At 46.4% G+C, this 130544-nt stretch overlaps 5 protein-coding genes across 5 annotated transcripts; 3 read left to right on the forward strand and 2 right to left on the reverse strand.

Moving 5' to 3' along the window:
* Nucleotides 1-18278: 18278 nt before the first annotated feature.
* On the forward strand, nucleotides 18279-31311 carry LOC149348793 (uncharacterized). Its single transcript, XM_089541851.1, has 8 exons — nucleotides 18279-18393; nucleotides 19965-20245; nucleotides 23692-23804; nucleotides 27083-27194; nucleotides 28177-28329; nucleotides 28995-29126; nucleotides 30165-30320; nucleotides 31279-31311. The coding sequence occupies exons 2-8, from the start codon at nucleotides 19991-19993 to the stop codon at nucleotides 31309-31311; spliced, it is 954 nt and encodes a 317-aa protein (XP_089397977.1). The 5' UTR covers nucleotides 18279-18393; nucleotides 19965-19990.
* Nucleotides 31312-32501: 1190 nt separating this feature from the next.
* Nucleotides 32502-81276, reverse strand: DNAlig1 (DNA ligase 1). Its single transcript, XM_089588333.1, has 18 exons — nucleotides 81129-81276; nucleotides 80838-80927; nucleotides 78949-79205; nucleotides 77625-77777; nucleotides 76630-76698; nucleotides 74868-75081; nucleotides 72116-72295; nucleotides 70955-71192; nucleotides 65307-65408; nucleotides 60655-60884; nucleotides 56684-56885; nucleotides 50827-51033; nucleotides 48035-48251; nucleotides 47122-47204; nucleotides 41919-42071; nucleotides 36857-37054; nucleotides 33619-33711; nucleotides 32502-32636 (listed from the first exon to the last, which is right to left on the reverse strand). The coding sequence occupies exons 1-18, from the start codon at nucleotides 81146-81148 to the stop codon at nucleotides 32550-32552; spliced, it is 2793 nt and encodes a 930-aa protein (XP_089444459.1). The 5' UTR covers nucleotides 81149-81276; the 3' UTR covers nucleotides 32502-32549.
* Nucleotides 81277-82208: 932 nt separating this feature from the next.
* Nucleotides 82209-89372, forward strand: LOC149348795 (uncharacterized). The gene is made up of 2 exons (XM_089588334.1): nucleotides 82209-83516; nucleotides 88691-89372. The coding sequence occupies exons 1-2, from the start codon at nucleotides 82440-82442 to the stop codon at nucleotides 89183-89185; spliced, it is 1572 nt and encodes a 523-aa protein (XP_089444460.1). The 5' UTR covers nucleotides 82209-82439; the 3' UTR covers nucleotides 89186-89372.
* Nucleotides 89373-89919: 547 nt separating this feature from the next.
* Nucleotides 89920-102165, forward strand: LOC149348796 (alpha-2-macroglobulin receptor-associated protein). The gene is made up of 8 exons (XM_089588347.1): nucleotides 89920-90304; nucleotides 90793-90928; nucleotides 92450-92602; nucleotides 94365-94463; nucleotides 96739-96968; nucleotides 99594-99740; nucleotides 100442-100502; nucleotides 101684-102165. Exons 1-7 carry the CDS (start codon nucleotides 90128-90130, stop codon nucleotides 100499-100501), a joined length of 1002 nt encoding a protein of 333 aa, XP_089444473.1. The 5' UTR covers nucleotides 89920-90127; the 3' UTR covers nucleotide 100502; nucleotides 101684-102165.
* A 1354-nt stretch (nucleotides 102166-103519) lies between these two features.
* On the reverse strand, nucleotides 103520-113869 carry LOC149348797 (uncharacterized). The gene is made up of 3 exons (XM_089588335.1): nucleotides 113669-113869; nucleotides 109377-109568; nucleotides 103520-104130 (listed from the first exon to the last, which is right to left on the reverse strand). Exons 1-3 carry the CDS (start codon nucleotides 113787-113789, stop codon nucleotides 104033-104035), a joined length of 411 nt encoding a protein of 136 aa, XP_089444461.1. The 5' UTR covers nucleotides 113790-113869; the 3' UTR covers nucleotides 103520-104032.
* Between the last annotated feature and the right edge of the window lie 16675 nt (nucleotides 113870-130544).

Here is a 130544-nt window from a genome sequence, read left to right on the forward strand (position 1 = left end):
TCAGCGGTGGTAAGCTCTGGTGCCCGAAAGGAATCGGCCACGAAGCGTTGGTGCCGTCCACTGCTGCGCAGGCGTGTCCGTGGGTGGGCACAGGAAACAATATCCACATAGATGGCTGTGGTGTGCTTCAATTAGACAAGAACGCTTCGTTTAGCAGCATGCATATTCCTTCGACTGTGCGCAGCGTAGGTGGCACAGACGGTAGTAAAGCATAAGTATCCTGCAAGAAAATAAAGAGCAAGCGTGAAGAGTGTGATGACGATGATGAGGGAATTTCCGCCACAACTATAGCTACTCACGCGGCAAACAATGGGCTTGAATGCTCCCCCACAAAGTCAGCACTCCTCATAATCCGCCCGCGGCACGTCCCTACCTCCCCCATCACGATCTACCTGCATGACACTTTCATACCGCGAACACCTACCCTCCGCATTCTTGGCCTGCATTTACAGGACACGGGGAAAAACAACCTTACCCTGGAAGCACTAAAACAGTCCACTTACTCCGTCATCCATCTTCTTAGAAGGGTTTCACATTCACGAGCCGGTCTAGACAAAGCATACAATCTCAAGGTGCTGCATGCCTTTGTGCTTAGCCGCATTCTTTACGCCACTCCTTACCTGAACTTCTCCTGTGCGGATAAAGACAAGATCAATGCTCTAATCCGCATGGCTGCCAAAGCAGCGCTAAACCTACCAAAGAGCACTAGCACGGACAGGCTCTTCAAATTAGGAATGCACAACACTATACAAGAACTTATAGATGCACATCGCTACACACAGTACCTTCGTCTGGCTGGCACGGAAACCGGATGATATATATTGGATTCTCTGGAAATTCGCATACCGGCACACACGACAGACTTCATCTCTCTTCCTCGCGCCATACACACCGCGCTTATCCTGAAACCCTTCCTAAGAATGTCCACCCTGAATACCATCAATCCCGCCGAGTCGCGCGAGCCAAAGCTCTCCATAAAGAATAATTATGGCACTTCAGAGGATGTGCGCTGGGTGGACGCCGCGTGTGGTCCAGACCGTTCAGTAGCTGTGGCTTACCATTCAGCAGCCCCCCCCCCCCCCCCCCCCCCCCCCCCCCCCCCATTTACCCATTTCATAGACCCCCCTTGTAGCCCGGAAGAAGTAGAGGAAGCAGTTATAGCAATAGCCATTGCCCAAACCAATGCAGCTTATATACTTAGCGATTCCAAAACAGCCATTCTTAACTTCGCCCGCAGACGCGTTATTATTGAGAATGTGCACCCTAAATCCCGATAGGCGTATTGAGCTCGTGTGGGTGCCGGCTTACTCTGGCAATCCCGGAAATGAGGCCGCCGATAACATAGCCCGAGGACTTATTTGCCGGGCAAATGGCGACCCCAGCCGGGATTTCTCGAGGGAGCGGGCACACACGTTCTCAGAACTAACTCAACAAGCACGCCTTGCCCGTCGACTCTATCCCCTTCCCCACCCCCGCCTATCCCACTCCCAACAAATCCTCTGGAGGCGACTCCAGACCCGAACTCTTCCTACCCCTCAGCGTCTATCCTACTTCCGCCATGTTTCCCCAGAGTGCACTCTCTGCGGAGAACCGCACGCCACCCTGCACCACATCCTCTTCGGCTGCCCTGCCGATCCTCCCCCGCAGGGACAGCCCGCCATCGGTACATGGGAGGAATGGGAGGCCCTCCTTGCGTCGCAGTACCCGGACGCGCAACTTCGCTGTGTGAACCGGGGTGCCAGTGCCATGGCCCTACGTGGCCTGGACACATGCGCGTAATGGGAGGGCTGTGCGGTGGCCTTGAGACCTTGCACGGTCCAAACTCGCTTGCTTAATAAAGTTTTCCATCCGTCCGTCCGTCCGTCCGTCCGTCCGTCCGTCCATCCATCCATCCATCCATCCACCCACCCACCCACCCCCACCCACCCATCCATCCATCCATCCATCCATCCATCCATCCATCCATCCATCCATCCATCCATCCATCCATCCATCCATCCATCCATCCATCCATCCATCCATCCATCCATCCATCCATCCATCCATCCATCCACCCACCCACCCACCCATCCATCCATCCATCCATCCATCCATCCATCCATCCATCCATCCATCCATCCATCCATCCATCCATCCATCCATCCATCCATCCATCCATCCATCCATCCATCCATCCATCCACCATCCATCCAATAAAAAATAAAGGGGCGAACGCTCAAGAAAAAAAATCTAAAAAAACGAATTTGAAGAAAAAAAGGCACAAATGATGGCCGAGCAAAGGTTATTTTTAGAGCAGACAGGGCCCAAAAGGATTAAGCATTAAGAAGGAGGAAAAGAAACATGGTTGGGTCCAGCGTATCCAAAAGCTTCAGACATGCTCGCAGGTGGCCAGGAGGAGGTAAGGTGCTGGGATCTGTGGGAAGAAAGTAAAAACGAGGAAAGAAAATGAGATGAATGGGCTTCAGAAAGCAGAAGGGGTGTATAAAAATGGGGAAAGAGTAAAGTGAACCAAGATAAATGAGAAAAAGGTAGGGACAGAAGAAAAGATAAAGAATGAGTGACATTAAAAATAACTAAATAACTAAAGGGAAAAAAACAGAAAATATAACCACTAGACCTTGCAGCCGCTGTTGCCGATTCGGTCATCTCCAGATCAGGGTCTCAGCTGAACAGCATTTCCCCACCGCCGCCCAATCAAGGATGAAAACTTTTTTCCTCTTATGTTAACCACTTGAAGAAAACGAAGATCACCTTTACTGAGGCGCCTTCTTTCAGTTCTTCAATTTATTGGCGAAGCCAATTTACCCTGGCTTTACCATTTACTTACAGTTCCCTGGTTCCTATCTCTTTTATCTGTTGCGTCCCCCGTAAAAGAACATTCTTCCCATTCGTTCCCAAAGCTTCAGAAGGCCGTATAGCGCCATGAATAGCCTCGTGCGCATGCAAGCGCTAGATCGCGTGAAGTAGAAGAAGAAAAGGCCACGCTCACTTCGGACGCCACCGAGCAAGGTAAGAATTTCGCCTTCGGTTCTCTGCCTGACAAGAATGAAACAGAGCTCACCTCTCCTATAGATAACCCCAGTGGCCTAGGGATCGACGTGGAGCAGTTAGGCCGCTTGAGCTAGGCGCTGCAGCTGTCTTCTGTAACCACAGGGACAATGGACGAGCGATTTATGAGCCTTTCTTAGCGCATACGCATTTGTAGTCCAAGGCTGGAAGAAAATCTGTCTCGCCTACAATCATGCTAAAGAAATAGCAGCCCCTAACAAGGTCGCAAGAGTGGAGATGGTTTGGCGTTTCGAAACGCTCACGGGGGCCTCACTTCAGACGTCGCTTTAGATCGTCGCGAGCTTGTACATCTCGGTAATTTAAATCGTAGTGCGAAAAACGACACCACAAGAAAGATAACACAACCAAGCACCACTGCTCAATAGCTGTCGCCACTGCAATCAGTGCCTCGGCGTGTATCACCTTTCTTGTAGTGTGCTTGCGTTCGCGCTAAGTGTTACAAGATAGGAGCCTTGATTCCTAAGCCTTGAGTGTCTTGCTATTATTGCAGGGTTCATTTGTACGCTTCCTTGCGTTACTAAAGGAATTGCTATTCGCCACTAACATACTTCACGCCGCCGCGGCGGCTCAATGGTTATGGCGCTCGGCAGCTGACCCGAAAGACGCGGGCTCGAACCCTGCCGCGGCGATCGGATTTCGATGGAGGCAAAATTATAGAGATCCGTGTACTGTGCGATGTCAGTGCACGTTAAAGAACCCCAGGTGGTCGAAATTTCCGGAGCCCTTCGCTACGGCGTCCCTCTTAGTTTGAGTCGCTTTGGGACCTTAGACCCCAACACACCAAATAAACCAAACTAGCATACTTCCTCCTCCAACCTGCATATCACAACAGAGGTCGGGTACAAACACTGGAGAGCGGCGGGTTAGAAGCTAAAGCTTTTTCTCGAATATTTCTTGCCAGTTTGTGCAGGTCCCATGCCAACGTATTTAAAATGTCTTTTTCAGGTCAGCTGCGAGAACTGGTGCAAGTTCAGCTATAAGATGGAGCCACAGGCTGGAAGCCCTAAGCCGGCCGGTGAGGAAAGAGAACGCTGTGACTTTCTTTGTTATAGCTACTTCTGTAGCCATTTTCCCAAGTCCGTTGACTCACCGAACGCACGTAGGATGAAAAAGCATCGTTTGCATGACAACCTGACATGACTGTCAGCGAAGGTTGGTCAAAACGCTCCGGGTTGTAAGGTCTGATTTTGCGCAGCATAGAGCGGCTAAGGTCCTCGGAGGTGAAAATTGAACTCATTTTTTATGGTCCACATATTTTGAGCTTCGTGGGTGTTGTAAATACGCTTCTGCAAGACTCTAAATCAGATAGATTATTTGCCTTGAGGACTTTTAACCAACGTGCACATAAATATGCACTCATATAAATATCCGGCACATACATATCAATTTTATGTTAAATCAACGCCTGCAGACGAAGGAATTAAAGAATTGAATTTTCTTTCCTAGCTTTTCTTCACAAAACAAAAAATGCTGGAGTGTAGCAATTTTCGAAGGAAGTTAAGCCTAATGTGCTCACCTTCACACCAGTCTCTTCTGTCGTAACAACGATAGGTCTGGGAATAGTAGGCGGGAAAACACTGAATGGCATGAAGACCCTTGGCTAGTCACGTGACGGGCCTTCAAACAATGTTTCTCCATATTTGGTCTTACCCGCTGCTTGACGTTTAAATAAGCAAAACAAAATGTGGGCACATGTGCCGTTTCAGTGCGCAGGCTACTGCCCGGACCGCCCAGCCCGGTGTCGCTCGAGGGCATTCGCTGGTCCAGCATGTCCTGCTCCGAGTCGCCACCCGAATACGACTCGCACAGCCCGTCGCATTCGTCGTCGCCGCTGCCCGCCTCCGACTTCTTCCATGGCGATGCCAAAGACGTGTGAGTATACTGCCCCAGTGGGGACGGGCAAAGTTTGCTTGCACAGCTGATGCTTCGCCGGAGCGCAAAAATGGTCGCTACGGCTTCAACGTTTTCTATTCCGAATTCGTTTGCAAAGGCAGTAAAGAAACCAGAAGGATAATCCTGGTCGCAATTGTCTTTACTTTTCTTTTCATATAACTGTCCGGTCAACTTTCTACGCTGTCAACATTCCCTTCTGACACGCTTAACAAAGCCAGCCCCTACTTATCGGGGAAGTTTCAGTCTACCGAACCTATAAAAGGACCGTACTAACAATTGATAACAGGGATGTATACGTTCCCAGGACACGCGTTTAATTCGCATCGCGGAGGCCGTGTTTCGATTGCGACAAAACGTAAAAACGCCCGTGTGCTACGTGATGTCAGCGCACGTAAGAGCCCCAGCTGTGAAAATTAATCCGGAGCCCTCCACTACGGCGCCTCTTTCTCGCTTCTTTACTTCTTTCGCTTCCTCCTTAATTCTTCCTCTCGCATCGCGGTTCAGGTGTTCACCGAGAAGCGAGACAGGCACTACGCCTTTCTTTTTTCCCGGTGGTCAATAATAACTATTAAAATATAATCCTTTTGGCTCTACCAAGTAGTTCCGGAGCCCAGCGTTTCAACGTACTGGCAATTATGTTTTTCAAGCACAAAATGCGTTTAGTTTCCATTCGAGGAGATTGGTTTAGGTTTATGGTGGGTTTAACGTCACAAAGCGAATTAGGCTGCGGGGGACGCCGTAGTGAAGGGCTCCGGAAATTCTGACCATCCGGGCTCCTTTAACGTGCACTGACATTGCACAGCACACGGGCCTCTAGAATTTCGCCTCCATCGAATTCGACCGGAGCGGCCGGGATCGAACCCGCGTCTTTCGGGTCAGCAGCCGAGCGCCATACCCACTGAGCCATCACGGCGGCTCAAAGTGAATTTAAACGAGTTTCATATTCTTAACGGGAGGGGCCATTCTGGCGCTGCAATCGCTAAACCAGAAGGGAACGCCGGGAAGTAGCTGGAGTTGGTTTTGCTCGTCATCGTGGCTTCTTCGCTGTTTCTTTTCTCCTTGATCGCATTCTTGGTACGCACCTTATGTGTCCATCGAGCTGTCCAGGGGGTGCAAGGTGTGAACATAATAAAACCCAAGCAGCAGGGGTAATCGGCCCAGTATTGCAAATGGACGGTGTCACTAAGGTCCTTGGTAGGGCCGGCCTATGCCAATACGTTTCCAATATTGGGCTAATTACCTGGGCTTCTAAGGAAATTAACGACCGCAAAAGTAATGCGTTTCACGTATGAGCCAGCGTCTGCTCTCTTACTTTTGCTCGCAGCCAGCTTCCTTCGGCGGAGTGCAGCATGGGCCGTCCCCTGGTATACCTGGGCAGCTTCCTGGGCCTGCTGTGCGCCGTCGGAGGCGTCGCCACGGCAACCTTCGTGCTCTCCGGAGGAGGACACGGTCAGCAGTGCACTTTAATGCCTCTCTGTGTTGCTGTCGCCTTCATTCCCTATCCAGCTATTCATTCTTCACGTAGCAGAATCACGTCCCGTGGCTTATGGACTATTGCAAAAACTTGCAGAAGGCTCAAGTGGCCATTCGCTTAGCGCTAATCATCCATTCGCTCCCAACAGTCCGGGGCTCACTGCGTCGGTGCCCACCGCTGAGGTATCTGCAGTACCTCAGGTCCTTAGTATGTTGATGGTAGTAGCAATGTTTTCTTAAATAATAAACATCAAGATGACCGCCTGCCGCGAAAAGCGACACTTGTTTATCGGACACCTGATCTGTGGCCAGATTGGAAATGACAGAACAGAGGACAATAGAGTGGGGTAGCGAAAAAATTGTTTACGCTTTGTATGTTGAAAACGTTAGGGCCAAAGTACATAGCACAATCTGCGTGTATTCGGCTAGAACTTGGCTATAGACTAGTAGCATTGCCGACAGAAGAGAACCTATTCCAACGTTATACAGCGTGCGACCATGAATTGAAAGAGTGCAGCTGATGTCGCCTTTTGCTCTCTAAGCTTAAATTGTTAAAATCCAAATGACAGGAATGAGCCAGCCAGCAAAAACATTTCCTTCGGTTTACCGCTTTTATTACTTTTGCTTTCTCTTCTCACTCTCTGTTCCTGACTGGCCAGTCGGCGCCGACGTCGACGCGATGGCAAGTCTCGACAGCGCAGGTAAGCAGAGCAAGGATTTGCTTCTCCTCAAGAACGCGAACGCTGTAACACCTAAATAAATGGCAATAACATAAAAAAAAAGATACAACGCAGTTCTCAGCAAAAAGCGGCCGCAGAGCTCGCAAAAAAAAAAAGAGAACATCACTCTCGTCACGTGTTCTAGAGCAAAAACTTGCCACATATATTTGGTGTATTATATCTGGGGTTTATTGGATATCAAAGTGAGGTAACTTAGTGCGGGAGCCAGATGAAACATGTCGGCTCCGGGAGAGAGCTGGCAGGGGAATCCCCTAGAAGGCACAATGGAGAGCGAGTGAAGCGATGTGTTCCTCGACCCTGATGCGGTCACGTGCGTTCCAGCATATGCCCGGATATCTTGCAGCCGCGCGCTTGCAAATACTGGTCGCACAACACAGGTACCCACAACTCTTGAGAAGCCCCGGCGCTGGCTGCACTCTGGTTGTAAGGCTGTGAAAGCATGATCGTGCGAAAACAGGACGGGGGCTACTGTAATGCGCGTCATCTAAGGTTAAAGCACCGCACACAGTAATTAGATGAGCTCAGTTTTCGCTTCCTGTAGCCTAAAGAGTAACGAAATGCCTTTATGAACTAGGCGAAGCAAGCGGGGAGAAATTCAATGAGTTTTCATATTTCTGAACTATTCTCCGCTCACGAGGCTGCTTTGGTGGCGCAGCTAAGCACTCACAGATGATCGCGTTTTCTTTATTGCGCCTAATAAGACATTTCGGCTTGCGCAGATTCTGACATGAATATCGAGTCCGTCGCCGCAGCGAATGCCCCGGTTAACCCAGCGTCGATGCCTCCACCGAGACTAGGTTGGTACGCAGCACGTACACGCGTGCATCGCTTTAAAATTCAGCAACCTACATATTTATCTTTTTCATAATCAGTTTTTCTTTCCACCACAGCCAACAATACCTCGTGCTTACGGAGGGCAAACGCCCTGTAGCATATGCTTCATTGCACTAATACTGTTTATGCGGCGGAGCAAGCTTTACGTGCTCGAATGGGATCGCGAAATAGTTCTTTAGATCGGTAATCAGTTATGCAAAAAAATACAGCAGATAAGCATATCTGTGGCATACAAAAAAAGAATTTATTGCTCCTATGCTTGTGACGCGCTTCTTGTAGCGACGTGCCATCCATCGGAGCCCTGACAGCCACCGTCTAGCCTGCTTCGCACTGAAGACGCCGTGGACGCTGCTTTTGAACTATTCATTGCCTTCATAAGATGTCTAATCTTGTTACCAGTACACTATAAATAGAATAATCGCTCGTTAAAGTTAAAGTAGAGTTGGTTTCCCCAACGTCTTCGGCAGCGAAGAACGCCGCACTAGAGCTACCGCTAGGCTTCAGTTACTTACATTGGCTTCGCCGCATGACAGTTATATGGATTAAAAAAGAGTACAAGAGACCGAAAGCCATCCTCAAGCAAACGTCAGATTCAGCATGTCACGCGGTTTCACAGCGCTATAACTTTCAGCAGGTGCCCAAGGCCACGCAGCCGACCCGTTTCCGCGCGCGGAAAGTTATCGAAGAGGTTCGTTAGGAGAAATGACACTTGTAGGGGTACGGTACGCAGTTCGGTATGGTATATCGTACGGTCGGCTAAACTGTAGCTCAATATACAGCAACACATTCCTGTACTTTTACACAGATTTTCAAGGGAGTAATCTGTGTTCGATTCGATATAGCCAATAATTCGAAGTATCTGGGTTTGATATATCCGGGATCATTTATTGCATTGCGCGATGCTAGTATTGCAAGCACACGTATCTGGGTTCTCATGCTATCGTTATTAATTTTATTTGTTTTGATTACGAAGCACTCTGATGCACGCATCTATCACTGTTGTATGGGCTAGAGTTTTATGTGGGCGAAAATATTCGACGCAAGCAATGCCGATACTTTTCCCACAGAACTTAAACTACGAATGAGTCCCCTAGAACACTTCTTTGTTTGTTGTACTAAGTATCACAAAATGTGTGTTTGTTGTCCCTCATCAACAAGGCTGTTAAAAATAGCAATGATCAGGCTGTGCTTAATGAAAGTCTTAATGCTGTTTCCAGTTGGTGTGATCGCTGGGATATGAAGCTGAACCCTGATAAAACTGTTTTTATGCGTATCACAAACAAAAAGTCTCCTCTTGCTCACCAGTACACTATCAAGCAGATCCCCATAACTCAAACTGACTGTTTTAAATATTTGGGCGTAACGATCACAGAACATTTAAGCTGGTCCGCTCATGTTGACAATATCTGCTCCTCGGCGCGCCGCAAACTCGGCCAGTTAAGACACAGGCTCAAATACTGCCCCTCCCATGTAAAGCTTCTGGCCTACAACACACTGCTCAAATCTAGATTGCAGTACGCATGCGAGGTTTGGGACCCTTTCACTAAAAAAGACATTAGCAAACTTGAACAGATTCAAAGATCAGCAGTTCGCTTCATATATAACCGGTACCGTCGACATGACTCCCCATCTGAATTAATGAGAATCAACATCAAACCTTTAGAGTACTGGAGAAAGCTAGCAAGAATTAAATTCCTCTTTAAACTCTACCATTCTCAGTTCCGTCTTGACCCTTCATTGTATATGAAACCTTCAACAACTAGAGTAACAACGCATTGTCATCCGCATAAATTATCTCCTTTGTTTGCCCGCACCAATAACTTTAAATATTCTTTCTTTCCTCGAACTATAGAAGATTGGAACAACCTACCCCATCATGTGTTTGTATCCGAAAATGTGCTTTCCGCCATTGAACAAGTACTTGACCGTTAAATATTGTCTGTTGTTTGTTGCGACTGGTTTTATTTTCATGCTCCGTATTTACTACATCCCTTCTACTGAATTCTGCTGTTGGCGCCGTCTTCTGCTGGTCGTCGGAGTTCTCTGTATGTTTATCCCACTCCTGATTGGGCCTTAACAGCCTGGAGTATTGAACAAATAAATAAATAAATAAATAAATAAAATACCCTTTTGCAACTTGAACTTCTATTCAAGGACAATGTTTTTTGTTGCATCAGGCGATACAGGATGACTGGTTCCATACTCATCGACAATAAGGGCTACTTAATCTAAAACGCAGGCAGGGCCGCTCCCAAGAGGGAAAAGTGGCCGCCGCAACGCAAGAGCAGCGTCTCAACCACAGGTGAATTTGCATTGTGCTTCTATAAGGACATAATGCAAGATACTGTGGACTGGATTTATTTGAAACAATATCCTCTTCTATACATGATTCTCCTTCAAAAGTCTTTTTTTTTTTGTGCTCGTGATAACTGCACGCACGACTGAACAGCAAAGTCTTTGAAGGGAAAGGTCCATTACAAAAGTTCTGCCACATTCAGTAGTTTTTCTACGTGTAATTTTCTTATCTATTTGTTTGTTTATATGTTTATTATCTGTTTGGTTCTTTACTGCACAGCTCATTATGTGGCCATTGTCTGTATATGCTGGGCAATTTGAACTGTATGCAAAAACGGTATGGCATTTTTTTTGTCGGTCCTTTTGCAGCTCCGCAGGACGATTACGATGAAGACGGCATGAATTTGGCTTACAGTGAGTCCATTTTTCCTGATACACAGCAGGAGTCGCAGATAGTATATTTCCAAAAAAGCATGAAGAGTACGATAGCCCTGCTGCACTTAGACTTCATTTTACCTCCCTTCCGCTGGCTTAAAAGCAAAAGAGCGTGCTTAGTCACACAGGTGGCTTCTCTTCTGGTGCTTGCTTCTTTTATGCGTTTGGTCAGCTTGTCACTACGAACGCGTAGGCCTGCTTCGTAAAGGCGCATACTACTCAGAACTCAGACTGATAGCATGCCATACCAGGGAATGAACTTTTCAGTTTGTTTTTTTTCGAACATTCGATGGACTTTTTTCAGTGTTTATTCCATAATTCGATTACTGGTTGCTTTTTTTTTTTTTTTTGCCGAGTGTTATTTCCGACGGATGAATTATCTGGTTTTGTTTTGTTTCTTTTTTATGATATAATATGGTATTCCGGAACAGTCAAGAATCACTTAAGTTTATTTTCTCTTTGTCAACCCGAGCATTCGATTCACCAGTAAATAAAGTACTAACGGTCGTCAGTTACTGGCAACGCACTTATAGCTGTTTCTTGCAAAAGGAAATGCTATCATCAAGAAAGAAACGAAAATGATAGATTCTTTGAACATAAACTCAAAAGTGGAAGTTGATTTCTGAAATGTGGTTTGCCAAGTCATCGCTTGGCTGTTGAGTATGGGGGTGGAGCATCACGTTTTTAATCAAAAAAACACATGCATAGCGGAGCGATACCTCAGAACCCACAGCTGACATACTTATTCTAAGCGTCTCAACATGCAGTTCGTTTCCGTACTCCTCACTTCGTTAATTACCTCTTTTAATCGAGTGTAACCTCTAAATGAAACCAGCCACAGGTGCGGTGTGCGTCAAGTATACTGACCTTTCTCGGTTAAAAGCGAATTCCCAAAATTGAATTCGGCGTACTTTTATTCTTGTTTTTTTTTTTTTTTAACATAGAAGATAGACCTCTCTCCATAACACATTAGTTGGCTAGTCTTTCACCGCAATCCTGCAGGTGAACTCCTCTGCGTTACAAAAAGCCGATAACTTGTAGATATCTCCCGCACAACTACTCTCAGAAAGCGCTCACATGAAACCGAATACGTGGTATGGTCACATCCTTAAATTATTCGGGTGGAAGTAGTTTGCCCAACAGGCTAACTTTTTTTTCTGAAATAAAACGTCGTATTGAACAGATCATATATCCTCCTGAAACATGAGGTATATATTCTATCAATCTTTTTTAAACATTACGTTAGTTTTTGCTGTAAAACACATGATTGAAATATATGTTGGTGTTTTGAACTTCAGGCTGTGTTCTAGGCAATGTCCAGTATGGAGAAAGTTATGATATTTCCGAAGCACTGGGGAAAATAGGAGTCTTGCTCGTTCAAATGAATGTATGTTTATATTTGTTAGTTACACTGTCACGAGTGCCATTAAGTACTGAAAAGTTTTTTTAACGCCTGTTCAAATGCACGTGAGTTTTCTTACTTTTTTTCACCCCCTGGAGTATAAAAGTGCTCAAAATGACTCCTACCGTTTTGATAGCTGCTAAGCTGCTAAAGAGTACAGAAGCGATACAACTTTGACCCAACTCGCTAGATGGCAACACTGGTTCGAAAAATTGACTGTAAAGCAAGTTTGTAGCGCACTTAACTTTACTTCACGGTTGCCGCTGCCGTGATACCGTCGTTCTAGATACTGAACAAAATTTTTATTACAAAGTCTCAGCTGGATATCTTAAGGTTCGATTTTCAGTGTTAAGCCATGCAGGGACAACCTCTAGTGACCATCTCACAGCTCTTTTGAACGTTTAAGACTTCACAGTGAACTTCTATGTTTCAAGCTTAAAATGATTGGTTGCCTTTATTGTGCAGACGAAGAGGAAGACCTCCCCAGCGCTTACGAGATGCGAAGATACGGTACGTACGGTCATCATTTTTTCATTCGCGTTTGACTGCTTCTACTCCACATCAGTCTCCACATTGGTTCGTCCTTTATTGCAAACCAGGCGCTATAACCAGAGGCTGGCCTTCATTTCCTGCGGCAGCAGGCAATAACAACCAACGTAATATCTCATATTTAGAGCTTCAGAAAGTTGACCGGCGTCCTTATGTGATCATTGAACGGACACTTGGGACAATTACATCCAATTATTGTCCTCAGTAAAAACCTATTATCTCGCTCTTTCTGGCTCTGCTGACATTTTTTCCGACATCAGAAGAGGCAAATATCAGCAAGAAAACTGGATTTAAAAATCACCGCGCCATTTCATTCAAACTCGATTGTGACGTCCTTGCCCTGTAGGACAGGTTGACACCATTTCTATAGCCTAGCCTCCGGGATCCGATACTAAAAATTAGTGTCGATGCAAGCATTTTAATTCGAAATCGGCCGGTGATGGCGACACTCGCATTTGGCTTTTGGGCTTCTTTAGCCTACGAAAGAGTCGTTTTCGGTGTCGGTCTCTTTCTGTTTAAGAATATGGTACCTTATCCATAGAGGCCGAATTATATTTGTCTCCATTGCCTCTTACAACAACTGATGTGCTTCATACGTGCTTGCATTGCCGCGAAGGTGTGATTTCACAAGATGACGTGACCTACTTAGCAGGTGAACGATAAAAAATGCATAACAATGTCCCCACAGCGCTAACACACAAATTTAGGACTTGGCCTAACTACGCAAATCAACCACCATTTAATTTTTACTTCATCTCCCTCTAGCTGACGAGCTGATGCGGCATTCCAACGGTAAGTTTAAAAATCGCGATCCGCTCATTTATACAAAGCGTGGGGCTTTAATTTTTGCATGTCCGTCTTGTTTACAAAGTGTGACAGCAGAGTGAGTTTTATAAAAGCTCTGCCGCTTTCTTCGTAACTCCGCCTCGTACATAAACATAGGCAAAATGCAAAATTTGAGCCTTATACAGGCAAAAAAATTGACAGGCATGTTATTAGTACCAACAAACAAGATACAGCATCGCAAGAAGTAACAATATAACCATGCTTCTCGAAAGCCCTCCGCAACTTTGCTGCATATCCTTAAACTTCAAGACATTTAAGCCTGCCATCGTATGAGCAAGTGAGCGTCGAGCTAGGCCTAGTATCACGTGCTGGAAGTGATGTACGGAAAATTACGTAAAAGGTTATAAAATTAATTGTATATTCCTTGCAAACTTTTCCCACTCAATAAGAAAACGAACCTTGCCGCGTGAGTACAGAGTTTAAAGCAGCCCATCTGTTACAGTATGATTGCGCTGACAGAATTTATGTCCACATAAAATTCAGAAAAGGCGTCACTACTCTTCCTGGCTTAAAGTAGGGGTCTGCGAACAGGGATTGTTCTAAAACCGAGACGAATACGAATCAAACTGTGATAGAATCGAATGGAATACGATACGAATATTGTAACGAGTATTCGCAACTTCTCAGAATGTTCGTACAAAACAGGCAATCGTGCGAAACGGGGAAACGCTTGAGGAGGCGTTTCGTTACGGCGCTGTAACATATGGAATTATATCTCTAGCTTTTAAACCTTTAATGACTTGTACTGCTGGGGAGCAACAACTATAGTTTTATTTTTGCTCTTTCATACTGCGCCAGCCTTGATCTTTCTCTAGCCATCTGTTGAATAAGAAAAGGCCCTTTGAACTTCTTGACAAAATATAAAAACAGGCGGCTGCAGCCACTTCCCTTTGTTAAAAAAAATGCACTGAATTAAGTTGTCGACCAGTCATCGCACGTTGGCGAGAAAGGTGAGCGACGAGTAAGTGTTACCATGACAGCAGTATATTGTGCAGCCATTAATATCTGATTTAGATCACTACGGAAGTGAACAAAGTAGCTCAATACTGCACATACGTAACCTAGAAGTACTGCTTCGGAGCTGCTTGAGATTAACGAGAACAAATAAAAGCTCCTCACTGTGGAGTTGCAAATAGCGCGTTTTTTTTTCTGACACCATATTTATATTTATGAAGTGTAAACTATTGCCTAAAGTTTGGCAGGCCTGATTCGAATTTCTTGCTAATTATTCGAAACCATGGGCACATAGCTAACAATGCGACAACTGGGGCTACTTGGTATTCCATAGCTGCAGTACAAATGCTCTGAGTATTGCAATCACAACACTTCGTCCAGTGTTCAGCCCTTCGTGCAGTCTTGTCTCGTGTTGTGATTGTAATACTCAGTGCATTTGTACTACAGTTATGAGGACATATTCGACACGGTACAAATAATTTTAATCTGAACTGTTTGATTCGTTCGACGAATCGAATAAGATGATATTCAATTAGCTATTCGAAATATTCTAATATTCACGCATTCCTTGCTTAAAGACAGTCTAACTCCGTCCACTGCCATCGAAGCATCTCGAACCATTGCGGAGGCCACCAATCACATAAGCAGACGTGATGCCACGCCCACCGGCGCCCCAGCGCCATTGGTCAGCGCCGCAGCCAATCGCAGCCTAGTAAGCATGATTCGGGTGCCGAATGCGATATCACAGCGCGAACAATATAGTACCTCTGTTACTCCAGTTTCTTCGTGCTTCGTGCTGCGCAGAAAAAGTCCAGGTTTCCTTTATTTGCCTTGGGCATTTGCTTTCTCCTTATCTTTTTTCTCTCAGATTTCGCCAAGTTTCGATCAACACCATCGCCGCCTCCGTCAACAGTGACCAGCACAGAGGCGATGAAGGCATCCACGTTGGGTCGCTTCCCCCCCATCTGGCGAGACCGGCCGGCAACGACGACCAGCCTCGGCCCCACGCCCCTACAAGAAGAGACCACGGAAAGCAGCTCGCTCTCCGCCAGGTGGCGTTCCTACGATGGCGCCCTCTACGAAATGCGACAGGACACCACTGCTCCTCGTGGTCGAATGAGCGGCGGCAATTCTTTTGGCCCCGCTGTCGACATGTCTAGCCTTCAGGGTGAGATCATGGGTGTCCTTTTCCCCTGTGATTGTGTTATCCACCACGAGCTGTTCAGTGAAGTTCACCGACTCAAGCTGTCCGCATACTTGTTCGGTAACTGTACTGACTTTTTTTTCAACTGTTATTGCCTGACGAGATGAAATTTAGTTCAGTCCTTGCCTACTCTTCAATGAATGGGTAACGAATGTTGAAGTTTTTTTTTTATTTTTGGAAGGTTAACTGTGGACTAGCAGGAACGCCACAGTGGAAGGTACCGGTCTAGTTTCCACTTCAAACCACGCGGAAATCGCAGTACGCGGGCATTCTCACATTTTTCTAAGAAGGCATACAAACAAAAACGCTACTGAACAGATCGCATTTAGTATACTTTAGGCACAATTAGCCATGAAGCAGAGGAAGATAGCCAAAAGCTCCATCAGTATAGTTCATTGTTGTGCAGGTAGTGGGCCTGTACCAGCCCTTAACGTATTACCTCTGAACATAAAAAAGATACGAAAAATTATTACCTTGTTCTATTCCCTATAGCCCGCAATTTTTTATTTTTATTTGTTACCTTGCAACAGTCCATCAGCCATTCCCTCGGAGAAGAAAAAAAGTTGCCCAGGCTTAGCTTGGTTAAGCCAAGAATGCGTTGCATATTGCGCGGTCTTTTTGCGCGAGGTATTGCTTGGCGGCACTCGATTTTCTCAGCAGCTTTTCCTCTGTGACGTATGGATGGATGGATGGATGGATGGATGCATAGGAGCGCGCCCCCTTTGAAACGGGGCGGTGGCAACCGCCACCATGCTCAACCGTTCTTTTTTTGTTTGTTTTTTTTATTTTTTTATTTTTTCCCCTTTTTCTTTTCTTTTTTTCTTTCTTTTTTTTCTTGTTTATGTGTTTGCAATTCTCACCAAGAATCGCCATCATCTTTACCTACGGTTTTTCCTCCGGCTGTCGTGACGTCACGTCACGTGGTTTGGTGGCTGCCCGGCCGCGCCCAAGGGTTGAACTGAGGGATTGCAATATGCTACGCATAAAAGTGCAGTCCCTGAAATTTCGGTGCTACGTGGATACCGCGGTCCGTAGCGAATCCGCTTCCTTGTAAAACGTCCTTTATCTTCGCTCAGAAGGTCCCAGAGCAAGTAAGGCGTCGTTACGCCCTTAACATTTCTCTCCAGCGACGGAAGGGCCCCTCCCCAACTCCGAAGCAGTGAGCATGCCTCGATCTACCGGCTTCGAGCGCACGTGGTCCAAGGCGAAGTCACGTGGCAGCGGGATCAAGGTGATCGAGTCGGGTGGAATCAGCAGCGACACCACCACCAGCAGCAATGGCGGCCGCCGCAGAGGTCTGCTGGCCCTGCCCTTGCCCACCAAGGTGTACGGTCCAGGTGAGACACTATACTGTATAGCAGGACCGCACTTCGGTTGCAGATTCAGGGTTTACATCGATCCACGCCTTAGTCGAACACAACGCGTAAGACGTAACAAACGCGTAAGACGTAAGAGAATTAGAAAAAATACAGAGGCGCGCAGTACGTTTTATATTTAATAAGTACAACAGAACTGATTCCCCATCCTCGTTAATGGCAGCAAATAATATTAAACCTCTCCACGTCAGGCGCAAGATAGCCCGTCTATCTTTCCTTCACCAACTAATCCACGGAAAACTAGGCATCTCTCCAGCCCCCTATGTGCAGTTTTCTGAAACGCGTAGAACTCATCATAATCACACTTTAGCACCATACTTCGCGCATAATAACGCTTTTAAATTTTCTTTTTTCCCGAGAACTATTGACGAATGGAACGCCCTGCCTCTACAAGTGATATCGGCTGTTGATTTTGACAACGCACTTTGTGAGCTATTTTAGATTGTATATGTGCTACATTGTTGTGTGAATGTGTTTTTCTGCCCTCCCTGCCTGGACCCAAATGAGGGTCTGCAGTATTGTGAAAATAAATAAAATAAAATAAATAACTCAAGAGCGAAGCAGCTTTTCCCCGTCAAAGGACCCACTTCCAGTCAACGGCGTCGGCCGGTCCTCGTGAGCATGCTAGCGTGACAATGTATGAAGCGGCAGATGAAAGGGAATAGTCTCCTCCATGCATTGTGACGCTGGCAGGTTCATGAGAACTGGCCGACGCCATTGGCTGGAAGTGGGACCTTTGACGGGGAAAAGCCGCTTCGTTCTTGAGTTGTGTCCGTCTATACGATGCTATATCCTGAGGCAACTGAAGGCAATGCTAACATTACGCATTATGACAGACTGAGGGGAGACAGAAAAGGGAAAGGGCAAAGACAGGTGAGGTGCTTAGAAAGACAAATTTACAGCACCAGCCATCGCATGGCAGTGGCGCATCGCTTAACCGATGCACCACTGCGCCAGGAGTAGCATGAGGACTCCCAGGGATCTATGAATGCAAAGTAGAGAGTGACCGATTCCGCACATATGGGCATTAACCCATCAACGCTATCGGGTCATAGCCTCAAGGCGGAGCTTAAGTGTCTCCTCCAGTTTTTTCACTGTGAACAATAACTGTATGTCCTGCAGTGTTCCACTACAGCGTGAGTGCGTTGTCCGTGTAGTCAGGCGCACATCGTCCCCTCCCTTCAGGGCCCCGCTCCCTGCTGTGCCTGGTGGCAGGCGGCGGTGTGCGTCGCGGTTCTCCCCTGAGAGAGTGCTCCCACCTGGTGCTTGGGGACCAGGTGCTCGACCTGCAGCAGAGGGTCATCAGGCCGGCCGGCGGGAGGGGTAAGGCGCACTTCCTTTGTCTCGCTATTCCTTACTCAGCTATAAAACGCGTTCGGCCATAACCACAGCGAAATTGCTCACCACACTGAATTCTTATTAATGTCGAAAGGAGTTGAATACACCCATAAACTGAATACACCCATAAACAAACGCGGGTTGATGGCATCCCAGTCGAAATCAAGAGGAATAAATGGGCTTGGGCAGGGCATGTAATGCGTAGGCAAGATAACCGCTGGTCCTTAGGGGTAACGGAGTGGATTCCAAGAGAAGGCAAGCGTAGCAGGGGGCGGCGGAAAGTTAGGTGGGCGGATGAGATTAAGAAGTTTGTGAAGGTACGGTGGCCGCAACTGGCAAAGGACAGGGTTAATTGGAGAGACATGAGAGAGGCCTTTGCCCCGCAGTGGGCGTAGTCAGGCTGATTATGGTATCTGCACCCAACCATTAGTAGACCCAACTCTAGGCAACGCCTTCCTTTAATCGATGAGCAAACGCACCAACGACGTCTTGGAAAACTTGCCAGTATTTGAGTATACACCGTTATGTCGGCGACTATCTCGTGCTCGTTAATCTGAGCCGCGGACGTAAGATAAAGGAAGTTGCCACGAGCATCCTTAACGTTGCCACAAATCCTTCTAGTGGCCTGTAGTTGACTTTAGAGTTTGCCAAGCAAGGGTAAATTCAGTTCTTGCACTTGAAGCTGCTATTTTTTGTACCGCCTGTCTTCACAGTTTCTTCCTGAAGAAATGTCGACTCTTGCTGTAGAAACGCACTCATTTCTTCTTCGAAAAATTTAGCTTAGCATAGTCTATACACCGGCAAGGGCATACGTGTAGCGTCAGTGGGTTGCACATTTACGTGGCAACTTCCCAGAAGGCTATGCGACATCTCCCATTGTCTCTTTGAATGCCCATTAGCCACACAGACCCCACATTCGCCTATACCCACCTAGCGGAGTGCTTGGCTTGACTAGGACCAGCTGCAAGACCAACAAGCCCTCATGTACAATGCCCGCTGCCAACTTACAGCTAACAAGCAAACTCATGATGATGATGAAATAAGTTATTTGCACCTGTCAAATAATCAGAGGGCGATGAAGACTTGAGTCTTGACCTCCGTCATCTTCCTCCACTTTCAGCAGGCTGGGATCCCTCGGGATTCAGCGGTGTCCAGGGCCGCGACTTTCTTTTTGGTCTTCTTTCTGGCTGACCATTAAAGCCTCCCATGACTCTATATTCTTGACTGGTTCGGTCTTCTTCTTCTTTCTAGCTGACCATTCAAGCCTCCGAGGACTCTAATTCTTGTCTGGTTCGTTGTAGCTAGGGCATGTCCACACCACGTGGATCATGACTGCAATTTCGTTGCAGTGTTTACACCTCGGGTCATGGATCGCCGGATGCCATCTTCTTAGTGCTAGTGGGTTCGGAAAAACCCTCGCTTGTGACTTTCTCCATATGACCTCTTCTTAAGCAAGCTGAGCAATAAAATGCGATATGGTAATGAGCTTCGGGCCAACCTTTCCGCCTTTCCTTTTGTCATGTTTCTCCCTTTCCCATTACACCTTCGTCCCGCAGCGTCTGGCAACCGCGACCCTCTTCCCATGACGTCGGCCGCGGTGGCCGAGCAGGTCCGTGCCCTTCGCACGGAGGCCGCCCCGGGCATCCGGGTGCTGGTCGGCCTGCGCTCGCTGGACGTGGAGAACGCCTACCTGCGCCTGTGGTCGAGCCGCTCGGGGCTCGCCTCCTCGGCCAACCTGGCCTACGAGTGGCTGCGCCGCACCGGACTGGACGGCATCGCCCTCACCAACTTGGTCGTGGGACGACACACCGTCGACGTGTACCTCCAGTTCCTCAAGGTGAGCCACACGGTGACGGAAGGAGAATGGCCCAGACGTGGCTGGCAGTTTGTGCCATTGGTTCACCGGGGCTTAAACTAAGCTAAACGCGGTTATAAACCATAACGGTGGCAGCGATAAGATATTGCATTATACTTGACCGAAACTTTACTTCGGCTAATTTTGTGCTCGATATAGTGTGCATGTTATTAACAATATTTATATTTAATATTAGGGCTGTGAAGCGTCTAGAATTTTAGTTAGAAGCGTTCAAAAACCTCTGTAGCAGACGACGCAGACCCCTAGCGGTGTGCTGGACAACTAACAAACCTGACCGGAAATGACGCACATTTGAGACACCGGCATCGCCGGCTCGCCAGTTTCAGGCGTTCTGAAGTGAGTGCGCGCCCCTTGTAAGCTCTTCTTCTGGCGCGTTTCTGGCTGTTTTCACCGCGAAGCTCGATGGTATCCGAGAAAAATAAACTGCTGGCATCATGTAGACGAAGTGCATGGCCGCGGAAGGGAATACGAGGAATGCGGAAAGCACCATGTATACCTCTCGGCCACTGCCCTTCACCCCCGATCTCGAAAGCTGGTGTCAGCTGTCTGGAGCTCAGGTTTTAACGTGAATTCCCTTCTCTTCTTCAAAAAAGATAATGGTGGGTGACTGACGCTTCTGCCTCGCGCTAACCCCTTTTGTGGGTTGGGCTTTGTCAATAGACCTGTCCCGGTCTACATCTGCATCAGAGCACCTACGTCTTTCAGGCCCGATCGCCAAAGCATGCCACGAACCGAAGGCTTCGAGGCGTCTCTAATCGGGAGAATAAAGGGGAGGGGGGAACCGCTTGTCACAAGCAAGCTAAGCCGGTCCAGAAGTTAAAGTGGACGGCTTTGCTCATCGAGCAACGCCCTTTTGACGGCACGTTATTTACACCAGGCAGAAGTCGAGGAGAGGTCTGCTTCGTCTGAAAAGGAATCAACATATGCACACCCGTTTATTGCAGGTACAGCTCTGCCCAATGCGCAATAATGCCGTCGTGCGCCGAGTGTATCTGCTGCCTCGAAGATTTGCAGGCCGGGCTGAGAATCCTGGAAGGCCACACAAGCGTTACTGATAACGTCGACTTTCTTACTGCCTCACGCCATTCACACTTGAGGTCGATTACAGGAAGCTACAGCGTTACCATTCGAGACGCGTCTCCAAGACCCCAGAGAACTGCACGCATGTTATTTGAATGATAATCTTTTCAAAGAATTTTGATTTTATTCAGTAGGGTAAGGGTGCGGGCTAGTTAGTGATCCATAACATATAAATACCATAACATATAAATATCAAATTTATATGTTTGGTTAGAGACACCTACGGTAATTTGCGCGGTGGGCGTATACGGTCGACTGGGGTTCGGCAACCACGTCGTTCTGCCCAGCTGTGTGGTTTGAAAAGATTAGAAAAACCTTTCCGTCCCTGCAGTACACGGGCTTTAAGTGGTTCTAGGTAAATACTGTAATGAACGCAACGCATAAGTTTTTGTTCATTTGAATCGACATGTATTTCGCAAAGCACAGTGGCTTGCCCGACCGAGGCGCGCAAAGATGAACCAGCCCACCATCGGCACCGCACTGATATGCCACGGTCCTCGAAGAGACAAATATATATTTATTTTGCAACACAAATTTTGCTTCCGGCATATTCTTTCGCTTAACGCAGCACTTAATTCTCTTCAGCTCTCTTTTTACACATCAATCTGTTTTTATTGATTTAACTGGCGTTCACAGCACCTGTTCCAAATTTCTGTGCACAGGCAGGAATACCTTTCGACGGGGGAGAAAAATGAGAACGAAAAGGAGAAGGCAGGTCATTTTTTTTTATCAAGACAACAACCATATTGCACGCACAGCAGAGCGCACATGTGCTGTTGGCACGCGCGTGCCCGGTCAAAAAATCCGACTTTATAATACAAGCACTTCTACTTGGCCTCCATTTGAATATGCTTCCTTCCTCCGCTATATCCGAACTTTGCACAAGCTGTAATCGAATACTGCCAGGCAAACAGCGCTCACAAGCATTGCGGCGCGATCATCTTCACTGAGGTTGAGCCAGGACTTTTCTAGTCTACTACAGCAAATAAAACACGTTTAAAACTTTTTCTAGGGCGTTTCATCCGTTTCAAGATGTGTGTTTTCACATATAACCAGTATTTATCGCACAAAGTGCTGCACGCGCTACCGGTACCAGCGCTTTGCTCGAGCCGCAACGAGCAGACGCTCCGAACCCGACCGGAGTACAGTCTCAAACATGCGTCACTTCCGGCGGGCGGCAATGGCGCCCGTTTTTCCAGTTTCGGTATTGAAAACTCCGATTTTTTCGTGCCTTTTTCACCGTAACTGCTTGAAACTGGAGCGTAATGTTTTGTGGGTAGCATAATACGGGGGTGTACTATGAAAAAACAACCTTTTTACGGTTTGAAAAATTTCGGTCAAGTAGGCCTTTAAGCTAAATGGATCAGCCATGCTCTTATCGGTTCAACGAATAATTTCAAGTCGGCACAGAAAATTAATCAAACAAAATGAAGCGAACTCCTCCTTGCGTACACCACTAAGCATGCACAGAGCCGTTTGCTCTTGTTCCTACTTCTGTTTCACAGGGAAAGAAATTATAATCGTCATATGCAAGGTAAGATTGTAACACTCGTTTATAGCGAATTTTTGTCGGCTGCCGGTCACTGTAAAATGCCGTCAGATCCTACGCCATGTAATTATAGTCCGTAATTTAGCTAACCTGACTAAAATTACGAGGAAGTGTTGGGCACAATACCGGCACTTGACGTGAAGTCAGACGACCGATGTCCTTATACATGACGAACAGAGTGCATATACCAATGGACAGGGAGGTTCACCGTTTCTGGCAGAGTGTCAGGCCTGGCAGAGTGTCAGGTGGCAAGATCAAGTCGGGATATTCACAAATATGCGTCGATCACGCATGGCCCTGGACGGAGGTAACTAGAAATCGCCACGAAGGGCTTCTGTCCTGTGCATATTATGATAAGTTGTAAGTAGCCCCCTATGGCATGCTGCACATTGGGGCCCGACGAACGGAAAAATTCAGTACACTTCTGTTATTTAATTTTACGCCATATCGTCCGCACGTAAAAGGAGACGCAGCTAGGTTTCTTAAAACTGACACAAAATGGCACTGAGGTAGCGAAGCAAGCCTTTGAAGCATCATTTGAAAAACGTATTCACATGCGTGCAAGGTTGATTGCATATGAACTTTAGCACTATCCTCAGAAAACAATCAAAGAGAGAGCAAGGCTATTTCGATGCTGAAAAACCCCTAGAAACGTCACGTAACGAGCACAATAGTCGCTCTAGACTCGCACGACCTGCCTGAGAGACGGTCGCAGTCGTATCTAACAGATCCGCTAATAAGTTGCCTTTTCTTATCTGTCTCTATTCTCAACGCATAGCAACTACGAGCGCTCTTCCGTGAGGACTTCCTGATCGTGTTCGGCTTCTTCCACCGCGAGAGCCACGAGCACGACGACGCCTACACCGAGGCCGCCTTGCGCACCATCGCCAGGTACTGAACACGCAGAGAATGATCGAAGATGGTTCACATGTACATGAGTATGAAAGTGAATGAATATGTTCCAGCTCATTCGTGCTCTTCGTGATGTACTGAGGCCACAAAATGTAGTTAAATTCGAATGCGCCAATCCAGCGAGAGCTCCTCGCGTGCGTTATTTATGCCAATTTCAACTGGATTCTTATTCCACTGTTCTAACGCGATAGCGTTAAGGAGGTCGTGTCGCATAAAATCCGGCGTCGTCGTCGTCATCGTTGACCGTGAGCGAAAAATCCACAGAGAAGCAACCTAGGAGGTACGCACCCAGGTCACGTGACCTAGCGGCGTCATCATAACCCAACAAACACAAAACCTCCTCAAAATCTCCCAAAAATGACCCCTCGGGACATCTGGAATCTCCCCAGGAGGTGCTCATTTTTCCCGAACACATCTAAAAAACGTCCCCACAACTAGCAATGTCCAAAAAGTTGTGCGTCCCATGGAAAGCCCCAAAAGGTTAATGCTCGATTTCTCGGCTCTGGTTCAATAAAATTATTCCTCCTTTTTCATGCAGCCTGCAGGCATCCAAGCGCACATATGTGCCAAATTTCAGGTGCATACTTACGTTACAGGTGGTGTAATCCACCTTTCCACTCGTCTGAATGCGTGCTGGCTCGGCCGTTCTGCACTTATCCGTTTACGTGAAATGTCCTAGCATTTTGCACACAAAGGAAATATGAACTCAAAAAGTCACCCGATTTGGCTCATATAAGAGCAAATAGCAGCGCCATACAGAAGTAATTTCAGTTTACTAGGTGTGCTCTTAGCACGAATTGCATCCTGTCGTCCATGCCGGCGACCGCACCATGCACCACCACAATCAAAATGCATTCATGTTTCAGTCAAAGAAAAACAATACAGACCGAATTGAAAGTCCGTGCCGAAAAACTTACGTTCAACGGCGCAAATCTGAATGAATACAAACTATGCACCATTTAATACACAGTGTACGTACATAACACTACGGCGCCATGCATATGATGGCCACTTTTTTCTCCAGCCCTGAGAAATCTGCAATATGAAGCAAGTAAAACAGAATACAGGCTGAAAGTTGATGTACCTTAAACGAGCATTCTAAGGGCTTCAAAAGCAGATATGCACATGCAAAAGCAAACGTATGTAAAGAGCAACTTGGGTGACAAAAGAAAAGACGAGATGGGCGTACGCTGCAGACACGCAGTTTCAGGTCACGGATTTTCTTCAAGTTGAAACCCCCCTCACGCTTAGAGACTCGGAGCAAGCTTCAGCGACGTGTTATCAAAACAGAAAAAAAAATATTAGTTCTACTAGGCGAAAATAAAAAAAAAATGCGAAAAGGGCCTGCAGTATGCTTAAATAAATAAATTAAATAATTAATTAAAATAAACCAACATACCTTGACGACGTTGCCTACGGAAACCCAGGGATGAAATACAAGGCTGCAACAGCTGAAACCATAAATTAAACGCAGGCTTCTGTCCTGCGCCTTCGCACAGCACAGCGAGCGCTCAAACTACGCGTTACACCCTCATAACGATCCTGGGAGTTTTATTTTCTTGTGACTAAGTGTGGAGATAAGACTGCTTGGAGCCAGGCGGGAAGGTGAACGTGCTCAGGTAGTACGTTGCGGTGGCGCGCTGCATCCATGGTGCGGCAGACCGCGCATGCGGCACAGTCCAGCGTGGGAGTCGAGATCAAGGCACGATTAATCCAGTGGGAGAGAGTCAATATAACCACGCGAACACTGCACAAACTATACCGCTGCGGCAGGATGGCTGCGCGGTGGCGAAGTTGGTAGAGCAGGCTAATCCATGCATGGGCACTCGCAGAAAGAGAGTGGCGGGTCTCGGAAGGTCCTTCCCGCCTCAGACCGTAGTAGACGGCCACGCTGCCACCACCAACGTGCTGCAGTCGTCGGAGGCGCTGAGGAATGCAGGGTGCGTGCGAGGAGTCACCTATTGCCACGAACTCCGCTGCCACGAACGCCGCCTCGAACAGCGGCATCAGTAGGGCCGTGGAGCTGCGCAAAGGACTTGCGATGCGCAGCCGCGGCATCAGTTCCAAAAGGAATGGTGTGGGCACGCCGAGGTGCGCGGGAAAATTTCCGTGAATCCGTAGCTACGAAGTCCACGACAGCCCAGTTGACGCAGTGACGACAGCAAGAACTGCCGCGCGCTGGGGCTTGTGCTCGAACGTCTGGGGCAGCGCGAATAAGCGTGCGCAAAATGGCGTCCGTCCAGCGAGGAAGCCGGGCGAGCGACGGGAGGCCATTACCGCACTTCTGCTAGACAGCGGCGCAGCGAGGAGTGCCGATAGTCGGAGACGCCTGGAGGGACCACCACACAATTTTGAAGTTGGGCGCAAGCTGGGAAAACGCTAGAAGACGGGAAAGATGTTGACCGCCGCTGCCGGCGGCGCGATGAAAATGCAGACCGCCGCCGCCTGCCTGCAGCATGAAGCCGACGGCCCACGTGCGAGAAACGCATGCACCGAGAGAGATGCGGGGTTAACCGCTTCCTTCGGCTGTTCGAATGAAACTGCCGTTTCATCTCAAAACGACGAGTGCAAGAGCAAAACCTTCTCTCCCCGCAGCTTGTGCGCGAAGGAGAGAGAAAAGAGAGCGCGAGCAGTCGATTTTTATTTCTTGTTGAAAATCATTGGTCCCAAAACGTTATGCCCAGTTACATTTCTGGGACGAAAATGCATTAACTCGCTTTTGTTGCTGCTTAACACTCCAGAAAAAACGTTTCTAGACCTTTAGTGGGAGCACTGCCTTTTTGCTTGTGTTTCTATGTCGTGCCTCTATGGTCTGGAAACGTTTGATAAACGTTGTACTGGGACTGGGACATTCCATCCTTTTTTGGAGTTCCTGAGGAGGTTTTGTGTTTGTTGGGACCTGTCCACCGGATTGGAAGCATTAATGATTGGTCGCTAAAGGTTGCTTGAGAAGAGCAACATGGATCGCACAAGTCCCACCGGTGGCAGCGCCTGCCATCCCAGAACAGCGGCGCGTCGCTTAACCACTGCACCACAGCGCCAGTATGTTGAACCAACAAGCCAGCCACTACGTATCACGCACCAGGAGTTGTATGAGGTCTCCCTGGGATCTGTACGAATAAGAAGAGCATTACCAATCCCGCATTTGCGGAACCCATTAGTAGCGCATCATACTCTTGCGGCGGAGCTTGTGTGTCCCCTTCATTTTTTTTTTTTTCATTTTTGTAACCTGCATTCAATGATGGATATGCGTGCAGGCTGTGCAGCTTCACCATCTTCGAGGCGCACGACGTGAGACCTCGGCCGTGCCGCTCGTTCGTGCTCAACGCCCTGGGCGCCTACAGGAACGCCATCTCGAACGACACCATCGTGAGTGGGCACACATCCTCACCGCCTCCCAGGGTCGCACTTCCTTGCGATCAGCGGAAGAAAAGTGCAGTGTTTTCACCTGTAACCGCATAGTTGCAGCCCTACTGGGCGACAGACTTCACCGTGGTAATACGCTCCTCCTGTGCATCTACCAAAGAAATATTTTAAGACAGTACAATACGATTCCAGCTTGAATTTAAGTCATTTCGTTTCTTATCCTTTTCTTGAACGACTCATGTGGCACCACCCGCCATGGTGGCTCAGTGTTTAGCGCCCTCGGCTACCGAACCGGAATAACCGGGGTTCGAATTCAACCACACCCAGGTGGTCGAAATTACGCCGGAACCCTCCACAACGGCTACTCTTTCTCTTTCCACTTCCAACTCACCTCACTCCCGGCGCGGTTGAGGTGTCCACCGAAAATCAGAGTTACTACTCCTTTAATTTCCTGAAAAACTGGGAGACTTCACTGCGATCAGCGGACATATGGCCAGGGAGAAGATTGCCGTCAGCCGGGCCGCATACGTCGTGAACCAACACCACAGAACGCTTAGACAGTTAGACATCAACAATAGCGGTAGCGGGATGTGACATCATTTGAGCCAATCGCATACAGCGATCATATAGAGCAACAGGTGTTTGGTACGGTATGTGGGGTTTAAGTAACGAGACAGTTTAGACTTGTTGGTAAGACATGACATGAAAATATATAGCGCACAACAAGACGAGGACGGCGAAGAAACACAGGAGATGCACGAGGCCTAGCTGCAGCTGACTAGCAACCATTTATTATCCCGAAGCTGCATATGTTCAGAGAGACCCTGTAGTGGTGGACTCCGGAATAATTTCCACCACCTTGGGTTTCTTAACGTGCGCTACCACCGCATAGCTGGAAATAAGAGACGCATCGTCGTTGCTCAAAAGGTGGCCGCACGGTGTTTTGCCGTCAGAGAGCGGACAGTCACGTGACCGCGGATTGCAGGCTTCTTCGGTCGCCAAAATCCGGCGCCTCGAACTACCGACGGGCCAGACGTGCGTGTCCCTAAGCCTGGCTGTGATGCGGTTCCTCCTGTACGACCGGCCAAGGCGACTCGGCCAGATATGCCACAACTACTTCCCCGAGTCATACCCGATGGTGCGTTGCAGCTTCTCCCAGCTAGGCATGCACTTGGGATAAACTGAAGCTCGTATGTATGAGAGTTTACTGTTTTGAGGACAAAGAGGTTTCTTTCAGTTCTAAATAAAACGCTATAATCCAGAAAAGGCAAAAAAAAAATACTGGTGTCGACACCACCAGCCGTTTTCGCGAGTAAATATCAGTCATGTGAAGACAGCTTTTTCTACCCGGACCTCTGAGGCTAGGCTAAATCCCACTGACTTCCAAACGGGCATCACGGAGCTCATTTTTGGCTTGAACGTCGCGAGTTAGAATCGAGCTTGTGGCGGTAAAAAGCGTCCTATATTTAACTGCAATTCTCTCAGCAATGAATGCGTCTTTTTCTGCCGAAGAAACATAGCTAGAAACAGCCGTAGAATCAATTTCTATTTTACTGAGAAAGAAAGCTTGATGATTTTCTCACGGAGACCCTTGATGCGGCAGTTCCAAACTCATTCAGTTAATATTCTACTTCCCGTTGCAAACCATGGGTTCAAGGTTCGTTTATTGCATGTTTAGGGGGGTGCAAGATTTAAAAAAAAAAACAGTGGAATAAGCCGGATCAGCTTGCAGTTAGCTCTCGTTTTTAAATGAGCACCACTTGACGTCAGAGTGGCCGTAACACGGCACCCTGTGCCCCGCAGCACTGCCGCGAGTGGACTCAGGTGAGGTACGAGCGCGGCGCCGAGGCCAACACGGCGCTCGTGCACCGACGGCCGGTCGCCGTCGCCGAGATCATGGACAGCTTCGACAACGAGACCACACTCGCCAACAAGGTGTGTAACGCCCAGACATTTGCAAGAGGGTGGCCGTCTATTACTATATCACTAGACATTTAGCACAGGGCGCGCCACCAGCGCTTAACGCACGCTCTCAGTGCGCATGCGCACATCTCCCAGATGGCACAAGGTGGCGCCAGCCGCCCGGAAGAAGGCCATGGAGGAAGGAAAGAACTCACGGGAGGCGGTTACGTCACGTTATGCCCCCTTCTAGCCACCATAGTAACATTTTTTTGAAGCCGGCTCCCCCCTGCTTCCCCCCTACTTGGCCGCCGTCTCAGTGCGCGTGCGCAGTAAGCATTGCAGCAGACGACGCCGCTGCGCCCAGCGTTAATGGCTGCGCCGTCCGCCAAAGACTCCCAGTAGTCCTTGCGAAAGCGCGTGACTACCGGCGCACTTTCTGGCGTGCAACTCAGATATCGAGGGCCTCTCCCGAGTTTTCCTTCCACATGCTGGAGGCATATGACACGTCGGAACTGCGCATGCGCAGTTGCGGCGAGTGGTACGCGGTACAGTACGCGCTATGCAGTCTCCAAAAACTTTCGAAGACAATCTTTCTCTCCTTCCTTTCTTCTCTCAGTCCCTCCTTTACCCCTTTCCTTACAGCGCGGTTCAGGAGTCCACCGAGATATGGAAGGTTGTATGAAAAGTATGCAGCACCTCCTTCTGGGTATATAACGTATGCAAACCCCTTGCAGCCAGTAAGAGACTGGCGCACACTAAACAAGTCCTGTGTGCGGTAGGAATGATGGCGGCTCCCTGGATCTAAATCTCTGTGCCGTTGATTTATTTCTCGAAGGGATTAATATCTCGATGGAATATGAAAACGGGCTGAATAGGAAGACGATCGTAAAACAGCATTGATCGAGGTGCATGTCATTTTTCGATGTTGTGGTGCGTGGTATGCATCTGCATGTCTTTCTCTCTCTCTCTCCCCCCCCCCCCCCATCAACATTCATACTTTCCGCCGCGTCTTGGTTCGGGTGTTACAGAAGTGAATTAAGATATCGTGCCTTTCCTCTCCTCCTCTTCTAGGTGTCGGCGCTGGTGCAACGCTCAGCGGTATCTTGCGTAGCCGTGTACAACGTTGAGATGGACGACAGCACCGGCGTCTGCGAAACCGAGACACCTTACTCGAGGCTCAGCGCCGTGGCGACCGCGCTACGCGGCGCCACGCTTAAGAAATCGACCGTAACGACAGCAGCGCCCACCAGGCGTCCAAAACCCACGACTACTAGCGCCATCGCCAACGACGACAGCAGCGCCGCGCCGGCGCAAAATTCTCAAACGAGTCTCGAAAGCAGTCAGAAGACGGCGCCACTGGCAGCACCGAGTGCGACAGCGGCGCATAGCAGACGCGCTTAAAATCTCGTCTGCTCCAGTTTAAATAGTTGGTGGTAGTTAACTGCCGATTTCACTCATTCTTCCTCTCTATCCACCATCGACTGAAACTGCAGGACCTCTTCCATTCACCTGTATTTCACGTTATAACGCATAACTGCGATGTTCCGAGTTCAGTGTTAATTTGCGACCATTCCCTTCCTGTCTTCAGGGCATTTCATTTAACATAAATGTGGCCTGAAACTAGGAATTCAGAAGTTATTGGATATTTGTATAGTACTTACACATATTTAACGAAATACTGGCCTGATCAAATAAGATATTTAAATGGTGCTGTTTCTATAGGAGCATTTTTGCATTTTCACAGTCAGATCATTAGTCTATTTCTTATTCTATGTTCTTTAACGCGATAGCCTGGTTCGGGCGAAAAAATAAAATATTTTAGCATGACGAAATTTTTTGGCTTGAATAAAACACCTTATGCTTTCATGCACAATAATTTGAAATAAATTTGTTTTACTTTCACTCAAATATAAAACACGAAAAGTACCAAACTAGGGAGCCCAAAAACTTAAGCAGCATAAGAAAAATTCTAAAGGTGAGAAAAGTTTCTGTGGAGTATTCAGCCAACAGGTTCATAACAAGGTGATCCCAGTAAAAATAAGAATGGGAGTATATTGCACAGTACCATTCAGTGGAATTTATTTAAAGGAGTTATCGGAACACTGTTTTAAGTGATAACACAATTTTGCAAGTTGAACACCCACGCCCTACTTCTGCATTGCCCCCTGCCTGCTCTTCACTCCAGAGCACACTGGAGCCAGCTGGAAATGAAGAGTAAATGGCACTCTTTGGCACCTGATGGAATGTGCCATAAAAATACATCAACACTGCATCAACCGCGTTCGCATTGAGATCTTACTGTACCATTAACCACTGACGAGGTATCCGTTCCCCTAAAGAAATGCGAAACCAACTTGTGCAATTGCATAACAGCTTCAGAGTTGCTGCCCTGTTAAAATAAAAAAATTCCAGAGTAAATTTCAACGGTTCTTCTTTCCTCGCACCAGAAGTGCCCCGCCAGAGACGGTTGGTTTAACTCGAAGACTGAAGCGTTCCTTCGCACCAGGGGTGCCCCGTCAGAGACGGTCTCGTGATGAGTTGAGATGCAGGGGTAAGGCGAATACTTGAAGTTTATGTACAGGTATATTTACATTGCATATACAAGTTCAGCCACTAGAGACATTAAGCAGCAAAAAGACAAACAACAAAAAGGTGGAACTGGCTAACACTAGGGGAGGCCCCTACTCGGCGTAGCCGAAGATGCATAGCATCTAACCTTAGCGCAGAACCTCTCTTCTGGCTCCAGGGCCCGGTTTTAAAGCCCTAAAGGCCCGGCCCACATTTGGTAGCTTCCAATCATGTTGCCCTCTTGACATGATTGGCTCTTCAAGGGCATGGCCAGCCCTCGGGCTTCTACAAGGTAAACCACCCTCTCTACCACAAAATAAAAATAAAAACAAACACAAATACACATTCGGGTATACACATGAGGGTGGCACTAATGAACACTAAGTTCGGTTAAACTACACACATTGCCGTAGCCAAGTTAGTAGAACACCGCACGCGAATTTCAGAAGTCGTGGGTTCAGATCCCATCGGCGGCATGTGGTTTTTTCTTGTTGTCTAATCATCTTCAAAAATAATTAACCTTTTAATCTTCCAATGATGAATATCACAAATTAAAAAAACAAAAAAAATCCCTTATGCTCCTTGGCTTCGGTGACTGTCGGCTTCAGTCATTGTCATAACGAGGCCCACTTTTCCGTTCCCTTGTCTGGTCAACTGCAATGTATATTAAGCTTGTCTCGGTAACCATGGCGAAAAATATCCAGAGCAAGGCTGTATGAAGACTTCACTGGAATGCAAAAGTCTGGCATGCATATAAAATGAGTGCAGCCACAGCTGGCATCCAAAATGAGTATCCAAAGTGAGAGAAGCAATAATCACAATGCTCAGAAATATACAAAAACACATAAAACATGCAGTTTATTTACATAAAAAATATAACCGAAATGCTCAGTAAAAATCTTCGTCATTCGCAGTTTCCTGGATAGCAGCCTTTTTGTTCTTGATGTGGTCTTGCTTGTTGTACAAGTCTGCGACCTAAACACAAAAGGAAATTTCGAGTTAATTTATATGACATAAATTAAATCTGTTTCTAACATACATTAGGAAGACACTATAAAAAACGGAGCTAATTCAAGAACATAGCGAATACAGGCAACAAGCAACACAATAAAATTCAAGGGGCACTCTGACTTGTCTAAAGTGCATAAGGGCGAAAGCGTTTTCCTTACCACTTTGACTGCCACTGGATGATGTCACATCCAATTAATGACTAATTACTGATTAATGACTGGTCACTAAGTAATGACTAGTCACTAATTAATGCTTAATTACTACTTAATGACTCAGCTTCACCTGTAGGAGTGGAACACGACAGCGTGTGCACGTCACCAATGGATGATGTCACACCTAATTAATGACAAATAAGTGATTAATGACTGATTACTAAGTAATGACTAGTCACTAATTAATGATTAATTACTACTTAATGACTCTTAGTTTCGCCTGTAGGAGTGGAATGCGAGAGCGTGTTGAATGGTGTTGAATGGATTTGCGTGTTTATCGGTATCATTAACTAATCATCATTTGCAAATTAACATTAACTAATTATAATTAACTACTGTTCATACATCTCCTACTATACTACTATTACTACTTACTTAGAGGCCCGTATACTGTGCGATGTCAGTGCACGTTAAAGAACCCCAGGTGGTCGAAATTTCCGGAGCCCACCACTACGGCGTCTCTCACAGCCTGAGTCGCTTTGGGACGTTAAACCCCATAAACCAAACCTATTACTACTTACTACTACTACTGACTACTATCTACTATTACTGACTTTTCAAGTAACCATTAACCATTCTTACTATCATACTGATGACTGACAAATGCCGCGGACGCACGGACAGACATGCTGGCAAGTCATGAGCCATAAAAGGCTTCCGCCTTCATAAACACATAGCCAACTCAGAAAATTCAAGCGCACAGTTAACTCGGAATACAAAAAACTGAATCTGACCTGCTGGGCTGAGGTGGCGTCCTCTGGGTTCTTGTCATCCCGTATCCGAATGAATCGGGGAAACCGGAGGGAAATGCCTTTCTCTGGGTCCACCTACATGTAGGTGAGAGAAACAGAACAGAATGCGTCATGTTAAAGGGTCATAACTTGCGAGTATGCTTTTGCAGGCTAGTTGGTGCCTAAGCATTGTGGGTTTTTTGCGCAAAAGACACGACACAAAGAAACGAGGTAGACAGGACAAGCGCTGTCCTGTCCTGTCCTGTCCTGCGCTTGTCCTGTCTACCTCGTTTCTTTGTGTCGTGTCTTTTGCGCAAAAAACCCACAATGTTAAAGGGTCAGTCTGCTGAATTTTATCGACCATATTTTCTTTGCGGCAACCGATAGCTCTTTACTCAAATTACCGTTTAGCCAGCTGTGGTGCCAAGGAGTGCGGTAGAACATTTTAAAATAGCATTTATTGATGTGGGAACACATCTGTATGAGATGGTAGTCTCATCTGGCAACCATCTGGATTTCCACCGCGCGGCGAGAAACATGGCGGCGCCCGTCGAATCCGGACCTCTCGCTTCGGACTGAATTCTTGTTTTTGCTGCTTTTTTCAGTGTGTTCACTGGCCATAAATGGGGCGCCGGTCTTTCGCTTCGTCTCATCTCGCCTATAAGAAAACATATAAGAGATATATTTGCTTTATTTTAATAATTAGAGTGACGATTCTGTCGCTCCTAGGCTTAAGTGGAGAGTCGGTTTGTTTACAGCAATAGTTCCCGTCCTGACAACTAGATGGCGCCACTATAGGCTGAGTTTATTTTTGCGTCTCTGCTAGCATACGCTGAACTAAAAGAGGGAATGTGCCTGCGTTTTGCGTACGTGTAACTGTAAATATTCATCTGATTTACAGAAAAAGCGAGCGGTACGCCTTCTACAGTTTACTAGAACAAAACGTGCGTTTTTCTGACATTGGGGCATACAAATGGTACGTAGTATATTCACTTATGCTTCTACAAAAAAAGACTACCACCTTCTTGAACAAAATGAATGTTTGGGGTCGCCACCATGCATTTTTACGCGCCTTTTAACGCCGAAATAAAATATAAATTCCTGCCTAAACCGGGAGCAGTTTCCTCGTTATCGATGTTATAGGGTTCCAACTACCAGAATATGCCATTATTTATACACTCATCTCGGTGAGTAGACTGACCCTTTAATAACGCACTCCAGTGAAACCTCAAGTAGAACGGGTAAATTGTGGCAATCAGTTTGTTGCTATCATTCAATATTTTTTCAGCATTCACCGGTAGTTTTCAATTTGGAGTGCACACGCCCCCTTCAGGAGTTCAAGGATACCGAGAAACAATGGAGCCCCTGTAAACAGGTGACAAGACACGATAAAAACTGAGCCATGTCTTTTATGAGACCCAGGTGCTTTCAGTAACAGCAGTTAAATCTTCACTTTTGCAATGTAGCTCCACTGTGTGCAGACGAGCTAACTCAGATGAAACACTGAACTACAGTCAAGCCCACTTATAACAATACTGGTTATAACAATATATTGGATATAACAATGGTCAGTCATGGCACCATCAGCTTTGCCACGTGTTCTATAGTAAAATAAACTGCTTATAGCAATGCTGTCAAGGCACATTATTGGTTATAACAATTAAATCTGGTACTTGAGTGTCAACCATTACAGAAAAAGAAAGAAGGAAATGCTAAAACCACACCAGCAAAACCATGCTTACAACACAAAAGCGCGCACGTGGGGGGCCGACCAATGGACTAAGCTGGCGCAGCAACGCCACGAAAGCAAAAGAGGCAGGCGTCATCGCCCCAGGAGAGCTGCTGCATTGGCTACGCACGCCATGCGTACCCCCAATCAGTCGGTGCAGCGCGCGCGCATGCAGCCAGCGCGGTTTTTCTCTTGTCAGCTGTCACCGCACCCTTGGTTCTGCATGCTTCTTGAATTTCCCATAAGAATCACTTCCGGGAAGACTGCTTGATTCGTGTGACGTGAAGGTGCGCGAAGCTCCCGGTGGCGCAGTGATGGTGGTGCTTTGGTCATTGGTGAACGGTGAACATTGTTCCATTTCCCTGAAGTTCGAATTAACGAGCTTTTACAGGCATTAGAACAATCAAACCTCTCCGGGTATTTACTGTCAATAAATGCGGGGAAGTTTGTCATCTTTTCTTTTTTTCGGCACAACCCTGTTATAAAAATTATTGGATATAACAATGGCATTTCCATGGCACTTGAATATTGTTATAAGTGGGCTTGACTGTATTCCTTATGTTGGCCCTTTCCGTTTAAGTGTTAAAAACAGGCTTGATTCAAGGCTCTGACTGCAGCCTGTCCTTTCTTTTCATGCAGTTTTCAATCAGTCATCATTTATGCACTTGATCAGGGTGGATGTTTGGGCGAGTTGGTTGCTCATGATGAAAAAACTGTAGCGCTCGAGACAAGGACACAACACAGCGCATCTGTTGTCGTCTTCGTTGTGTCTATTCTCCCATTGTGGCACACAGTCTACAATTGTGCATGCAACTTATAAAATTTTTTTGGAAGCACCTAGCAGCTGTTTTCACGAAGTCAGTGACGCTGGCGGCACTTTGAATTCCTGCTGTCCGGCAGCAAAAGATGCATTTATTACCAAGAAGACCATCTGCGGTGCGGAAAAGCATACATGGTGAGGGGAGGGGGAGGCGCAAGCTTCGGCTGGCGTCTTCCCGTCGGTTACCTCTAGGTATTTGCAAGCATCGTTGCCCATACAAGCTGACTGTTCTTGCTTCGCGTGGTGCACACATTTATTCGTGGTGTGACTAAGTGGCCACGTCGCACAGTCTGGAATTGTAACGCGAGGTGACGAAAGCATGACAACATGACTCAGATACATAATATTGCTTACAAGCAGAACATGGGGAGCAGCGAATTCGCGATTTTTAATGCCACTTTTTAATGCCAATATTTCGGACTGTTCAATTATGTGCATCATTATCTGAGTCCTGCAGAGTCCAAAAATTCGGCTGGCGACTCTACTTCAAGACATCGAATATCAAACATTTGGGCCGAATTGAACAACGAATACTTCACTATTGGGCCGAATACTTTTTCTAGTTTATAATAGCTCAGTTTTCAGTGAACCGTTATTGTCATAACAACAATGCAACCAATCAAAACAGGCCAGCATGAATTTGTCCCTGATGCCCCACTAAAGACGAAGGGCTGCCTTCCAACACGACTCACCAGTCCTTGGGCTGCCTTGTGGACGGGTGAGATTGAGAGGTCAGCGCTCTTGACCTCCCACACCTGGCAGGGCTCGAACCAGGCGTCCGGTGCCAGGGTGGAGTCAAACCGGTAGTATGACTTGGGTGCTGGTATGACGTGCTCCTTGAAGAAGGCCGAGTGCTGGTCCAGCTGCTCCTCGCTGAAGCCCGTGCCAATCTGGAGAAGCACACGCAGCCAATTAAGAACTGATTATCACTAAACAAACTGTATTAATGAGTTGGATGCCAAAATAAACTAGTAGCATGAACAGTGGTGCAGGGGAATTTGAACTCAATTCAAATTTTCAATTCATCTGAACTGATGCTTAAGGTCCATCAAAATCATGTACAGTCACACCCACTTATAACAATACCGGTTATAACAATATATCGGATATAACAATGGTCAGTCGCGGCACCGTCAGCTTTTAGAAGTGTTCTATGGTATTTTCGGCACAACCCTGTTATAACAATTCTTGGTTATAACAATGGTATTTCCATGGCACTTCAGTATTGTTATAAGTGGATTTGACTGTAATTCAAAATGTGCATAATTAGAACAAATGTTCAATCCTCTCTGAGTCAGGCTTATTGAGAGCTGACTAATAAATTCAGCCTCTCTATATTATCGTATTCACTTGTGTATGGGCCTCCCCCGAGTAAGGGCCAAAACTTCAACTTCAAAGCAAGCAAATTAAGATAAAAATTTCAGCCAAAATAATGTGATAACTGCTCGAAGCAGTCCGTGCGAACCACGAACACATCATTTTGCGCGTCGGACTCCGCCTGGAACTACGGACACACGGTAATTAGTACTGCTAACTACTGCTTGCCAAGCTTGGGCGCTGGAGGAATACGTGCCACAGCAGTGCGCCATTTTCCTGGTGCTGCTAGGCCTCGTGTGCCCCGCACCGAAGCTGCAGCGAGGTGGTGCTTGGAATCTATTACAAGTTTATCATTTCATTTCTCTATTCCAGTTTTTCACGCAATACAAAAAAACTGAGGGCGGCGAGAAAAAAGCAGTGTTCCACCACTGCTTGACAAGCCTCGCCGCCCCTGGATGTTGGCAGCAGCACATGATGCACGAAAAAAAAAAAAAAGTACATAGACATTGACTGACGTATGAGCATTAAGGGGTAAAAAATTGAAACAACACTCGGTACAAAATAACTCGGCATGACGGCAACATATACACGAACATGTCACATATTGATAATACCAGTTGCTACTGTACAAATAGAGACTACATTCTTATACTATTACAAACAGCATTTCGAACGTGGTGCTTTCCAGAAAAAAAAAAAAATATATAGCTTTAGTTAGCAGTGCTGTTAGATATACAGGTTGCGAATAGAAGACAGTGACATGGTACTAAGTTCATTCGACAAAGGTGTGTTTAGAAACCGAGGCAAGATAGACCCGAGCATCATGAAACCATAGTTGGTTCTGACTTGTGGGATTGCATACGAGCCACAGCTTCTAATGTGATAAGAAGAGTGGCGAGGTGTAAGTGTGACAAGATTAGAAAAGTAGGTGTCATCTTTGGATATTGTTCGCTTATAAAAGCATGGAAACCTGTAATCAAACAAGTGTCTCACAGACACAATCTTGTTCTCGCGGAAAATTGGCGTGATTGGTGAATCATAAGGTAAATTGGCAACGGCACGAGCATTCTTTTTTGGAGAATAGAAAGTTTGTTAATATTCGTCACAGTCGTATTTCCCCACACAAGAAAACAGTAACTTAAAGACAAATAAAGAAACGCGTAATACAGATTCATCCTGACCTGCAAGGGTAAAACATTTTTAAGGCGATAGACAATTCCAATAGATCGAGAAAGGGTAAGAGAGATAGCTTCTACATGGGCATCCCATGTCATTGTCGATGTAAACAGAATGCCAAGAGATTTGAATCTATCCACGTATCTGATAGCATCGTGACCTAAATAAATTGGGGGCGGATTTAGCACGTGCTTTCCCTTGGGGTAGAAAAGTAACGCATCGGAGGTCTAACCCTTCTAGCCATTTGCCGCACACAATACCGTCACAAAGTGCGTGGAAAAGCAGGCCAGGCGATGGACACCCGACACCAATGGCCGCAGATCACACTCATGGAGTGCCACTCTGAACCGTTGGCCAAGCACCATTACTCATTACTGGCAGCCAGGCACCAGTAAAGTGACACAGTAACCTTTCTTACGGGGTCAATTCGCACTGGTAAACGGGCGCGCGTCATATTATCCACACTTTCAATGCACTGTACAGTAGACTCCCGTTAAGACGAACTCGCTTAAGATGAACCCTTGGTTAAGATGAACAGTGGTGGTCATTTGTTTGGTTTCCCATAGAGTCAATGCAAAAAAAATCTGCTTAAGATGTACACTGCACACGTGCTAATTGGTTAAGATGAACTTTCACGACCAGCCGTGCCCAAGCCATGCAGCTTTACTCGACCATTCGAGCAGTATTTCAGCGGAAGGAAAGAAAAAAAAGATAAAAAATTGAAAGCTTTTTTGCACCGCCGACGATCCATGCGACGCGGGGAGGCACAGAGACCTAACCACGTCTCCGTTGAAAGGGCGATTCTGTGAAAGCAGAACTGTCGCTGCTCCTCCCCTGTGAGGGCACTGAAGGATATCTTGGAAGGTTAAGTGATATGCCTACGCTTGTAGCAAGCAGACGATTTTCTCAACAGACACAAAAGAAAATAACAGACTGGGCAACACTCAACAGTGCCTGATGCACTGCACTAGTAGTGCAATAAATGCTTATGTTGCAATTACTTTTTTCCTAAAAGACTATTTCATGGCTTTGTTCACATATACGAAGTATTTGGACACACACTGCATGCTCGAACATCATTTTAAAAAGCACTCCTAATTAGATGAACTTCTGATAAGATGAACAGTCTTCATGGTCCCTTGGAGTTCGTCTTAAAGGGAGTCTACTGTATTTGAAGGATTCGCCGAAGTCTGTGCTAATTCATCACAAAAATGCATTTTGCCACGTTCAAAGGGAGGTGCGAAATCGGGGCTCCGCTGTAGTTGGAAAGAATTTACGGAAAAATGCCCGTCCTGTGTATGAGTTGCAACCCATCAAAGCAGCGGAAAAAAAGTGCGGCCTTTACAAAAGTATACACAGCAGTAAGCCCAATTTGCACAATGACGTCTTTAGTCTGGCGGCGGTGTTTTGGTGCCAATGTCTAGTGCGAGACACATTATTCTAGCACAGCATTCATTATAAGCAGTCTGGTGAATACGTTGCGTATGCTGCCCAAGCTTCAGTTAGACTTCATATCATGCCAGTTTGCAGTATCGCCTCCAGCTGAAACAAGAGGGGAGGTGACTGTTTCCATCTTGAGGCATGCCAGTTTATTCACTTTATTTATTTTATTTACACATACTGCAGTCATAGAGACCAAGCAGGGGGGGCAACATTCAAAAAGCAAAAATAATATCAAACACTATGCAAATCCAGCGTTCCGGCAACAAACAAAAAATAAAACCAAACAGAGGGCAATGATATTGTTAAGTTTACACATACAATAGGATACTCTTTTCAAAAGCAGCGGCATCCTGAGCCGAAAAGACATTTACTGGCAGTGAGTTCCATGTTGTGATTGTTCGGGGAAAAAAATGAGTTTTTGAACATATTTGTGCGTGCAAAGTACGGGGTAAGGTTATGGTTGTGACTATTGCGTGTCTGTCGTGTAGAACGGGGGGATATATAGGGAGCAGCATTAATATTAAATTGACTAGAGTAAAATGAGTACAGAAATTTAAGCCTTGCAAGTGCTCTCCTTCTTTCTAGAGTGGATATGTTCTTCGTAGACATCAGAACGGATGGCGAGATAGAGCCATGGTAAGCGTTAAAAATGAAACGGACGGCTTTTCTTTGGATCATTTCAAGTTTCTTTATATCCTTTTTTAAGAGCGGATCCCATACGACAGAAGCATACTCAAGTTTCGGACGAATTAGTGTGTTGAAGGCAAGTTGTTTAAGTTCAGAGGGAGCGTGTTTTAATTTGTGTCTTAGAAGGCCAAGGTTTCTTGAAGCAGACGAGCAAATGTTATCAATGTGGCTGGACCATGAAAGACGATTTGTAATGGTGACTCCAAGATATTTGTATTCGCTCACCTGTAGCAGTGGAAGATTGTTTATTGCGTAATTAAAACTGTATGGCACTTTCTTGTTAGTAACCTGAAGAAGAACTTAAACCAGGGGAACTTCTGCTTGGGAAACATCGAAAGAAGCCACAAGAGCAGCAAGCAACACATAGGGGGTGCACTAGTATACACTGCTTCTCACATTACAAATTATGACGCGGAGCAAAATGGTGGTTTGAGCTAGTTGGTACATCTTCAAAATTTCACCAGCGCTGCGACTAGGAACAAGAACAGAGAAGGAAGACAAGGACAAGCGCTACTAACAACTGAAAGTTTATTCGAAAAAACACAGATTATATGCACACAACTGACAACCCAAAGCGCCTGCGCTTCCCGCAAAAAGCACGCAAAAGAAAGTTAAGCATCTAGATACAAGATTTCACACTCATGTAAGTGTACAGATGGTGTGCTAACGCACGTGTCGCTGTTCTTGTGAATGTGATAGGCTTCACACAACTCCCTAGTCAGCTGATCTGGATGTCTGAATTTAATCTTTGCCCTGTTAAGCAGTGGAAGGCATGCTTTTTCATTAGACACACCGGGTTTGTTCAGATGACAATCTCTGTAATGAAGGGACAGATTATGGGTGTAATCCTTGTAAGATTATGGGTGTCCTTGTCTTCCTTCTCTGTTCTTGTTCCTAGTCGCAGCGCTGGTGAAATTTTAAATTATGATGCATAATTTTCAGAAATAAGAGAAAATAGACAAAACTGCCAAGCTTAAGGATTATGGGTGTAATAAGTTAACCAACACTTAACAACCCAGCTACGCTCTTGTCTCCATCCAAAGCTGCGTTCAAGACACCCATCCAGCTGGCTTTGAAAGCGGTACACCGTCTTGAGCACAGAGCAAAGTCCACGACTACAATGCACCGTACCTTGCAAAGTGTCTGGAACTCCTCATTTTCCGGGTCGTAGCAGCCAAGAAGGAAGCACCCAAAGGTGCCGGTGCGCTTCCCTTTGCCATGGTATCCACCGAGAACCACAGCATCTACACTGTCGCCGACACCGTCCAGGTAGTCCTTTTTCAACTGGACACACGACACCATAAAATAAATGCATGGTGAAGGAAGGGTGCACATGATCAGTTAGATTCCATACAAGCTAAAAGAAAAAAGCAATCTGAGCAGAGCCCTAACATTCTGACACTGGTTCATTTCAAATTCTGGGCAATACCCCGAATTCACCGGCAATATATTGCACTTTTCCGTGTCCTAACTGCAGATGGTATCATAAGATGCCAGCCTGCACCTGCCTGCCCAATTGGTGCTTTCGGTGTAGTGCCCAAAAACCCAATAACTCAAAAGGTTGTGACCAGAGTCTCGCTACTTACCGCATTTGCACGATTCTAACGCGCACCATTTTTTCCGAAAATAAGCGTTAAAAAATACGTGCACATTACAATCGGACGGACTCAAAACGCAAAAAACCTCCATCTCAAAAACCGAAACGAAGCAGCTCAATGAATGACAGCCAGCAGCCGCATTGCCATCGGTATCAGCAAGTCGTTTTGAGCCGGATCTATCCATGGGCGGATCCAGCGTTTCGATCACCATTTTTCGCAAACTTTCTGTTTCGGTGGTGTACCCGGAAGCTGCGTTGGATACGTGCATTCACCCACAGCACAGTGACAAGATGGAAGGGAACGACGCTTTCATTACAAGGCGTCGTTTAAGCGGAAACTAGTCCTGTTAGCAGAAAAAGAGGGGAACTCCCGTGCATTAGGTGTCCCGGAGACATGCGTTCGCGATTGGCAGAGACAAAGGGACCGCATTTTTAAGTGCAAGGCATCACGGAAGGGCTTCAGTGGTCCACAGCGTGGCCGCTTTCCCGAGCTCGAAGATTCGCTTGTGGATTACACCAAGGACCTACGAGTCAACCAACTGCCCGTGCCCTCGGATGTGATCAAGGCGAGGGAGCACAGCATACCGAGGGACCGCTTCAAAGCCAGCAGGAGCTGGATACAGAAATTTTTGAAGCAGAACGGGTTCTCGCTGAGGTGAAGAACCAGCATCTGTCAGAAACTACCGCACGCCTACGAAGAGAAGTTGGTAGCGTTCCAGCGGTTCAACAAACAGATCGGAAACGCCGATCAGACGCCCATTTTCTTTGACATGCCGTCAAATTACCGTATTTACTCGCATAATAGGCGCACCCCTAGTTTGGTCGCGAAAAATCAGATTTTTTTATTTCCGCCCATAATAGGCGCACCCCGAACTTTGCACTGTGATCAATACTGTATTTACACGATTTCAAGCTGACGCCTCGCCGCCCCCCGCCCCCCAATCTTTATTTTAACCGTTTTTGCTGAACTGACTACTAGTCCTCACTAGTGCTGCTGCCATCGCAGCTGCTGCGGACCCACAGCACGTATAACGACATCACGTAGAACAGCCGCACATAGTTTTCAGGGATGCTCACTTTAAACGTCTGTTCGGAAAGCTTCATCTCCAGCCGGAAACGTTCCCGACTTAGCCTGATTTTCTGGATAAAGAGTGCGCCTATTATGCGAGTAAATACGGTATACGGTTGGGTCAACAGCTGCCAAGCAGGTGCGTATACTGACGTCTGGCAACGAGAAAAAGCAAGGTGACGGCGATGCTGTGCTGCACGGCAGACGGACACAAATTCAGTCCGTATTTGATATTCAAAAGAAAAACTGTGCCAGTAGACGTTACGTTTCCAGACAATGTCGTCGTCCGCGTGCAACCGAAAGGGTGGCTGACACCGACCTTATGGTCGATAGGATCGATTCGGTTTGGCGGAAGAGGCCTGGAGCCAGCCTTGGTTTGTGCACAATGCTGGTGCTTGACTCGTTAAAGGTGCACTGAAGAGGAATCTGAACTCGTCTTTTTGCCGCGGGAACTCAATCTACACGTTCCGAGCATTCTTAGAAACTGCGACTTATTGCCCGGTGTGGCCGATTTCCCTAATTAAATCGAATTAACGTCCGGCTCCCGCCTTTATTTTTTTAATTCTGCCTCGTACGGTGGGCGGAGTCGACCAACGCAGGGAGTGCCTTTCAGCCAGTCCCGTGGCAGCTTGCCGCTCTGCCATCGGCGGAGTAATACGTAGTAGTCCGTAGAAGCAAATAGTCCGCGCGTATTTTTATTTCTGAGGGCTTATTATGCGGTTATATTATCTGCAAATGACACTATTTATTCATGGAAACCTAAAAAACAAAATGAAGCGAAAGCAAAGCCTCCACGGAGCTGGCTGAAAGGCACTCCCCGCATCGGTCGACTCCGCCCACCGTACGAGGCAGAATTAAAAAAAAAAGGCGGGAGCCGGACGTTAATTCATCTTAATTGGGGAAATCGGCCACACAGGGCAATAAGTCACTGTTTCTAAGAATGCCAGGAACGTGTGGATCGAGTTCCCGCGGCAAAAAGACATGTTCAGAATCCTCTTCAGTGCACCTTTAAATATTACTGCACGTTACAATCGGGGGCGCATTAGAATCGTGCAAATACGCTACATTCATGTGAGTAACACAAGCTACTCCATGAACTTTGCAGTGAACGACTTGGTCTTTATAGATTACTAATTTATTACACTTGGTAAGTGGTACAAGTTCGCACCCCAACTCATTTCCAAGGACAGTGTTTTTAACCTCTTTCATTTATTTATTTATTTATTTATTCAATAAACCACTAAAGGCCCTCAATCGAGGGTATTACATAGGGGGGAGCAATGACACACAACGCAAAATAAGAATGAGCAAGCACCAAGGTGCAAAACATAAATACAAAAAGCACATGTAGAAAACAAAACAAGAAACAGACAAAAACCTGTAGTATACATTGTAATTTACACGAAAAAAGAACAGATAGCGTTTTAGAGGCAATAACAATCGCAGGAACAAAACAAAATAATAAAACAGCTCAATGCAGCAAGTGGTACAATCAATTAGTAAAGCTAAACAGACATTTGGGTTAGAAGGTCGTGAAACGTGTTAAGATCCCTTTCAGAAGCGATGTGTGATGGTAGATTATTCCAGTCGACTATCTGTTTGTTGATAAGCCTATTTAAGTGCATTTGCAATGATTTTTTCCCTCCCGTTTTTTTGCTTCAGCATTTGTGATGATCAGATAGCATGCATTTTTCACTACAATCCCAAACCCATATCCTTAAAACACAGCTTCAATGCCAGACTTTCAAAGTACATTTACAAACGTATAAAGCAGCACAAACAGCTGCTTCTGCAACACAATACAGCTCAATCCAGAAAAGAAATCAAGTATCAAAGTGCTAATTTTGCTAAAAATACTATTTTCCCTGCTTCTACCTTCTTATGTCCTTAAAGCTACTTTTCAGCAAAGCTGGCTTCTCTGTCGCACAAAGAGCTTGCGAAAACAAAACTTGTTCCATCTTAAAGGGACACTGAGGAGAGCTCTATTAAGGGGGGGACACTGGTCTTGAAAAGAAAATTTTATTAATTTAGTCGTAGTTATGAAATATTCAGGGCACATGTATTTTTGTGCGCTGATTCTAGATATGTCATTTAATTTCATGTAAAACAATTCCTTGAGCACTTATGCACTCTTTATGCAAGTATTTTGCGGAGCGTTCTGAAGAAAATTTGTGGCAGGAAACTTGCTGAAATGTATGCCATTGGGTTCTCTTGACGCCAAGGAATACAATAAGGGTAAAATTATCATCCTGGCTATCATAGAACTTGAGTTATAGGGTACTGAAGCTGCCACTTCAGAAACAGGAATACACACTTTCCTTCTCATTTCTGAAGCGACAACTTCAAAACTCTATAACTTAAGTTCTATGATAGGCAGGAAGACAATTTCACCCTTATTGCATTCCTTGGTGTCAAGAGAACCCAATGGCATACATTTCAGCGAGTCTCCCGCAGCAAATTTTCTTTAGAACTCTCCGCAAAATACTTGCATAAAAAGTGCATAAGTGCTCAAGGAATTGTTTTACATGAAATTAAATGACATATTTAGAATCAGCACACAAAAATACATATTCCCTGAAGATTTCATAACTGTGACTTCATTAATAAACATTTTTTTTTCAAGACCAGTGTCCCCCCTTAATATTTTTTTCATAGCAAAATCCAATAGTTCGGCATTTCATGGCTTTGTTGCCACTTGGCCGGCAGCGAAAGATGCATTTATTTCTAAGAAATTTGGATTCGAAGTTGAAAAAGTTGTTCCCGCCGCTCTGATTCAAACTTGGGATTCTCCTATGACGACACAGGACTAAGTGACGTGAAACATGACGTGCGCATGACGTAACGCAGACTCCGTGATTTCTGGCGGCCAGCAGTGCGGCCCAGCAGCAGCCAAAAAGAAAGCTACCGCCGGCCGCACGTTGAAGGCATCTATCGGCTATTGCGGCCGTCGCTTCGTTTACGTTTGCACCGGTGTTTTGCCAGCGTTACAATGGATCCCGTTCTCGAAGTCGTCAACGAAGTTCTCGCAAATGGACACCTTTAGCATACCGTGTACCTTGTTACCGCTAGCGGAATACCGGGAGCCCGCCTACCGCCGGAAAACAGGCGCTGATTGGTCCCGATGCTTCAGGAGCGCGCGTAGCTGCCGGGCACGTGGCGCCATCTGGCGAGGTCAAGGACATTTGCGCATGCATTGGCTGCGTCTCAGGGATTTGTGGCTTCTCGGGTCCTAGAGTTGCTAGAACTATTGGTTCTAGCAACACTGTTTTGTCTTATGACGTCATGAAGCTTGTACTTGCGAGTTTGGCCTGTGGTGGCGATACCTGTATTTTGGTTCTTGCTCTTTTCTACGTTACAAGAGCTTTGTTGTCAGTATGAGTGGCGTTTTTGTAATCAGGAGCTGGTATTCTGTCGATGCAAGTCAACTTCAATTTCTCCTCAGTGTCCCTTTAAATTCACCCGATCAGAACAATTTTTCGTCCAAATTGATTTCCACAGTAGAGCAATACAAATTAACTGCCTAATAGTTTCTAAACCATGCTAGACCTTCTGCGGAAGTCCCACAGACTTTCACTTGTTGCTGGACAATATCGCTTTGAAATCAGTGACATCACCCCAAGAAAGCAACGCAAGGACCGGGACCGCTACCAAGCCCACGAGTCACGCACCTTCAGCCAGTTGTGGGACCGCTTGGCGATTTCGTACGTAGCACTGGCATCCAAGGACTTGACCATCAGACCTTCGCAGCTGCCTGGAAAATCACAAAAACATGCCGTTAATGTCATGTGGTACAAATGCACATTTATTTGTGCAAAGCTAAGAGCAGAGCAGCACTAGGGCAACAAGCTGCAGCAGTAGCAGCAAAAAATAATGAACTGGAAAACAAACAGAACAGGGCTCCTGATAAGCCACATGATGAGAGGTAATGCACAAAATACTTACCCACGTAAGAGATGCACTCATGTTGGTGCTAGATTTAGCATCAGATATAAGGGGCAACAGAGTAGTTCCGTAGACTAAAGCTTGAAAATGGAGCTACACAATATCGCTTTCCGGCAAGGGCTGAAACATGTCAAAATTGAAAGAAGAAAGTGCGGCCCTTAAAAGTTTTAGACTTCAACAAGCTTAAAGACATCGAATGAGTGGAGTTGCAGGTTAGGCATCCGGTGTTTTGGGGCTATGATTAGAAATGGTGACACAATAGCCGATTAAAACCGAAGCAGCGTTCAGGCTTCTCTGCAGAGCACAACGCCGGATTGGGGGGTCCTGATGAGTCATCTATGGTGCTGGCACATATAGAGCATTGTTTAGCGGCATCTGACAACGCACGGCTAGTTGTGGGCAAAGGCAACGAAAATTTGAAAGCTCTCTGTCTGCGACATCATTGCTTCTCCGCATTGCTCCCATATTATGAGGAGAAGCTTGAGATTTATATGTCGATTACACCACCTTTTCAAGTCGTGCTGCCATTCATATTCAAGCAACTTGATTAGCACTCCTGGGGACAGAGGCTACACATGGTCACGTCCCACAAACGAGCCACTATTATGACAACTGTGCTGTAAAAATCACTCTGCTCACCTTTGATGGACTCCTGGAGGAAGTCCTGGATGTCCTCGACCGTGGACAGATCGGCCGACCGTGCCAGCTGCGTTTCCCCGGAGACCTCGACGAGCGTCTTGCGGAGCAGCTCCCTCCGCTTCCGCAGGGGCTCCCTCACGAGGGACTCCCCGTTGTGGTAGAGGAGGTCGAAGGCAAACACACAGACCTGGACCTTCACGTCTTCCTCCGTCGTCTCCTGCATGTGTTGAGTGATCGATCAATGGCGTTACTTACTTCTTCGAGACACCCCCTCACAGAAATCAAGCAGGACATTATGTGAAGGGGGAATCTCTCGTCAGCCCGAGATTATCCACTCAAAGGAACACGTGTGTCTGCAAAATTATCAACAAAACAACTAAGTCCTGCACGATTATCAACAAAACAACTAAGTCCTGCACGATTATCAACAAAACAACTAAGTCCTGCACGATTATCAACAAAACAACTAAGTCCTGCACAATTATCAACAAAACAACTAAGTCCTGCACGATTATCAACAAAACAACTAAGTCCTGCACGATTATCAACAAAACAACTAAGTCCTGATATTGAGTGCTGTGGTAATGCCCAGATAATGCACAAGTTCAACCGAACAGTAGCTGGTCGACTATAGCTACCACTATACAAAAGTGCTTTCTTTTTTTCACAAGCAAGAAATTACAATTCACAACACTCAACAAAACTGCTGCCCTAAAGCCTTAAAAGGGCACTGAGGACGACTTCACTGAATTTTCGTTCCAAGTAAAAACCGACTCTGTGGCTATTTTGGGGTATTTTAATGTCTGTCCAGCAGCGACTGGTACATCTGTTACCGATAGAAGAGGATTTTAAAATTTCCTCCACCACTCGGTTTGAACTTTTGTCTACACCGAAAAGCACCCCATGACCACCGTTTTCAAATGAACAGCGTTGTAGGTGAGCCTCTGGGATCTGTGGCCAGAAAAACTGCGTCACCACACCTGTTTTCAGTGAGAGCAGAGTCTTTGGCAATAGACACAGTACCGTATTTACTCGCATAATAGGCGCACTTTTTTTCCAGAAAATCCAGCTCAAAGTTCGGGATGCGCCTATTACACGGGGTAAAATTTCCGGAAATTTTTCGACTCGCAAAATTGAACACACCGCGTAAACGCACTCGTGTACGGGCCGCACCCCGTTTTCGCGAAGAAAATGTTAAAAAAAAAAAAAGGTCCGTGTAAGGGCCGCACCGAAACTTTCGGAATGCACGCGCCGAGGCCTCCGCGATCGGCTCCGGCTGCGCGCAACGGGCGCTTGATCGCAGAGGCCACACACGCGCACAGGAGCTTCCAGACGCCGCCCAAGGCCTAGCTCATCATCATCATCGTTTTCCTCCGCCGCGAACTTTCGCTATCTATATCGCCATCAGCATCTCCAGCTCGTGTTTTTTTTTTGTTGTTGCTGTCAAGTGCCGGGATTTGCGGTAGCGCGATAGTTATCGTGGTTTATGGCTTTGCCTCGGAGCGTTGCTGTTTTTAGCTCGACGGGCAAGCACCTTAACAGCTATATGGCTGGGAGTTTGCTCTCGAACGCGCCAAGCGTGCGGCAGGTCGGAAAATACGACGTGGCCGAGAAGTGCGGCAGTTGCGACTGCGGCGTCCCTAAATTTTCGTACGCGACTCCAAGCGCCGAGGTTTTCGCGGGCCTAAGTCGGGAACGTTTCCGGCTGGAGATGAAGCTTTCCAAACAGACGTTTAAAGTGAGCATCCCTGAAAACTGTGTGCGGCTGTTCTACGCGATGTCGTTGTACGTGCTGTGGGTCCGCAGCAGCTGCGACGGCAGCAGCACTAGTAGGAACTAGTAGTCAGTTCAGCAAAAACTTTGTTAAAATAAAGATTGGGAAGCGGGGGGTGGCAAGGCGTCGGCTTGCAATCGTGTAAATACAGTATTGATCACAGTGCCAAGTTCGGGGTGCGCCTATTATGCACGGAAATAAAAAAATCTGATTTTTCGTGCCCTAACTAGGGGTGCGCCTATTATGCGAGTGTGCCTATTACGCGAGTAAATACGGTACTCCATTGGTAGAGGCCAGCATCAGTTTGTCCTCAACGGCCCTTAATGGTCTTGAAAAAAAAATATTTATTAATGAAGTCACAGTTATGAAATTTTCAGGGCACATGTATTTTTGTGCGCTGATTCTAGATATGTCTTAATTTCATGTAAAACAATTCCTTGAGCACTTATGCACTATTTATGCAAGTATTTTGCGGAGAGTTTTGAAGAAAATTTGCTGCGGGAAACTCGCTGAAATGTATGCCATTGGGTTCTCTTGACACCAAGGAATGCAATAAGGGTGAAATTGTCTTCCTGCCTATCATAGAACTCAGGTTATAGAGTTTTGAAGTTGTCGCTTGAGAAATGAGAAGGAAAATGCGTATTCCTGTGTGTGAAGTGGCAGCTTCAGTACCCTATAACTCAAGTTCTGTGAGAGCCAGGATGGTAACTTTACCCTTATTGTATTCCTTGGTGTCAAGAGAACCCAATGGCATACACTTCAGTGAGTTTCCTGCAGCAAATTTTCTTCAAAACTCTCCGCAAAATACTTGCATAAAAAGTGCATAAGTGCTCAAGGAATTGTTTTACATGAAATTAAATGACATACCTAGAATCAGCGCACAAAAATACATGTGCCCTGAAAATTTCATAGCTATGACTAAATTAATAAAATTTTCTTTTCAAGACCAGTGTCCCCCCTTAAGGACACAGGAGGACCCCAGGAAAGCCAGGAAGGAGCCACTGCGGGAGAGGCGCACCTTGCGCTTGCGGGTGCTCAGTGTCTGGAAGGGCATGATGGTCTGGGTGGGGCGGTCCCAGGCGACCGCCTCGCTGTCCAGGATGCAGGTCTTGGTGCCCTCCGCGATGGCCGCCCGGATGCGAGACACCACCTCGGGGTACTTGCCCGTGTTGTCCTCCTGGTTGCGGCTGTAGATGCGCACGCTGCCGTCTTCCAGCAGGTGGATCTGGAGGAGGAGACAGCGTGGAACTATAGTGTTTGCATACAGTAGGCTGCCAAATGTGCTGAACAACAATAAATTGTCATGAATTTTATTTATTAGTTACCTGCATCGCCCCGCAGGGCATTACAGCAGGGGGTACAGACTTCATTATAGGTATAAAACAATTACAGTGAACTCTCACTTGAGTGAACTTCAAGGGACCAAAGAATTAGTTCACTAAACTGAAAGTTCACTAAACGAATATTCACTAGACCAACACAAGACATGGCATACAGAGTCAAAAGTTTGAAGTGCAATTCATGGAGCATAAGACATGGCATCCATAGTGTCAAAAGTGTGAAATGGAATTCATACTTATCAACATATACAAGGTGCATAGCAGTTATAATGCTGCCTTTCTCACTTTGAAAAAAATCAGTAATCTTCTTGTGCACTTGTACTTTTAAAGCACAGGAAGTAACAAAACTGTCCAAAGAGCCAATGTTTTTGTACACTTCTTTTGGCACAGCTTGCTGTTGAGACACAAAATCTCTGAACTTTCCAATGCACCCTATAACCTCAGCTAGAGTTATAGGGCTTGAAACTGGCTCTGCAGTTGCCTCCTCTTCATCGCACTCTTCTTCTTCAGGACAAACAATGGAAACAATCTCCAGATCCGTCTGTCCAGCACAGGTAATCAGTGCACTGTCACACTGTGCGTAGTCTTCAAACGAAGTATTGTTATCGACCTCAAGCTGATGACAGATCTCTGTCCACATCGCGGAGTCTATCATCTCGTCATGCTGTTCCTCAGGCTCACATTCACTGCCCGGGGGGAAAGGCCAGATTTCTGCCAGCAGTTTCTAATGGCAGCCGGAGGTACTGACCACCAAGAGCCTGTCACCATCACGGCCGCCTGCTTGATGTTGATGGGGGTATTGCTGCCAATCCTGAGATTGATCAAAATTCGCTAAACCAGCCGCCGTCGGTGCTCCACCTTCAAGTTTTGAATGATTCCCAGGTCGAGCAGGTGAAGCACAGCCGTGCAGTAGGGCGGGAGGTATTCGACACGAACATTGCTCAAATCAACATCAATAAGGTGGGCTGAACAATTGTCCACTATCAGAAGAATTTTTCTCTTTGCCTTCCTCATTTCTTCGTTCAGGCTCACGAGTTATTCGCTGAACATATTCCTGGTCGTCCATGCCTTTTGGTTGCTTTTATAGGTACATGCTGTAAACGCCAGCAAATGTTATTTTGTTCAAGGCCGCCAAGATTACGTGCCCGCTTGTGCCGCTCATCTCTGAGACCATGCCTCGCTGCCGTTTTTCTTCCGCACCGCCGCTTTGCCCCATGGGCGCTGTACCGCCAGCGACGTTACACTGCCGCAGGAGTGGCGGTTCGATAAAGGCGGGCATCGGTTGCGCCTGCAGTGCAGGGCGCAAAACTTCGTCGAACTGATCGGAAAAATAATCCTGGGTCCTCTGAGCGAGTTCGTTAAACTGAAATATTCACTATTCCGAAATTCGTTTAAGTGAAACATTTGTACATAGAATCTATAAGAAAACTGCCGGGGATTTTTAAAAAGTTCGCTATTCTGAAATGTTCGATAAACCGGCGTTCATACAACTGAGAGTTTACTGTATTGCAGTGCATGGAAAAATGCTTCATTAGATGTAATACATACAATGCTCGATGGCAAACTGTTCCAGTCCCGAACAGTTCTAACAAAAAAAGAATAACGCAAGACGTCACCCTTGCAAGAAAATTCCCTGACCTTCAAGCAGTGGTCCAGTCGCTTTGATATATAATGAGGTGCCTGGATATATTGTTTGCGGTTTATGCCAGTTTTTGAATAATAAATCTCGTGGAAAAATTTCAATCTGATGTACCTTCTACGGTCCTTCAACTCTTGCCAGTTAAGTTTTCGTTTGCTTTCCGTCATACTATCTTGCCGATTAAAATTACCAAGAACAAATCTAACTGCCCTATTCTGAATTTTCTCTAATTTTCCTACACACTCACATGTGTGTGGGTCCCAGCAAACACATCCATATTCAAGTATGGAGCGTACATGACTGAAATACAGCTGTGTTTTTAAGTTACTAGGTAAATGGCTAAAATTCCGCCGTAGAAAACCCAAACGTGATGCTGCCTTATTCGCAATATAATGTGCTTATTCCATCGTAAGTCCGATGTAAAAAAGACGCCTAGATATTTAAATGACTTGCTTATGTTTAGAGTAAAATCACTAATTCTATACCTATACGGATGATTAGCACGTTTTCTTGTGAAGGTGACGTGAACAGTTTTGTTTATATTTAAGGACATGTCCCAACGTACACTTGTGGTTCATGATCAAAGAAAAGAAACACCATGTGCGGTGTTGCACATCATCTTCCTCTTGTTCTTGCCCTTCTCCCGCTGTTTTTTCATGAGTGACCAAGTAGCCCGAGCTCTTACTCTCACAAGCAACGTTTCTAGTTCTTCGGGACCTTTAATGAACCGTTTTTCTGCTCAAATTTTGCTTCCAGCATGACACTGTGTGCCATTCTTCTCTAATCCTTGTGTCTTCTTGCACTGCTTTTTACATTGACAGTAAACTAGACAAACAAAGAAATCTAATCAGCTGATGACTTCCAATGCACCACACATAAAAGGCAAAGTATGCACAGTGTAGGCTAGTGTTATTCTGTCACACTCACTCCCTTGTTCCTTTTGTGGTAGGGTTCATGAACCATGGAAACAACACACTATTCCAGGTTGAAGTTCACCTCAAGAGGTACCGTAAAAACCCACGTATAATACGAACCCGAATATAATACGAGGCTAAGTTTTAGAGACGCGAAATGGGGAAAAAAAGTTTCACCCGCGTATAATACGAGTAACACAAGCTCATAGAAGACATTTATTCAAATCGCATCCCGCACTTCACTTCAATTACTTTCTTCTTCAGTAGCGCTTTCTTCGGACATTTCTTTGTCCGACAAATCATCCCAAATGTACTCATCTTCCGTGCCATCGAGGGCGTTCGAGATGCCGCACTTCTTAAGCCCGCTTCAGCCGCCCGGTTGGCGTCACTGCAGGCTCACCTGAGCGCATCCACTCTGCGTAGCACCGCCTGACTGCGTCCTTGAACGGTTTGTTTACACAACCATCAAGCGGCCGCGAAAGCTTCGTCGCGTTCTGCTGCACGCGAAAAGGGCTTCTTTCTGTTGTGGCCATCCATGAATGCTTCCTTCGACGACACCAAACTGCCTCCTGGCCGCACCGTTGCCGATGTTCTCCGCAGCTAAAATCGCTTGAAAGTAGCAGAGTACTGTTTTCGAGACCGTGACATTGTGCTCCCTAGAACAATATCCACTTCACGAAGCGTGCCTTACATGCGAGCACGTGCGTTGTCAACAGGCGCACGGCACACCGCGACCCCCCGGCGCACCCAACGGATCAACAAAGAAACGACGTCGTGACGTCGTTTGTCGAGAGTAATGAAGCCAAGCCGTAGCCACGCCGCAAAAACGAAACCAAAACTTCGAGAAACTTTGAAAATTTTTGTTCGGATCCACAAATAGTACGAGGCGGAAATTTAGGACGCTAATTATGGGAAAAAAACCTCGTATTATAGGCGGGTTTTTACGGTAAATTATGCACCCCAATAGGAACATAAAGAGTACACAATGTCTTCTGAGGCCAAAAACGCACCTTCAAGGCAAATTTTGCAGCCTGAGACAACACTGGAAGGCCAAGAAGCCCCAGTGTCTGCTGAGTGCCGCTCAGTGGCTGTTATGTTAGGTTGCTGAGCCCCAAGATCTGCAGCCCAAATTCAAGAGCATCTTTCTGATGGGAGCAAAAGGCAAAAATGCTCGTGCGTCGAGACTTACTCGCATTTTTAGGAGCTCTGGATGGGTCAAATTCGCCCACAGGCGTCTCCTACCCTGCACCACACTTCACTAAGCCCCCCGCTTAGCTTTGATATGTAGAAATAGCAAACGCACTACTTTTTGTTAAACAACTCTTCCTCACCTTGACTGTCCTCAAGTACTAACTCTGGCCTCAACAAAGTTGATGAAGCGACAGAAAACAGAGCATCAGATGCTTTTCTCACCAGAATGCTTAAATGAAATAAACTATTCATCAAAACAACTAAATAAACTGTTCATCAAAACAACTAAGCTAAGTAAAACAAAGCAGGTAAAATAATCCATGCTTTGCGTCCTCTTCCTTGTCTTGTGCACCGTGCAGAGTTCAAGATAGCAAATTTTCTCCTGTCCTTCCAACGAATATTGCATGAAACCTTCCCGAGTGTCCAGATTCAATCATCTGCGACATTCTCACCTAGTGACAACAATGCTGAAAACATGAAAAGCCTGCCTCTCAGCCCAGATAGCCCAGATATCCCTGATAGCAAGATCCAGTAACTGAAAATCACTCGAAAGAACATGATAATCACCTGTAGATTCAATGGAAGGGCACAAAATCACATTTAAGCCGGTTTTTTTCCGTTAACGCCAAACTTCCTGCCACTAATGACGCGCTCACACTTACAAATTCTTACACACCACTGAAAAACTACAAAAGCCAATCCATTTTGCTGACACTCCCATTTCCCTACTAATTTTCGTTTGTACTTAATCTGTAACAATATTTAACTTCTCAAAGCTTTCACTATTATTCATTTCACAACCTTCAGTTCCCAACTGTTTAATTCGTTGCAACTTTCGCAACTGTTTATATTAAAAAATTTTCTAAATTCATTACTGAACACTGTAGCGCTGGCAGACGAGGGACGAAGGAAGGATGAGACACAGAATGTCAAACCAACTTGGCCAGCAACACCTTCTGCTCAAATTCATTACATTAATTCCCAACTGTTCAGTTGATAATTCCCAACTGGCAACAACAGCTTTACTCGCTTGGAACGCGGCGAGGTCAGTCATGCCTGTGTGCTGTTTAAGAGGGGATGAGGGTCTTAAAACTGACCTTTTTATTTATGGCTAGAATCTTATGAAATTTTACACACAGATGTGTTTTTCTCTTCTTACTCCAAAAATGTAGTCATAATTAAGCTGCTGGTCCTAGATAAAAGTTATCTTAAATTCTATAGAGTAATTAGGTAATTTCTTATGCAGCTTTAATGAACTTTCTCAATACATTTTGTTGCTTTTAATTACATGAATTGACGGCCAGCAAATTTCCATACCCGATGACGTTCTTACTTCAATTGTTTAGGCCACGTATACATAGCAATTTAAAATTAGCTTAACGAGCTGCAGTGTCGAATACAGCAACCTTTTACACTGGACACAGTATATCAGGATGACATGTCTTCAGAGAAAATCGAAGAATGTCACCGGGTATGGCAACTCTCTGGCTACTAATTCATGTAAATAAACACAACAAAATGCAATGAGAAAGTTCATTAAATCTGCGTAAGAAATTACCTAATTACATTCTATACTTTGTAAGATTTAAGACCACCAGCTCAATTACGATTACACATTTGCAATCAGAAGAGAAAAACGCATCTGCGTGCAAAAGTTCATGACATTCTAGCCATAAATAAAAAAGTTAGTTTCAAAACCCTCGTCCCCCCCCTTAAAATTTCTAGCCTTGATGTCAAACTCTTGACTAGCACTCAAAAAGCTAGAACGTGGCCGTTGTTCAGGTCACTCACCTGTGCCCGTTCACCGTCGTACTTGAACTCGCAGGTGAAGGCCGACCCCTCGAAGCGGTTGAGCACCTCCGAGATGGCCTTGGTCGGGTGGGCCAACATCGGCTTGAGGGGGATGCCGGGGGTGAGGCGGCAGTGCTCGGGCAGGGAGTCCACGCCTTCCTCCATTAGGGCCTTTATCAGCCGCCCATAGTCGGGGCACTCACTGCACAACCCCACAGCACGGCCACTCTTTCTGATGACTTCGTCTTTCACAGAACGAAAGCGTCGAGCATCTGAATTTATGCTCATCAAGTTCTGGCTTGTAGCCACGCAGAGTTAAAGCCGTTAGAAGCCCATGGCTTCAGGTTTTAAAAATTTTTAGACTGTGCCAAACAAACAGGTTAAACGACACTCTAATGATGTTGCATACCTAAAAGGCCTAAGAAGTTAGCAGGTCTTAAATTGAAAGTTTTTTTAGAGATATTGTAATGAAATTCTGTGCATATATGTATTTCTTTCTCCTGTTTTCAATAAAACAATTTCGGTACAACTACATTAGTTCCCACATTATGAAAAATAATGGAAGCCTAACTAGGCAATTTCTTATGGGTCATAACATAAGAGTAGTGCAAAACCAGGACGACGGACACAAGGGGAGAGAACACACACCAACAACACAGGCGCTAACTTCCGACTGACGAAGAAAACCAAACCCAACCAAGTGAACGGAACCTGAGCAAAAGTAGCTTGTGTCCGTCGTCCTGGTTTTGCGCTACTCTTATGTTATGGATCAATACCGACTTGCCCAAATTTCCACCCTGGTGAATTCTTATGGGTCATTACGACACTTTTGCTGAGTATTTCATCATTCCGATTGAGCTGGGTTCGCAGCCAAAGACTTGTCATGTGGCGCTATGCTATTTATGTGTATTGTTATTAAGGTATATCTTCATATAAAAGTGCTCAATTTTGTCAAAGCGCCACAGTTACGAAATATACTTAGGTGACAATATTCACAAAATTTTGAATGTTCGACTCAGTCATAAAAAAACAGCACAGCTCCATTGTTTAGTTCTTTCTGAATTCAATGGTACAAGATTAATTGAAACTGCACCATAAAAACAAAAAAAAAACATTCGTGCAGGACCCGCTCCTCCCCTTAACTGGCACGCTCCTAGACTGCATGGCTTTTCAAGACCGAAATGCTTAAAGGGACACTGAGGAGGATTCTGAACTTGTCTTTTTGCCACGGGAACTCAATCTACACGTTCCGAGCATTCTTAGAAACTGCAACTAATTGCCCTGTATGGCCGATTTCCCTAATGAAATCGAATTAACGTCCGGCTCCCGCCCTTTTTTTTAAATTCTGCCTCGTACGATGGGCGGAGTCGACCAACGCGTGAAGTTCCTTTCAGCCAGCTCCGTGGAGGCTTTGCTTTCGCTTTATTTTGTTTTTTAGGTTTCCGTGAATAAATAGTTTCATTCGCAGATAATATAGCCGCAAAATAAGCCCGCAGAAATAAAAATACGCGCAGACTATTTGCTACTACGGACTACTACGTATTACTCCGCCGATGGCAGAGCGGCAAGCCGCCACGGGACTGGGTGGGACTGGCTTTGGTCGACTCCGCCCACCGTACAAGGCAGAGTTAAAAAAAAAGGGCGGGAGCCGGACGTTAATTCGATTTAATTAGGGAAATCGGCCACACAGGGCAATAAGTCGCAGTTTCTAAGAATGCTAGGAACGTGTAGATTGAGTTCGCGCGGCAAAAAGATAAGTTCAGATTCCTCTTCAGTGCACCTTTAATGTGGAGCAGATAGATTACTAATCAATGAGCCAAGTAGCATCTTGTTTCCGTCGCCAGCTTATCAATAACCTAAAGATCCACAGTTGTCTGATGGGGAGAAGGTGGGGGTCGTGGGGGTGAAGTCAGTCGGAGGTGCTTGCCTCCGTTTGCTTATTCCCATTGGTCTCCTCTCTCGGTCTTCATGACTGTCGTCATGACAAGGAAACACTCTATTCTCGCCTCTCATGGCACGAGGCGCGCATTGCGACGCAATTGCTGCATGACTTGCAGTCACATGGTACAAACTGGCAACGGTGACATGAGGCAGTGTGGACATGAAAGCCCAACTCTGGCTCAGACACAGTCTAATCTTGCCGCCTGCAAACCGAATGCAGGAAATGGCGAAGTTCACAATTTTTCAAGCCGGTTTTTCGGAGCAAAGTGATTTTTTTTAAGTTTATGAACTTTGTGAACTAGGTCACACCGAGTCTGAAAATCTGCCAGCGAATTTATTACTGCATATTTTTATAAGCAATGGGTGGAGTACACGGAACATGTAATGTCACCAAGACTGTTGAAATAGAGATTATCCGCAGCCACAACTCTGGGATGAAACGACCAGCTTTCCATGCAGTTCTGAGCACTGAAGTCAGCGGCTCTGCAAGTTTTGAAGATATTGATTAAGACGAGGTTTGGTTTTTCATTTTTTCCCTTGGACATTTCAGAACAACCAACCAAACAGCTTCCTGCCCTCCATACCTCGATGGTGTCAAGCAGTGATCGACGTAAAAGCCTTGCGTAAGAAGTACTCAAGGCGTTAAGGTTATTGCAAAAATGGTTGCTTCAAATTTATGCCTTATTCTATAATAAAAGCTCATATTATCTCCGATACCTTTACGCACTGCAGATAACAGTTCTCCAATAGTGCCGCGGCGGTGGCTCAGTGGTTATGGCACTCGGCTGCTGACACGAAAGACGCGGGTTCGATCTCGGCCGCGGCAGTCGAATTTCGATGGAGATGAAATTCTAGAGGCCCGTGTACTGTGCGATGTCAGTGCACGTTGAAGAACCCCAGGTGGTCGAAATTTCCGGAGCCCTTCACTACAACATCCCTCATAGCTTGAGTCGCTTTGGGACATTAAACCCCACACACCAAACCAACCAGTTCTCCAATAAATTTGCTGTGGAACAAATTGTGGCGCAATACGACGAAAAATATTGGCTGCCATTGCATAAAAAAGTCTCCATCCTCCCATCAAACTCACATGCAAATTTTAGTGAGGTTAAAGAAACTATAGTTTAGAAGAACTTCTATTTGGGCTAGATGGTTCATTGTACTTGTGAAAGGAAAAACAGTAGCGCCGAAAAAACACACACACAGCTGAAGAACGACGCAGGACAAGCAGTCTTGCCCTACGTCGTTCTTCAGCTGTGTGTGTGTTTTTTCGGCGCTACTGTTTTTCCTTTCTCAAGTTAAGGCGGGACATGGGTCTTAGATAATTTTTTTTATTTACTGACCAAATGCAATGAAACTGTACAGACTTATTGAGTTTTTTCTGCTGATTTCAAATAAGAAATTTGTTTATTTCTAGGCCAATTAGTTCCTGAGATATTAATATATATCATGCCAATGTCTGCTCAAACAATAGAAAAAAAATGGGCCACCAGAAATTTAATTTTAATACGTGGGTAGATACTACAATGTGTGAGGAATGCAACGCTAGAAGCAGTTTTCAGATTTTTGTCCGTGTGGACAAATGGGCTTAACAGTTAGTTTTCAAGTGAGTTAACCAGACATACAGTGCCAGAAAACACGACACACTTGAAAACTAACTATTAAGCCCATTTGTCCACATGGACAAAAAACTGAAAACTGCTTCCAGCGTTGCATTCCTCACACATTGTAGTATCTACCCCATATTAAAATTAAATTTCTGGTGGCCCATTTTTTTTCTATTGTTTGAGCAGACAATGGCATGATATATATTAATATCTCAGGAACTAATTGGCCTAGAAATAAACAAATTGCACATTTGAAATCAGCAGAAAAAACTGAATAAGTATGTGCAGTGTCATTGCATTTGGTCTGTAAATAAAAAAAAATGCTCTAAGACCCATGTCAGAAACTAAATTTGAAAAAAAAAACTGAAATATCACATCTTTTTGTTGACTACCGTCAGTGGGTGCCCGTCCCAGCCGGCTCACCAGTAGGCTGTTTTGACGAGGAGGGCAGCCTCTTCGAGCCGCTTCTTGGACGCCTTGGGGTCCCCGTGGGGCGGGGACAGGGCAGCCGCATGAGCCAGCGCCGTAAGCAGCGACGCCTCCGCCAAACCAATGCGCAGCTTCCCACCGAGCGAGCGAATCAGGAAGCGCGCCTCGCACTGACGGCACGCGATCAGCAGGACCTTGATTATGTCCACTTTCTTCTGCTGCGACTGTGAGGAGAGAAAGATCGAGAAGCGCCTCTGGTTAGGTTCAGCAAAAGCTTGAACTACGCGAGAACTATGCACTAATGTACCACGCTAGAAGTACTTTGATTTGGGCTACCGTATTTACCCAATTCCAACGCGCACCTTTTTTCGGGGAAAATACGTCTCAAAATCGCATGCGCGTTGGATTCGAGTGCAAACCGAAACTGCCCCATAGCTGCCCATCGTCATCGCCATTATACGATGTGGGAGCTCACTAACTGCTGGAAACATGGGAGCACGTTTGCTCGTCGTTTTCTGCGTCGCAGGAGCCGTTTTCAACCGGTGTGGCGCTTGTCATTGGTCGCGTGCTCAGCGACCACGGACCGCGTTCACGACGACGATATCCCGTGCACTGCCGCGGGCGGACGCCTCATCACTGCCGTTGCACGATCAAGATACGCGGATCGAAGAATATGTTGATGAAACAACGGTTGTCGGAAACGCGTCATTTCGGCGGTAAAGTTCCAAAAACGATGAGACTCCTTTCTGTTTTGCGGCCGACTCTCTGACAGAGATTACATCGTCCGCAGGCGGGGCACGCCGCGCCGCTGACGAGGTCGTGCATCATGCCGATCTCACAGATAACAGCGCTCCCGCGCCCGTTTTTACAGTCGAAGATCTTTATCTTTCGCTCAGACGCACTGACGAAGTCATGGATGCTCCGCAAGAAGCATCGCCGTTGCCGCAGTTACGCCTAGCAGCAGACGAACCTCCCGTAACCGGAGCTCTCCGCTTGCGCTTGGGGCGTCTTCCTTTATACTGATGCTTTGTCAGGAAATTGCGTGAGCGAAAATCTCGTTTCTCAGTCACATCCATAGCGGAGAAAGGAGAAAAACCCGGGCAGAAGCGTTGGTTCACGTCTCGGTGGCGGCAGAACGAAGAAAGAGCGTCTGCGCCCGACCGTGCGGTGGAATGCTCGTAGCCAATGGAACGGCTCCGATCGTACCACGTGATTTGAAGGGCCAGTCGCGACGCTGGACTCGGGCGGGAAACAATCTTTTTTTTCGTATTTTTATCAAGAATGCGAAGTGGCTTCTCGCATGTCGTAGACGATGGGTAGGCCTACTTCCCCGCGAATATTCAAGAGCGGGCGACGCCGTGGAGCGAAATGCCGCGTTCCCGAAATTCGGTCAAATTCGCACTTTCGCGAGCCACCGCGAGTGCTTTAATAGTATTTTTTACTAACTTCCCATTGATTATTGGCTTTGATTTTTTTACACATAAAAGAAGAGGCTTGGGGGAATACAAAACGCAAGAAAATACAAAATCGACTTTATCGAAAAAAATCGCGGTTTTTTCACCCGCATCTCCCCTTAAAATATAAAAACGGTTGCAAATTATTTTCATTCGTGGAAGTCACATGCACGTTAGAAGCGGGGCTTGTAGTTTTTTTTTTTTTTTTTTCATTACCAATATCGGGCGCGCGTTAGAATCGGGGCTTGAAATTTTTTATTTTTTTTTTTGGTGCCGTAAATTGGGTGCGCATTGGAATCGGGGGCGCGTTGGAATTGGGTAAATACGGTAGTTGGTTCATATCTTGAAAGTAGTTCGGATGGCGCGAAAACAACAAAGACAAAGGAGACACGAACACAACAGGACGGGCGCCAACTTGCAACTGAAGTTTATTGCACCAGACCCCTACATTTTATGCATCACCCCAGCCATATCTCGCAAGCCTATCACACAACAAAACGAAATTGTCATCAAAAGTCCGAAAAAAAAAAAAATTTCGCGTTTGTTGTTGGACATTCTTTCATTTCACAGTTTGTGTTAAATCAGGATTGTTGAGTTTGCGCTCTGGTTGCCTTGTTCAAGCGTGTGTATTTCTTTTGAGAATGAATTGCTTTCATGTGGGCTGCGCTCTCTTATAATCTTGAGATAAAATAAGGAAAATGTTATCATGTATATAGTGCAGAACGCATATCTGTCTGTAATAGTAGAGCCTACTTCCGGTGTTCGGACTTTTGATGGCAATTTCGTTTTGTTGTGTGATAGGCTTGCGAGATATGGCTGGGGTGATGCATAAAATGTGGGGGTCTGGTGCAATAAACTTCAGTTGCAAGTTGGCGGCCGTCCTGTTGTGTTCGTGTCTCCTTTGTCTTTGTTGTTTTCGCGCCGTCCGAACTACTTTCAAGGTACCACGCTAGACACTGCACAACCACCAGAAGGTCATGAGAGAAGCCACCACATACACACATACTGTATAAACGCGTGTAAGGGCCGCACCCGTGTATGGGCCGCACCCCGTTTTCCCGAAGGAAATGCTTAAAAAAAATAAATCCGTGTAAGGGCCGCACCCAAACTTTCCACGACCCAGGCGGGAATAGCCTTCTAAATACACGCGCCATGGGCTCCACGATCAGCTCCGGCTGCAAGCAAAAGTGAGCTCGATCGCAGAGGCCACGCACGCGCACAGGAGCTTCCAAGTGCCGTCCATGGATGGCGCCCGAGGCCGCGGTCATCATCATCATTATCGTAAACTTTTTTTCTCCGCAGCGACCTCCTGCCTTCCATATCCACATCGACACCAGCATCGCCAGCTCCAGCAATTTGTTTTTGTGGCGTGTAAGCGTGCTCGCCGTAGTTGTAGTGGGCCTTGTGGTGGTTGTAGCTTTCGCATGCTGCCGCCAAGCTTTGCAGTTTTAACACAATGGGCAAGCGCTTTATTAGCTACACAGCTGGGAGTTAGCTCTCGAACACGCAAGCGTGCGGCGGGCAGGAAATTCGACGCGGCCGAGGAGTGCGTCCGATGATGGTGCAACCAGAAGGATGCATTGAGAAACACAAGCTGCAGAAAGCCCGCTTTCCGAGGCAAGCCGTGCGAGTTTCCCGAAATGGAAGAAGAGCTGCTCTCTTATGTGATGGAAGGGCGGAACAACGGCTACGCGTTGACAGCGGACGTGCTGCGCGGTTTCTTTTGGGATGAGCGTGCACCAGAGCACAGCACCAGCTCAGAGTCGTAATACTCGATGAGTGACGATTGGACGCTGAATAAATGCCGTTCATTCCCTGATTGGTGTGTTTTTACTTAATTTTTTTTTCGCAAGTTGACGATCAATCGTTGACGATCAATGCAGCTAATGCGCAGAGTATGCATTAGCATCAGTGATGATGCTCCCCGTAGATGGAGCAGCCTCTGCCACTGACGGGTTCAGACCTTGCTGGCGGGTGGAATGATGCAATACATCAATAACAGTGGGAGACACCGTATCCCCTCTCCATTCTCCTTATCCCTTAACCATGAAGGGCAACTGTGGTGTCCATTCACCAGTCGTCCCCTCCCACCCTCTCTTAGTTCTTCCCCCCTCCCCCCCTCTTTCCATCTCCCTCGCTGCCTTCCTCTCCTCCCCTACAAATGGCGCGGGGATTTCCCTCTATCCACTGTGCCTCCCATCAACCAAGGTTTTACACCAACGACGGACACTTTTTGAGATAATGGGTGTTCTAATGCTAATGCATTAACCCTTTCACTGCCAGGTTTTTTTACTCACATCTGCACACACCCTGCCGGGGTTTTTTTGCATGTTAGTTTCCTGGAAATTTTTTGCTAGTAACGCACTAAAATGCTCTGCAGGACATGTAGACATGTTTATTCAGGATAATCTTATAGACATTAGTTGTAATGAATCAAATCTTCCAGCACCAATCTGGCCTGTCGGATTTCCTCTTCTTACGCGGATTTTTCGGTGGCAGGGGGACTTCATCGCTGTCATCACTCGACAAGGCACTTAGGTGGGCGCCTTCCTCGTTCTCATTATCATTGAACTCCGAATTCACAAGCAATTTTGAATTTCTTCGTCCGTCAAAGCGCGGACGAGTGTGGCACAGAGCCTCATGGCTGCTGTGCGTAGACCAAAACGAAGTCACTCGCATGTGGAAACATGCGCGCCATCTGTTGTTTAAAATTGACCCCACAAGATCTATGAATTTTTCGAGTCTCTCCATAGATGGCACGACATGTTTGCGTAGTTTTTTTTACACGAGTATTATCGGGAGCGGCAGTGGGTGAGTTAAAAAGCCAAAACGAGTTAACTCGGGAGAGGCAGGGGGTGTGCATATGTGGTAGCCCGAGTTATCTCGGGAGTGGCAGATTAAGGGTTAAAGCTGACCGCCAGATCAAATTCAAAGATGCACTGGGAAGGCAACCAAAGTACACTGAAAGAGAAAAATTCTGCTGTCGAAGCTTTGCTGCATCAGTGCATACAATTGCCCCTGTTTGCCGTGAAAGCAGTCTACTGTGCTACAGCTGCCTTGTTGTATTCCTATTCATGAAATTCCTATTTATGAAAAAATCCACAGCCCCCTCTCTCAAACTTTGTTAGGCCGGGGGGGGGGGGGGGGGGGGTTGACTATATGTGAATTTCCGCCAACGTGTAATCAACATACCGAATTTCCGGTCATCTCGGCTATGCTCCGCAACTTGGTGTAGACATGCGACAGCATCAGCGGCGGCGGAGGGAACAGCACCCGTTGCTGGCTGCGACTGCTCTGCAAGCATTAAATCGAGAATAAAAGCAAGAACGGCATCAAAACAATAAATGGAGCGTGCACAGAAGTACAAAAAGGCCACAAGGCCTCGTTCTGTAAAAAGCTCTCTAAAACCTGCCCAAACTGAATATTCCAGCCATTCAAGGCATGACAACTCATAGTTCATGGCTGCCTTAGACTGATGTATTTAAAATGCTGCCCCGCTGTTCACATAAAGTGAGCGCTGATCAATTAGATCTTGCTTAATTTGAATACCCAGTTAAGGTGCGCGAGTACAATAGCCGTATAAACGTATTCAAATATAGTTTTTTCCCACGAACAGTGCATGACTGGAACTGTATCCCTTCTCGGGTCGCTACCGCTCCTCCTACATCGTTTCTGGCCGATTTGCAAAGCCACCTGTCAATATAAGTGCAATAATTCTTGTCCGAGTGTATCATGTTGCTTTTTTTGAAATTTTTACAAAGTTAATTATTCCTAAAGCTTTATTCTTTAAGCAGTGCTGTATCTTAAAATGTATCTTTTTTTTTGTGTGTGTGTGCGCGTGCGTGCGTGCGTGCGTGTGTGTGTGTGTGTGTGTGTGTGTGTGTGTGTGTGTGTGTGTGTGTGTGTGTGTGTGTGTGTGTGTGTTTAGGGTATGTTTGCCTTTCTACAATGGTTTTCTGTATTTTCTCTGTAGACCACATCATTTGCCTAATTTATTGTGTACTAGATGTTTGTTCTTATTTATCATGTTTCCCCCCTACAATAATGCCCCAGTGAGGGCGCTGTAGGTACTGTGTATAAATAAATAAAAAAACCTAACTGCCACTTTCAGCGCCCACATTAAGTGCATTAAAAACTCTCCTGAAGCTCCTCGTAAATAAAATTGTCGCCCTCCTTTGAGTTCAAATTATCAGGAGTAGACTGCACCTATCTCAATCAACGGCTACGCTGGAAGCAAAATACTTTACTGCTAGGCACAGTTATGATGCAATGCAAATGAAGAAATGCAGTGTAGAAGCTGAAAATGTGCAAGGCAAAACAAAGCAAGATAAGCTATCCAAAGTTTAATCCCCGTCTGCTGATCAACACAATTGCTGCTACAATCAAAGAACACATTTGAAAAATGCACCACGTCAAAAACTGCAGCAGAACCTTAACAATGCACATTGCTATAGAGGCCACTGCCAGAAATCTGCAGCGTGAGAAACTAATCCTCACCACAGTCGCTTTTATTGTTACACAATTATGCATTTGCACTACGATGCGATGTGGACCTTCCAAAACGGTCCGTGTAAGATTCTGATGAAAGGAGATCCATAACTACAGCGCAAATGACAGGACAGAGATGAAGAAGGGACACCACACAGCACTGACTCACAACTAAAGTTTGGATGCCAGCAGGTATAAATACCTCCCTGGCGGCCAGAAAAGCATGCAGTCCACACTTACATGCGTGACTGACATACTAGTGTACCAGTCACGTGCCACCAAGCAAATCACATGCGCGAGAATACAATATAATCAGTGAGCATGCACTTGTCAATATTCGCAATCAAGGTATCGTCTTTCTTTTTCTGACAACGCGACAGATGAAGCAAAGATGCATTCTTCCGAGAGCCTACCTATTAATTGAGCTTCAATGATCTCCCTTGCTAACGAGTCACGGTTCTTTCCTAACACTGCACTTTCCTGATAGTTTGGCGCACCGTGACTCGTTAGCAAGGGAGATCATTGAAGCTCACTTCAAGGTGGACTGAAGAGGAATCTCAACTTGTCTTTTTGCCGCGGGAACTCGATCTACACGTTCCTAGCATTCTTAGAAACTGCGACTTAATGCCCTGTATGGCCGATTTCCCAAATTAAATCGAATTAACAGCCGGCTCCCGCTTTTTTTTTTTAATTCTGCCTCGTACGGTGGGCAGAGTCGACCAACGCGTGGAGTGCCTTGCACCCAGTCCCGTGGCGGCTTGCCGTTCTGCCATCGGCGGAGTAATACGTACCGTATTTACACGATTGTAAGTCGACTCGAATTTAAGTCGACCCCCCCAAATCACAATTGTAAAAAAAAAAAAAACTTGAGGTCATTTAAACTTGGCCTTTATTAGTAGAACTAGAACGCGACAGTACTATCCTGTGGCCTCCGCTGATCACCAGCCGCTATCGGCTGCCGCACGCGGGAGTGCCCGTGGGCACATTCCAAAACAAAAATGTCTTAGTCACTGGGCTACTCGTCCACACTTGCGCCATCGTCCTCGCTAGTGCTGCCGTCGTCATGTCGTCATCGCTGCTGCAGTCCCACAGCTCGTCGTTCTAACATCGTCATGCAGTGAAATCCTGCACTTCGCAAAAAGCCACATCATGACATCGCGAGGAACAGCTGAAAATTTTGCCTCGTTGTAGCTGCCACTCCTGTATCACTCAGTGCGAAGGTCGAACTTGCGGCCCGGCGCGCAGTTCGTTTCTTCGGCATAAAGAATGACAGACATCTTGAATGTAGCCGCGAATGAGCGCCGGTCGCTTATCAGACCTGGAGCACAAATGACGAAGCACTACATTAAAAACTTGTGAAACGCGGCCGGCAGTAGTCGAATGCGTCAGAGCCAGAGAGAAATTACGCGCGAGTGGCGTCGGCTCTTCCGTCGGCTACCGACACTCCCTGGTGCCGCTGCGGTTCGGAGGGGGGTGCCGCCATGATTGGAACAGCAGCCCTTCCATCAACTACCGACGCTCCCTTCGGCGCCGAGTGCGCGGTTGAAAGTAAACAAAAAAAAAGAGTAGACCGCGAAGGCGTTATCGGGCCGCCGCCGCTTATCAGCATAAGCAATCTGCGGCCACGTGTGGGGAGCGGGTTGGTGCTGGTTTGCTGCTTATCGACAGCCACCATCAGCGGGCCGCCTCGCGCGGGGGCGGGGATGCCGGTTCTGCGCGTTGACATATAGCTGCTCAAGGCAAGAACGATGCGACGGAGCCGCGCAGCAAAAAATGCAACCACGCTTGTCTCGTTTGTCTCGCCTTTATTTATAGTGTTATGCTTTGGTTTCGATTGTAAGTCGACCACCCCACTTCGGATTTTCAAATTTTGAAAAATGGGTCGACTTACAATCGTGTAAATACGGTAGTAGTCCGTAGTAGCAAATAGTCCGCGCGTATTTTTATTTCTGCGGGCTTATTTTGCGGCTATATTATCTGAGAATGAAACTATTTATTCATGGAAACCTAAAAAACAAAATAAAGCGGAAGCAAAGCCTCCACAGAGCTGGCTGAAAGGAACTTCACGCGTTGGTCGACTCCGCCCATCGTACGAGGCAGAATTAAAAAAAAATGGCGGGAGCCGGACGTTAATTCGATTTAATTTGGGAAATCGGCCATACAGGGCAATAAGTTGCAGTTTCTAAGAATGCTAGGAACGTGTAGATGGAGTTCCCGCGGCAAAAAGACGAGTTCAGAATCCTCTTCAGTGCACCTTTAATAGGTAGGCTCTCGGAAGAATGCATCAGTGCTTCATCTGTCGAATCTGCTGGCATCCAATAAAACTTTAGTTGTGAGTCAGCGCTGTGTGGTGTCCCTTCTTCATCTCTGTCCTGTCGTTTGCGCTGTAGTTATGGATCATCGAAAACACCAACTCGCCCAACAAATGCTTTTGGTGAAAGGAGACAAAGATATTTAAGAGGACAAAAACTGACCCTAGGTAGATAGTTGCTTACTTACGCAATACAGAAGCAAGACTTAAAAAACACTGTGAGGGATAAGAATAACTACAACTATGCAACAAAGCAAAAAATGTCAATATCAGTGCAACCGTGCGCTCAAGCGTTTTCAATAGCCTGCGGCAAATCATTCCAGTATTTAAGGGTTTCCGGAAAACTAATTTGTGCACCAGTCATGGCTACACAATTGCTGAAGAAAGACAGCAAGTAACGCTGAGACAAGCGTATAGAGATGAAAGGGCACAGACTTTCAACCATTCATTTTACTCAGAAACTTTCTGACAATCGCACTAGTATATGCACAGACAAGACGGGGAAAACTACAAAATTGCAAGAATCATTGTGACATATATGATAATTTTTTCTTCTACTAAATCTGTCGCAAAAATTTCTGTACCATAGTTTTCCCACCTAGTCTATACCAACAGTATACCGAAAAGTTTCTGAATGAAACAAAAGGCTGATACAGTTAAACCTGGATATGACGAAATAACGAGAAGTCGCAATTTTCGCTTACATGCACGTTTACATTGCATCTGGTTTCTGTGCGAGAACTCCAAGGGACTCTGCAGAATAGCAGCCAAAATTAAATTTAAATGCAAATGAAATAGCATAGCAAACGTTCATAGTGAACTCAGGCTATGAGCGACGCCGTAGTGGAGGGCTCCGGAAGTTTCGACCACCTGGTGTCCCTTAACGTGCACTGACATCGCACAGTACACGAGCCTCTAGAATTTTGCTTTCATCAAAATTCGGCTGCCACGGCTGGGATCAAACCCGCGTCTTTCGGGTCAGCAGCCGAGCGCCGTAACCACTGAGCCACCGCGGTGGACTTGTTGAGTCAGCTGCATTTGCTGGTAGCCATCCTAGACGTTATTCTCATGGCAGTTCATGTTGTTATCGTCATAAAATTTGTGTGTAAGTTGGCAAAATTTTAGGTAACGCAGTATTAATTAATGAATAGTCGGCGTGACAAGTTATCAAGGTCGACCGCCACAACAGCTTCGTTGTACCGAGTTCTCAAATACACACGCGATGGGGAATTGAGACACTTTGTAATATAGAGGAATTTGCTACATGATGGCTCGTCACATCCAGCTTTAAGGGGGGACACTGGTCTTGAAAAAAACATTTTTATTAATGAGGTCACAGTTACGAAATCTTCAGGGAATATGTATTTTTGTGTGCTGATTCTAAATATGTCATTTAATTTCATGTAAAACAATTCCTTGAGCACTTATGCACTTTTTATGCTAGTATTTTGCGGAGAGTTTTGAAGAAAATTTGCTGCAGGAAACTCGCTGAAATGTGTGCCATTGGGTTCTCTTGACACCAAGGAATACAATAACGGTGAAATTGTCTTCCTGCCTATCATAGAACTTAAGTTATAGAGTTTTGAAGTTGTCGCTTCAGAAATGAGAAGGAAAGTGTGTATTCCTGTTTCTGAAGTGGCAGCTTCAGTACCCTATTACTCAAGTTCTATGAGAGCCAGGATGACAATTTCACCCTTATTCTATTCCTTGGTGTCGAGAGAACCCAATGGCATACATTTCAGCGTGTTTCCTGCAGAAAATTTTCTTCAGAACTCTCCACAAAATACTTGCATAAAATGTGCACAAGTGCTCAAGGAATTGTTTTACATGAAATTAAATGACATATATTTAGAATCAGCGCACAAAAATACATGTGCCCTGAAAATTTCATAACTATGACTAAATTAATAAAATTTTCTTTTCAAGACCAGTGTCCCCCCTTAACTGTAGCGAGTGCCGCATCCTGGCCACTTGCTTGTCGCAGCCCAAGAAACTGTCACCTTGACAGCTACGTGGGTTGAGCTGCCAGAAATCTGGTTACCTCAGCGACAAGCCCTAGGTCTCCCTTGGTTGCGGCTTCGGCTCGCACTTTGTCCGGGGTGCGGCCCGTGGCTTCGGCTAGGGCTTTGACCAGCAGCGACTCGCCAATGCCCAGCTCGAGCCCCTGGTAGTCGGGGGCAATCTTGTTGAGGCAGAGATAGACGGCGTACAGCAGGTCGTCGGGCGAGAGGATCAAGACAGAGCGAAGGAAGTTGCTCAGCACCTCGATGATACGAAGCCTGCGCGAAACACGTCACCGACAGCTGTCAATGGAAGGCAGGTACCAATGCCGAGTTTCACGTCTTTGAAAAGTACAAACACGCAAGAAAAGAAAACAAGACAAACACAAAGCACCATCTGTGCTGCGCTGTCCCGATTCTCATTTTTGCCCATTGCTGGCTAGGGGTGCCAGTGAAACATCATAGATATTGAAACAATGAAGACAATTAAAAATGAATCAGCAAATAACAAAAGGAGAGAAATGCAGAAGAATAAAAGTGCTGCTGCACCCTTTCCGTGCTCATGACAAGTTGAGTTATCCAAATGCCAATGCTTGTTAAACCGACATGGGCATGCGAGATACAATGTCACGACAACCGCCAATTCTCCCCAGTCAAAAGAAACAAAGCAGATCTTCCTCATTCCTTTTCTCTTCCCAAAACACAACTACAACCACACAGAGATCAATTGGAACAAAATGGATTCCAGCTGGCTCAAACTGTGCTTTCAGTAGTTCCAACTTTCCTTTTCTTTAATCAGTTGTCATGCAGACAGTAATCGTTACTGTACTCTTGGCATCAGTTTCAAGATTGAATACAAATGTGTGCCTGTAATAGTCTTGACCGAGTTCGTCTTAACCGGGCAAAAAGAGTTTTCTTCGGTCACATGATGCATAGGACCAGTGCAGCCTTACAATCATCTGGAATTGCTCGAAGTGCAAACTTACAACTACAGCTCTACATACTTCGCGGCACACTTCACCACTTTCTCTTCTAATGCACTGACATTGCCAGTGCGAGTTCCATAGCAACAATTTACAGGGCATGCTATGTGGTCACAATCAGATGCTCAGGATGGGAAGCTTCAAACAACTAATGGCTCCAAGGCTCATGAAGGAAACGTTAAAATGCGTGACCTCGCTCCAAGTCAGCAGTGGCCTCACCTGCCAGAGATGCCATCAATCTTGTCCAAGGTGATTGCAAGGGCAAGGTAAGGCACCTTGGCACCCTTCTTCCAGCACGCGTCTTCCACAGGGTCGTAGCTGGCCTTGCCGGGGTCATAATCGATGGCTTGGTCCTTGGCAGCCGACTGTTGCCCCGACTTCCCAGATGTGGTGAATGCGCTGTTCGAGAAAGAGTTAACACAAATTATCGAGTGACTGCATCGCAATCGGAGCAAGGTAAGTGCATTACATGCTTGCAGATATAGTCGAAGCTCGATATATCATACATGGATACTACAAATTATTGGCTACATTGAATGATTCCTGACCAGCCGAAGTGGCTGTATTTCGAGTGCCCGCAAGGCAGGCTTGGGAAGATCCGCGCGGTCATGTCGCCACATGCGGCTGAGAAAGGTGTGTTTGGTGAGGGGGCGACTTGCGTGCCATTTGCCTGGCTCACTCACACAGGCAGACGCTTCCACGAACAAACGGCTATGAAAGCAAACCTCCAGTAACTCTACCGCACGCCAGAATCCAAAACTACCAAACCACTGTCTGTTTGGTTTGCTACTAGTCAGGGGGGCCACACGCAGGGGTGCCGTTTTATCACCTTCTATCCTCATTTGCCTCAGACTGCTGGCTTCGTGACTGCATCGTTGCACCTTTATTGCTTAGAGCTGCGCACGCGCTGTCATGCCACCCGCAGAGAACGATATAACATCAACATCGGTGGAGGCGAGAGGGAGCATGCACCCTGTATTTGGAGTAAACTTCCTTTTTTTTTCCCCTGCAGCAATAAAGTCGATGTTAATGGGTAACACACAGTGAACATCGCGCATTATGGCTAGGGCCCGGAAATTTAGGCATTTGCCTAAACATGCCTATAAATGCCTAAACGGGGGATTTTTGCACTTGCCTGCCTTTTTCCCGTTTTTTAGGAAATACTACCTATTTAACAGCACTTGTTGCCTATAAATGCCTAAATCTGGCATTTCGGTCCTCGGTACAGTTTTTTTTCATTCTTGGACATCTGTCTGAGTGTGGTGAAAGGCGCGCGCCAACGCACGCACAAAAGGCGCGGGTCTCGCCAAACGTTTTTCTCTAATTGTAACTTGAACGTATGTTTATCTCAAAATGTAGCAAGAGGCGAGCTTGGAAAGAGACCTGACATACATTAGTGCAATCTTCTCAACATTGAAGGAAAGGATGACAAAGTTGGAAAAGGCTGGACTCTCAACAGATGAATCGTTGAAGGCAGTCGCAGCAGTACCAGCAGCACTTCAGGGGCTGGAAGGAAAGGTATCTACTGCTTCTACGAAGATGCAACAATTGGTAGAAAAAAAAGATGCCTAGAAACAATTTCCCAAATCAGAGTCTTTCTACGCGGAGACGATACGGCCACATCACCTGAAGGCCTAAGCCTTTATCAACTCATGTTTTAGGTTCGCGCCACAAACTTCATGTGATGTCAAAAGAAGCCTTTTAAAGTACAAAGCTATGCTTAGCAAAAACCGAAGGAGCTTCATGCTCGAAAACCTGAGAATGCGCTTTATTGCTTCAGTTCAGGACTGCGTACGCTCCGTGCTTGACTGGCAAATCTTGTACTTATGAATAAAGAGTGCTATTCAAAGGGCCTATTTCTCTTTTACAGCGCCTACTTCAGTATTTTTTAGAGCCTAGATGCCTGCCTATTTCGGGGGTTTTTAGTGCCTAAATTTCCGGGCCCTAGTTATGACCTTTGCAGAGTTTTTCAGGAAGTGTTCGCAGAATCTTTTTTTTTTAAAGTAATTTGCATACCCTCTTTTTGAATAAAATACCAGCAATGCCAACACCAACAAGGGTCTGAAACGTCAGCTGGCCGGCCGCTGCAAGCTGGTGCGAAGCTCAGAAAAGTGAAACTGAAACTAAGCGCTCGAACTGTTCTCGCAGACGGGATCGTTTGTTTGTCATCACGTCTTCCATTGCACGTTGCAGGTGTGTGAGACGGAACGACTCTGCGGCATGGAATTCACGTTTTGAGTAGGGCTATTTCAACGATCCCTTGCTGCGCCGATCATGACTGGACGCAGTTCGGATTAACCAGAGTGAGGCCCGTAATGTCTGAATTGGCAAACGTACAACACCATACACTTAAAGGGTGCTGGCTGGGACCGAGCTGGAAGTTCCAATTATCCGGATTACCAAATTAATAGGGGTTGAATTAACGTGTTTTTACTGAAGAGGACATTATTTTATAGACAACCTTATAAGTAGATTTCAATAAAAGCAAATGTCCCCTCATGTTAATGATGCCTTTGACCACAACCGCCCATAAACCAATCATAATGACATTATTTCAAATAGTATGGTACCTTCCCAGTTTTTAACTTTCTGCCACTGAATTTCGCACACAGCATGTGAACATCACTTCTTAGTGTAGCTGAAACAGCGCTGTCACCAACATCATGTAATGCTTAGCTGCTCAACCAAAAAAAGGCCGCCGCGGTGGCTCAGTGGTTATGGTGCTCGGCTGCTGACTCGAAAGACGCGGGTTCGATCCCGGCCGCGGCGGTTGAATTTCTTTGGGGGAGAAATTCTAGAGGCCCGTGTACTGTGCGATGTCAGTGCACGTTAAAGACCCCCAGGTGGTCGAAATTTCCGGAGCCCTCCACTATGGCGTCCCTCGTAGCCTGAGTTGCTTTGGGACGTTAAACCCCATAAACCAAACCAAACCAACGGTCACCCTGTGCGAACTCCCAATTCCAAAACTCACAAGTTTTGAAGCTTTTTCCCAGTATCAGCTGGTGCCTTTTCTTTGGGCTTTTCATCTTTCGGAGTAGATGCTTTCGTCTTTGGGGGTGACTTCTTGTCTTTCGATTCTTTCTTCTTCGGAGGCGAGTCTTTCTTCTTCGGAGGCGAGGCCTTCCGATTCACTTTTTCTTCACTCGGTTCTTCTTTCTCCGACTTAAGCTCGGGTTTTTTATCATCTGCATTAAAGAAAAAATGCACAGATAAAAACTAAAAGAAATAAAATTCATTCACACTTCTTGAAGGCTTTGTAGGCAGATTCCAGCAAAAGATTCCCCACATCACCGGTGTCAGTGACCATGGTTCATAACATATGTTGAATAATAGTCACCGTATAAAAAGCTTTCTTTGCCAAGTCACAAGATTCCAGAGTTTTTCCCTCGTATTCACACGTGAACACCGAACACAGGTGCTAAAATAAGCCACTGCACTTTCCAAAAGTGGTAGGTCTTAAACAATAAGTCCATTGAACCACAACTAACTGTGGCACCCATTCCAAAGTTTGACTGCATGCGGACATTCTGATATTGCAGCGAAGACTATTAACATCACAGCCGCCCACAGAAATTTTTATCACCAGTACGGTTCTGCTCACTCACAATAAAGTCTTAAAAGGTTACTGCCCAATCTCCGGTTATCCCTATATATACCAGGTGTCCCAGCTGAATGTAACCAAGCTTTTAAAAAACACGGGGTGTCCTAGCCGTCTGAAACCAAATGAGGGTTGTTTAGAGTCGCGTGACCTAGTCTGCAGTATTTTTTTCGTTCTTCAAGGTGGACTAATTAGTTAAGCTTAATTAACTAACTTTTTAATTATTCACTTGAAGAACAAAGTATCAATGGAAAAGTTGTAGATCGCTTTGAGAAACAGCTTACTGAGACATTTGCAGCAAAGTAATATTTATGCAAAGTAGTTTTTTTACCGGCCTTTAACCATAACCCGCACAATAAGAAAAAGCTTCCACATGACAACTGTGCCACTTCAACGTCCCAAGACGCGCCTTAAAGAATAAAATCCGTTTTGTCTGAAGTCCTCTCCTCGATGAGACTTTGGATGCACATTGGGGCAGAGGAGTGAGCGAGCAGCTGGTCACGTGACAACTTTCTTTTAAGGCCAATAAATGAAGCTCCGTAAGTCCTAACTTGACGGAAACAGCCTTACTAGCGGTTTTTCGAGGTGATCTAAAACTTTTGCATTGACACTTTCTTCCTGAGGTCAATAATTAAAAAGTTAGCTAATTAAACTTAACTAATTAATTAACTTTGAAGAGCAGAAAAAATACTAAAGACTAGGCCACGCGACTATGAACAACCCTGAGTTGGTTTCACTGGACTAGGACACTTCGCCTTTTTTAAAAGTTTGGTTACATTTAGCTGGGACAGCCGGTATATAGAATGAAGGGGTCCCCTGATGAAGGACAGTCCTCCGTCCGAAACACTGCTGGTAATAAACAAAGAAAATCGGAAAGTTGTGGCCCCTTCATTCTACAAGTCTTCCTGGCCCATTGAATGATGAGACCTGCTACTACTATACTACTATATGTATATATATATATATCATATTTCCCCTATCTCTTCCCTATGTGACTCTGCTACCCTAGCTACATTTTTCCATTGCACAGAATCCACTGAGTTCCCCGATGCAGTCCACATGCCTTAATAGCATGGTGAAATCAGTCTAATGTCTGTTACACCGCGATTCCACGAATGCAGTGTTCAGCACTTGCCTGTTTCAGATGGAGATTCAGTTTCCATTTCCTCTTCCTCGTCAGGTTCAGACTTCACCGGCTTATCTTCTGCAGGAAGAGAGTGGCGAATGTCGCATATACCTTTTCCAGCAAAGCTCATCACTCTTCAAATACCCCTTAAAGGGACACTGAGGAGAAATTGAAGTTGGCTTGTATCGACAGAATACCAGCTCCTGATTACAAAAACGCCACTCATACTGACAACAAAGCTCTTGTAGCGTAGAAAAGAGCAAGAACCAAAATACAGGTATCGCCGCCACAGGCCAAACTCGCAAGTACAAGCGTGATGAGATCATAGGACAAAGCAGTGTTGCTAGAACCAATGGTTCTAGCAACTCTAGGACCCGAGAAGCCACAAATCACTGAGGCGCAGCCAATGCATGCGCAAATCTCCTTGACGTCGCCAGATGGCGCCACGTGCCCGGCAGCTACGCGCGCGCCTGAAGCATCAGGACCAATCAGCGCCTGTTTTCCGGCGGTAGGCGGGCTCCCGGTATTCCGCTAGCGGTAACAAGGTACACGGTATGCTAAAGGTGTCTATTTGTGAGAACTTCGTTGACGACTTCGAGAACGAGATCCATCGTAACGCTGGCAAAACGCCAGTGCAAACGTATTCGAAGCGACTGTAGCAACGGCCGCAATAGCGGATAGATGCCTTCAACGTGCGGCCGGCGGTAGCTTTCTTTTCGGCTGCTGCTAGGCCGCACTGCTGGCCGCCAGAAATCACGGAGTCTGCGGTACGTCATGCGCACGTCATGTTTCACGTCTCTTAGTCCTGTGTCGTCATAGGAGAATCCCAAGTTTGAATCAGAGCGGCGGGAAAAACTTTTTCAACTTCGATTCCAAATTTCTTAGAAATAAATGCATCTTTCGCTGCCGGCCAAGTGGCAACAAAGCCATGACATGCCGAACTATCGGATTTTACTATAAAAAAAAATATTAATAGTGCTCTCCTCAGTATCCCCTCAACTCACCCTGCGCCGAGGATGATGATGACGTTTCTTTTGAAGACTGTTCTTCCTTTGGCAACGGCTCTTCTTCGGATGCTGGCTCAGTCTTTGGCCGTTTGTTGCTAGACTCCAATGACAGTCGTGGCTGCTCCGGACTGCGCTTGGCCGTTTTGCGGGCTGCAAAGAAAAAAAGTGAACGGTAGCACGCAGGAGACTGAGTTTGCTCCTGTACTGAGCAGCACACTAGGTTTCTCCAGGTTCTTGGGAACTCTTTCTTTAACCTCTACAGAGCTTAGAAGTGCCATGGGTGAGGCTTAGTTTTTGCGAAGGATGGCGACAAATCAAGACTTACACGAAGGAGACTGCTACAGATTGTAAGAACCGATTCAAGGAGCTTTCGAGTGAATACCGAGGGCAACTAGATTCAACGTTTGTTGCAGGCAAAAACTGATTCAAAGGTTCTTTATATCTACATTGATACTTGTTTGGCAGCTAAAGATGCATTCATTGCTGAGAAAACTCTATCTGAAAATGGAACATTCTTTTTCATGCCTAAAAGTTTAGTGCACAAGAAGAAAGTGCACTGACGTCAACACAGTTTGCTTTTGTGAAAGCAACTGGCGACAGCAACATCAGCATTTCATTTTTTGACCTTTCTCTTAGCTCACAAATGCTCCATTTATTGATGAAAGTATATTCTGTTGTTCGCACTTGGTAGTCTGTTAATAGAGACCAATTTGAATTTGTTCTCAGTGTTGCTTAAAGGGCAGCTGCAGCACTTTTTTCAGAATTTCGCGATATTCAAGGATTCAAATCTATGTAGGCTGTAGGTAAAGCATGCCAAGTGGTTTTGCACTAGCGTTTCAAATAGTGACGTAATCGACAATTGAATTTTGCGCTTCTCCTCAATGCACCGGAGGAGTGCAGAGAAATTCAGCATGACGTCACGGAAGGTATGAATTCAAATTACCGCTGTCGCCAGCCACACCCTGCCCTGACTCGTTAGACGCTGCCAAACAACTCTCGGCAGGGTTTACCTTCGGTGGCGTTGTTTTTTTTCCCTTCAAAGCAGGCATTTGTGCGTTGGAAATGTACCGATACCTTCGATGACGTCATCATGCGCCCCCCACTTGGCGTTGTGCGCTGCGGAGAAGCTTGAAGGGCGTCCGGATTTTAATCGGCGATTACTTCACTACTTCAAGTGCTAGCCCAAAAAGAGTTTGCATGCATTACCTGCAAGTTTCACACATTCAACCCTCTCAAGCTCGTTGATTTCTAAAACCTATGCAGTTTCCCTTTAAAGGGAACACAGTAAGCTAAAATGTTGTCACTAAGGTGGGCACAGTACCTGTTCTCCGCTTGACGACAGCTTTCTCCTTGACACATTCATCCGATTTCACGGGAGGTGAAGATGAGGACTTGCTCGTTGAGGGACCAGGTTGATCATTGACTGCGTTCGATTCCGATTTCCTTTCGTCCGGCTCTTTGTCTTGGGTCTTGTCTGTTTGGGACTCTTTTTTACTCGGGTCCGGTGCCTCCTCTTCATCACTGTCGACCAACATGCGAACCCGCCTCCTCTGTGGTGCCTTGACAGGAGACGATAGCCTGCACGTGAAAACCACCGATATTAGCACCCGATACTGAACTGTCACTTGCTACCTAAACCGGGCATTCTCAATTCCAGTTCATGGAACCTTTCAGTTCCTCTACCCGTTGGATACTCTAGGCACCAAAATTAAATCTCCTTCTAGCCACTGCCCAATTAAATTTTTGGTCTAATCATTGTAATTGTTCTTAACAAAGTTTCACTAACAGCTAGTCATTAATAGTCGACTTTGGGCATTTGTTCTAGGGGCCTGTACCTGCATGCTCCATTTTTTGTACCCATATTTGGCGGAGAAGGACGCAACTCAAGTCACATGAGGTTCTTGAGCCCTTTTTGAAAGCCGTTGGGGTTCCCCAGAGCTCAAGTCAGTGAGAACATGAAAACGAATATCCAGAAAAGCAGTCAAAAGAAATACAACAGAAAAGAACGCTTTAGACAAACAGGTGCTGTTACTACCGTCATTTTATTTCAGATGCCAAGCCCACTTTTATGCCCAAAAGGTACGTGAAAAATAAAAACACTTGTCGGCCAGATACAGCAGAACCTGCAATGATTGGTTTGGTAAATTTAGAGAAAACTAAGACATCACCACAGGAAGAAGATAGCCTTGCCAAGCACCGACCTGCCGAACAGTCCAACCGTTTGTGCTGCCTCTCTGGATATTCGTCATGAACAATCAGCCAGCTCGAACTTAAATTCTGCTATTTAATAACTGCCATCATCATGGCAGAAAAGCATTCTTAGTTTGCCACAAAGCATAAGCACCGTCTAATGCAGTACTACATCTCAGACCTGAATGCAATGGGGACCACTTCAGCTGACTGACCACTTCGAATGCTGACTGAAGAGCAAATCACGGCAGTGTGTGTGTGTTACAACAGAGGGACAGGCTGCACATTTAACTGAGAACACGTAAGGCACTTAACCTTTATATAACCAGAACCATCAAAGAAATATAACATCAGCTAATTTTATTAGTTTACATATGTTGTGCCATGACAATATGATGAAGGGCTGGACTCCCACATTTATCTCGAGACAAACAAGTGAATGGAGCAGCATAATTCAATTCAATTCATGCACTAGTGTTGTCTAAAATGCGAGCTAAGACGGTTGTAGAAATACCCTAGGCCCCAAGGACCCAAGAACCAGTCGTTTCAGGTACACAGAGATTAGATGCAACGAAAGCTTTGCAAGTAAGCGTGTCTCAACAGAATCTATTGTAGAGACGGGAGTCGCAAAAGGATCCACTGCATCTTTAACATGTTACGAGTAAAATGAGACAACAATGCCCGTCAGATTCCCTATGTAAACAACTTCAGTTCCAGTACTAGCTAACCAACTTCACAAGCTTCCATTTCTTAATTCATCAATACTAACGACATGTCCAGATTGAAGTTCAGACGTTCGTCATTTCTCAGCTAGGGTTGATCACGTTCGTTCTTCGTAAGGCAGTTCACTGTAACGGTACTGGAAGTTCGTGATTCGAGTTTATATCGACTAGAAACAAACATGATCCTGGTGACCCGTCGTCTAGCTTTCAGTGCCCAAACTTAAGCCACACCTATGTGGAACATGAAACTAACTTTGTTAATCCTACGACGCGAAAAGTGACCAGTTCGAATGCTCACCCGTTGACATCTTTCTCGGGAGTCGCCGATGCGGGGGCTTGTTTCTTCTCCTTGGAGCTCGACGCCGGCGCTACGCTCGTGAAGAACGATCTGCGGAGGGAAACGGCCCCGGCCAGCCGACACCGATCGCAACAGTTAGTTCTCGGCGCGCCGCAAGCGAAGACGAAGCGCCGGCCAACTCGCCAGCAGCACATCCACAGCGCTCTCGGCGCGCCCATCTCCGAAAGGGAGAACGGACGATCATCGAGAAGGGCGCCCTGCCCAAGCTGGCAGAGGCGAACTCCTACTTACGATATCTTCTTCTGCGACATGTCTTCGCGGAACAAACTCAGTGCGGTAACGGTAAATGCCAGGGAACAAGACACAACACAGCATCAAACGGGTAACCCGCCAAACGCAACAAACTGCGCCACATCCAGCGGAGATCGCGCCAAAACCGCCAAAAGTGTCACGTGGTCTCAGGTTAACGGTTCTACAAACTCATTATTGTATTAAAATACTTTTCCTAAAAAATTATTGTTCTAAAATAATTTCAACTTTGTAGCATAAAAGGTTCATTTGAAACACATTTGAATTTATTTAAATTAGTCTTGTCATTTTTTTTTGGTTCTTTAAGAAAGGCAAGAGAGAGCCATTCTGCAAGCTTTACTTCTTTTAAGATCAACAATATCCAGCCATAGAGTTTCTTACTATTACCTAGAGGGAAAGCTGGCAAGCCGTCTATGGGAGTTTGCATGGAGACCCCACGTGACCACCTCAGCCACCATGGGCGCTCAAAGCATCATGGGGCGGTGAGCTACTTGTTGCGGAACTGTAACTTTTGGCCAAAAAATAATAAAAAATAAAGCTGTTTGATAGCTACAAACGTCCTAACATTCAATATCTTGTCTAATGATTTCAACAAACGAGCAGAAAAGCATTTAAGTGCAAAGTTTGCCTAAAATAAGACATGACTAGCTTTCCTATTGGCCAAGTGATGAACACTAAAAAAACTAATATTTCGTAATTAACAGGCGCACTTTTAAAATTAAATATGTTTTCAGAAAAAATGTTGTTGTTTAGATACTTTAAGAGGTTTTTTAATGGCATTTCGGAAGAGTAAAACCTTTTATTGGCGTCGTGTGTCGTCGCGTCCTCACTACTATGGCTTTTGCACACTGCGTTCGCGCGAAAGTCGTCTGCGCACACACGAACTACGTTTTCGGAATGAAACGCCTTAGTACTGCCACTCTGTGTTCCCGAAAAACTACGACTGTGCCGCAACAAGTAGCTCACCGCCCCATGATGCTTTGAGCGTCCATGTTGGCTGAAGTGCAGCGCCGCCAGCTTTCCCTCTAGGTAGTAGTAAGAAACTCTTTGTATCCAGCAAGACATTGTCTGAGTAGAATTTTTCATCATGCCTTTGTCATCAATCATCGGACGCCGACAACGTTTTTTTTTTTTTCTCCAAGTACGGCAGAAGTACCAAAGTTGGCAACAAAAGATTCAAAATGGCTGCTCGCTTGGCGGCCGTCCGCATGGCAGGCCGGCACGTTGCGGTTATTCCGTGAAGACAAATCTCGCGTCGTTTTTAATTTTTAGCACGCGTCCCCGACGAGCAAAATGACTTCGATCGGGGAGCCCTTTCCTTTGACCACGGTGACCAACGAAGCGGACGCCTTTCGCACTTTCTGCGTGCAGCCAGGACCGACGGACACGTCCGTGGTGGTAACGCACGGGCAGCTGTCCGCATCTCTCTTGGAGCTCGAAGGAAGACCGTTCAAGCTGAGGACATGGAACACATCGCACGCCGAACCGTTCACGTGCCCCGTCGTGTACGACGCGCTCAGGTCCAAGTACGTGGCGGCGAGCAAGAGCAGTTTGCTGATACTGCCGCAGCAGGATGGTAATGAGGCGGCGGGCACAACGGCACGTGAAAAAATCGCCCTTCCCAACCGCGTGTTTGCGGTTCTGCATCGGTACGGTAACGAACCACTGATCGTTCTAAACAGCGGTGTCTGCGCGACGTTAACGGAACTGCAGGCTTCAGAGAAGGGCGAGACGAAGAGAGTCTGCGAGGAAGAGGAAGAACTGGTCAGTGTCGAAGCAGCCACATCAAATCGCGATGCATCGACGACAGTGGTACTGTCCGTCGCGGCTACGAAAAAGGAATCTGCACATCGTTGTCGTGTGTTTCACATTGGAGCCACTGGGAGCACGCTAGTTTCCGAGACTTCTGTCTCAAAAAGCGGCACACATTCTGTTTGCCTCTTCAACGGAAATTTGCTCAGCCTAGATGAAGACGGGTCGCTGGGCGGTCGCAAGCTGCCGGTCACAGCCCGGGACACGAAGACGGCGACCTCGTCGGCAACGTTGGCGGCGTTCGACGACACTCGAGTCCTCGTCGGTCTCGGGGACAGGATGCTCGTCTGGAACGTCAGGTTCGGAACGCTGGAGTCCTCAAGGACGCTTGAAGCCCAGGCGGCAAAGCGCTGGGGCCTTGTGCGGACCGAGGCGTGTTTCGTGACCGGCGCTAGCAGCAACAACGTGATGTGCGCGTCGGTGAAGCTCGGCCGCTCAACGCTGTGCCAGGCAGTCGGGCTCGGAGCCGGAGTCGAAGGGAGCTTGCCCACGGCGTCAGCGGTCGCGGCGCAAATCTGCGCCGGCGAAGCCGAGCATGTGGCAGAGGCGTTGGCGTCGGTGAGTTGGTGTTCACAAAGGTGCATTACCTGCCCCACACAAGCTTATTTCCTCCACAAAACTTCGACTAGGATATCATTAGCGGGACCTTTTGTATTCGCACTCTGTCAGGGGTGCCTCTATCGTCTTTCTTGCCATCAACATTCAATTCCAAGGCTCAGTGGTAGCCTCTAGGTTTCCAATACTTTCGTTTTGAGGCACATAAGCTTCTGTTCATAATCTCATAGTAGCAGCCAAATACTTTCCAAACTTATCTTATTGTTTGGTTTGATTTATGGGGTTTAACGTCCCAAAGCGACTAAGGCTATGAGAGACGCCGTAGTGGAGGGCTCCAGAAATTTCGCCCACCTGGGGTTCTTTAACGTGCACTGACATCGCACAGTACACGGGCCTCTAGAATTTCTCCTCCAAAGAAATTCAACCGCCGCGGCCGGGATCGAACCGGCGTCTTTCGGGTCAGCAGCCGAGCACCATAACCACTGAGCCACCGCGGCGGCTGTTATTCTTTGGGCAATTTCGTTCTCGCGATACAGATCCGCAGTTCAGGTATACTTTAAAGCATCCAATATCGCACTGCTTATCACAAACTGCTTTCCTTTCTCCGACTGTCAGGCAGCGGTTCTGTTTTCACCATAATAATTTTTTAAGCCTACAGTTTTACTTTGCCCAAGAAACTCCCAGCCGTCACTCCCCCTCTTGGTTGCAAAGAAGAAAGACTTTCTTAGAAGAAAAGCCAGTGCGTTCTGAACACTGTGAGGACGCACCCATGTCAATGATGGTGGTTTTTAATTGTGCAATGGCAGCTTTGGCCAGAGAGTGCCATGGCACAAGGTGGAGTTGGAGACCCATTTTCCAAGCATTTCACCTCAGTTAATCCGAGCACCAGAAAAGGGGAAAGCTCGTATCCGTTGTATCACCGGTGGGCACCCAGTGACACTGGGGATCGAACTCGATACCTCCTGCATGCGACAAGGACGCACCCATCCTACTTGACACAAGTGAAACACCAGAATGACGTGGCAAAAGTGAAATGGTCTAATCTGCACCTTAACAAAGTTGGCATTAATGTCCTGTTCGAGTCAAATGCTAAATATGCTATTGCGGTTTGGTTTTTATGGGGTTTAGCATCTAAGAGCGACTCGTGCTATGAGGGATGCTGTAGTGGAGGGCTCCGGATCATTTCGACTGCCTGGGGATCTTTAAAGGGACACTGAGGAGAAATTGAAGTTGCTTGCATCGACAGAATACCAGCTCCTGATTACAAAAACGCCATTCATACTGACAACAAAGCTCTTGTAATGTAGAAAAGAGCAAGAACCAAAATACAGGTATCGCCGCCACAGGCCAAATTGCAAGTACAAGCTTCATGACGTCATAGGACAAAACAATGTTGCTAGAACCAATAGTTCTAGCAACACTAGGACACGGGAAGCCACGAATCACTGAGGCGCAGCAAATGCATGCGCAAATCTTCTTGACGTCGCCAGATGGCGCCACGTACCCGACAGCTACGCGCGCTCCTGCAGCGCCAGGACCAATCAGCGCCTGCATGCTCACAGCGGTATGCGGGCTCCCGGTATTCCGCTAGCGGTAACAAGGTACACGGTTTGCTAAAGGTGTCTATTTGCGAGAACTTCGTTGACGACTTCGAGAACGGGATCCATTGTAACGCCGGTGCAAACGCAAACGAAGCGACGGCCGCAATAGCCGATAGATGCCTTCAACGTGCGGTCGGCGGTAGCTTTCTTTTCGGCTGCTGCTGGGCCACACTGCTGGCTGCCAGAAATCACTGAGTCTGCGTTATGTCATGTGCACGTCATGTTTCACGTTACTTAGTCCTGTGTCGTCATAGGAGAATACCAAGTTTGAATCAGAGCGGCGGGAAAAACTTTTTCAACTTCGAATCCAAATTTCTTATAAATAAAGGCATCTTTCGCTGCCGGCCAAGTGGCAACAAAGCCACGAAATGCCGAACTATCGGATTTTTCTATAAAAAAAATATTGATAGAGCTCTCCTCAGTGTCCCTTTAACATGCACTGACATCACACAGTACACAAGCCTCTAGCATTTCACCTCCATTGAAATGCGACTGACGCGGCTGGAATCGAATCCGCCTCTTTCGGGTCAACAGCCGAGCACCACAACCACTGAGCCACCGTGGCGACAAATATGCTATTTCCTTATCTGGTATGGTTCTGCTTGGCTGCTTGAGTGGGCGTCTCCCTCTAAGGCAGTTCTCAAACTGCGTTCCACGGAGTTCCTTGGGAGTGCTTTTTTGGGGTTCCCTGAGCACCTGAGTCCGTGCATGCCTCAACCTGCACCTTTCCTTTAGCCACTTTATTTTCAGACAAATCACACTGCGGTCGTTCATTACAGATTGTTTCACTTTAGAATCAGTCATTGGTCATTTAATGTGGACATTTCTTGAGCCTCCATGTGTCTGCATGCTCCATTTTGCATGCACATTTAGGAAGCTGGGGATGGAGATGAGGACACATGAGATTCCCCTACACCTTTGGGATTCCCCGAGGCTAAAAAAAACAACCCTGCTCTAAGTCTTACACTTTGGTGTGCTGCATGTAAGTCTATAAAGGTTTTCAGAACGCGTTTGTTCATGCCCACTTGTCTAACACAACTGAAATTAATGTAAAAAAAATCCCCTGTGTCCTTTGGTTTCTGTGGCTGTTGGCTTCTCTCATATTTATAACGAGCCCCTCATTCCCCTTCCCTTCTTTGCTTAATTGCTTAGCGAGGGCCTCGGTTCTGGCAGCCTTGACGCCGTAGGAAGCATAAGAGGGTTCTCACACAGCTTCCACTCTCGACGTTAGATGACGTTCTACGTCACACCTGCGGTTACTCAGGACGTTCTACGTCCGCCGCTTAACAACGTGGATGGCGCAGATGAACACTCCCAAGGTTAGGTTATTTGTAAACATAAATACCCCCGAAAGCAGAAGGTTTGACAGCCGTCGCCGTAGCTCAGAGGTAGAGCACCGGACGCGTAATTCGGAGGTCGTGGGTTCGGATCCCACCGGCGGCATGTGGTTGTTTTTTCTTCTGCTTTTGTAATCATTTAGCTTTAAGCGATGACATATTTAGTAATATTCTGAATTGATCAACACCACAAAATAAACAAATTAATGTAAAAAAAAATCCCTTTGTCCTTTGGTTTCTGTGGCTGTTGGCTTCTCTCATATTTATAACGAGCCCCTCATTCCCCTTCCCTTCTTTGCTTAACTGTCATACTCCGGTGTGTTACACTGCCAGGAGGTCTTCTGTTTTACTTCACTCACGTCTCAAACATTCGCAGCCATTCTGGGAACACTGCACTGTAAGTAACCGTACTAAGCGCTAGCTTACAGCTGTAGTACAGTTCTTGGCAATTTGGACCAAGGGTATTCAGGGTACAATTTTTTTAGTAGGCCACCTCCAGAATGCTTTAAAAGTCGAGAGTTGACACTTTACGGTTGTTTCTTGATGCTGTGATCTGCTTTCTGCTCTGTTTGCTGTGCTCGTAATAACCTCTCTACAGACTACCATGAACCGAACTTGCAACTGTATAGCCATGAGCATGCATGTCTAAAGTGCCCCGCCACTGCCCTATCGCACAAAGTAAGTTAACATTTTTAAGCGTGTACTTGGCTCCGGAAACAATGCTTGCATGAGAGCAAATGTACATAGGCGTGCAGTTTGCCTTGGCAGTTGCACTGTACCATTTATAGAACAGCTTAGCCAAGATTTCACTTTATTTGTTCCACAGCACAGCACTTTTGAAAAGCATGCTGACAACTGTGCTTTAGGGCATTTTCTAAGATCATAAGTGGCAGTTTACCAATATCTCTCAAGAGAAAAGTATACAACAGCTGTATCTTACCGGTTCTCACCTACGGGGTGGAAACATGGAGGCTAACAAAGAGGGTTCAGCTTAAGTTAAGAACAACGCAGCTAGCTATGGAAAGAAAAATGATAGGTGTAGCGTTCAGAAATCGTAAGCGGGCGGAGTGGGTGAGGCAACAAACGCAGGTTAATAACATCCTAGTCGAAATCGAGTTTCCGGTTGCTTTCTTAGTAGTTAGCCCATCGGTGGATTTTTGCAGCTAGATGCACACATGGCAATGTTTGTAATGTCTTCAAGCACAGGTCGGAGCATGCTGAGTGAAGTAGCTAAGCTTGTTCCTAACATACCACTGAGGGCTCAAGCTGAGACAACGCATGCAGGGCTCCACACTGTATACTGTTCACTAAGCGTTGTGTAAAAAAAAGAACATGCTGTACATTTTTTACTTCAGGGTGGAGGAACACACCCTGTCAAAAGAACATGCTTTACATTTTTCACTTCAAGGTAGAACGCACCCTGTCACTTCCACTGCTGTATTGGTGGCAAAACTCAACGAGTGCGACTACACTTGGTTTCGATTCAGGCTTCAAAATTCAGAGTGATGATTTTTTTGTTCAGTTGTCCAGAAGCACGTATGTTGCAGGCGCAGAAGCCAAGTTTGTGGTTGCAAACTTGTTTTCGTCCTTTCCTAATTGCATTCACATAGTAATCCTGTACTGAAGGCCTCACTACTCCTATTCCCTGATGGGACTTACTGTTCAAAATGTATGGCTCAGGTTCTAGCTCGCATAAAGGTGACGTAGTAACTATGGCATAATATGTTGCCAGGTGATAATTTTAGTAGCCAGTTGTAGTTACACTGGTTTATTTGAACTGACACTTTGGTCCTGTCACTGTCGTGTAATTCTAACAAATTTTTGGCCCTTTTGCAGTCAGAATTATCTAGACTCTACTATTCAAGGTACAAGCAGCTACTGTGCTACTGTACACTTTCACTTTCGTTATATGCGAAGCTTCAGTGATAAGCCTGACTGTACTTCACTTTTTCACTTGCTGTTTGCTCAATCACTGAGGTTCTTTTGGTCATGCGATTAAAAAAAACCTCATTTACAGGATGCTGCTTTGTGCAACTGGCTCAATGCAGTTTAGATTTACTGTAAGTGCCATTTCTGCAAAGCGAGCCCAAATGCATGAAGACGTATCGAATTTGTAGTTGAATTTAAGAATCTGTTTGAAAATTTTTTACGCAGAAGTAACTAGGAGCTTAGTACGCGTTCGATAAATCTTCACCTGTGGTGTGCTTTTTGTAACCATCTGTAAATGTATTATTTGCAGGTTGCTGACGCAGTACCAGAGAAAGACCTGGTTTCACTTTTAGGCCGGCTGTTCCGGAAAGGTTCAGCACCCCCCGCAGGTTCTGCTGAGATGTCTGTACTCCACAACGTGCTGCGCTGCCCGCACACATGCACAACACTGACACAGTGCCTCCACGATGTCCTGTCTGTGGAACAGACCACAGCCCTGATCATTTACCTCCTCAGTTTGCTCGAAAACTACTCTATGGCTGACCTGGAGGAAATGCCACTGACAAAAGTGATGGACTGGCTGGCATGCCTTTTGGACGCTCACTTCAGCCACTGGGCACTAGACACTGGACCGCTAGCCATTGGCGAGCTGTTGGGCAGACTGGCTGCGGCAGTGTCGAACATTCGTGAGCTGTTCAGTGACCTGTGCGAAGTGGAACAGTGGTTGTTGGTCATACTGAAAAAGGTGGACACATTGCAATTTGAAAGCCGCAGCCCATACGCAATTGTGCCGTTTGAAATTTGAAGGCCTTGCCGAGTGGCCTTGTTGGGGCGCTAGCAGACGAACTGGGGCATTTCTGTGCCGGACAATCCAGACACGTACACACACACACATTGACTGTGCTTCATCGGGAAGTGCCACCTCATCGGATCCGGCAAGAATCACTCGTGGCTATCAAAGATAGCTGTGAAATAAAAAGGCTTAAAAATTCCATCTGGCTGTTGTGCTTTAGCCTTCTCTCTCAGCAGCTCACTTCGCTTCACAGCTCGAGTGGTGGCTGAAAACACTGAGTACCATGAGTACAAGAAGTCCAGGTATTTTAGGTTTTCAGTGGATACAATCTACTCTTGATTTCATAGAACATGGACAGAGAATGGGAGTGGAAAAGTCCAAGAGAATAGTGAATGCGCTCCTGAATAAGAGGTCTCGTCAGTTTTTGGTAAATGTCATTTTAAGTCTCGTACGAGTAACAATCGCTAGAAATCAAGAAAGCTTAGCACAACTGTGCGGCCAATCTGAAACGCGTTGCCGTTGCTACCGTTGCCGCGGTTGCCTAGCTGTATTTTCCGTGCGGTCGTCGTCACTATAGTTAGCATATTTACGTTACGACGGAGCTAAAACTAGTTTGTTATGCAAACTGCACCGTACTACAACTTCCCGGCTTCTATCTTTGTTCTAGAGGGCGCTAGCTATTATATTGACTCAAGGAGCCGTACGTCTAGTGGGCGTGGCGTGACGTAAGCGTCAGTCAGCTTCCGGCGCTGCCTGCTTGTGTCGTGAGGGGAAGCCGACATGCGTAGCGTCAGAGTGTTGTAACTCGTCCACGCCGTCTTGAGCATTGGGTTTGGGCGTGCTTTTCTGTTGCGCAAGTGACGTTTGGTCAACGTGCACTGTCAGGGACATCCCCCCGTCTAGTCAGTAGCGTTCTGCGCTTTTGTAAGATACAAGACATTTCGCACCTTCGCTATGTACCGCAACGTCGTGTTCCTGTCGCTGTTTCTGGCGGCGATGTGCTGCCTTGTCGTCGCCCACAGTAAATACAGTGAAGCCATGAACCGAGCCGGGCCACCGCCCAACCCAAACGCCGAGAAGAAGCCGTTTCGTATGCACAAACTCAACTTGCTTTGGGAGAAAGCTCAAAAGGTAAGTGCGGCCTCTGCAAACTTTCAGCTCTCGTCTCAACGGGGTTTTTCCCGGGCATCTTGCGTCGGCATTTTTCTTTGGCGTGCTGTTTCATCGCTATCGCCGCCCACTTTCAGTAAAGAACTGCGTTGTTTGGCTATTAATTGTGCTATAGATAGCAATGCGGGATGCCAATTAACTTCTGTACGGACTTTTTGAAAAGAATGAGCGACGACTCTGGCTGAGTCCGTTACCCGGCGTGTGTTGTCTTCACTGCAGGACTTCAATATCAAGTCTGCCATTATAAATTGATATAAATGCCCGAAACTTCCTCTTGTGCCCGCTGTTATCTCAAGTGCAACCATTCGTTTCACTCGTACAGGCCTGTTGCATTGAGCGTGAACAGAAAAGCGTTATTGTTGGAAGCGAGTTGTGCTTACGCGGTTTACGCTGACGAATGCATTTCGCTGATAAACTAGCGTTTTTTGTTCTTAATTATTCATTAACAGAGGTTAAGCGACGCCAAGCTCAAGGGCCTCTTCGCTGATCTCAAAGTTCAGGACAAGGAAGAGCTTGCGTGGAAAAAAATGATGGGCCAAGACAAGGATGGCCTCAAGGAAGCTGAACTCAGGAGTAAACTCAAAGGTACACACATTATCCTTTTTTTCTGAGCACTCCACGGCTGACATGCACAGGTCATGAAGAAATCCTGCACAAATACTGTTTGCACTCTGTGTTCTGAGATGAGTTGCTGTGACAAATGTATGTGAAACCTACATTTTATTACTCATGCCCTGTTTTTCCCTTGTTCAGTGCTTTTTAGTTTTGTTTTTGAAGCATTCATTGCCTAGTTGTTTGTGTTTATAGTTTTCCAGTGCATAAGAGCTTGAGTGTTTTTTTTCATTGCCCTGACAATGCTTCTAAAATTGCTGCATTTGATTTCTGATACTACCATTTTATGTTTGTTTCAAATGTAGTAATGTAGCTTTGTGTTAAAAGCATATTTCTAGGCATTAGCCTCTACGAAAACTTTGTCTCAGAAGCCTTTGTCATGTACGCCATCTTTGAACAGCTTTGTGAACTTTCAAAATGACTTTAGTCCGCACCAGGCATATCCAGAGCTCTCCATTTCATTGTGGCAGTTTGCTTCATTGTGAGTGTAATTACACCATCATAGTGCTTCCTTTACATAATAGGTGGTAACCCAAGTACTGCACCATGGTGACCAAATCCTGCTCTGGTGAAGAGAATAACTGAGAAAAAATTCAAGGGGGCACTTTGTTGACCTAAAGTGCGGTGAGGCGAAAGCCTTTAGCGCAGTGTTGCTGCTTGTGTCACTGATGGTTAAGATGCTAATTAAGTACACAACTGTTTAGAATCTCAAATCCTGGAGGCACTGGAGGGCGTTTGGGAGGCATCCGTCTGATTCGACGCCTTTCTGCAGACGCTCTCCAGCGTCCTAGACAAGAACTACATATGCGCTGGCAGGAAGTAGCTTAGCTGTTACAACACTCGGCTGCGGAACGGAAGGATGGTGGTTCGAATCCCATTGTGCACAAAGGTTTTTTTCTGGTCTCACTAGAAAAAGCGTGACACCTCTGCTGACAACCTTCTGTCGACAACGATAAGGCATTAAAGGCTTTCGCCGTAATAAAAATGAGATGGAGTGCATTTGGCAAGTACTCTCAGATCATAAATGGCAGTTTATCTGTATCCCTCGAGAGAAAAGTATGTAACAGCAGTATCTTCCGGTGCTTGCCTATGGGGCCTTAACAAAAAACCTTGAACTTCAATTGAAAACAACGCAGCAAACTATGGAAGGAAAAATTATAGGTGTAACGATAAGAGACAGGAAGAGAGTATAGGGGCTTCCGGATAAAAACACCGAGTTAATGACATCCTTGTCAAAATCTAGAAATAGGCATGGCTGGGCATGTAATGTGAAGAAAGATAAGAGGCGGTCGTTAAGGGTAGCGAACTGGATTCGTAGAGAAGGCGAGCGTAGCAGGAGCAGCAAAAAGTCGGATTGGCGGTTGAGATTAGGATGTTTCGGGGATAAGGTTGGCCGTGGTTGCCATGGGACAGGGTTAATTGGAGAGATATGGGAGAGGTTTTAGTCGTGAAGTGTGTGTCATTGGGCTGATGCTGAACGTTTCCTTCATGCAGAGATAGTGGACAAGTTCGACCTGTCCGACCAGTTCAAGCACCATCAGGATGAACCTCCGGAGCACCCCAATGCTGCTCGGAAGGAAGGGTACATGTTTCGGGACAAGAAGCTCAACAAGCTCTGGCTTAAGGTCCAGAAGGCTGGCCTCAGCGGTGAGTTATTCTGTTAACCCTTTGAGGGTCGAATTATTTTGAACAAAACTTTTCCAGGTGGTCAAATTACTTTATTGCGGATCTTGAATCTACAAAATGTATATAATCGAGAATAAATAGTAAAAAAAAAAATTAGGAACAGTACTTTGGTGACAGCATCACTCACAACTGGAAAATGTTCAACAGAATAGAATAGCAACGGTGATAAGCAAGCTAAGAGCAGCACCAATAAAGATAGAAATCAACTTCGGCAGCCCCTGCAAGATAGTGCTGACAAAAAGAAAACTCAAATTTCGCACGACTCCGTTGCGATCACGCGGCGAAACCAAAACTACAAAAGGGGTGTTGCCGCAGTCTGTGCCGCCACGCTAAAGCTAGACATAAGTTCTGCTTATCTCCGTAAGAAGGCAGCACAAAATTCAAACACTTCTTGTAAGTCCTAAGAGGTGGCAGCACCCCCCAGTGTGCACGCATCGTTCTTTTGGCGCAAAATTTCAAACGGAAGATTGAAACCGTACCGTACGGCAAAGACCTTACGGGACAGAAAACCGCCGCCGTACCTATACGGCAAAAACCTTCAAAGGGTTAATAGAAAAGGAGGTTGCATAGAGGACTAACATTAATTACAGCATTTCGGGTACTGTTATTTCTCATATGCCAAAAAGCCAAATAGAATGAAAGTGGTAATGCAGTTTATAAGAATATTTTGTATCTAAAGCACATTTCTCAATCTCAGAGCCCATTAGGTCGTTGTGGAGACGGACCATATGCCAAGAATCCACAGCAAAATTCCAATCTTCTCTGGCGATCATGCGACTTTTTTAAGTCTTTATATATCCACATCTTGACTTTCAAGATCTCAACTACGCTTCTTTTAATTGGTTACTGTCATATGAAGTCATTATTTCAAGAAATTAGCTCATTTTAGGAACTTTAAAAGCACTCATGCTTGTAAAACAAGCAAACAAGAGACGCAGTTGTTGGAGCTGTATCAGAGCTGCCGTTAAACTCAAAGGTGTCTGTTTTAAAAACATTTTTGTTCATTGCACATGGCTGGCCTGACATGTTTGTACACCAATTTTCAGGTCTTAGCACATTTTACTGCTTATACTTTGGAGAGTATAGTGCCTTGTATGCGAGGAATTCGATAGTGTTTAGGTCACATCCCGAAATGGGAACACAGCACTTAAAGGGGACGAATTCATTCTGAGCCTTGCAGCTGTGTGCTTCTGGTGATGCTGAGCATAAATGTCACACTGTATGCTAAAGCTGAGGCCAACATTCTATAGTTGTCATTCTTGGTAATGTTGTTGCCTCCAGCTTGCATCATTTGGCTTAACCATGCACATATGTAAACAAAGTTTCTAGGCGTCCATATTATAGGTGCCAGTCATAATTTTCGTGCTGCTAGGGATCAAAAAGCTTACCATTGTTGCACAAGCTTTCTTCAACATTTTTTCTGTAAACCTCTTAGATGCTACATCGAGGGCCAAAACTCAATATTGGCAGGTTTACTCAAGCTTCTGGCATGACCGCTGTGTTCGAAAAAATTTATTATCAAAATTCCCCATGTCATTAGAAGTCTGCATCTTCACTGCACTGCACTGAGGCACCATGCAGCTTGTTGCATAATACAAGAGCTGAAGTATCGCCCAAAGGATCACTTTGAAATGTCTCTTATCATAGTTTCTGCTGTGAGACATAGGAGTAATCGTAACAGTCGTCACGATCAGCTCTCATCAGGTGTTATATCCTTGTGCAGAGGAGGAGATGCGCACGCTTCGAGAAGAGTTCCAGCACCATCAGGACAAGATCGACCAGTTCTACGCGACACGGGATGAGGATGGAAAAGAACTGGACAGTGAGTGTGAAACTGCATTTCTTGGACTTTACACAAGCTACGCATCTCTTTGTTGCGGATATACAAAACTTGAAGCTTCATGCACGCTCTCACCTCCTGCAAACTTGCTTTTGAAATTTTTTACAGAGGCCTACTAGAACTAGAGTTAAGGACAGTGCGACGAGCTGTGGAAAGAAAAATGATAGGTGTAACGTTAAGAGATCAGAAGCAGGCGGAGTGGGTGAGGGAACAAATGCAGGTTAATGACATCCTATTCCTAATCAAGAGGAAGAAATGGGCTTGGGCAGGGCATGTAATGCGAAGGCGAGATAACTGGTGGTCCTTAAGGGTGACAGAGTGGATTCCAAGAGAAGGCAAGCGTAGCAGGGGGCGGCAGAAAGTTGAAGGGCGGATGAGATTAAGAAGTTTGCGGAGATACGGTGGCCGCAGCTGGCAAAGGACAGGGTTAATTGGAGAGACATGGGAGAGGCCTTTGCCCTGCAGTGGATGTAGTCAGGCTGATGATGATGACGACTAGAATGCATGGTTGTGCCTAAACACATTACACATGCGTTGTAATGAGTGTGTAATGAAAAGAAAGTCATTGGTAGTACTCTTAAGGTATGCTCTCTTAGTGGTCACTTGCTCAGATTAGCACAAAACTTCCCAGAAGTGTTTGCCTGACTGTTGGCAGATGTGTTTGACATTGGTGTGCGGTTTGTATGCCAAGGGGTGCCGTGAATGTATGGGCTGAGTGTGCAAAGCAAAATTTCGGAGGCAAATTGTAGCGTGTAGAACATGTTCCTGTGTTGCCTCTTTACGAGTGAATGGATGGAGGCAAAAGCTTGGAGACCACTGATATAGCATTGATTTGCGGGAGTGCGCTAACTTCTGATCAAGGAACTGGACAAGAACAAACCAACAGAGTGCATAACTAGCGCTATTCTAATGGCCGCAATTCTAATCGATGCGCTGTGCTAAGGGGGTTGCCTGCTGTAGGTGAGTGTGTGGTCTCAGCACAGCAATGGTACCGGTGGCGCCATCTCGCACCCACCGGAGAAACCCAGCTGTGCTAAGTTGGTGAGCAAATTATCTTTGCTTGGTGCTCTCTGCTCTCTTGGTGCTCTCTGCGAGACATCACCGAAAATGCGAGCGTAGAGCGATCAAGAGAAGGCCATGGCCATGACTTGGCTATGCGAGTCCAACTCCTCCCCACCACCCTCCCCGGTGGAGAGCTCGTTTCTCCGATGGTTGAGAGATGGCGCCACGGGTACCACTGCTGCGAAGTCTTTCGGTTTTGGATCGTCGTCGCCGCATACGATGGGGATTTCCTGATAATTCTGACTTAATCAGGCAAGTACCCCGCCTAAATATAGTATAAAACAAAACTGACCACCAAATGCAACCTCTGTGCGAAATTTGAGCCCGAACAAACGCGCGGTTCAGCCGAGATAATTTTTCTTCGATTTTCTCTGATTTGCGCAACAGTCGGTACTTTAGTTTTGTCTTGGCTCACTATGGCGTTTAGTTGCAGTGGATGCAATGTGTGTAACTAGCGGAGAAATTGCTATTCAGCGAAATGAATTTGAAGTGAGTGCTTGAGAACAAACAGTACTTGAAAACAAACTAAGACGTTGCATTATTTCTTAATATTATCCTTTTTAATTTTTTTCAACCTCTCCCCTTCTGTGTAGTGCCTTCATGCATCGAAGTTATTGATAGAGATATAAATGTTTTTAAAAAATAAACGATAGAATAGACATACTTTTTGTTAATGTGCCACTGATATGCCATGGCCACTTGATTAGCAGGCTGAATGGGGTTTGACAAAAGGCGCCATACAACTGAAGCTGGCTTCCATTCTTATTCAAACTTTTACGAATTGGCAAAAAACGTGGTGGGTATAATGTGTAGCTCTTTGCATTTTACTGGAGCCCCGCCGCGGTGGCTCAGTGGTTACGGCTGCTGGCCCGAAAGACGCGGGTTCGATCCCGGCCGCGGCGCCCGAATTTCGATGGAGGCGGAATTCTAGAGGCCCGTGTACTGTGCGATGTCAGTGCACGTTAAAGAACCCCAGGTGGTCGAAATTTCCGGAGCCCTCCACTACGGAATCCCTCGTAACCTGAGTTGCTTTGGGGCGTTAAACATCAATAAACCTAAATCTTTGCACTGGAATGGAATAAAACTTATTTGATTCATGTTCATCTCAAAGGCAGTTAACTTGTGCCATGACTTAACCTAATTTTGAGAAACCTTAAGACTAATCTATGCGCTTGTCATCTCCTGTGCTCTCCAGACGACGTGGAGCTCAACATGCTGGCCGAGGAGGAGCGCCAGAATGGTCTCCTGTCGGGCGATGTCGAGCGCCAGCGCCACGAGGCCCTGCTCGAGTCGTACCGCAAGCTCAACAGCCGAGCTGACGAGGCCTGGAAGCGCAAGGGCGGCTTCGCTGAGGACAAAGTCCAGCGGCTCTGGAAGCTCGCACAGCAGGGAGACTTCTCGCCTTCCGAGCTGGACTCCCTCAAGGCAGGGATAACCTTTTCTTTCTTTTTTTTTGAATGTCTTTATGAAACTGACTGTCACTTTATTGGCCTAAAGTGGTATAAGAAGCCTGGAAATAGCTTCTGATCGCAGCTTGGTGGCAAAGTGCAAAGCTAGGCTCATCATCATCATCATCATCAGCCTGACTACACCCACTGCAGGGCAAAGGACTCTCCCATGTCTCTCCAATTAACCCTGTCCTTTGTCACTTGCCGCCACTGTATCCCCGCAAACTTCTTAATCTCATCCGCCCACCTAACTTTCTGCTATCCCCTGCTACGTTTGCTTTCTCTTGGAATCCACTCCGTCACCCTTAAGGACCAGCGGTTATCTTGCCTTCGCATTACATGCCCTGCCCAAGTCCGTTTCTTCCTCTTGATTTCAACTAAGATGTCATTAACCCGCGTTTGTTCCCTCACCCACTCCGCCCGCTTTCGATCTCTTAACGTTACACCTATCATTTTCCTTTCCATATCGCGCTGCGTTGTCCTTAACTTAAGCTGAACCCTCTTTGTTAGCCCCCACGTTTCTGCCCCATAGGTGAGTACCGGTAGGATACAGCTGTTGTATACTTTTCTCTTCAGGGATATTGGTAAGCTACCATTCATGATCTGAGAGAACCTGCCATAGGCTAGCTGGGGCATAATTGTTTTCCTGCATCAGCGAACAAAGTTTATTTATTTACACATCTCCTTACATTCTGCCTGGGAAGGCGATATAAGAACGGGATGTAGAGGATTTTAAATTACTTCATGCAGCCACCGCGGTGGCTCAGTGGTTATGGCGCTCAGCTGCTGGCCCAAAAGACATTGGTACAATCCCGGCTGCTGTGGTCACGTTTCGGTGGAGGTGAAATGCTAGAGGTCCGTGCACTATGTGGTTTTAGTAACATGTTAAAGAACCCGAAGTGGTCAAAATTGTCCAGAGCCCTCCAGTACAGCATCCCTCGTAGCAAGAGTCGTTTTGTGATGTTAGACCCCCATAAACCAGAGATGTTCCATTTACTGGTTGCTATTCTACCTTTATACTTGTTATAATTCAGGCCATCAAAGTTCTGTTTAGCCTAATTACAAGCTTTTCTTAATGCCTGGTGTTACCTCTCACACGAGGAAATAATTGCCTTGGAAACCTCCATATGATAAACGTCACTATTTGAGGGCCCCTGACCAGCTTTGGGCATTTCACATAAACAAGCCCAGTGCATAAGGGTTCCAAATTGGGCTAGTTGGTAGTTAACATGGTCACACACAACTGCGCTTTTGAACAAGGCTTGGAACAACACAGGGACGACACAAACTCTGGTGCACACCAGAGTTTGTGTCGTCCCTGTCTTGTTCCAAGTCTTGTTCAAAAGCGCAGCTATGTGTGACCAGTGCATAGGTTGAGCCATGATCATTTCTACAAAATGTTAGACCCATGCACACCTTTTTAAGGTCCAAAAAATAAAATCAAAGCTTTGTTCACTCTTTCAACAAAGCCAACCTCTTCATCTTTCCCATGGCACCAAAGGCTTTGCTGTGAACTGCATGTCATCATTCAGATTTATATGAATGAGGGACAATGTCTCATTGTTTCTTAGTAGCTCTCGCTCTTTAGGCATTCTTTATGCCTTTCGTTTCGACACAGAAACACACACACATCATAGTTCCTTGCCCTGCCCCATTTGTCTGTGCATGGTATGGGTGCTACTCTGTCCATCACTTGTCATTCACCTCAGTCATCTCGTTCTCTTTTAAAGGGACTGTGAAATAAATTTATCGAGATTACGTAAAGATAGGCATTCCGTCACTCGTCACCCCAGCGCAAGAATATTTGAGCTCACATCAATAACAACGAAGTTATAGACGATTAAAAATCACGCTCCTCCTCTCCCCCCTCCACTCGTACGCGCGGGGCACCAGAAAAAAATTAAGAAAACAGCTCCGGGACTGGGCACCGCCCATGAATGCGTCATTCGCTGACATTCGGTTTACGACTTCCGGTTGTCGCACTCCCGAGGAGCAGCGTGCGTCGGCAGCGTCTCTCCGGTCTCGGCACTTTCTTGGCTCCCGAACTCGCGACAGAAAGAGGCGCAGAGGTAAATTGAAAACATATGCGCGGAGGCAATGCCCTGGATCGCGCTTGCCCAAGGGGGGGCGCGCGGCGGCTCGAGCAGACGATTTTCACCGCTACCGGAAGTGTGCCCGTGACGTCGTAGCTGCCGCGGCTCGAGCGAATGACAGCCGACGTCACGGGACTAGTGACGTCTGTTTTCCCGATTTTGGTTCCAAAATGGCTCCCTACGAAGACACCAAGCGGCCCGCGAATTTTAAAAAAGACGATTTTTAAAAATTCATAATAAATTGCCGGCTCAGTTCCGAAGACTCATACTTGGTGTCAATGCTTCTGAGCATCACTTCTAACATTTACAAGCGGCTTTTAATTCTTTGCATGGTCCCTTTAACACACCGCCACCCTCCAGTACTAGTAAATGTTTGATGCGTACCGCAGCGCTAGGAAGAAAGAAAAAAAAAATGCCCTCTAAAAAGACGAGTGAAAGACATTTCGCTTGCCATAGCTGACCCTTCAAGTGGATTTGGCATTGCTTCACTCCTTTTCTTCGTTTTGCAGGAGGAGCTTCAGCACTACGAGCATCGGATACGCAAGCTGAACCATTTCCAGACGGAGCTGGAGCAGCACGGAGCAGACCCCAAGGCAGCACCCGACGAGGACCACGTCAAGACGCTGAAGCAGCGGATCAAGCAGTACAACCACAAGGTGTGTAGCAGTGTGGGGCACTCTTCTGTTTCTGTGCTCTGCCATTGTGGTCATGATCATGGGAGCCACTGGCATGAAATGCAGACCCTAGAACATGCATTCCATGCATACTTTATACATAGTAGACTCCAACAAACTTGAAGGGACCATGAAATTGTTAGTCTTATCAGAGGTTTGTCTTAACAGAAGCGCTTTTGAAAAAGATGTGAGCTTTCCAAATGTGTCCAAATATGTTGCTTAAAAACTGAGTGCCGCTGCGGTGGCTCAGTGGTTATGGCACTCGGCTACTGACCCGAAAGGCACTGGTCGATCCCAGCCGCGGCGGTCAAATTTCAATGGAGGCAAAGTTCTAGAGGCCCGTATACTGTGCGATGTCATGTTAAAAAAACTCCAGGTGGTCGAAATTATTCTGGAGCCCTTCACTATGGTGCCCCTCACAGCCTGAGTTGCTTTGGCACGTTAAACCCCATACGCCATAAACCGTAGTTTGTTTTTTTTTAATGATGCCAGCACACCATTCTGGAGTCCAGTTGTCTCTAATGTCTGCTGTGCTGGAAGCGCTTCTTCACTGTGCTGGAAAGTACCGGAAATATTCTCACCTTTTGAGTTCTTCCATATGTCCTCTTGCATTGTGCGCAGGTGAGCCCAGGGTGGTTTCCCCGATGCTCTAAAGCAGCTTTACACTGGCTTCTTCTTTGCAGGTCAACAAAGTTCACCAGGACCTGGAAGGACGCATTCTTCAGCGACACCTGGAACTCTAAAGTGAGTCACTGCTAAAGCATTCTTGCATGAGTTTATTGTAGAGAGAGCAGGGAGATGGGTTGCTCGACAACACAGTTAACAAGAACAAGATTTTGCAAGTTTGTTTACAGCTCACATTTCTGAGTTGAATTGGCTTGAAGCTTCAGTCCTCCTGAATCCACTATAGCTATATTTTGTTACCGAAGTCCTTTCTTCTTTTCTTTAGTGCGTTTAGTGCTGTAGTCTATCGCGTGTTGTGCAAATAAACGCACGCCGTAGAATGCTTCTCCCAGCTAAACGGGCGCATTGTTGGAGCTCGCATTTCACAGAAAAATGGCATTTGGTCATCAGAATTGTTTCGTGCTTCATCTGTATGGGTTAATTGCCTGAATTGATAAAAAAAAAGTTTCATATTCGCATCGTCTGCTGCGAAGGAAGGTGGAGAAGGAAATCAGGCTGTTTTGTCTGCGATTGCACCGGTGGCGCCTTCTCATTTGGTGGCCACGAAGATTCAGCAGAGGAGGAGGGGTTCGGGAGGTTTGAAGACTCTCTTTCAACTGGTTTTTTAATAGTCACAGAAAACTTAGTTTGGCCAAACTAAGTTTTCAGCAAATTAAATTTTCTGTGACCATTAAAAAGCCAGTTGAAAGAAAATCTTCAAACCTCCCGAACCCCCTCCTTTGCTGAATCTTCACAGCCACCAAACGAGATGGCGCCACCGATGTGATCACTGACAGAACAGCTTGATTTCCCTCACTGTCGCCGCAGACGATGCGAATATGCCACTTTTTTCGATCGATTCAGGCAATTAACCCAAACAGATGTAGCATGAAACAATTCTGCCGACCAAATGCCATTTTTCTGTGAAATGTGAGCTCGAACAATGCGCCCATCTAGCTGGGAGAAGCATTCTACGGCGTGAGTTTATTTGCGCAACAAACGATAGTATTCAAGCAGAGCCAGGCGACTTTATGGCGTCATAAGCCTAGCAACTAAAGTTAGCTTGCAGTTACTTCATCTATGTTGCCTCCCAGACATGTTTTCCTTACACGAATGGCTGCTAAGCTTTCTGGGACCTTTAATTGCAACTCTTGTTTCATGGCACATTTCAGCTCCTATAGCACCAGCTAAAAGTAATGTTATATTGAAATCTGCTTTCTGGGGCTACATTTTTGCGATACTTCTTGCTTGTTTTTCGACAGATCCCTACATTCAGATGTCTGGACCAAAAGGCATTACTGTTTCAAGGCAGGTATCCTGTCGTCGCGGCCAACTACTGAGAATTTCAAATCGAATCCGGTGCCTTCTTTAGCTGCTCACGGACTCGCGTTGCCGAGTATGTGGTGCACACATCTGAGATGTCTTCCTGCAGTGTGACTGGGAACAGAAAAGCAGCTGCCCATTCGGATTCATTTCTACAATTTTTCTTATACAACACTCCCGACCTCTGCGGGTCAGTCCGTGCAAGAGCGCAGATACTTATTCTAGTTCGTCTCGTTAGTCACTTGGTGTTCAAAGCTCTCTTAGTATTGTGCATTTCTTTACAAGCAAATGTGCACTATTCTTGTATTTGCCCGTAGGGCAAATTGTGTGAGCATTTTGTGTGAGCATTTGCTCCAAGGTGCTGGCGTGTACATTATTTTGGATGTTTTTTGTTAAAATAAATTGTGTTGTCAGACTCTTAGTGACACAGTTTCAACCACTAGAACTGTGATGCCAGCCGGGAATGTTTCATAACACTGGCTGGTTGTGCACATACAAGGGCCACAAATACAAAACCCTAGCCATGGTAAGTAGTTCTCTTTCGAATGATATTCAAGATGGGAGACTGCCAATGCATGTAACTAATGTTTGTGTCCAGGTGGTGCTCATGTGAATGGAAGCCTCTAAGTTGAACAAACGGCAGCCAGGACACAGATGTGATGTCCACTAGGGCCATCATTGTTTCACCATAAGTAAAAAATCTCCATCACACTCAGCTCAGTGTACTAGAAACAGAACTGAGTAGTAGATTCATAGTAGTACACTGATGAGGCATTAAGATATTGAAGCTTCTTTGCTTTCTATGCATTGAAGGCTGTGATCGAGCTTCGTAGCTATTCTTTCATTCAATGAAATTGCAGTGCTTATACATCTTTCCAATTTACAGTTAAAAAGAAACTTTACATTGCTAGAGATGGAAGCACCAACAGGCACCTGCGCATTTAGTCTACCGTTTGCCTTCGTGTGTTTTGCTGTGAAAAATCTGAAAGGCCTTGCCAACGAACTCATTTGTCTGCTACTCTGATCAAAGCCTTAGCATCAGAGCTACTCCACGTAGAGCCTCTCATTGTGCTTACCACAGAATTTTGCTGTCCTCTGCCTGGTGACTGTTTTCCGAAGCCGCATATCCATGCAGGTTGATGTCCTTGCTTCCTTCCTGGTACGTCAGCATCCATGTCTTCAGGTGTTCCTCAGCCTTTGCACCTAGCTTGCATCGCATGCAGCTCGCAGCAGTGCAGCTTTTGGTCGCAGCGCAAAATGGCATTTGGGGCTACGCACCATAGAACCTGCAGTGACTGCCTGCCTTGTTTTTCTGTTAGTTCCATTCTGCAGTAGCATCAGTTTCATTTGATTGTCGGGTTATCTTGAGAACCATATGAGTGTAGGGCAGGAAGATTACAAAGGCATTGAGGGAACATGGACTGGTGAGGTCCATACCTCGGCACCATGAGAGGTGGCTCACTCACAATCATGACCACTCACACTCATGACCACTCACTCGCACTCATGACCACCCACACTCACGTCCACTCGCACTCACACTCACGTCTGAGTGTGAGTACGAGTGGACGTGAGTGTGAGTGATAATGAGTGGATGAGAGTGTGGGTGGTCATGAGTGCGAGTGAGTGGTCATGAGTGTGAGTGGTCATGATTGTGAGTGAGCCACCTCTCATGGTGCCGAGGTATGGACCTCACCAGTCCATGTCCCCTCAATGCCTTTGTGACGAGCGTAATCATTGGCTAAACCTCACCATAGGTCGGCACACTCATGAGTGCACTCATGAGTGTGCCGACCTATGGTGAGGTCTAGCCAATGATTACGCTCGTCACATAAGACTTAAGACCCAATAACTCATTTATATTGCTTGGCTGTCTGGGTAATGTTTTTTCTATCCTTTTACCTTTCACACTGTTCGTTTCACTGGCAATACCTCTAATTTAATCTCCACTGCGAGTGTATGGCTCTACAGCGTCGCATATACCAGTTGAATGATAGCTTGCCTAACAGTTCAACAGTGGAACCGGTTTGTGTATGCCAGCAAGGGTAGCAGGGAAATAATTTTTAATTATTAAAGCACAGTGTCACAGCAGTTCGTATGGTGCGTACTATTAGTCGAAAGTGCACTTTGTAGGCCACATGCTCTTAGCTGCAGCCTCGAGACTGGGTGTACCCACAAACACAAGAACTGCTCCCCACTTGCCTTGCACAACTCAAACCACCCTGCTCCCCGAACAATATCTTCCCACTTTGCGGAGATGCACTGTGCATGTGTTGTCATCGCAGTTGTCAGAGGCTGCAGGTTTTCAATCTGCCTTCAAACATGTCACCATCTCCCATACCTGGTAAGTAGTCACCCGGGGGAACAGACCTAGTGATGTCGGACTCTGTAAAAAATAGAGTAACCACCTCTGGCTATAACGCTTTGGAAATCATCAGCAATTAATCTTCTCTTGAGCTTTGCAAAACCTCTAGAGTTATGTCTATCACTTAGAGTATAAACCAGAGGCAATCTAGAATGCACCTTAGTAATGTGCAGTCTGTTCTACCATTCGGTCAAACTTGTCTGTTGGAGACTACCATCCTTGCATGAGGTGACAAAATTCGATGGACACGTCACTTGGGAACTATGGCGAGTGTTTCCGGAAAGCCCACCAATACCCAACAGACTTTTTGAGTTTTGCAGACTCTTACGGTGATGTAACACCAGTAGTTGCTGACTTTGGAAAACACGTGAATCGCGTTAGCTGGGGAATACCTGATGATTACGTTTCACCTATAATAGTAAAGTTCCTGGTTGTGTGTGCTTGGGCGCGCAGTCACGCCCACAAGCAAACTTCACTCAGCGACTGCCTGGGTCCCGACTATGCCCGGGCAGACAGGGTCAACTGGAGGATGAACTGTGGAAATGGCGGCGTTTCAAAAAGTCATGAATGCGACCCGCAGAAATGTAGGGTAAAGATTTAGGAGGAAATGAAAGGAACTGTCTCGCTTCCTGGTCGCGCCGTGAGTTAGGGAGGTAGTGAGTGAGGTGGCGAAGTGGACGGCTCTGGAATAATTCAGACCATCTGGGGATCTTTCACGTGCACCGACATCGCACAGCACCCGGGCGCCTTTTGCGTTTCGTTTCTGTCTAAACGCGGCAGCCGCGGCTGAGTTAGGGGCCCTGAAGGGCTAAAAGACATCTATACAGCTAAAAAATGTGCTTCATAGATGTTGACAAGACGTTTAAGGACTGTACCGCCACAGCTACAAAAGAGCACAAAAACTTCTTGATAGTTAAAAATGATCTCGGTTAGAAGTCTACAAAACGTCACAATAAACCTCTTCTAGTCGACAGATAGTGTTGCATTAGCCTAGGCTACAGGAGGTCTTCAAGACATCAGATGGCTGTATAAAAGCTGGCTTATGCTTCTTGTAGACGTCAGAACTTCTTGGTGTAGATGACTTGTAGATTTCTACAAGCACTTTTCGCATTTCGTGGGTATGCAGCCGCGTACGCAAACTTTCGTTAGCTTCCCGGCCATTCAGGGCGCCCATTGACCTATTTTATGTTGTCATCATAGTTTGCTGTTTTGTGCGAGCAAATTTAGTACATTCACTTAGGCTTTCTCTTTTCTATGAAAACCAGAAATAAAAACAGACGTAGCTATACTCCGTTTCATACATAGCTGTCAACGCTGCCAAAGGTACGAAAGTAGTCCGCTGCAAAATCAAGCAAAATGTATCCGTTCGCCTCGCGTCGTGGCTGAGTGGTACCATAGTCCTTCAATGCTTTTAAGCATTGAAGGACTATGGTGGTACGAAGCGCGCGCCTGTGTGTTCATTTTACAAAGGGCCTAGGTTCGACTCCCGGCTTGGCTGTTTTTCTTTTATGCGAAGCATATTGCTAGAGCTACCACTAACGCCGTCGCCGTGGGACCCCCACGTGACACCGTGCCGTCACACAACGTGACATCGGATGAGAGAGCCGGCCTCCACCTCGCGCCATGGCCGTGGGACCCCTAGCCGTCACGCCACGTGACACCGTGACGTCACACCACGTGACATCGGATGAGAGAGCCGGCCTCCACCTCGCGCCGTCGCCGTAGGACCCCTAGTCGTCACACCCGCGCATTTCGAACGCGCGTTCACACTCGGTGTAGGTGAAACGCTCGCTCCACCGGGCAGGCAGACGCGGCTTCCGTGGCAATCCAGGCGCTCACCCAATGCGCGTCTCGGGGTTAGTCGGCGTTCCGCTGTAGCCATGCCGTTGTCTTCCCCCACGACGAAGGCTTCTAGTGGTTGTATTAAAATGACCAAGTATTCAACCAAGGAAAGCCATGTATTACCAAGCCTGGCCACTGATATGCTTCGCATTCCCCAGGCTTAGCCAAGCTGAGCCTCAGCAATTTTTTTATTTTTCTTATAATTATCATTAGGTAGAAAGTCAAAACTGTCAAGCTCTAATGCCTACTTTGAAAAACACTGCGCTATTTACTTGCGCTGCTTACTTGTTTCGAAGGGAAAAAGCAGTATAGTGTATTGGCGGCGGACGTGATTGCGAAGTGCTGTTCTCGGGCGTTCAGTGACTCTTTTGCATGCGGCACACAATGAATCATTAATTGTGTGGTGATAGAATTCAGTGCGGCGTCGATAATTCCGAGCAGCCTCGGCTCGCGGCAACCCGGCATTGATCGGCGTACTCAGCGGCGTCTGATTCGGGAAGTCTCCACTTTTGAGCTGTTGTCACAAGGAAATTTTTTTGAAGTGCTTCCGTTCGTAGTAATGTTTTGTATTAGATGTCGGATTCGGTGTGTTATGGGTGTGAGCTAGTGCGGTGAGATGGGGATTGTTGAAAGCTGTGTATTTGGGCCGTGAGCAGAGATGCCGCTGCGCAGGTCATCGAACGCAACAAATGGTGTGGTATATTAGCGCACTTGCCGCTGCAGTTGACATTGTTATTGTGAGAAGCCGACGACGAGGTTCCGTGGTTCCTCAATAGGGCGCACAAAGAGGTTGACGAAGCTCGCTGTTCGTTCTCCACACAGTAGCTCCTCATCGTCCTCTCGCGGTAACAATATAAACGAGTAAAAATTCGGGCTTCTTACACACCAATTAGATGTAAGCGCAGCGTGAGTGAACGTTGTGGCTGGCATTTAATTGTTGACATCCGCTCTCATGTTTTTAATCTTTGTAAATATCATCTTTGAAGCTAAAGTTGTCCATTTGCTCGATCGTAAACTACTATCGTTGTTTTTCACTGCTGCCACAACTCACAAGAGTGTAGAAACTGGTGCTGTAGGTTATGGAAGGTTATGGAATATAACATTTGCTACGCGTATCATGTGAGTGGCCTACAGCGGTTGTACGGTCGGTGATTTTTACAGAAAAGAGAACAGCGCACAGGTCTCGGAGGAAGGAAATGCTTCAGGTGAACCACTCAAGCAGACGACATGACCGGCCGGCCTGCGCGGCCGGCCTTGGTGCGAAAACCTGATACAGGAGGGACCGGAAAAAAACAAACAAAAAACTAAGGCACTCTGTTTTGTAGAACATAAAAGAAAAAGCAATCTTTTTGCGAAATAAAACACCGTTATCATTATACTGCAATATCAACCAACATTTGCTTTAATTTTGAGTTCATTACGATTTTTACTTTTGACGCATTACATTACGATGCGGACGAGGAGCGCGAACAGGCGCCGTAGCCTTGGCTGCGTTGACTGCTATGTATGAAACGGAGTATAGCTGTCAGTGACCTCTTCCACTCGAACAGAGAAGTCTGCCCTCTTTCCACATTTCTTCTCATCGGCACCGTCGCGCCTAGTATAGACAGATGAATGAATAATTACGCGGACAAATGACAAACATCTTTTTGAAATAGTTATGGAGGAGGCCATTTGTCCCAACCCCACCGCCGGTATTCTTTCTACCCGGATGAACTATCTCGCAAGTACTCTGCAGCTGTGTGTACCTCCAGAGCTCTCGTCTAATGAGGGTCGCAGGAATACATCAAATATTCTCTCGAATATCTGAACAATGCAAAATTGTTTTCGAACAATTAAAGCTAGCACGAGCACAGCTCTGCGGAGTCCTGCTGCGAAGTACTTAGCCGCCATTTGCAAACATGGCGTCCGCCGAGCCGGTCGTTACCGGTCGTGTCACCTGCGTGCCGTCTATCGAAAGTGCACTGTTTCTCCAAGCAAGCGAAGCAGTTAGCTTTGAAAGTACTTAAATCGCTTCGCATAGAATCGCATCCAATCTAACAAATAAAGCTTGAAAGACACCAAGCGCCACTTGCTACGTAGAACAGCTGGCTACTGGTACTCCTTTTCCTCCCCAGAGATGAAGCCACCAGTCGGCGAATATAGGAGCAGAGGAATACATTTATGGAGCGCGTCATCCTGATTGGCTCAGGTCGCTGTGGTAGTCACAGCGCTTCGAACTAGTTGTGAGAGAGCTGAAGCAACACTTTGTGCAGGTTTTGAGTTTAGCAGGTCTTGTTGGGTACTGCTATACAAAACAACTATATAGATATGACTTTAAAAAAAAAACAGTTGGTAACAATGGGTCATGGTCCGCGGCATCCTGTATTACTCCGCTGACCACTGTCAAAGCCATTATCATCCATCCATCCATCCGTCACAACAGCGAACGAAAGTAGCTTTTTAATGTTTGGCTGTGTGGAAAAAACCAGATGGCATCAAAATTTATGAGGTTATAATTTTGTCTCGTGATTATCCCTCTTGCTTGTTGTGTTGAGAAAAGCTTTAACAACGGTCTGCATTTTGTCACGGAGGAATTCTGTTTGGCGGTCCTGAATGTGGATGGAGCTTCACTGCAGACTTGAGTTGTATCCGACTCAAAATTAAAGCGGCGAATGCCCCTCAAAGGAGTGCTCCAGCGAATGGCGTGGGCCTACTGTCATCACATCCTAAACTTCTTGCATCTGCTAGTGTAGCATCGCAGGTGGCTGTTAGGTGCAAGGCGATTGATGGTGGCGTTATGACAATAACCCAATGGGCACTGAAGCTACCTTGGATGTCCTGGGGACGTGTGGGACGTCCACTGAATGTCCAGTGCAGTTTCATTGTTTATTGGGAAGTGGATGCCATTAGTTGAAGGGCTCCTTTGAGGGCCATTTGGCGCTTGGTCCAGTAATCCGACACCACGATGGAGGAAGGAATAGGAAGGGGGGGGGGGGGGGGGGGCAGGGGAGGATGTAATGACAGTCAATTTTTTTTTTTGCGGAGCCAGAAGAGATGTTCAGGTAGTGGAAGCAATTGCTAATGGAGATTAGAAGATTGGTGGAGAATATTAAGGGGGTGGTTTAGCCCAAGTGTGCCGTAGATTTTCGGATGACTCTTCAAAGGGACGGTTGGGGGGGGGGGGGGGGGGGGCGAAGTTTCTGTTTGCACTACGCATTTCTTGAACGTCGAAACACTGGGATTTTTCACGGTTGTCTCCACGAAAATCGCCATGCGGTGGTGACCGGGTAGCCCATCCCTTAAATGTCTTTAGTTTAGTGAGGCATAGAATGATAATTGGCACAGGGGAAAGAGTCGCCTTAAGACTGGATCAAGGCACTTACAATTGCCGAAAGCTCAATATAAGGGGATGCTTTCGATTGTTTCTCTACGGGCAGGCGTACCGTCGATCATGGCGTAGACGTAGATGCCGAAGAGTAGGAACATGGCGACCATCATCCCCAGGCCGTACAGACACAAGCGGATGGTGGAGACTCCCTCCAGGGAGCCCGGACTGATGCCTCCTCCCCAGCTGCCACCCCCCATGGCACCGCCGCCCGCTGCGCCACCCTCGGCGCCTTGGGCTCCCGGAGGGGCTGCACGACCGCGCAAGAAGTGCTAATTATAAAAAAAAATTACAGATGACTGCGGCTACCCGCATTGGGAGAGTGCGAAAGCATTGACGCCTCCTCGGCACTCGTCGCCTCTCTTTATCATTTTCTTTTTGTTTGTTAATTGATTTAACCACATAATTAGCGTAATTATCTAATTCTTTAATTAAAGATCGATTTATATACTCTCATTATACCTTCTTATATATCTATCAACCATTTTGGTTTTTCAAATTTGCCCCCGTGGTTGCTTTCCCGTCCACTTACTATATCCCCGTCCAGCCTATTCAACCGTCCTAGTGATTTTTGCTGATAATTAACCAATTATTCTATGTAAATTAAGACTTCTTGTTCGATTAATTATCACTCATCAAATACATTTAAATTCATTTCAACTTTATTTTCACTCCTTTGCCTATTTTTCCACTATTTTGCCATCCACGGCTGTTTTCCTGTCCACTCACTTTATTGACGTCGGCGCTATTTCGACATTTTTGGCTCTAATTTTTAATCAACTAATCATCCAATCGACATTTTTTTTGCGCAGCATCCTCACATCATCCTCTTTCGATTACAACCACTTGTTACCTCTTCTGAGAACGTCACAACTGCTGCGGACACGTTTTGGTGACACGACCCCGCCGACATAGACTAGAAATGCTTTTGCATTAAAATAGTAGTGAAAAATTTAGGCAGCGGTTCAACTCTGCCGAACCGAGTTTCACGTAGCGAAAGCTACATAAGCATGATTAAACATGGTTTATTTTTGGTACATCTTTTACTGTTTCTTAATTCCCCCCCACCGCTTGACAGCCGCTTATTCGTCTTCATTGATTGGCTTGATGGACACAAAGGCTGATCGATGGTCAATGGCACACAGCTGTGGTTTTTTAGACCAAAACAAGCCAGATTTCAGCACTTTCATTTCACACTCAAGATGGCTGTACACTTACCCCATACCTGACGTCACAACTGTGAGTTGAATCACGTGACCATTCTCACTGGCTCTGCCGACAACTTGCAATGCCAGATTGCAAAGTCAGATGCAAAGGTCAAGTTGAAACTTGGTTCAGCGCAAAAGACGACGCTGAACCAAGTTTCAACTATGTCCCACTAACTAACCCAGCACGAAGTTTTGGTAAAGGTCAAAGTTCAGGGTCAAAGTTCATGGTCAAAGTGCAAGGTCAAAGGTGGTCCACTGAGTAAACCACACATGGTTAGATATGTGTGCATAGCAACACTAGCCTTGACTTATCTCAAGGTCGTTTCAAGGTCATTCGGAGGCTCACAGTGAAATGCGTCCCAGCTATAGTAGTAATTATTAATGAGAACGAGTGCACGCTACACGCGTGTCTGCTATAGTGCCAAATGTGGGCTTGGACGGAAACGAAAGGCAGATGTGTATAGTCTGACGCGGTTTAAAAAGTTATCAGATTAGGCTTAAAGGTACACTGAGGAAAGCTCCAATTTTTGTTCTTAGTAATATAAGCTGATTCTATTGCTCTTTCTAGCTAAGTATGTTCGTTCGGCGGCAAAAAAAAAATTAAAGGCATTTAATACTATTGCTGAGAAAGTTTAAAAGATTATCCTTCAACTTGATTCAAATTTCTAACGTCACAACTGACAAGAACTCCGTGATCACCTTTTGTCTGGCCTCAGGGATCGGCGCTTAAACTGTCTTGACGTCACCGCAGTTTGGTTGCGAAAGCGATCGGTGGCGACACCAGTATATCATTGTTTTTACATTTCGTAGTTCATAAATGGTTCGTTTCCATTTAATGCCATTAATACGCAGTGATGTATTAAAGTGGTATCTTTGTCATTAATACGCAGTGATCTATTAATACAGGCCAAATTCAGTTTGTTCTCAGTGCTCATTTAACCTACCCGGATTATAAACATTTGTATACAGAGCTAAAGCTTACCGCCTTAGAGCATTAATAAGCGAAAGCTGTTATAGCTTTGGTTTCGCCATTTAGGTTAATCGTCCCCTCTCCACTCTCTATCCCGTTGCTTCCTTTCGTACTTCCTTCCCCAGAGGGCATTTCCCTCTCCACCTGCCAACCGTGGCAGGTGGTGGCCATTTAATGTAATTGGGTTAAATTAAATTAATTCGCTAATTAAAGATCTTATGGAAGACGTTATAGATTTCACTGTAGAATGCAGGGTTGTACGGCTAAACGAAAGCTATGACAGCTTTTGCTTTAGTAGGATTACAGACACTAAGTATTTGGTTCTGACTTTTCTTTGACTACGTAAGATATTAGTGTATACATTTGGATCACCACGTTGAATTAGACTACGCCGCCTTGAAAATTTATATTTAATTTCTTTTCGTGTTCCTTCGGTTTCAAGAGCCGAATAGTGGGTTTGACGTCAAATTTGACGTGCTATATAATCGCTCGTGCACAGTTTTAATTCTCTCCACTGTCACGCGTGCATACGCTGAGCGCCAGAATGACAACAAATGAACAAGTAGCTATAGTACAGCTGGTGTTTTATGCGTCACGTCACCTGAAGTCAATTTTAGTGTCATAACCGAAACAACGTGAAAAGGAATTCATTTTTATGCATGAAGGCTACGTGAAACAAAAAAAAAGACAAGGATGGTGCTACCTCATTAATGCGCTTGAATAGAGCAGATATTGCACGCTTTTGTGACGCGAACTGCGTGGCGCCATACGAGCGTCCGATGCGCCCCGCGACCGTCCACGTGACGATGACGCCATGGTCAAACGATTTCAATTACCGGTGAATTCACCACGAGCATTCAGCTATAGTGACCATCTCGCAGTCACATGATGTGTTATACCATCATTGGACGCCCCTCAAAGCGGGAATGTGCGCTTAACTGCTGCTCTGTGGGCTTAGCTGGCTTAGCTGGCCGCTTGGATCCTCCATCTTTCTTCATGTTTATTGGAAATTTTAAGCGAGCAGTCAAACCATGAAAAGTTTTTTGGTCCTGTTAGACTGAAACTAAAGCTATAAGCTTATAACCTTCCAGAACACTCATATTGCACGGTTTATAAAATACTTGACCGGTCATTCTACAAGAAAACGAACAAAAACATCATCTACTAAAACAATTTTTCTTTCGCTTTTCATGTTTTACTTTACTTTTCTTTTACTGTTTCATGTATAGCTATAGGGCAAACACTTCCGCTAACTCTGTTGACTATCACTGGCACATGGGGCGAACACGCACTCTGTAAGAAATGCGGACATGTGACATTAAACAGCCACGTAAGAAGGGGTCCATGTTGAGCTCGTCCTCGAGTTTTTCGCTGTGACTTCGGTGTTCGACTTCTTGTTATATGCGAGTTTTATGTGGGACCCTTGGCACGCAGCTTAACAGGATATATACTTCTCTTGTACCATGGTTTTTTACTTTATTTTTGTTATAAGTATTGTATTGCATACTGAACAAATTCTGGTTGGTTGGTTTATGGGGTTTAACGTCCCAAAGCGACTAAGGCTATGAGAGACGCCGTAGTGGAGGCTCTGTATAATATCCTTGCATATTGTACATATTTATATCATTCCGTATACTGTGTTAATGTTGTGATTATATTAGCATAATTTATCCACATTTGTTACAATTATGTGCTTTACCTTCTTGTTATGCGCAAACTGTATTGCACTTCCGTCGACTGCAGAGGGACAGAGGCCTCGTCAGGCGCCACAGCCTTTAGCCTCTGCCCCTGCAGCAGATGCTGTAACTGCTCTGCTCAGATAAATCTTTTCAATTTCTTTCTTCAAGGTAACAATATGATTAAAGGTAAGCCGCAGTGACTCACTTTCGGTTGACTCGAACCGGGCTATGGGGAGAGGGATAATGGCGAGAAGGGGAGATTAAAAGGGGGAGAGGCGATTAAAATATCAAGAAGGAATGGCTCCGGAATAATTTCGTCTATTAAAGAGTCCCTGGAGGTACGTCTACATAGCACAGCAAACGGGTGGCTTTGCATTTCGACTACTGAAATACGGTAGACGCTGTCAGGATTGAACCCGCGACTGTGTTCAGCAACGGAGCCCCACGACTACTGAGCCTCCGCGGCGAGTGGTGTACACGACGCATCACTCACGCTTCGGGACCAGCGGAGGCAGGGGGCCACCTTCATCAACCGCCGGCTTCGGGGACACCAAAACCGGGCCACGGGCGGCGGTGGGAGGAGCCGCCGTGGGAGGCACTGCCGGCGGACGCATCTTCGCGGGCTTTGAGCAGCGGCTGCTATACTGTTCCTGGTTCTCTGGTCCTGAACTCAATGGCGGGCACGTCGCGAGACCTTACTGCTTCTTCTTTCTTCTCGTCTCTGCCCGCTGTCACGGGAAATGTGCCGGCTGGCGCGTATTGTTGCTGTTTGCTTTACAAAATGGCACATGCCCACGAGGGGGATTGACCATAACCAGGCGGTGACTACCTGTTTTGTAAATTGCAGGCGGTATACTTGGGAAGGTCTAAAAAATTTGGGCGACTCAGTTTCCGTGAGAGAGGAGGTTCAAGAGGTCTAAAAAGCTTGAAGTTATGCGAGGGAGTGAGTAAAAGAAAGAAGCGAAAGAAAAAGACTAGCAAAAGGGAAATACCCAAATATAGGGTAAAAGGGGCATTACGAAAGCTTATGATGATATAGGTGAGAACCATTTTAAACTAGGGATATACGAAGACGATCTGGACGAGCGAGTTTTTCAACGGGGAGTTGTTAACGCAGTTTTTCGCATATCTGAAGATTACGCCATAACAATCGATATATGAGCAGATATCTCCTCCGACCCCCCTCCCCACTCACTCATTCATTCCACGGGACGGTTCCAGTTTTCTGCTGTGTATTCTCGAAAACGGACCCCGTTGAATTTCTAACTTTTTTCTATGCATCCGAAGATTAGACCATTTCCATCAATGCGTCCAGACAGTATGCATGCTACAGTGTTTCACAGCTGATGTCCAGGAAAGCTGGTATTGTGCGAAATTGAAGCAGAAAATAGTTTTTAACATGTGCGCCTCTGCGGTTCACGTAAGCGCCGGTGTGGCTTTGGAAAACATGCGTGATATCCGTTGGCATGTTTTGCTCACACAAGCGTTTTCAAAAGTCGTAAAAGTAAACTGATTTGTTTGCATAATGGATTCTTACTGAAAAGCTCGAGTCAAAAGTAATACAACTGGCATCGTGGAAACATCATAGAGTCATGAAATGGTGATATCAAGAGCCGTCAGAAATTGCATAATTATTCATCGGGGAGGGCTGAATCTTTCTGTGTTCAATCTAGGAATGTTCCTCCCAAAAATATGAAATTTTGAAGACTTTCCTCCGGCATGGTCTTAATTCGCGACTGCTAGATGTAGGCCATAGGCGCATATTCGCTCCTACACCGTACAGTAAATCCAACACTGTCCCAAAGGCAGTTCGAGTACAACCTGGGGCCTTGCATAGAGCTACATCAGGTCGACGTCAAGCAAGCTGCGAAAGGTTAAAGGTCGACTTCCCGCTCTCGTTATCTACCGGAGAACATTATTTCATGCATACAGTTCCGTGCAGAGCCCCCCTTAGTTAATGCAAGCCGGTTCCAGCTTCCGCAATGCTGCACGGTTCTTTCCGAGACGTCCTGGCCTACGAGTGGCACGTTAAAGCCGTCTCGCCCAGTAATTGGCTCGTGTAATGCGAAGGCTGTTGTGCAAGCCAAGAAAGCGGCGACGCCTGGCGTGAGGGGAATTCCGGACATGCCCTGGCGACGACTTAGAATGCCCCGGGACTGGGAGGTGCGAAGATTAGTCGGGGCGGGGCGCGACGTTTATAATTCTTCCTCGGAACGTGCCGACCGTCGTTTCCGTGTCGCTGACAGAACGCTGCTTCGTTCTGTTCGCGCCTCTATAGCGAAGGCGTCGAAGTAGAGTCGTACAGCGCTGTACGTCTTCCCTTTATTTACTGCTCCACGAACACAAGAAAGCAAAACAGAAACAAGAACAACAAAAAGGTGATTACGGAAACGTCAGATTCAAGTTAGAGGCGAGAAAAACACAAAACCGCTATCACCCTTCCGTCGAAAAGCCACGCAGTGCCAAACCCCTTTCAATTAGCACAAACATGCGCACAAAAGATAAGGCCTTTTACTGGGGGAGCAATAGCTGGGAGATTGACACGAATGTTGAGAAGTTGGCAGTAGTCACGTTGGCGTTTGTTTCTTGCGTAGTACCCGTGCCAGACTTGGCAAACGCTGCTGTATCGCTGTATGCGAGGCTTGCCTTGTCGGAGTTCTTGTAATGTGCCGATCGATCGAAGCAACACGCGTGATATGGCCAAGCATACCACAACGTATGCCGTGCTTTCATTATGGTGATCGTTGTATGAGATAACTTTTAGCGTATTTATATCGCCAGATGTCCGTTGTCGGTGTGGTGTGTCATGGCGCAAGAGTTCTGTCTTCAACTGCATACTCGTGAATAAATGTCTTCAATTCGGGACGGAGCCATTTGGACTGAGATATATGATGCACTGATAGTGAGATGTTCTTCATCAAAAAGATTTCTTAACCGTAACAGCTACTGTCTTAGAAATTCCACCTTTCAATTGTGAAGTACTGTACATTTTAGCCTGCGACGAAATTGGCCCCTACAGTCCTACTATCGCTTGCTCTTTTGCCATCTATCTCCTATCCTTTTATTTTTGATGTCTACTGCGGATCCGTTCAGGGTATGTCTTTGTCACCCTTACTCCTAAGTCATACAGGGCTCCAGGAATGCTGACCGTGCCTGCATCGGCAGTTGGATACTGCGACATCCTATCCAAGCACGTACAACTGTCTCTTCAAACTTGCCACGCACATCATAGGAAATGTCACGCTCTGCCGTATCTATTTCAGTATAACTACATGTTTTACTCTGATCTATCTTATCTTTATCTTATCTTAATCTGATGTATCACTTTTTCGGTAACCATGTTCAAATTCCATGTTCAATTAACCATGTTCAATGTACCTTCCTGAGATTTTTTTTTTTCAGTATCATGTTTTGTTGCCATGTATTGTTACAATAGGCATTTCTTCATTTAGTCGTGTCAAAACGACTGTTCTTCTGACATGCTTTTTGTTGTTAAATGTTTGTCAAGTGCCACCTGTCGTTTCCATATAGGGGGGGCGGGGACCAGTCAAGCTGCGGTTGCAGCTTTTAGCCCCGTCTCCCTCCATCTTTTTTTGATGGAAAATAAAGTTTATCTTATCTTATCTTATCTTTTAAGGCAGCCTTATCTCGCTTTAACCAGTAAACTGCCGCTTCTTGAATTACGATAAAACGAATTCTTCGTGATTTCCCTGTATACCTGATATACTCCACTGGTCGATCTTGAAAAATTGCCATTTGTTATGGGCAGGGCATCTAATGCGACGGCAAGATATAACCGCTGGTCCTTAAGGGTAACGGATTGGATACCAAGAGACGGCACTGCTTAGCAGGGGGTGGCATAAAGTTAGGTGGGCGAATGAGATTAAGAAGTTTGCGGGTATACGGGGGCCAGAGCTGGCAAAGGACAAGGACACGGGAGATGCATCTGCTCTGCAGTAGATGTAGTCAGGCTGATGATGATAAAGATGGTGTTATGTGCAAAAGCTTGGTCTGGAAGTGGGTACCATACCGAGGGAAAGGATAAGGTGAGGCAGAAGGCATACGCTGCATCTATTGCTGTCACTTCGGCCGCCGGCAGAAAGGAAGTTTTGAATTTCAATAGCTGCGTCGTTTTTAGCGCATTCGCATCATTGATGAAAGAACCACATGCTTCGAAACAGAAGCAGCGCAGTACGAAAGTAGAACGATAAGACCAAGCAATATATCTTTAAAAAATTGGCAGTGGTTCAGCTCTGGTTAAACCTGGAGGATTGCGAAAGCAACGAGGAGAGAGAGAGAGAGGCGACGGAGAGCGCGCGGCGGCGGCCCCGGCACGCTAGTCATGCGCAACTGGCGAGCGCGGGGGCGGCACCTCTGAGTCACCCGCGTAGCGGCGGCGCGCCGGCTGTGCGCCGTGTGACGTCACTGCTCCTCGCGCATGCGCAGTATGGCTTTTCGTCAGCTCCGCGAAATGGCTCGGCGACTAGCGTAGTGTTGCTCTCACAACAAAAACACTTGAGGGAAACTAGAAAACGCAAAAGCACGAGACATAGTCGACATCACAGGCGAGGGTCCAAAACCATAGAGCATCAAACGTTCAATTCACTATGTTGGTAAAATCAGCGGGTGCTGATTGTACCAGTGGGAGCAAAGAATTACAGCAAAGAGTGCATCGTGACACGGAGTTTTGCCTTCATTCACCGGAATTCGTTCGCATCTACGCTATATACGAAACACGTGTTTAAGGGCGGTTGTTTTTCGTGCGCCCTCCAGCGCACGTGTCGACCTGTGCCTACCTCTCCGCCCTCCCTTGAAGCTCGGATCCGTTCGGGCACAGCTGCGCGACTCCTCCCATGGAAAGCACTTCCGGCACGGTATACACAAGGCGACCTCCTCCCCATGTAGGTATACAGAACAGAAGATATATATATATATATATATACATATATATTACGACGCACAAAGCTCGCGTATGTTTAAAAGGCGCATATATACCTGCGCACTGGTTGCACGGAAGACCCCTGCGATATCCGGCTGAATGGCAGCCAGCTGTGTCCTCCTGACAGCTCCTTTTCATACACGTCATTCAGTTTGGTCAGTCCTCTCCCCTTTTTGATTTCTCGAGTTTTTGCTATACTGCCCGCTGTGTTTACCTCTCCGGCCTGTTACACGTGTGCTCACTCAATCTGTTGGATTCCTCCCACTCGTCTTGTAATGACCCTGCAGTCGGTAATCTGACGTCGAGGTGGCCTAGGGCGTGGTGTCGCGGTTAGAGTTGGATTTATTTTTAGCCTGCATAGTTGGACACATGCCTTTCGATGTGATAAACGGCGCCGGCTTTGTGGCATAGGATGTCCTAACTTGTGTAACTCCGTCGTTAACCCGTTGGCCATTACGAATGCCATCAGGAAAACGGGACAGGGGGCCGCTCACGAGGGTTTCCGCGTGTGTCAGTTGTCACGTGCCTCGAATGTCCTTCACCCATTTTCCGCCCGCAAAGGAATCGGGCACTTTTTTCCCCTCCGATTGCGTTCTAGTAACTCATTACAACGCTATGAAGAAAGTTTTCGCTTGGCTCTGACATTTTGGAGAGCACGAATCTGCCGTTACCTGTCACCAGATGCCATGACCGTGCCGTCATCACAAGAGGTCGCCGCGGTCGTACGCATAATAAGGGAAAGCAGGTTCACAACAACGTATATCCGTAGCTTTACAAAGCGTGCATGTATATAACGCCGGTCTTTGCACACGGGCCTTCATACGGTGACATTATTCACAAGGCCTGAATGGTCAACGCAAGGCGACGACCATAAAACAAAGTATAAAACACGAGCGCTTGTGTCATCCCCTTTGCTTCTTGATTGGAGCTCGCTGTACACTTCCGAGGAGGAGAACGACCAACCCATCGACACGTCCATCTCAGCTGAAGATATCGACAGCCGCTTCCCCAGCTGTCAGTATAACCCATCGAAGGAGGCTTCAATGCTACTCACGCAGTAACTTGCTCCTGGCGACCAGTGTGCTGTGGCTCTCGACGACTGCGGATATCCAAGTTCTTAATCTGTCGCTAGCAAATTAAGGGAGTTTCCCTTTCAACCATACTTACTGTGCATGGAAGGAAAAATGGAACACCTCCGCACTTCGACTGAATCGGCACCAGAATAACATAGGTTTGGTCACTTTCTAAACACACGTGGTGTGCACCAAACGTCAATTAAATGAGTCAAATCTAAAATAATTTAATGCGCGCACAGCTAGAACACACATTCTCGTTTTTCACTCGTATGCAGAAACCTGCACAGACATCTTGTAGGCTCAGTCACAATACAGAATGAAGGGTGAAGCTAAAACTCAGGGGGGCACTTTGTAGTTTTGCTGCTTGTGTCACTGATGTGTGGTTAAGATGTTAAGCTTCGCCTCTAAGAGTGGAACGCGACAGCGTCTTGCAACGCTGCCAGGGAGTCCGCAGAACGCCATCGCCAATTCGGCTCTACGCCTTGCTCGACGATAAATTGGTTTTTAAGGAAAGGAAATGTACCAACCTCGCATATATCGGTGTACACCTGAACCTCGCCGTAAGGGAAGGGAGGAAGATGGGAGTGAACGAAGATGCCGTTTTAGCTTGACGCGCCTTTGTTCATCCCAAACCATCGAGCTGGCGTGGCGGAGTGGTTAGGGTGCTCGTCTCGCACTCCGGAGACCCTGGTTCGATTGGTTTGATTTGGTTTATTATGGTTTAACGTCCTAAAACAATTCAGGCTATGAGGGACGCCGTAGTGAAGGGCTCCGGAAATTTCTACCACCTGTGGTTCTCTAACGTGCACTGACATCGCACAGTACACGGGCCTCTAGAATTTCGCCTCCATCGAAATTCGGCCGCCGCGGCTGGTATCGAACCCGCGTCTTTCGGGTCAGCAGCCGAGCGCCGTAACCACTGAGCCACCACGGCGGGTGGTTCAATTCCCCAATTTCCCAACTCGACCAATTTCCGACTCGGTTTTATTTATTTATGTGGTCTGACTAGAAAGGTTAATTAGGCTAATTGGTCTTTACCATTGTCTATTGGCATCCATCATGACCTGTCACTCACCTGTGACAGGTGGAGATACCAGTTCCAAAAAGGAACTAGTGCATAAATAATATCCGTAACTCCAGGGGGGGGGGGGGGGGGGGGGGGCAACCGCGCCCCGCCTTGCCCCCCTTCCAGACGCCCATGAATATATATATATATATATATATATCGGGCAAGGGCGTCCGCAGAATTTTTTGCAGGGGGGGGCCCCATTGGCTGTTGGCGCCGGAGGGAGGGGGGGGGGGTTATGTTCGTAGCAAAAAGGCACTATTTGCGGAGTAAATTTATTTATTTATAAATAAATAAAATAAATAAGTAAAATACACACATGAAAGAAAAATTACAAACAGCAAATTAAAGCGTGGCTAGGAGAGATACATTGGAGTTTATCAACGAAGAAACAATTAAAATTAATAAAAATGCAAAAAGATACTATCACTTCGTGGAGAAGAGTGCTCAGTCTTGCTGCATACGGGTTCTCGACACACCCGGATTGATGACCAGCACACAGCACAATATGTTCACAAACACGCAACGACAGTCAGTCAGTAAACAGCAACTGTAGACGCCTCGGATTTTTCTGGGCGAATTGCGTGATGACACGGGTGATAAATTCATTCCTGTGCTTCATTACACGCTCTCGGTGCACACTCATCATACAAAGGCCGTCCAGTCTGTCGTTTGTCATCGTTGAGCGTAGCCACGTTTTCACTCTCCTCATTGTACTGAAGGAGCGTTCGACCGTACAGGTAGTAACTGGCAAAGCCAGAGCCACCTCAATGGCTTTTGCAAAACCAGGGAAGAATGTCTTGGCCTGATGTAGAAGCTCGCAGTAAGTTATTTCTGATGGGTCCCCAGTTTTGTTGCACCACATCTCGTACCAAGAGATGGCCTCTTCCTTGAAGTTGTCGATGCCGTAAAAGCACTGGAGTTCTTCGGCGAGAACAGCGAACTCAACACGGCTCAAGTGCTTCATTTTTGATGGATGCAGCTGGAGAAGTTTGAAGCTCCTCTCATTGCTTTCAGAAAAGCGCCGAGCTAAAGAAGCAGTGAGGGAGTCCAAGTACGGCACATATATTGCCACACGGTAGTATTCCTCCGGCGACTGAATCCCGTAGTTGTCTCGGTGGGCCTGACGAGAGACTTGTCTTGGCACAGATATCACCACATTTAAGTGATTGGCTGCCTCCCTTGCTGCATTCATGATGTTAGAGAACTCCTCTACAGCGTTCGTCCGGTGGCCGCGAAAAATACGTTGCAGCTCAGTGATGTGGTCATGCACAGAATGGAAGTCCATGGATACACCTTGCAGAATGTTCGTAACTGGTTCGAGCCGAGCGCTGTACTTCGCTACAATATGCAAGCAGACGATGAAAGATGAGCTTGTTGTTGCGCAGTAGAGGATGTGAGCTCGTTGTCTAGTTGCAGCGTTCGAGCATGATTCCGTGGACGCGAGCTCCTCGAGTGCTTCGACTATGGCCACGTAATGCTGAGAGAAGATCCTAATAGACTTATATTTTGCAGACCATCTTGTCTCACACAGCATCGGAATGTTCGGCACCAATTTTCTCCGGAGTACGCTATCGCGGAATAAGTTTATGGTTTGTTTGATTATGCCAATTGTGTTTCGAATTTCAGAGACGTCGTTCAGATCGTTGATGACGAGATTTAGTTTGTGACTTGCACAGTGGAAAAATAGTGCCTTCGGGAACTGTTTTTGTATAATTTTGTTCACTCCAGCTTCTTTTCCAGCCATTGTAGAGCATCCATCGTACCCCTGTCCAACGAGGTTCGAAAGAATCAGCCCGACATTCGTCAAAAACTTCAAGATTGCCGCGGCGATGCAAGCGGAGTTTAATTGCTCCAGCTCTACAAATCCCAAAAACTGCTCTCGAACGCACACTTCGGCTCCCGCCTTGTCAATAAAGCGAACGCCTATAGACATCTGCTCTTTTCCTGAAATATCTGCAGTTTCGTCAGCAAGAACGGAAAAGCAAACGCTTTGTTAGCTTCGGTAACTATCTGCTCTTTCAGGATGTCGCCACAGATTGTGATGATCTCGTTCTGGACGCGGACAGAAGTGTACTTGGCATTGCCAGCAGAAGAAGCGAAGTGCTCCTGAAGTAGAGTATCTCCAGCTTCTACACGAAAGTCAAGCAGATCATTGAAGACTCCACTATCGGACTGCTTGCCGCGAATTGGCAAGTCATGCGTCGCGCAAAAGACAATGGTGGAAACTATTGGAAATAGTTTCTCACGGTTCCTTTCAACTTGCGCGTGGAGTGCTCTGTTCAGCTGCTCTACAACGGGTAGCTGCTTGCCTTTCATCACATCCATAAAGTTCTGTGAGGCCGTCATTGCCTCCTGGTGCCATTGGGATTTTACGTGATCCCTGCACGCCTCGTGCATTTTTCTGTAGTTACTGAAAGCGCGCACGATAAAACTTCCTTGAGTACCCCGGTGAACACGTGGAGGAAAAATGACGCAAAAACGACAAATAGCGCCTTTCGCTGTCGCTGAGTACGCAAGCCAGGGGGCGTAATCTCCCAGCCATTGATGTCGAAAAGGCCTCTTTCCAGGTGTTACATCCTTCTTAAAATCGTATGTAACATTTGGTGACCATGGCTTAGTAAGAAGACGTAACTTCAAAAAGTCCGGTATGCCAGTGAGTTTAGCTTTGCCTAGAAACTCTCCTAAGTCATATTCTTGAGGCAAGTTATTTGTTTTCTTGATGTTGTCTCCGGACTTCGATCCCAAGCAAGGAGAAAGGGAATCGTCTCGGCTTACTGCGTGACCGGAGCTCGCTGGTGAAGTTCCTTCCATGGAGACGACGACGTCGGCTACTGTCCGGTGATGAAAGGTTGCATCGCTCTGGTCAAATCCGGACTTAAATCCCAAGAAAGGAGAAATGGAATCATCTCGGCCTGCTGCATTACCTGAACTCACTGTTGACAGAGTCCCTTCCATGGAGTCGACGACATCAGCTACTGTCCGGTGATAAAAGCTTGCATCACTCCGTTCAAATGCTACACCGTTGTCACATATCACACCAGAATCTGCAGGGGCGCATTTGGATAACGCTTCGTCAGACAACCGCTGACGCTTGAAGAAGCGCCGAATGTCCATCATTCGGAACCGCGCGAGACAAAGCTGGCTATGGAGTTCTTCGGGGTTGGTAGTGTTAAAAATATATACACATTGATTGAAAAAACGGTTGAATGCGTACGTTGAAAACAAAAAATGACTATATATACAACGAAAACTTATTTACAAGATAAATGCACGCTCGCAGCTTCATACACCTCGCTCCATCTTGCTCGCGCAACCGCACAGTCGAGTATTTGCACACACACTACTCGCCGCTCGTCGTTTTCTCGTCCGCTGTCTTGATTGTTCTCAGCTTCGTTGACAACCGGCCACTAAAAATACCGAAGCACAAACACAGAGGCGCGCACACATGCAAGGGCCTACTTGCCGCAGTATCCCCGAATACGCACTGTTGGAGTTGAGGGTTCAGGACAGGAGTGCCGCTGAGCGAAGAGGTAGATGGGGAAAGGAGAATACGTTTATTTACATTTTACATTGGTGGTTAGAAGTGAGACGATTCTGCCGCATCCGTTGTCGAGTTTTATATCCTTCTTGTTCCCTAAAGTCCCTAGGTTGAGGACGCCCTTGCCGGAGTGGGAGGGGCCTAGAGCTTTCACCTGTGCGCACACACACGACACTGCACTCATGGTCACGCCCGCTTCACATGTGGAGTCTGAGGGAAAGAAGGTTGTCGTCGAGGTAGCGTTGACGGCGGTAGGTGATGGCCTCCGGCCAGCCGAAGGTTTCTGCGGGTCACCGACATCTGTTGATCATCAAATGCCACCCGCCGCTCGAGGCCAGACGCGAGGTCACGAAAACGCCGAAAGTGGTTCCTCGTGCTTGGGTCGGAGATGAGGCCCGCCAGCTTGTCGCGGTGCTTGGGCACGCCAAAGAGCAACCGGAGACGAGGCCCTTTGTTCCCTGGCACGGTCACGGCAAATGGGGAAGATAACGTTCGTCTCCCCGAGGCGGCGGCGGCGTTCTACACGTGCAGGCACTTTGTGAAGGGGGTCTGGTTTTGTTCCTGCACTCCAACCGGGCAAACTCCGTAATTGAAGTCAGCTGGCACCTGGGTCCTCTCGGTGCTTGTGGTCCATGGCGGCAGGCCCGAAAGCAATCACCCTCAAGTCGCTAGCAGCCATACACAGTAGAAACAGGCGTGCTGGCGGCCACCCGGCGAGACTTGTTGTCGTCGTTCCTAATAGCACTTTGGGGGTGAAAGGAACGCCTCGCGACTTCCGAGGGGAAGGGACACTCGCCACTCCGGTCGGAAAATTTGTTTTGTGTGTTTTTATGGGGTTCAGAGCCCCAAAACGACTCAGGCTATGAGGGACGGAGTAGTACAGAGTTCCGGATAATGTCGACCACCTGGGTCTCTTTACCATGCACTGACATCGCACAGTACATGGGCGCTGTTGGGATTTGAGGCCCAGCCAGAGGTGACAGGCGAGCCAAGCGAGCCAGGCAGGCGCCATCGGGCTGCCTTGACCAAAGGCGCTGGCTTCCGGAGAAGATGCAAGGAACGCTGGTGTGGGGGCGCCTCTGGAGACTGCGTCGCCGTGAACAAAAGCAACTGCTAATCCCCTTTGCCGAAGATTCTGAAAGCGGCGCTTCTACCGAACTGCGCTCTCCCGTGGATCGGAGGAGACAGCGAGCGGCGGCGGCGCCAACTCATCGCCTGCTTGCCCTTGAGCAGCCCGACAAAGCGGGGGTGGACACGGCTGATTTGTCCCTCCCTCCTGAAGAATTCATCGGTGGCCGGATTGTGCACTGTCTGCCTCCGTGTGGCTATCTCTCTAGAGATCAAAGAAACAGGCACCCATCTCAAGACGCCTCGAAACACATGCTCGCCGGTGCCGCTGTATGTCTGCAACGACGCGTCCCCGGACGCGGCACTTCGCAGATGTGACCCAAAGCTGGAAGCGGGGCCGCTTTTACTCTTTTTGCTGAGCGCACCGCCGCCCCTGGTGTGCGGCCATCACTCACGGTTAGAGTGAGTGATTTTCCAGGGGGGTGCAGCCGCCCCCCCTTGCCCCCCCCTCCGGACGCCCATGATATCGGGTGTTTTTTTAGAAGGTCCAAAATTTTTAAAGTAAGGCAAATTCCTTTACCCTGGGGCTATACTGAGGGCTACGGCGGACGCCAGGTAAGAGGCAAACTACTTTAATTAGTTCGCTGATTAACTGAATACGTTAATTAACTTTTTAATTTAATTAATTTAATTTAATTTTTATTTTAGGGGATATGCTGTATTAGCAGAATTGGAGATCGTCTTCCAAACAGTCCAGGCAAGAAAAAAAATTTCATGGAAAAATTTTTTGCGCGCATAACGAAGCGAGAAAAAGTCACCCTGGTAGCCAGCTTCACACTGTAACACAGCGTCTGTGAGCGCCTGTGACGTAGCTCGCTCCACCATGCGCTTTGTGTCAATGCGTTTTTGTTCCAACGCAGCATTCCGTGAGGCCGCGGAGCGAAGCGAAACAAGCAGCGATAGCGCAGGCCGCCCGTCCGGGCTTCAGGTGATATCAGCCGTGTGACGCAAAGCGCAGGGCGGAGCGAACTACGCCACAGGCGCTCACCACCGCTGAGTTACGGTGTGAAGATGCCTACCAGGGTGACTTTTTCGCGCCTCGTAATGTGCGTGAAAAATTTTTAATTATCATTGTTTTTTCTCGGTTGGACTGTTTGGAGGACGATCTACAATTCTGCGAATACAAAATAACCCCTAAAATAAAAATTAGAGAAGTTTATTAACATATTTAGTTAATCAGCGAACTAGTTAAAGCAGTTTTCCTCTTGCCTGGCGCCCGCCGTAGCCTCCAGTATAGCCCCAGTGCTAAAATTAATCTTAAGCAATTTACCTTTCTTTTTAAATTTTGGACCTTCTAAAAAACACCCGGTATATATATATATATATATATATATATATATATATATATATATATGTACACACACCAGAGGGCCCCACGAACAAAACGGCGATTTGTTTCGGACGTTTCGGCCAGGGCCCTGCCTTCGTCGGATTCCCAGGCCGTCGGCAATCGCCGTTTTCGTTCATGCGGCCCTCTTCGTTACGTATTTCTAGATCCGGGAAGAAGACTTTTGCGCGACAGCGTATACTGTTCGTTCGATCGAAAAGCCGTCGGCGTAATCGGCACCTCGTGTCGGAAATAATCTGTGCTGCGTAAAAAAAAATCCCATCATGGTAGTTTGGGGTTCTCGTGAGTGATGAATGATTGATGTGTGATAGGAAATAATCGGGGGCTGCCTAAAAAAATCCCATCATGTATAGTTCGTGGTTCTAGTGACTGATGATAGAATGGTATGTGATAGGCGATGATGAATTAATGAAATCATTGTAATTAATTGATTAATTAAAGAAATGAAAAGATTGGTAAAATGTAGTTAAAAGGTGTTTCCAACGGGCAAAGCGCCAATAAATTGTTTCAGTTGTTTCAATCGTGCGTATATATATATATATATATATATATGTGACAGAAGCCAACAGCCACAGAAACCAAGGGGCACAGGGGATTTTTTTAATTTATTTATTTTGTGGTGTTGATCAATTTAGAATATTACTGAATATGTCATCGCTGAAAGCTAATTGATTAGAAAAGCAGAAGAAAAAACAACCACATGCCGCCGGTGGGATCCGAACCCACGACCTCCGAATTACGTGTCCGGTGCTCTACCTCTGAGCTACGGCGACGGCTGTCAAACCTTCTGCTTTCGGGGGTATTTATGTTTACAAGTAACCTAACCTTGAGAGTGTTCATCAGCGCCACCCACGTTCATAAGCGGCGAACGTAGAACGTCCTGAGTTACCGCAGGTGTGACGTAGAACGTCATCGAACGGAGAGGGTGGAAGCTGTGTGAGAACCCTCTTATGCTTCCTATGGCATCAAGGCTGCCAGAATCGAGGCCCTCGCTAAGCAATTAAGCAAACAAGGAAGGGGATTGAGGGGCTCGTTGTAAATATGACAGAACAGAAGCCAACAGCCACAGAAAACAAGGGGTTTCTGTGGCTGTGGTATATATATATATATATATATATATATATATATATATATATATATATATATATATATATATATATATATATATATATATATATACACATGGTCTGTTCTGAAAGTAGTAGGACTGGTTTTTTCCTGGGCCAACGGGCGGACGAGAGGTGGACTGCGCGTGCAGGATCGTTGAAGGGGATATTGGGAATGCTGGGGAAAATCGGCAGTCGGGTCTCGGCCGTTAAAGAGAGGCGGTCGCTTGTACTGTGAACCCCTGTCGAAACGTCTCGTCACGCAGAATCGTCGAGCGTTTACTGGATCAGCGATACGCGATCAAATTTTGAGTAAATCTTGGTAAAACGGGCAAAGAGACTCACAACATGATTAAGGAGGCCTACGGTGACGCTTCCATGGGTAGATCAGGTGTTTTCGATAGGCACAAGCTTTTCCGAGAAGGTAAAGAAAGAGTGGAGGAAGACGACCGCTTCAGACGCCCTTCGACCAGCAAGACCAACGAAAATGTGTAGCGAGGGAAACATTTACTTAACAGTGATCGTAGAATGAGTATCAGAATGATGGCTGATGACTTTAGCATTCCTCAAACCAAAGTTTTTGGGATCGTGACAGAAAACTTATCCATGAGGAAAGCGTGCGCGAAGTTGGTGCCGGGAGTGTTGTCAGAGGAGGAAAAGGCCAACCGGTAGGATCTTCTTCGTCATCTGAATGAGGACCCAGATTTTTTGTCCAGCACAAGGCGGCAACGCTGTCTCAGCCCCCCTACAGCCTCGACTTGGCCCTGCCAGACTTTTTTCTATTCCCGAGAATAAAATCGACCCTCGAGGGGAAGCATCACGGATCGGTAGAGGTGGTTCAACAGGCCGTGACGAGGGAGCTAAACAGCATTCCGGTCCAGGCGTTCCTGGAGGCGTACGAAAACTGTAAAACTCATTAGCAGCAGCGTGTAGGTGCGGAAGGGTGCTACCTTGAAAAATTGTAATCGTTTGTACTATTCTCTTGAATAAATTTTGTTTAAAAAAATGAGTCCTACTACTTTCAGAACAGACCATGTATATGGTTTGCGGGTTTACGGACGTCCCAGAGCGACTTGAAGGGCTCCGGAAATTTCGACCACGCACGCACGCACGCACGCACACGCACACGCCCACACGCCCACACACACACACACACACACACACACACACACACACACACACACACACACACACACACACACACACACACACACACACACACACACGCACACACGCACGCACACACACACGCGCGCGCACACACACACACACACACACACACACACACACACACACACACACACACACACACACACACACATATATATATATATATTCTGTTGAAAGCGGAAGAGCTTTTATATATGTTTTTCCTTACGTACTATGTTTTTAGCCGCCGCGGTGGCTCAGTGGTTATGGTGCTCGGCTGCTGACCCGAAAGACGCCGGTTCGATCCCGGCCGCGGCGGTTGAATTTCTTTGGAGGAGAAATTCTCGAGGCCCGTGTACTGTGCGATGTCAGTGCACGTTAAAGAACCCCAGGTGGTCGAAATTTCCGGAGCCCTCCACTACGGCGTCTCTCATAGCCTTAGTCGCTTTGGGACGTTAAACCACATAAACCAAACCAAACCAAACCAAACCATGCTTTTAGTAGCACTAGAGTACATTTCAATGCCAATTGTGCCGTGATGGGCAGCCAACAGAGTTTTGGACAATCACAATGCTGTTTAAGGCTGGAGTTTGATTTATTGGCCTATATGGACAGCCTCGCATCTGATGCGGTCAAAGATCCTTGGTCGCATTACGGTGAAGACCGGTGGCGTTTGCCACGAAAAAAAAAGAAGAAAAACGCGGGCGAACACACCACGGAAAACGAAATTCTGTTCCTTCAGTGGTATGAAAAAGCTATCCATGCTCGAATTGATGACACTTTCGCGGTATGTCGCGCTGCTTCTTTTCCACGAACGTCAAATTTTGATTGAGCGTTCGCTCAAGAGCGGAAGTACGCTTATCATGCAGCGTCCGCTAACCTCGGTGTACACTTCAAAACAAAAAATTATAGATCTCTGCGGCGACCTGCATTGGGAGAATGACAAAGCATTGACGCCTCCTCGGAAATCGTCGCCTCTTTTCGCTTCTCTTTAATGCTCTTTGCTTCTCTTCGCTTCTATTTGATACTCTTTGCCCCTCTTTGCTTTTAATTAGCATCGCATTGGTCTTCATTAGTACGGTAATTAGTTATTTAATTGTCATCAATTACTGGCGAAGGACAGGGTTAATTGGAGATACATGGAGAAGCCTTTGCTGTGCAATGGACGTAGTCAGGCTGATGATAATGATGATGATGACTATCAATTAACCATCCTCGTAGATTACGGTTATCGATTTCAATCACGTTGTTTTTCATTTTTCAAAATTAATCACCTTAATTAATCACATACACTGTGATTACACCAATTTTAACCTCAATCACGCATTTTGGTTTTTCAAATTTGGCGCCAGTGCTACTTGTCCACCTATTATATCTCCGCCCAGCCTATTCTACCATCCAAAGACTTTTGCTTCTAATTAATTAATTAATTTTTGTCAATCAGAATTTTCGGTCAACTACTTATCACTCACCAAACACATTTCAATTCATTTCAAACTTTATTTTTAATCCTTTACCTATTTTCCAATTATTTCGCTGTCCACGGTTGTTTTCTCGTCCTTTCGCTATATCGACGTCCGCGATATTGCGATGGTTTTTCGACATTTTTGGCCCTGACTAATTAACTAAGCAAGCTATCGACATCAAATGTTTTGCGCATCACCCTCACATCATCCTCTATGGATTATACAACCATTCATTTGATCCTACCTCTTCTGAGAACGCCGCCACCACTGCCGACATGTTTTGATGACACGAACCCGCCGACATAGGCAAGTAGTGCTTTCGCATATGTTCTATGTCCCATGTTCCATATGTTCCATGCTTCCGAATAGCGCTTGTTATTCGATTCCAAGCCCGAATCCAACCGAATTAAGCATGAGGAGAAGAGAAATAGAGAGAAGTCTTTATTGTCAGAAAGAGGTCGGTGATCTTGGGTTCTTCAGCCTGAACGTCTGGGTCTGGACTGGCGAGAACAGATTCCCAGTTTAAGGCATAAGCCTTTAATGGCTCATA

The sequence above is a fragment of the Amblyomma mixtum genome, chromosome 4, assembly GCF_055824585.1.
Source record: "Amblyomma mixtum isolate Tamu chromosome 4, ASM5582458v1, whole genome shotgun sequence".
NCBI classification, from domain to species: Eukaryota; Metazoa; Arthropoda; class Arachnida; order Ixodida; family Ixodidae; genus Amblyomma; species Amblyomma mixtum.

Bases quoted from the DNA above. Each gene is read 5' to 3' on its own strand.
- LOC149348795 (XM_089588334.1), top strand. From the start codon at position 82,440: ATGACTTCGATCGGGGAGCCCTTTCCTTTGACCACGGTGACCAACGAA. The intron at 83,517-88,690 runs GTGAGTTGGTGT...TATTATTTGCAG, and splicing joins TGGCAGAGGCGTTGGCGTCG to GTTGCTGACGCAGTACCAGA.
- DNAlig1 (XM_089588333.1), bottom strand. From the start codon at position 81,148: ATGTCGCAGAAGAAGATATC. The intron at 47,205-48,034 runs GTGAGCAGAGTG...GTGATTTTCCAG, and splicing joins CCTCCAGGAGTCCATCAAAG to GCAGCTGCGAAGGTCTGATG. The intron at 42,072-47,121 runs GTGCGTGACTCG...TCGTGTGTCCAG, and splicing joins GGTCCCACAACTGGCTGAAG to TTGAAAAAGGACTACCTGGA.
- LOC149348796 (XM_089588347.1), top strand. From the start codon at position 90,128: ATGTACCGCAACGTCGTGTTCCTGTCGCTGTTTCTGGCGGCGATGTGC. The intron at 92,603-94,364 runs GTGAGTTATTCT...ATCCTTGTGCAG, and splicing joins CCAGAAGGCTGGCCTCAGCG to AGGAGGAGATGCGCACGCTT. The intron at 94,464-96,738 runs GTGAGTGTGAAA...TGTGCTCTCCAG, and splicing joins GGATGGAAAAGAACTGGACA to ACGACGTGGAGCTCAACATG.
- LOC149348797 (XM_089588335.1), bottom strand. From the start codon at position 113,789: ATGCGTCCGCCGGCAGTGCCTCCCACGGCGGCTCCTCCCACCGCCGCC. The intron at 109,569-113,668 runs GTGAGTGATGCG...GCGGTCGTGCAG, and splicing joins GCCTCCGCTGGTCCCGAAGC to CCCCTCCGGGAGCCCAAGGC. The intron at 104,131-109,376 runs GTACGCCTGCCC...TATTTTTTACAG, and splicing joins CGTCTACGCCATGATCGACG to AGTCCGACATCACTAGGTCT.
- LOC149348793 (XM_089541851.1), top strand. From the start codon at position 19,991: ATGACGTCGGCCGCGGTGGCCGAGCAGGTCCGTGCCCTTCGCACGGAG. The intron at 20,246-23,691 runs GTGAGCCACACG...CTCAACGCATAG, and splicing joins TGTACCTCCAGTTCCTCAAG to CAACTACGAGCGCTCTTCCG. The intron at 29,127-30,164 runs GTGTGTAACGCC...CTCCTCTTCTAG, and splicing joins AGACCACACTCGCCAACAAG to GTGTCGGCGCTGGTGCAACG.